General features: G+C 38.8%; 4 protein-coding genes across 4 annotated transcripts; 1 reads left to right on the top strand and 3 right to left on the bottom strand.

Moving 5' to 3' along the window:
- Positions 1-37,056: 37,056 nt before the first annotated feature.
- On the top strand, positions 37,057-53,663 carry LOC127643587 (alpha-1A adrenergic receptor-like). The gene is made up of 2 exons (XM_052126373.1): positions 37,057-38,321; positions 50,955-53,663. The coding sequence occupies exons 1-2, from the start codon at positions 37,364-37,366 to the stop codon at positions 51,509-51,511; spliced, it is 1,515 nt and encodes a 504-aa protein (XP_051982333.1). The 5' UTR covers positions 37,057-37,363; the 3' UTR covers positions 51,512-53,663.
- Positions 53,664-57,297: 3,634 nt separating this feature from the next.
- Positions 57,298-58,371, bottom strand: LOC127644114 (5-hydroxytryptamine receptor 4-like). Its single transcript, XM_052127136.1, has one exon. The coding sequence runs from the start codon at positions 58,369-58,371 to the stop codon at positions 57,298-57,300; it is 1,074 nt and encodes a 357-aa protein (XP_051983096.1).
- Positions 58,372-70,857: 12,486 nt separating this feature from the next.
- LOC127643589 (atrial natriuretic peptide receptor 1-like) lies at positions 70,858-105,521 on the bottom strand. The gene is made up of 27 exons (XM_052126376.1): positions 105,391-105,521; positions 104,632-104,820; positions 104,003-104,124; positions 103,616-103,705; positions 103,376-103,521; positions 101,579-101,703; positions 101,294-101,440; positions 101,022-101,176; positions 94,168-94,303; positions 93,938-94,029; positions 93,680-93,818; positions 92,747-92,825; positions 91,425-91,524; positions 89,280-89,372; positions 89,021-89,098; positions 88,347-88,451; positions 87,987-88,058; positions 87,700-87,862; positions 87,261-87,413; positions 86,905-87,079; positions 77,896-78,039; positions 76,673-76,796; positions 75,704-75,772; positions 75,410-75,584; positions 73,512-73,610; positions 73,227-73,318; positions 70,858-72,851 (listed from the first exon to the last, which is right to left on the bottom strand). The coding sequence occupies exons 1-27, from the start codon at positions 105,395-105,397 to the stop codon at positions 72,804-72,806; spliced, it is 3,117 nt and encodes a 1,038-aa protein (XP_051982336.1). The 5' UTR covers positions 105,398-105,521; the 3' UTR covers positions 70,858-72,803.
- Positions 105,522-109,966: 4,445 nt separating this feature from the next.
- LOC127643586 (spermine oxidase-like) lies at positions 109,967-143,297 on the bottom strand. Its single transcript, XM_052126372.1, has 7 exons — positions 143,149-143,297; positions 134,508-134,742; positions 132,926-133,152; positions 128,495-128,668; positions 114,927-115,626; positions 112,677-112,837; positions 109,967-111,235 (listed from the first exon to the last, which is right to left on the bottom strand). Exons 2-7 carry the CDS (start codon positions 134,713-134,715, stop codon positions 111,083-111,085), a joined length of 1,623 nt encoding a protein of 540 aa, XP_051982332.1. The 5' UTR covers positions 134,716-134,742; positions 143,149-143,297; the 3' UTR covers positions 109,967-111,082.
- Positions 143,298-144,179: the final 882 nt, after the last annotated feature.

The following is a 144,179-nucleotide window of genomic DNA, read 5'->3' as shown; positions in this document are numbered from 1 at the left end:
TGTATTTTGTTGATTCATGTTTTTCATTTCTTTTATTTTGAAAAGTTTAGTTGCTGTTTCATGTCATGTGTTCCTGGTCATGTGATGTACTGTTTTCCCTCCATGTTCATGTGTCTTGTCTTCATTGGTTCATTGTTTGATTATCTTGTTTAGAGTTCTGTTTGTTCATTGGTTTATGTTCTCCCATGTCTAGTATTTAAGCCCTCATGTTTTCCATTGTCCCTGGTCAGGTATTGTGTGTTTGGTAATGTGCACAAGTCAAGTCTTAAGTCAAGTCTTAAGTCAAGTCTTAAGTCAAGTCTTAAGTCAAGTCTTAAGTCAAGTCTTAAGTCAAGTCTTAAGTCAAGTCTTAAGTCAAGTCTTAAGTCAAGTCTTAAGTCAAGTCTTAAGTCAAGTCTTAAGTCAAGTCTTAAGTCAAGTCTTAAGTCAAGTTCATGTTTATGTTTCTCGTTAGGTTTTTTTTTTATGGACTTGGGTTCTTCATTCTTCAGTCTTTGGAAGCTGCCAGCAGCAGTATTTTGAACCAATTGAAGTTTATTTATTGAACTTGCTGGATATCCTCCCAGTCCTGCATTACAATAATCTAGTATTGAGGTCATTAAGGAGTATTTTGACATCGGCAACAGAGAGCATGTAAGTTAGCAATTTTCTCAGGTGGAAGAATGCTATTCTATAAACATTGGAAATTAGATTTTCAAAGAACAGATTGGTATCTAATATAACACCTAAGTTATTTTTTAGTAGAAGACAGCATAGCAATACATCCATCGAGAGTCAAATTATGTTTTAGCTGCTTATTTTTAGAGGTTTTTGGTCCAATCATTAGTACCTCTTTATTGTTGGAATTGAATGGAAGGAAATGTTACTTTTGTTTCATTTGAAAATTCCTCGTTTACACATACAAAGTTGTAGTGGTCTGATAAATAGGACATAAGCCATGCTTATCCAAGTCCACTAATGCCAGCCTAATTCTCCAGCCTATTCAAGTGAATGTCGTGATCTACTGTGTCAAAGGCAGAACTAAGATCTAAAAGCACTAGAAGAGAAATGCAGCTGCTATTAGATGACAAGAGCAAGTCATTTGTAACTCTGATAAAAGCAGTCTTTGTCCTGTTATGGGGCCTACATCCTGACTAATTTCTCTGTAGAAATGAACATAGTTGGGAGGACACTAACTTTTCTAGTATTTTTTATATAAATGGTTGATTTGAAATCAGTCTGTAATTAGCCATTTATCTTGGATCAAGATGTTGCTTCATAAAAAGTGATTTGATAACAGCCATTTTAAAGTTTCTTGGGACATGTCCTAAGGATAGCAAGAAGTTAATAATGTTAAGAAGAGGTTCTGAGATTACTGGGAATACCTCTTTTAAGAGCTTAGCTGGTATTGGATATAACATACATACTGATTGGGGAGAATGGATTGGAAACCCTAACTGGAATGGGAGAGTGGTGTCGCTTTGCTGAGCAAGTATGCCTCCGAGACGTCACCCAAATGCCCTGCTGCGGGGCTCTTCGGCTGGAACCAAAGTCTGTGTGCTGCTCGCTTTACTACCAGCATCCGAAACAGTATCTACCGGATTCTCTTACTCACTGACCTACACTAGCATATAGATGTGTGTCTATAACTCATTAATCTTCTCTGTCAGCTTGACTAATTCCTTACATTTATCACATGTAAATCCCTCGCTGCTGACAAAAGAAGCTATAGTAAACATGAGGGAAAGATGGCGCCATTGTGTGTGGCTTGCCGTCTGTCACTGTCATTGCTGTGTGTGTTTTTGCTGTTTGTCTTGCTTTTTGCTCGGGATGTCGATTCCCTGCTGGTGTTTGATCGCCAAATACTACTGGATTTGCGATTTTCTGCTGAATATGTAGTAAAATTGGATGATGGTGGACGTGAAACCTTGCCCCCGCTCCTGGCGAGGCTTTGGCACGCCCCGGCTCCACCTTCTCGGCGTGAGCGCCGAAGAAAGCGCACCCGCCGCCGGGGAAATCGTAGTGGCCGGCTGGTGAGGTTGAAGGCCCGTCTTGCATGGTGTTCTAGGCCTTTTTGGACTGAGTTTGGAGTCGTGACTAGCCTCGTTATTCCTCGACGCTCACTGGACCCTGTTGGTGCCTGGCTGATACCTGTTGTCGGCCCGGAAGAGGTGTTCCAGCCCCGCGGCCCCTGCTCTCCTCGTCCCCGCTGGCGCGGAGTCAATCACAGCAACTTGCGGTCTCTCTGTCGGGTTTCACGAACATCCAGCGCCGCGGATCCGCCGGTTCCTGCTAGGTTTGGGCTGGTAAATGCTAGATCTCTAGCAAATAAGACTTTTGTCTTAAAGGATTTTTTCACGTCCCGAGGACTGGATTTCCTCTGTGTAACTGAGAAATGGCTGAGTGATGGTGAGTCCAGCGCTTTCACAGAATTTTTACACCATGATTGCTGCTACCTTAACTCCCCGCGAAAATCTGGCCGAGGAGGAGGAATAGCGACTGTATATAAGAGTCATTATAAATGTAAGCAGATATTGCTGTCATCTGCTTTCAGCAGCTTTGAGCTGAGTTTATTTGAGATTGGTCGCTCTCACACAGTGTTGTGTGTTGTGGTCTGTCGGCCCCCCAAGTACAATAAGGACTTTTTAAATGATTTTTCTGATTTTCTGGCTGAAATCATGCCTAAATATGATCGTGTTCTTATTGTTGGGGATTTTAATGTTCATGTGTGTTGTCCTGATAAGCCAATGACAAAGGGTTTTCTAAACCTCATTGATTCTTTTAATCTTGTGCAATCTGTGTCTGGACCCACACAAGAACATGGACACACATTTGATCTTGTTTTATCATATGGTATGCCTGTTCTTAATCTAGAGATATGTGACGCAGTGTTTTCTGACCATATGCCGGTATTATTTGAGACTGCTCTTGCCTGTCATACATTTAAACCTCGCGCTGCTGCAAGGCGCTGTCGCATGATTAACCCTTCCACTGCTGCTCAGTTCTCGGCTGCTTTCAGTCAGAACACCATCACCCCTGAGTCTGTATTGCACACAGAAGAGCTTAGCTCATGGTTTCACTCCACCTGCCAAACTGTTTTAGACACTGTGGCTCCATTAAAATCCAGGCAGCCTAAAACTAAATCTGAGCCCTGGTTAAATGACATGACTCATGCTGCCAGACGTGAGTGCCGTAGAGCTGAGCGCAAGTGGAAGAAGGACAAACTGCAGGTGTCTCTTCAAATGTTAAGGGATTGCTGGCGTCATTTCCAGGAAACTGTGAAAGATGCCAAAAGAAAACATTTCACAGATATTATTCTGGCAAATAGTCGCAAGCCTCGTGTTTTGTTTAACACCACTGACTCACTTTTAAATGCACCACAGAATGCTTGTATGGAGGCATCCCCTGCTATGTGTGAAAATTTCCTTTGCTTTTTTATTGATAAGGTCACTTCTATTAGGTCTCAAATTGCGCCTTCAGCTTCAGACCCTTCAATCTCTGTCCCTTGCGCGGTTGTTTTTGATCATTTTGAGCCATTGACCTTTTCTTTTTTAGAGGAGGTAGTTGGTCACTTGAAGCCCTCGGGTTCTCCAAATGATGCTGTTCCCACTCGACTATTTAAGGAGGTTTTCCCCACTGTAGGACCATCTGTTGTTGCAGTTATAAACAGTAGTCTGACCTCGGGTGTGGTCCCTCAAATTTTGAAACATGCAGTGGTTCAACCTCTGATTAAAAAACCTGCTCAGGATCCGTCAGTTCTTGCTAATTTCAGGCCTATTTCCAAATTGCCCTTCCTTTCAAAAATCCTGGAGAAGATTGTGCACAGTCAATTATTGGTCTTTTTGGAAGAACATAATATACTAGAGGTTTTCCAGTCCGGCTTTAAAACCTTGCACAGCACCGAAACCGCTCTTTTAAGAGTTTTTAATGATATCTTTTTAGCGACTGACTCTGGCGACTGTGTTATCCTTGTGCTTTTGGATCTAACTGCTGCATTTGACACAGTGGATCGTGAGATATTGATTTCACGTTTAAGGCAGTGGGTGGGCATCAGTGGCATGGCACTGGAGTGGTTTAGGTCATATTTAGGTCCTCTCTTGTGTGGGGTCCCACAGGGCTCAGTCCTCAGCCCTCTACTTTTCTCTTTGTATTTGCTTCCACTTGGTTCCATACTTAGAAAGTACGGCATTTCATTCCACTGTTATGCAGATGACAGTCAGATTTATGTACCTCTTAAAAAGAAAAATGATAACTCTGTTGGACAACTACTCAATTGTCTCAACGACATAAAGGCCTGGATGGCTCTGAACTTTTTAAATTTTAATGATAAAAAAACAGAAGTGATGGTTTTTGGAGGCACCACTGGGACCCCGCCTGTAGATCTGGGCTCCTTGGCACCCTATATTAAATCTAACATTACAAATCTAGGAGTTAAAGTGGACCCTGAGCTTAAATTTGACAGTCACATCAAAGCTGTTGTCAAATGAAGCTTCTTTCATTTGAGGCATCTGGCCAAAATAAAGCCAATTCTGTCAAGACAACATTTTGAAACTGCAATCCACGCCTTTGTAACTACACGGCTGGACTATTGTAATTCCCTATATGTGGGGGTTAGTGGGTCCTCCATCACCCGTCTCAAGATGGTACAAAATGCAGCAGCACGTCTTTTAACAGGCACATGTAAACATGAGCACATTTCCCCCATTTTAGCTTCATTACATTGGCTGCCTATTTAATTTAGGATCCATTTTAAAATTCTGTTATTTGCTTTTAAATCTTTAAATGGTCTTGCCCCGCCATACCTCTCTGAGCTTCTACACTCTTATAAATCCGTCCGCGCTCTCAGGTCAGATGATCAGCTGCTCCTGACTGTGCCTAAAACTAAGCGTAAGCTCAGAGGGGACCGTGCCTTTGCTGTGTCTGCCCCTAGACTATGGAATGATCTGCCTTTGCATGTTAAGCAGGCCTCTTCTTTATCTGTTTTTAAAACCCTTCTTAAAACCCATCTTTTCTCTGTGGCTTTTGACACCTAGTAAGAGGTCGATTTTATTTACTTGATTGTATTTGTTACTTTGTTTTTATTGTATGGTTATTAATTGTACATATGTTTATGTATATTTTTTCTGTACAGCACTTTGGTCAACTTTGGTTGTTGTAAAGTGCTTAACAAATAAAGTTGGTATGGTATGGTAACATGTGGCATGTAATGCAGGAAGCAATAACATGAGTGGATGCCATGACTTACCGCAATTGTTTGCTGTTGTTGTGGTTGTTCTTGAGCGGGGAGGGTTTGAGATCGATTTGGTTCCTAATCAGCAGATGTTTGAGATTGATGCAATAATCTGCGTAAAACACAGTGGAGAAAACAAAGGCACGCAGTCGAAATGCAAGATGTTGACAAGCAAAAAAGAAAAAAGAGAGAAAAGAGTTGGCCCTGTAAAATACACACAGATGAAACAGTAGAAAATTGGAAAAACTTGAAGTACACTGTAAAATGTTAAAGGATAAAACGATGAACATATAAGAATAAGCAATGCTTATTCTTTTCAGAGGAAGGAAAGACTAAGAACATTTAATTTAGGCTACCAATTTTAAAAACTATTCTTTCTTTCAACACATTATCGTATGAGCAAAATCCAATATTGATCAACCTCTAATTTATATTAATTTATATAATGGTATATAAACCAATTTTAATGTGATATATATGTGGAAAGTACGTCTTGAGTATTTAAAACATGCATATCCTTCCCTGTTTTACTGATAAAAAAGGTTAAGGCCATGTTGAATGTGTGCTCCTGCCTATTTAAGTAAGAGTCTGTTTTACATTATTTATTTTGAGATTGTTTGGGTTTGTTTTTGGTATAGGGATAAGGTTTTAATTTTATTTGTTCAGGTTTTGGAATAGGTCTTAAAAAGTCTAACATTTGATTTTAAAAGCTCTGCAGCAACTGTAATGCCACAGCCCTCTCCCAAACTGCAAAAGTGTGGACAAATACATCAATTGAATTTGTGGAAAAACTTACATTGAAACCACAGAAAAAGTAGTGTGTGGTGTGTGTAAATAATACACTGTCTTTACATAAAAATATATAGTCACAATGGTTTCATAAATTATATTATGTATTGTAAATAACAACATCAAAGTAAATTTGTCTTAATTTAAAGTTGAAACATATTGTTGCAATAACGTCATACATGCCCATATGTAATGGAAAATAAGACAACACCCAGCTAAAAGTGTTTTCCGAAATAGAGTATTGTTTTCATTGTAAAGTAAATCAATCTTGTGCTAATTTAGTTTCCTTAATAGAGTAGCATATTTCATATGAACACTTGAAGTATATATACTGAGCTAAAATTAGGTTAGAAGAATTGACGATCTGAAGCAGACAGCAGTCAGTTGGAAGAAGTGATTGACAGCTGGAATTTTCCACTTTGAGTGGTGTAGAAATGGATTGGGGCTGTGACAAAGATACTGGGGATAGGAAACAGTGTCAGGGGAAAAACACTAATATAAGTGTGTGTGTGCGTCGTGTGTGTGTGTGTGTGTGTGTGTGTATGTGGGCAGGTTTGGTGGTTATGAGGACTTTTTCGGTTACAAACTTGTAATTACAAGGGAATAAATGCTATAAATGTGGTTTATGAGGACATTTCTAGTGTCAAATTGCTTAAAAAACATACTAAACAATGTTTTTTGAAAATGTAAATATGCAGAAAGTTTTTGTTAGATTTAGGGTTAGTAGATAGAATCTATGGTTTGTACAGTATACAAATCATTACGTCTATGAAGATTCATCATAAGGATAGCCACACCAACAAACACTGTCTGCTGTGAACTTTAATGACTCTTCATTCCAAATAAAGTAGAAAAACAATATCCATAAACAGCAGATATGGTACAACAGGGATAAAGGCACCTCTTAAAACATCTTATATGTGGTATAGATTGAAAGCTTAGAATCTGAAATGTTTATAGATCACAACACTTTTGCATTTGTTACATAAAATAACAAAACAAGGCCTGACAACATTTGCATCACAAATCAGTGCCATCTTGAGGTCATGTGGTAGAAAAGTGGTTCTGAAAAATTTGGTTCTTTTTCTTTTGCCAAGAATTCAATTCTTGGTAATTAGTCCACAGTATATGTAAATGGTGAGCTTTTAAATTTCAGTTTTAAAAAAATTATGGAAAACAGGTAAAGGAAAGGTTAAAGTGTGATTTTGTGTGTGTATCAGGAATGAAAAAATACAAGTATTTGTATTTAATATTTATGGTGCAACATAATTTGTGTGAAAATAAATAATAAAGGAAGGTTGTTTTGATTTATTCTATTTAATTTTATTTTGGTGGAAAGGGGACCTTTTAACCCATGCTTGGGGTTAAAGGCCTACGCATTTGGGTAAAGGCCCCCGGGAGGTTAATGTCACAGTGTGTCTCCCTCATGTTTCTTAGGACTCTTATTTTGAAGTGTTTCTCCCGGACTGCATTTCCCATCATGCACTGCCCTCATCACTGCCATCTGTTCTTGATTGTTCTCACCTGTTTTCCTTTCACTCATTAGCTCTTGTTTCTATATATATATATATATACACACACTATAATTTTTGCATTTCCTTGTCAGTCCTTGTTTGTTGTTGTGTTGAGTTCCTGTTTGTTGTTTTGACTGTCATCATTTTTATTAAACCCTGCAATTAGATCCTACATCTCCTGTCTCCTCTCAGCAACCTTTCATGACAGAAGAATTGGCCATATAAGATGGATCTATGGATTTATCCATTTGAGCCAGGCGGATTTACACATAAAGTAGTACTCCGTTCGTTTTAGCACCATTGCCAGCATCAAGTCAATTTACCGGATTGGATTAACAGCTCACTGGTGGAGGGAATTGCCGGAGATGGGAGACTACACGTGGGAGGAATATATGAGGTTAACATTATAAGCTCTAGCTTCAGAGGATCCTCCTCTCCCTACCCTGATCCTGGCTTCCAAGCCTTCCATGCCTGAGTCTGCTCTGCGTCATGTCACAGCCATGCCTGAGTCTGCTCCGCACCTTGTCACAGCAAAGCCTGAGTCTGCTCCGCTCCTTGTCACAGCAAAGCCTGCATCTGCTCCATACCATGTCCCAGCCAAGCCTGAGTCTGCTTCATGCCATGTCATGGCCAAGCCTTCCGTTGCACCTTGCTCCAAGCCTCCCATGGCCAACAAGCCCACGCCTGCCACGGCCAACGTGCTTGAAGGCTCGTCTGTCCCAGAGCCAGCCTTGCCAGCCTTGTCCGTCCCTGAGTCACTGCCTGCCACATTTAATGAGCCTGCGCCTATGCCAGCAACGGTTAAAGAGCCAGTGCCCACGCCTGCCACGGTTAACGAGCCAACACCCACACCTGTCTGTCCCAGAGCCAGTGTTGCCAGCCTTATCCATCCCAGAACCAATGCCTGCCACATTTAATGAGCCTACGCCTATGCCAGCAACGGTTAAAGAGCCAGTGCCCACGCCTGCCACAGCCAACGAGCTTGAAGCCTCGGCCGTCCCAGAGCCGGCATTGCCAGCCTCGTCCATCCCAGAGCCACTGCCTGCCACGGTTAACAAGCCAACGGCCACGTCTGTCAGTCCCAGAGCCAGCATTGCCAGCCTCGTCTGTCCAAGAGCCAATGCCTGCCACGGTTAATGAGTCTGCACCCATGCCGGCCACGGTTAAAGAGCCAGTGCCCACACCTGCCACGGCCAACGAGCTTGAAGCCTCGTCCGTCCCAGAGCCAGCGTTGCCAGCCTCGTCCGTCCCAGAGCCACTGCCTGCCACGGTTAACAAGCCAACGGCCACGCCTGTCTGTCCCAGAGCCAGCATTGCCAGCCTCGTCTGTCCCAGAACCAATGCCTGCCATTGTAAAAGAGCCAGCGCCCATGCTTGCCATGATTAACGAGCCAGCGCCCATACCTGCAACAGCCAACGAGCCAATGACCATGCCTGTCACGGTCAATGAGCTTGAAGTAATGCAGCTATTGGGACAATCGTTATAAGGCTAAATTTGTCTACTTATGCAAATACTTATGAGAAAGTAAGATGCCTTTTTAGGTGTCAAATTAAGATGATTCTTATTCAAAATAACCCCTACAGAAAAGGGTGTGCCATGTCCTGTTAATTTCAGTGACAATTGGCATTAAATAATATGTTGATTTGTTGACAAATGAATGTCTATTAAGATTGGATCATTGGATGTGATCCCACATTGAACACTTCATAGCATTTCTACCTCCCCCATTTAAGAAAAACAATGCCTTTTATAGAGAGGCTTTTTACCCAAAATACTATCCTTTCACTCTTTGAACCATTATTGAAAAGCCATTATTTGGCATTATTTTATCACCTGAAAAAGAATAATAAGTATTTTGTCTCAAAATAAATTACACAATTTCAGGGATTCTCATTAGCTACCTACCTTTTTAACATTTAAAAATGTCAAATTTTAGATCAAATGACCTTAAAATCAACCTTTCGACATTGCACGTGATGACCTCATAATTCAGGAAAAGTTTTCACAGAATACTTACAAACAAGAATTTAGGAATGTGCTGTGGTCATTTTTGTTGCTAGTTTAAAAGTGCCTTTTACAATGAGGGCCATTAGCCCTCTTGTACCCTACACTTATAGTAAATGTTGTTTTTATGTAGCACCATGGTCCTGGAGGAACGTTGTCTCGTTTTGCTGTGTACTGTATTAACTGTATATGGTTGAAACGACAATAAAAACCACTTGACTTGACTCATTTACTCACCCTCATGCCATCCTGGATGTGTATGGCTTTCCTTCTTCAGCAGAACACAAATTAAGATTTTTAGAAGAATATCTCAGTTATTTTGGTCCATACAATGAAAGTGAATCAGTGCTAAAATATTGAAGCTCCACAAATCACATAAATCACCATAAAAGCAGTCTAATCCATGTGCCTCCAGTGGTTTAATCTATGTCTTCAGGAGCCATATGATAGATGTGGTGAGAAACAGATAAATATTTAATTCCATTTTTATTAATTCTCCACCCTGCTCAGTCAATCTCCAATTTAACTTTCACTTTCTCCTTGTGTTATTGGTGATTCACATTATTCATGCATATAGCCGACTACTAGGCAGAGAGAAGAATTTCTAGCAAAAATTTACTTAAATATTGATCTTGATAAATTCTGAAGTCATGGATTAATCTCTCTTTTCCGATAAACATCTAGATCATTTTATTGCCCAGCCTTATTTTAACATTGCATTAATCTGTCACAGCAGTCCAGTAATCTCGGTTAAATTACAGGCTACATTATAGACACACAGAATCTAGTAAGCAGAATTATGAAATTTAACTCTATATGTTTTTCTCAAATTAGAGGCAGGATTAATGCTGATATCTGGCTTGAGCAAGTTAAACTCGCATGACACGATCATGCAATTGGCCATTTTCACTGTGAAAAACCCTTCCAGGTGTGGCCGTGATATTCAGCTGTAAACTATGCTTGAGGCATTCTCCACATCCATAACAGATGGCGCCAGATCTACAGCTGTCGTTCAAGTTTTTAACGTGTGATTTGATTTGATGGGAGTCACGAGACTCTTCCCTAGCCAATCATGTTGATAGATCAAAATAAAATCAGGACAGAGAAGTAGTGAAAACAGACAGTGGGAAAATAGCACTGTAAAAGTACAGTTACAGCACTTAAAATATACTCAAGTAAAAGTAAATATATCAAATTATTAAACTACATAAAAAAGTAAAATTCTTGGGAAAAAGTAGTTAATTACAGTAAGGTGAGTATTTGTAATTTGTTACTTTACACCCCTGTGTATAGACCTTCATTTCAAATCGGTCAACGCTAAATACAGGTGTAAACATGCTCTAAAACATCTGGAGATTCAGCCATATCAACCACATTTTGGGGAGCCTGAAAATGTATATGAACTTGAATTGCATTTGCAGTGTAAACACATCCCGGACAACAGTGAAATAATGCCTGCTCACCTGTCAGTCATCCACTGAAAAAAAAAAAATTGCTACTTGTAGCTTTGAAAGAAAATAATCATTCTATCAAATTTGGAAAGGGCTTATGCACAAAAACTTTGTAGAACTCCTTGAGAATGCCTGATGTCCACATGCACTGAGCGAGTGATGTACTGTATGTACTGTAGTAACAAAATCAGAGCGACCCTTTTTTGAACGAAAGTGTTCAAAAATCAGCATAACAAAGCGCCGTCACATCCCTCGGTTGACTTCAACAGATAGCAGTGAGTAACCAGCATCATGTGTGATCTGCGAGATGATGGACACTCTTATCGGTGAGGTAAAAGCGTCTGATGTTCATTTATGGTGTGACTCACAGGCAACTTCTGTTAGTAACAAACCCAAAGGACGTCACTGTGTTCTAAAGCAGACAGCACATGAAAAGTGTCTGTTCAATTAGAGCATAGCAATGATTCCCGGCATGGTGTTACATTCACTTTAGCCTCCACGGAGACTGTTGAAAACTGACTGTTATATAAATGGAACACGCTTAAATTCCCCAACACAGATTGTCACCCCATGGCAAATCAAAATGTTCTACTCCATTAGGAAAAAATAAACAAACCATTCATCAATGTTATTAAGAGTTTTCCTAAATATAACCTTTAACCCAAACCGAAACCTAACCATAAAGTCTAAGCCCAAACTAAACATAACCTGAATTAAATATGAACAATATTTTTTGTGTACAACAAAAGAAAACATTTGGAACGAGACGAGGGATGAGAATTGCAGGTTATTGACATACAGTAAGTTAGTTGTGTTGCATAAAGAAATATGGAATGAGTACCCAAATCTGTTTACTGATGTTTCCTTTCTTTAATTGATCGCTGGAAATGAGGCTAGCTCAAATTTGATGCCTGTATTCTATCAAATTTTAATTATTTGATTGGTTGGTCTCTATGGGAATATGTCAATTTTCCTACTATTGTTGTACAGTATCTTTCGAATTTGCCATCTTGTATGAATTATTTACCAGTTGTCTTGAGACTATGTTGTTGTTGTATGTGGTGAGTGCTTTATTAGATACTTTTTAGGGCCACTGTTTTAATGTGTTAATTTAGTGTGATAAATTGTTTGACAAATAACATGTAGAAACATTTTTTTATTTATTTTATGCAAATAATCATTCCCTTGACCAGTATGTAAATTCTGTAATCCAGGGATCTCAAGACACGTTTTTCAAAGTTTGAAACTACGTTTAACTTGAATTATGCATGAGTACATGGACCAACAATTTAAGATGCACTCTGTAATTTTTTATGCATGTCATTTTGGACTTAAACTGACACCTGGGGCATGGATGCAGTTACAGATGCCATTGTAGAAATGTACTACTCATAGTCAGCCATGATTAATCTATGAGTGAACATGTCTAATAACAGGGTGGTTACTAAGATTAAGTTAGTAGTATTTGGCTAGTCATGTGATTCTAACATGGCAGCCCCCATGTGCAGACCATATCCATGTGGATTTAAACAGCTTTTATAAGGTTACTGGTATGACTGGAGTCATCATCTAATGCTTCACATGTCTGCTGCCACATTATATCTGAATATATCTAAATAAAATTAAATTGTTATATTCTAAATTATCTTTATATGAGGGTGGCGAGCGAATTGAATTCTGTAGCCTCTTTCTACTGTGTTCAGAACCCACATAGAAATGCCTGGCAGAAGTTTCCAAGCTGTCAGGTTCTCTGAGATGGGTAACAATTTCGAGTGTTCCGCATCCTGGATAAAGGCAGGAAGCAACGGTACACCCAACTCTTTGTTGGAAGCCTCTGTCACCTGAAACACCAAAGGCGGCGGGAGTGAAGAGGTTTCGTGAGGGTATCGGGAGGGCCGAAGTGGATGGTACACGCGCCCCGAGAGGAACCACCCCCACAAGGCTGGGTACAAGACGTCAGGGTTTCTTTCTTTTAGAAATCACGACCCTGACGTCCTGCTTCGGGGGCTGCTGAGGGCAACGAGCCTGTCCCCAGTCTTTACGAGGGGGAGCACGACTTGCCACGCTCTGCCTAGCAGAGTCGGGGCGGGACTGGGTGGCCGACGGCCCCGCCCCCCTGAGTGCGGCGAGGAAAAAAACTGCCCGAAAGCTTCCTCGTGGCTTTTCGCCTCCTGGAATCTGGAGATAACCGTATTCATGGCGTCTCCGAAGAGACCGGAAAGCAAAACCGGGGGAATCGAGTGGGAAAACGCTGTCCTTATCCTTGATGCCCAAAAGGTTAAGCCATAAATGCCTCACCGTGCTGACTAAAGCGGACATAGACTGACCAATGGCACGGGCTGTCTGCTTGGTCGCACGGAGAGATAAATCTGTGGCCCGACGAAGTTCAGAAAAGGCTTCTTCGTTGAGCGTTGCACCCACACTCAGGTCTTTCAGTAGGTCAGACTGGTACGAATGTAACACGGCCATGGTGTGCAGCGCAGTACCAGCCTGACCTGCCGCTTGATAAGCCCTCCCCACTAGCATGGAGGTAGTCCTGCATGGCTTAGTGGGGAGAGCGGGTTTCTTGAGTGACGATACCGAACCCGGTGAGAGATAGCCCGCAAGCATCTCTTTGACCGGCGGCATCATTGAATATCCCCGTGTCTCAGCAACCACGATAGTCGAGTATAAAGACGTCGAGGGTACGTGAACACGGGAAGTATATGGGTTCCTCCATGAGTGAGAAAGCTCTTCGTGGAGGTCATCAAAGAAAGGAAGGGACTAATATAGCGTTCCCTTTTTCTTTTTTTTTATTATTATATTATTTTATTTATTCATTTATTTTTTGGCCACCAGACAGAAATCTGTCTTATAGTTTGGAGCGTTTGTGGGGTGGTCTCTTGTACGAGAAGGATCAGCTGGATCTGGGGAGAGAGCCAGCGATAGGGACGGACCCGTCTCTCGCTCCTCAGCCAAATATATGCGAGAGCCCCACAATGAAAGAGTGGGCGCTGACTCCCGGAAGTAAGCGAGGTGAGTGCGAAGCATTTCGCCCTAAAGTAGGTCGCAATGCGCGCACTTGCCCTGCCCCAACGCAAGAGCAGCATGCTCTTCCCCCAAACAAACAAAACAAAATTGATGGGTGTCCCTGACAGTCATAGAACGTTGACAGGGAAACACGCATCGTTTGCTTTGCTTCTCTGACATTTTTCCACCTTTTTTCTTTTCTATTTTATATATATATATATATATATATATATATATATATATATATATATATATATATAAAGAGGGAAAGGAGAAAAGGTTCACTGTGCACTGTCTAACAAATTCTAAATCCTAGCAGAGGAAAGAAAGTTTCTGACAGGCTTGTGAGAAACACAAAACAGTTTGCTCTGAAGAAAACAGATCTGACGACACGCTGGTGACGCGTCTATTTATAGCCTGGCCACAGGTGCATCTAATGATCTCACCAGCCGAGGCTATAAATTCTGGTCAATATTCATTGACATTTTACACACATATTCACAGCTGGTCACAATGCAGGATTGTTCCCAAAAGCGCTTAGCAAAGCGCAGCATCATAGTGAAGATTTTTGTAAAGGGAACATTAACTTGAACATGAGCATGGAGCAGAACATGTACATAAACTAAAATATCCCTTGACTTCATTTGGCTTCGCTTGTCTTGACTATCTGGCAAACAATAGCATGATGTTACACCTACAATACTCCACAAAGGACTAGAGAATAAGAGGGTTATAAAAAGCTACGGGAAACACATGACAAAGACAACATGACAAAGGAAACAAATGACAAGTCTTAACTAATAAGATAACAAGATTATTAAAACATGAACCAATGAAAAGAAAACCAATGAGAACAAGACACATGAACATGAGGGAAACAGGATATCACATGACTAGACAAAGAAGAACTAATTTCACAATAAAAGACCTGAAAACATGAATCTAAACATGAAAGAAGAACACACAAATATGTTACATATCCCACCCCCCTTTATGAGGGACTCCCGATGCCCAACAATGAACAAAAAACAAAAGTTCATGATGGAGCTAAGTATGGGTGGATCTAGGTGGCTGGCAGCGACTCGGGAACGGCCTTTGTGAGTGCAGACAGTGACTGGAGGGCAAGGGCTCTTCTCCTTGTCCTCTTCTGGATGGCCAGAAGCACCGCTGTGGGAACGGCCTCCGTGACTTATGACACTTGCTCTGGGACGGACAAGGCTTCAGGCACTGACTCTGGGTCCAAGGCAGGCATGGGCTCTGGCTTGTGGTCCATGGCAGGTGTGAGCACTGGCTCATGATCTGTGGCAGGCTTGGACACTGGCTCATAGTCCGTGGCAGGTGTTGGCACTGGCTCATAGTCCGTGGCAGGTGTGGGCACTGGCTTGGAGATCATGGCCACTGTAGAAGTGTTGATTTTCTCATCAGCCACTTCCACAGTAAACAGCGAACCACTGAGGTACAGAGCATAGTCAATGTATTGTTCTAGAGTCCAAGCAATTTTACCCCCGGTCATCAGGGAAAACAAAAACTAATTTAAACCACAACGAAAGAAGTCTTTGAGGGCAACATCATTAAAATTCACATGGAAAATCAGAAACATAATCCTCAAGGGGACGATTGCCCTGACTTAGGTGCAAGAGTTTGACTGCTGGGTTCATAACTGTGGTCAAGTATTCTGTAGCATTCGGGCAGGCAGGCAGGAGCAGGAACAAGAGATAGACTGAAGACAATGACGAAACGGTGATGTGCAGAACACAAACTTTTTTTTTTACAAAGTGGCATCAAACGTGAAATTCCTCCAAGAACTTGAACATGAGCATAGACTATGGCTTGGCTTGGCTTGGTGGCAAACAACAGCATGATATTACACCTACAATATATATATATATATATATATATATATATATATATATATATATATATATATGTTCCAGATTGCAAGAACCCCTCAGTGCATCCAGGAGATCAGCATTCCTCAGCTCCTTCATGTCCAAGACTGTTGAAATGTAATCCAGCTACTTTTCCGCTGTAGCATGGCCCTGAGCCCCAGTGCAAGATGTCGCTATCGCCGAACTCATCAATCGATCAAGGAGAATGTAAATATCACTACTACACCTATTTCCAGAGACCTTGGCACTAGTGTAAACTATCAGTTTATTATTTTTTTATGTTCTTTGAATTACATAACCTGTGTATCAAATATCTTGCAAATAATCTTTGAGTTATTTGTTTAAAAATATATTTTCACCTTATTAATTAACAGAGAAACAGCAACTTATCTTCCATAAGTTCATAATCATACTTCTCCATTGCTACATCCAATTCAACCATTTGACACTTTGGCTCGAAGGCCTCTCCAGGTCTCCGTCTAACCATTAGACCAGGCTGGAATCGGGCAGATTCGTCTTTGTGAATGATGCATGACTCAAGTCACATACAAGGTTAGCCTGGAAGAAACCTTGTCACTGCTCTGACAATGTTCCCCAACTCTGAGGATTGTTTTTTTCAGCAGGACAATGCTCCATGTCACACAACCAGGTCAATCAAGGTGTGGATGGGGGACCATGGATCCAGACCCTGTCGTGGCCAGCCCAATATACAGACCAGAACTCCATTGAAAACCTCTGGAATGTGATCAAAAGGAAGATGGATGGACACAAGCATCAAACAAAGCCGAGCTGATTTAATTTTTGCACCAAGAGTGGCATAAAGTTACCCAACAGCAATGTGAAAGATTGGTAGAGAGCATGCCAAGACGCATGAAAGCTGTGATTGGAAATCAGGGTTATTCCACCAAATATTGATTTCTGAACTCTTCCTAAGTTAAAACATTAGTATTGAGTTGTTTAAAAATGATCTGGTTTTCTTTGCATTATTCAAGGTCTGAAAACACTACATTATTTTTTTATTTTGACCAGTTGTCATTTTCAGCAAATAAATGGTCTTAATTACAATATTTTTATTTCGAATTTGGGAGAAATGTTGTCAGTACTTTATAGAATAAAACAAAAAAATTCATTTTACTCAAACACACACCTTTAAATGGTAAATCTAGAGAAACTGATAATTTTGCACAGCTGTATATATAATATATATATACAGTATGTGTGTGTGTTTACTGTATATACTGCACATATATAACAGTGTGTTCATGTGTGTGTAGAATGTGTTGAAGCTGGGAAGCATTTTGAAGTTTGTTTGGGAAATAAAAACACACATTGAATTGTTACCCATCTCCCATTTCCTCGAGAGAATTGAAAGAACCTTGTCACAGTGTTGATGAAATCCGTGAAGGAGGAATGATACGCTGCCATTACGTCCTCACTGCTGGAAGAAGTCTTCAAGTCCCCCGCCAGCATCCAACAAGCACAACACCAGGCCCTCATGGAGCTGTGAATGGAGCAGAAGCATTTCGAGGTGCTCCTCCAGGCTCAAAAGGAGAACTGCTGGGTGTTGCTGGCTGAGGAGGAGGATGACGCCAATGATGTCATCAATATCGTGGTGCTGGAGAAATGTCCCATCAGCCAGAGGGGACAGTGGAGTGGGTCCAGTGCCACCATCCAACATTGCTGGAGGAGGCAATCCAGTTGGCTGAGGACCATATATTGTCCGGGGGACAGCGAGTCCTTTTTCTCTCTCTCTCGCTCTCTCTCCCTCTTTCTCCCTTTCCTCCCCCTCACCTTTCCCTTCCCAAAAACAGGTTCCCCAGTCCTGTGGGCTGTTCATCCCGCTGGCATTCCCTAAACCTCTTGGCTCTTACCTACAGGCTGGTGAATCCGATGCCATGAGTATGGGTGTGAAGTCTGGGCCAGTCTGCTGAAGCTGCAGGGGTCCAGGGCATTTCAAGGGCTGATGCCCCATGATGAAGTTAAAGAGATTGGTCCGGGTCCCCGACGTGCCACAGGCCACCCCCCATCGAGCAAGAGTGGACCAGATACCGGTGAGTATAAAAGGGGGTACGTACCAAGCCTTAGTGTATTCAGGTTGTAATCAAACCTCCATTCTCCAAAGATTTATTCAATCCATGGCTTTGGATACAATCCGGCAGGTAAAAGTAAGGTGTGCATGAGGATGTTCAGGATTACCCGTTAGTGATGGTCATCATAAAGTTTTGGGGACAAAAGCATAGTGTAAAGGCTGTGATTAGTCCCAGCCTCACCCATCCACTAATCTTGGGTACAAATTGGCTGGCATTTACTGCTTTATTGAGGGAAATTTGTGTAGTAGGTCCTGTAACAAAGTGTCTTGGTGTGTGGTTTGCGACTCACTGGCTGGGGAGGTGGAGTCAGGGCCATCTATGTCGGCTCTGTGTCATAATGACGTAAGGGAGGGGAAAGTTCTGGCTTCCCCATCCCTTAGAGGATTCCCTGCAAGGGATTTCACTCTGGAGCAGATGTGAGACAAGACCCATAGGCATGCCTTTCATCAAGTGAATGTCATTGATGGTCAACGTCTCTGGCCAGACATTACGCTCACAAATCCATATTTTTCAATGATCAAGGATCAGTTGTATTGAGTGACACAAGACGCTCAGACAAAGGAGGATACAACCCAGTTGTTATTACCGAAGAGCCCTTGGGAAATGTTATTCCAGATGGCTCATTATAGTCATGGCTTAGGGCTTGAGAAAACACTGAACCATCTAATGGCCTGTTTCTATCGGCCAAGCATTCACGGGATGTTCACAGATAGTGTGTGACATGCTGTGAATGTCAGCTGGTGAATCTGCCAGCCACCCCAAGTACGCTATTGCGTCCCTTTCCATTGATCAAGGTCCCCTTCAAACAAATTGGTATGGACCTCGTTGGGCCATTAGAGCGGACGGCATGCGGGCATCACTTTGTGTTGGTTCTGGTGGACTATTCAACGCGATACACTAGCAAGAGTGCAAAATGGCCCTACACCAACAGTGCTGATGTAGAGCCATATAGCACGATTGCAAGTGTGATATTATATATATAATTAATAAAATTTATAATGTAGAGATTGCTTATATACAACAGTTCAATGAACAATACATTTTAAAAAATTAGGAAAAACTGAGTATGGTCATAAAAATGCATTTATGCATGAAACTACTTCCTTACGCATTGGATCAGAATTTCTGTTGCTGGTTCAAACCAAAAGATGCGTCCAAGATGAGTCCAAGTAATTCAGAAATGTCACTTCAGAAATAGTATCACGGCTTGTGCTGTTTCTACCAAGTTATTGGTTAAACAAGGATGGATGTGAGTTTGTGTGTGTGTGAGAGAGAATGAATGTGAGAGAGAGAGAGAGAGAGAGAGAGAGAGAGAGAGAGATGGAGCATGTTTGATCACCTGTTGCCACCCCTAATGGCTCCTACACACGACACGACTTTCAAAGACGTCGGATCGTGATACCATTCATATTACACAACTGTTTGTCTTGTCACTTGAGTCGTAGCGTTTTAAAATTACACGACGAATCCGCGACAGGACACATCACAAGACATTTCACTATTGACGAAACCCAGACGACTCTGCCTGGACTCCAAATTACATTTCACAACAGAGTACAGGCGAGAAGTGATAAGAGATACGTAAACAAATGCATGATCATATGTAATGCATTTCAGAATTTGATGTGTATGTTTTTAATCGCCTCAAGGCATCATATATTTTATTTGGTTACAATGTATACAATATGAAAAAATAGCGCCTACTGAAAAATCTACCTATTTGCTTACCTGACTGTCCAATAATTTGGACAAAAACTGTCCCAAAGAATTGGCAAATTCTCTCCAACAATTCTCTTTCTCCACCTGGTTGTGGTACAGTTCAGAGGAAACATCAAACAGGCACTGGTGCTCCTGCCAATGTTCCACAAATTTTTCTTCCATTTCTTCGGTCCAATTAGAGTTTCTTGATACCGCAGCCATGCTAGTTGATGTTCTGTTGCAGGTACATCAGGACTCCTCCCACTGAAACTTCCCGTGCCTTGTTTCTTGTCTCTCTCATTGGCTGTAGGTCAATGCTGCTGTTGTATTCAGTCAAAACATATTTCACATTGCTTGATTTGGAGTCGCAGACAGGTCCAGATATTTAACATTCTAGATATCTCGCTGACATCGACGACACGTCTCAAATGGCGTCATTGATAGTTCATACATTGCGATCATTGCTCACGGGAGCGAGCTCCGATTTGCCCATGATTTCAGGCTTTAGTCAGTGATTTTTTTCTAGTCCTGTATTCCAAGGTGGGGCAGCAGTGGATCAGACTTGTTGGTCCAGCACATCCCACAGATGCTCAATTGGATTGTGATCTGGAGAATTTGGAAGCCAGGGCAACTCTTTGAACACTTCATCATGTTCCTCAAACCATTACAAACAATGTATGCAGTGTGAATGGGCATATTATCCTGCTGAAAGAGGCCACTGCCATCAGGAAACAACATTTACATGAAGGTGTGTACCATGTTAATGTAGGTGGCATGCATCAAATTGACATCAACACGAATGTCCGGACACAAAGTTTCCCAGCAGAACATTGCCCAGAGCATCACACTCCCTCCACCGGCTTGTCGTCTTCCCACAGTGCAATCTGGTGCCATCACTTCCCCAGGTAAACGGCACACACGTACACAGCCATCCACGTGATGGAAAACAAAACAGGATTCATTAGACCAAGCGACCTCCTTCCATTGCTCCAAGGTCCAGTTCTGATGCTCGCATACCCTTTGTAGGCGTTTTCGACGGTGGACAGGAGTCATCCCTCGTCTGTGGCTCCGCAGCCCCATATGCAGCAGGGTGCAATGCGATGTGTTGTGACACATTCCTCCCGTAACAATTAGTATTATTTTCTGTGACTCAGTTAACCTTCTGTCAGTTCAGACTAGATGGGATAACCTTCGTTGCCCTTGCGCATCGATGAGCCTTGGGCGCCCAACACCCTGTCACCGGTATGTGGTTTGTCCTAGGTACTCACTGCTGTTGACGGGGAGCACCCCACAAGCCTTGCCATTTCAGAGATGCTCTGACCCAGTCGCCTGGCCATAACAATTTGGCCCTTGTAAAATCTCTCAGGTCTTCTGCCCATTTCTCCTGCATTCAACATGTTGACTACAATAACTGATTGTTCACTTACTATCTAGTCTAACATAATATTGAGAGAAGCCTAAAAGCGTTGTGGTCTTATCACTCATAATTTAGTAATGCAGAAGATTTCTCAAATGAAAATGACTAAATAAAGATGCAGAATTAGTAATTAAGCTGCTAGTATCTAATTGTTGTTTTGATTTCTTATATACTTAATTGCAGCCTGCAGACTTTAAAGCAGCCACATAGAGACAGAAAGTGTTCCAGAGCTGATTTTGGAAGGCAGCTGACAGTGTTCAGGTGGAGAATTTTTTGCAGGGAAAGCTCAATCATTCATGAAGGGACCGAGCAGGCTTGGACCTGGAGAGTGTGACAGCACAACCACTGTTCATAAACATATCAGATAGGGAAGAGTAATGACATTCTGGATCGTTTCGTTAGAGCTATAGCAAGAGCACCACTGCTGCGGTTGTCATCTCACATTTAGACAATTTTATACCAAGACATGGACTCTTTTCCAAAAGGCATTACAGCAGTTTGGTTTTTGAAGGAAAAATGTTGTGATCATCTGTTTTTGTTCTATTTTGATGCCTTGATGAATGAAAACCATGAACCAAGAAATTGCACAATTAAAATAAATGGGGCCTCTATGCCTAAAACAGCAAATAAAGATGAAATGTGACCACCGAGCTTAAATTCTGAAAGGAATTTAAAGTATGCTATCTGAAACAACATTTGTATTCACTAATGCAAAACTATGATGTCTGCATTAAACATGCAGTTTAGAAATGCAGTTTATGACATCATTAATCTATAATGAGAATCAGTAGATTAGACCTATAATCCATGTATCTTCCAATCTTCCTGGCTTCATTAATAGTTAATGGCCACTTTATTAGATACAACTATTTAGTGTCAGATAATGCTCAATTTTGCAATCACAACGGGCAGAATTCTTTGCTAAATGAGCTGGAAAAATTCCTTAGGGATTTTGGGATCATGCAGTTTCTGCAGATTTTCGGCTGCACTTCCACACTTCAAACCTTCCATTTGGCTTCAATAGATCTGAGGACGTTTCACAGTCATGTCTACTCTATGTAACAGGAGTCAAATTTGAAAATTGGTAGTTTGTAGCTATATGGGTATACTCATTATCAAAGCAATGCTTTAACAAACTGCTTCGACTTATTTGGATGATGGCCAGCTGCTATTAAAGGGGTCATGACATACTCTTTTTTTTCTAATTTTATTATCTTCCCTGAGGTCAACTTATAATGTTAGTAAATCATTTTTTTGCACCAGTCATAATTTACTCATATATAATAATTTTCTGTCTCTGGCCCGCTATCTGAACGCTCGGCCTGGACCTTTAAGACTTCAATATAAATGTAAACGTAATATAAACGTAAACATAAATGTTGTGTTTGGCTAACATTGTGCAGACCTTCCAATACAGATATTTTTTAAATGCAATCCAAAGAAAATTTAAAAACTCCACAAAAATTAAGTACATTTCAAGGTTAACAAATAACATACACCCAACACATTTCATCAGAATGTATCAAAGTGTTCAATCAAGCAGCTCCTCAAACGATCAAAAAGTCATGACATATGAAATATTCATGAATTAAATTGGTTACTTAATGTTTCATCCATCAGTCCAATTTTATCTGCCCCATTTTTAAATAACAGTTCCTTTGCCAAGCTTGAATCATTTTCTGACTGTTTCACAAGCAATCTATGCCAAAATGTTCTGAATACACAAACATAATACAATACAAGGTGATGTTGGGTGCTTCAACCGGCTTCAACAGGCCAAAGCAGAGATGCTGGTCTTCTCATCTCACATCTTCTGTGTTTGTTTATGTGTTTCTCCCAGTCAGTGGCAGCAGCAGAATGAGATGCATTTTTAAAAGTTGGGCTTGTACTGCTCTTAAAAAAAAACGACATCACCGGAAACACATCAAAACATCCATGCATTCCATGATTACAAAAGGTCAACATTTAAAAATAGCACAGATGGTTGCAAAAATGGTCTAGGATGCCTTCAACACAGCACAACAGCAAGACCGTAGCTAAATGAATCACAAAGGAGCTTTTTAAAGTTATAACTTGACATTGCATCTATTAAAAGCGGCATGAGATATATGATAATGGTCAAAGCCGTTCGTCTAGTGCACTTTTATGTAGAAAAACATTTAAATCCAGACAGGCATATGAAGGTGACCTGTGTAAGTCAACCTTGGATGAATCTCCCATGATAGGCCCATCTCTCTCCTCTTCACCTGGGTTATTGACTGAGCACCAGTGGGCGGGGCAAAGGGTACATTGACGAAAAATAGGTGTGGATGTATTGCTGAAGAGGCAATCACATACAGATGTATTTGAAGTTCAACAAATTACAAACAAGCCATTTTTTGCAGCTTGGTTTAAATAAATGCTCTTTTTCTATTAAGGAGGAAGTTTTCAGTTCTGAAACTTACAGTATGTACAGTGACCTTTTACATGTCAAAAGATCAAGGGAAATTTGATTCTTCATGTCATGACACCTTTAAGGGGCCTAATGTATTTCCAAGAGAGTAACACAAGCATTACAATCATGAACTGTTGATACAAGGCAGGAAGGATGTGTCGACTTCTTACCATACATTTGCCCTTTGCCAGAAGAAAAAACGGGATTAGCAGACGAGGCCATGTCTATCCAGTTTCAGTTATTTCAATTTGGTGATCATGTGCAAACTGTAGCCTTTTTTCCTCATCTCAGCTGAAACTAAGCTCCTTTAGATTAGAAGAGGAACTTGGAAGAGCTACACACTAGACTACAGAGTTCTCCTCAAAAGAGCATGTTTCTGGATGCTGCACATATTCAGTTAAGCTGCAAATGTGTTTGACTTGAGATGACAATAAATGGACTGTGCAGCATTTAAAGTAACATCTTCATATGATATGATGATATGAATAATCCCAAGATAGCTATGAAAGTTAAATTTGAAATTCTGATTTTGAAATAATTGTCTGCAACATTTTTCCCCCACAAATCAAATCTCTGAAGCCTGATGACTGACTTCCCACCTGGAAACTAACATTAAAAATTTAAATACTCAAATACTTACTGTTGCTGGTTTTCCATCCAAAATGTTTAGCATTTTTTAAGTGCATTTCTAAAAATTAGACTTAAGAAAATATGAATTTTTGCACGTTTCCATCCATTATGTAATGCAAATTATCAAGAAGGAGCCGTTTTGACATGATGAAGCAGCTGAATGACCTTTCAATGCTTTGGGGACAGTTTTATTTGCAAGATTGGAGCAAGTATCTCATTTTATTAAATGCATTCACGAGACACTGCAGAATAAGTGTAATATCTGATATAATATGGGCTAAAGTAGCTGCAATGCCCACACACTGCCAGTGTCTGCATACCTGGGAGCGCCCGCTCTCAAAACTGTTCTGGTGGATTGTGAGGACCCACTTCATCGACCAGCTGTGGGTTAAACACTTCTGAATGACAAGCGCTATGCTCAAAGAATTGTGTGCCAAGGTCGGAGCTTTCGGTGGGCTACTCACATTAAGCTATCACACACTCATAACACATGCACGAATGGTCAAAACACGTCATCGTTTTGCGAATAAACGTTTCCATCACCTTAATGTGCATTTTATCTAATGCTAAACTCTAGAACGTCCACCTCCTCCTAGCGCATACAATTTTAAGCGAATGTAGAAAGTTTATTCACATATCAAGCATTTCATTCACTATTTCTTATGCACAATTTCAAAATGTGCATAAAATAGTTCGATGGAAACCCACCTAGTGATTGTAACTAAGATGTGACATGTGAAAGGTCTAGCATGTCCTTAAAAGTGCTGTAAGCTAATTGTTGTTTAGCTGTAAGCTAAAAATGTTTCTACTCCTTCAAAGATATTAATGAAACAAAAATGTGCCCGTGGACCACAGACAATGACGCTTTCTGCCTGTCAATCATTTTGCGTGTTCTCATAGTATTGCATAGTGTGTGTGTGTGTGTGTGTGTGTGTGTGTGTGAGCGTGTATTTATCACTTTGTGGGGACCAAATGTCCCCATAAGGATAGTAAAACCCGAAATTTTTGACCATGTGGGGACATTTTGTCGGTCCCCATGAGGAAAACAGCTTATAAATCATACTAAATGATGTTTTTTGAAAATGTAAAAATGCAGAAAGTTTTCTGTGAGGGTTAGGTTTAGGGGTAGGGTTAGGTTTAGGGGATAGAATATAAAGTTTGTACAGTATAAAAACCATTATGTCTATGGAAAGTCCCCATAAAACATGGAAACACTACGTGTGTGTGTGTGTGTGTGTGTGTGTGTGTGTGTGTGTGTGTGTGTGTGTGTGTGTGTGTGTGTGTGTGTGTGAGCGTGTATTTATCACTTTGTGGGGACCAAATGTCCCCATAAGGATAGTAAAACCCGAACTTTTTGACCTTGTGGGGACATTTTGTCGGTCCCCATGAGGAAAACAGCTTATAAATCATACTAAATTATGTTTTTGAAAATGTAAAAATGCAGAAAGTTTTCTGTGAGGGTTAGGTTTAGGGGTAGGGTTAGGTTTAGGGGATAGAATATAAAGTTTGTACAGTATAAAAACCATTATGTCTATGGAAAGTCCCCATAAAACATGGAAACACAACATGTGTGTGTGTGTGTGTGTGTGTGTGTGTGTGTGTGTGTGTGTGTGTGTGTGTGTGTGTGTGTGTGTGTGTTTTAACTAGCAATACTGTCTCTGCAGGAAAAAACAAGTTATTTGCCAAAAACTTGGCAAAAGTGTTTTTAAATAAAACTAATTAAAAAAGGATTTACAATTTTTCAAGACTGACCCATGATCAACATTCTTCAGAAATTCAAACTGAATATGTGACATACTGTATATAGAACTGTCCAAAACTAGTTGCTTAAAGCTGCACTATGCAAGATGTTTTTGTTCAAAAATTCCTTCATTGATTGAGTACATAATCTATGGAGCTAAATTCATGACTAAAGTCTTTGAAGCATAAAAGCATATTGAATTGCTCTAATGGAAGAAAAATAAATGCATTGTATTATCAGTGCTTGCATTTAAATGCGTTGAATTTACAGTGCTTGCATTTAAATGTATTGCATTTACAGTGCTCGCATTTGGGAGGCTGAAATTTGACATCTGTATTTTTAGCATTAAACAGTTCATGAAGCATTTCAAAACTAATTTCATTATTAAAAATTAAACAATATATATTCACCTTCCAAAGTTTATTTCCTAAATATTCAGTTCATTTGAAAATACCATATAGATTTGTCGAGAGGTAAAATTCTGCTTCGTTTGGAAATTCAACCTTCCACATCCGGGTTTCTTTCTTGCCTATACAATTTTTCCTGATTCATCTGGGCAGGCTCCGATCCCTCTGACGGACGTTACAAAGTGCATTGCGCGTTCGTGTTAAGTGCAGGTTTGGAAAACTCACGAGAAAAAGGAAAGGACATACACAACTTTGCATGAAGAGAACGCTCTTAAGAGCTAATACCCACAGTTATCGGAAAAGCACTCTCTGACAATTTGACCACAGTCAGTTCAATAATAGAAGTCAGTTGAATCATAATCGGTCTTTACATGAGATCAACAAATGATAAAATAAAAACGGCACTTGTGATTTGCCTATGAGAAAATCTGATGCAAAATTAGTGCAGAATTTATTTGTATTTGTTGTTTATAACTTCATTAGAATTAATTGAGATCTTTTTGGGTATGGTTTATGATTTGCATTGACAACATGTCACCCATTGAAAATAGTTCATTTTAAAATTAGGGTTTGCAGTATATTTTAACCTGGCAATTCTAATTGTGCACTCATATGCTCCCGATCCCTGCTTTCAAACAATATTTCTTTATGAGATTTTTGAAGGATCATATAGGCTCAGATAAAGATCAAATATTTGTACCTGTTGCGGTGCCTGTTACGAAGAGCCGTGCACGTGAAAGCGGCAGGATATTGGGTGCACAGGCTTCCATGCTGCTAGCAAAAATTACTGTGATTTGACATTTTCCGAGTGCCTCTAATTGAAAGTGAACAATTGACCAGAAGTCCGAAAAAAAGAACAGGCTCGGGTAAAAGAGGATACGGTCAGCCTATTACTGCTCAAATGTGGGTTTTGTTTGTGTGTTGGATGTTAAGGAGTCTACTTCGATAGAGACAAAACGTTTTCAATTAGCTGCTGAGTGGAACAATTCGGCGAGAAGTGTAACACGACCCATTTAAATTCAATTCAAAAATTTAATAAATGTGCCTTAATAAATAATTAAATATGGTTAACAGAGGAGATTAGAGCGAGAGTGTGCAATGAGAGATTCCCTCTCTTCATCCTCCTCTTCGTCCTTCCTCCAATGGCTGGTTCAGATCTCTTTACAAGGCAGTAACAAATTGCATGATGCATAATGATGCCTAATTTCTTTAATTAAATTCTGCAAAAGTTAGGTAATGCATTTTGGCACCTCAACAAGGTTACAAACAACTGCATGTTTGTCAGTATTTCCACCTTATTTTCATTTTGAGAAATCAAACACCTGGATATACTGGCCAAAGTGATCAGCACTTTTGGGCTGGACAGCTCCCATAACGAAGCACTTAAGTTCAACTTTATAACCAGCGATCTACATGCTGGTTTGGGAAACTCTATCGTAAAATAATGAGCAAAATCAGTTAAGATGATTGTTAAAACTGAAGTTGCAACGTTATCGGGAAGCCCAGCCCTTGCCTATAAAGATGTTCTTTGCTCTGTAGGATTACTCCAGAACACTGCTAAATCTATAAGCATTTTCAAGAACTGCTTAAGTAATGAGGCAAAACTAAGATGAATCGTAATGTATTCTACCATCTAGGCTTAAAATGCTTTTGTGGTCCATTCTACATAAAGCGGCGGCTCATTTTAGCGTATCGCGGCCCATTCGGCACGTTTCTCGACCGACCCACCGGCCCGCTCGGTTCTCCCGATGGCCAATCCGCTCCTGATCGACCCCAAAGTGCGCCGGCCCACCGCGAAAATGCCCGGTATGCCAGATTACCAGTCCAGCCCTGTTCTGCACTGTATCACATAGCTGCGCTCAAGAGACGTAATCCATAATTTAGTGAACTGTACGCAAAAACAAGAGCTCTAACTCTGTACCGTTTCTTCATTGGTTACTTCCTGTTTGAACTATATAAATACCATGCTGTTTCCACAGTCACGTTGCAAAATATTGCCAGTTTACCCTGCCTTACCAAGTGTTATTCCTTTGCTATTGCTTATTGTTTGTATATAAATAAACTTCCAGCACATGGATCCACCATGACAAGTTAAGTACAGAATACTTCGCCTAACACAGAAGTTTCACAGCTCCAGGCTGCATTTGCTCCAGTGGTAAATGGTCTGCATTATATAGCACCTTTTTAACCTTAGCGATATTCAAAGCACTTTACACTCTGTCTCATTTACCACCAATGATGGCAGAGCTGCCGTGCAAGGCACTAGCCTGCCATTGGGAGCAACTTGGGGTTCAGTGTCTTGCAGTTCATGTGGGCCAGGAAACGAACCACCAACCCTGCAATTAGTGGACAACTCGCTCTACCACCTGAGCCACAGCCACCCTGAAGATATTAAGGTGTTGCCAAGACCAGCTGAACAACCTATGAGCTGCCAACGAAAGTTTGACACAATGCATTCACTCACTGTTTGATGGTTCTGCTGAGAAATTCTGTTTTTGTTTTTATAACAATGCAAGGTAATATTTCAAAATCAGCCTGAATCTTTTGATCAAGATGACAGGACATGTTCTTTTTTTGATGTCCCTGCTTACCAGCAAGGCCCTCGATTGGTCTGCTGCTGTTTGGGATAAAGATACTCAAATGCAGGTTTCATTTGATTACTTCAACAAATCCACTAATTCTTTGAGTATCCAGCGGGCAATAAAGATATCTCTGTTCAGCTACTTAATCTAAGCCAGGGTCATCGATCAGCAGCAGATTATGCAGTTCTATTCAGGACACTAGCGGCTCAGAGTGGGTGGAATGATGTTGCTCTGTTTTCCACAAGGGGCTTAACCTGAAACTCAGGTTGGAACTAACCTGCAAGGGTGAAGGTATGAATCTTTCTGAATATCACTATGGCCATCAAGATTGATAACCTGTTTCAGAATGCTTCACGGCCTCAGTTACATTCACCCTGGATTCTACAGTCTTAGTACAGGCCCAGGCATCCACTGTATCACCCAAACCCATGCATGTTGCTCACACTTGTGTTTCCATGGGGGAATGCCGACAATGACACAAAAACCTTTGCTTTACAGTGGTTCACCAAGTCGTCTCAATGCTTTATGCCAACACAAGACATCAAGGTTCCCTGAGTCAAGGCAGCATGTGAGTACTTTGAACATTATATCACCCACCTCACATTATTTTCTCTTGCCTATAGAAATCCCCATTGGTGATCATGTAAGATGTGTTACAGCATTAGTGGATTCTGGGGCTGCTGTTAATCTCATTAATCAAGGGATTGTACAAGAACTCAACATACCCACCATTGAATGCTTTCCTAAGCTTAACATCACCACTGTGGACAATGCACCCATTGGTACTGGCATAACCCAACAGACAGTTCTGATAACCATCAAGATTGGACTTTCATGTTGAAAATATATCACTATATGAAATTAACTCACCCAATCACGCTCTTATCCTGGTTCATCCCTGGCTGGCTGTCCAGGACCCATTGATATCCTGGAACCAAGTTGAGCTCACACTTTGGTCAAGTTTCTGTCATGAACATTGTCTACTGTTTCCAGGACTTGCTTTATCACCAAGATAGTCAAGTCAGGTCAAGTCAAGTGGTTTTTATTGTCGTTTCAACCATATACAGTTAGTACAGTACACAGCAAAACGAGACAACGTTCCTCCAAGACCATGGTGCTACATAAAAACAACAAAGGACCAACACAGGACCACATGAGACAACACAACGAAATAAAATACCTATATAAAATACCTATATATACCTATATAAAGTGCACGTGCAAACAAGTGCAAAGTACGGGACAGTACAACAAATTACTGACAATGAACAGGACAATAGACACAGTGCAGTGCCGACCAGTACTCAGTAGTGCAAAAAGATGACAGTTTCTAAAAATGTAAACATAACATACTATGAGATAGTGTTCTATGCACATAGCAGTTATTGAGGTAGCAGACAGTTATAAAGTGACAGTAATTAAAGTGCAACTCAGGACCCGTGTGTGTGTGTCAAACCAGTCTCTGAGTATTGAGGAGTCTGATGGCTTGGGGGAAGAAGCTGTTACACAATCTGGCCGTGAGGGCCCGAATTCTTCGGTACCTCTTGCCAGACGGCAGGAGGGTAAAGAGTTTGTGTGAGGGGTGTGTGGGGTCGTCCACAATGCTGGTTGCTTTGCGGATGCAGTGTTTTTTGTAAATGTCTTTGATGGAGGGAAGAGAGACCCCTATGATCTTCTCAGCTGTCCTCACTATCCTCTGCAGGGCTTTGCGGTCCGAAACGGTGCAAGTGCCAAACCAGGCAGTGATGCAGCTGCTCAGGATGCTCTCAATAGTCCCTCTATAGAATGTAGTGAGGATGGGGGGTGGGAGATGTGCTTTCCTCAGCCTTCGAAGAAAGTAGAGACGCTGCTGGGCTTTCTTGGTGATAGAGCTGGTGTTGAGGGACCAGGTGAGGTTCTCCGCCAGGTGAACACCAAGGAATTTGGTGCTCTTGACGATCTCCACAGAGGAGCCATCAATGTTCAGCGGAGTGTGTTCACCTTGTGCTCTCCTAAAGTCAACAACCATCTCTTTTGTTTTGTCGACATTCAGGGACAGGTTGTTGGCTCTACACCAATTCGTCAGCCGCTGCACCTCCTCTCTGTATGCTGACTCGTCGTTCTTGCTGATGAGACCCACCACGGTCGTGTCATCGGCGAAATTGACGGTGTGGTTCGAGCTGTGCATTGCTGCACAGTCGTGAGTCAGCAGAGTGAACAGCAGTGGACTGAGCACACAGCCCTGGGGGGCCCCAGTGCTCAGTGTGGTGGTGGTGGAGATGCTGTTCCCGATCCAGACTGACTGTGGTCTCCCAGTCAGGAAGTCCAGGATCCAGTTGCAGAGGGAGGTGTCCAGGCCCAGCAGGTTCAGCTTTCCAATCAGGTGCTGGGGAATGATTGTGTTGAATGCTGAGCTGAAATCTATGAACAGCATTCGAACGTATGAGTCCTTATTGTCTAGGTGGATGAGGGCCAGATGGAGGGTTGTGGCGATGGCATCGTCCGTTGAACGGTTTGGACGATACGCAAACTGTAGTGGGTCTAGTGAGGGGGGCAGCTGGGTCTTAATGTGCCTCATGATGAGCCTCTCGAAGCACTTCATGATGATGGGTGTAAGTGCGACGGGACGGTAGTCGTTGAGGCAGGACACTGAAGACTTCTTTGGCATGGGGATGATGGTGGTGGCCTTGAAGCACGTTGGAACGATGGCGCTGCTCAGAGAGATGTTGAAGATGTCGGTAAGAACATCTGCTAGCTGGTCTGCACATCCTCTGAGCACTCTGCCAGGAATGTTGTCTGGTCCAGTATAGAGAGCCCTAAATCACAGAAGGAGACCACGATTCCCAAGAAGTATGCAGAGTTCAGTGAAGTGTTTAGCAAGATTAAAGATACACAACTTCCTCTTCATCGTCCATGGGACTGTGCCATTGAACTTCCATCCAACACAACTCCACCAAGAAGCAAGGCCTATGCATTGTCATGCCCCGAGACCCTCACCATGGAGAATTACATTGAGGAAGTCCTTGCTTCAGGTTACATCAGTCCCTCCACCTCCCCAGCTGCTGCAGGATTCTTTCTTTCAAGAAAGAAAGATTCACTAAAATATATTCAGTAAAATATCGTTAACCATTGCCACTTATCCCCTCACCCCTTGAACAACTCTTTGAAGCCAAGATCTATACCAAATAAAATCTTAGGAGTACTTATAACCTTATAATAATAATATGCAGTTGCATTAAATGTTGAGCAGCAGTAGATAATTATTCTGTTGCACGGCATTGAGGAACTGATGATACTCTGCTGCTTTTCCTGCAGTTCCTGGATGTGGGAGGTTGAATTTCAAACCACATTTGAACCACTGGATTTGAGAAAGTAAAAAAAATGTTTTAAGCGAAAGGGCTGAATTTGACCTTTTGAAAAATCTAGATGGTATTTTCAGATGAACTGAATATTTGTGAAACGAACTTTGGAAGTTGAATATTTAATTTTTAATAAGTTATTTGTGAAATGTTTCCAAATGAAATATTCAATGCTTAAAAATACAACAATGTTACATTTCAGCCTCCCAAAATGCAAGCACTGTAAATTCAACACATTTAAATGCAAGCACTGACAATACAATGCATTTATTTTGATTATAGCAATAATGCTTTAATGCTTCAAAGACTTTAGTCATGAATTTAGCTCCATAATAATCAGTGTTCAAAATAATATCCTTACCATACCAGTTCACTAAGGTAAGCCTATAAAAAATATATGTATTTTGAGCTGTCAGGTTGGATTTGCCATGAAATAACTGGCTTATGACATTCATCCATGCATCATTACATCATGTCAGTAAACAGAGGAAAGAAGACCCGGCTGACTCATGTTCTGGCTGGAGAAACTACGTTTAGTTCAGTCGGTCATACTCACACAGTTCAGGACAGCATTACTGCAGTCTGGATGGATGTATATCTGTTATCCTCTTGGCGAGGTTGTTTACCTGCTATAATGCTTGGATATGTTTTCTGGTAGGGTTGTTGAAGCTAATATTGCTTGTCATGCTTGCATGAATCGAACATTACTCTTGTATTAACCAATCACAATGTATCTTTGTCAGGGGAAGTTTCTGTGACATGTTAATAATATTTATGACTTCTGAAATGTACTTCTAGTAACTGTGATATTACATCTTTAAGCAGATTATTTTCATGTTTAATTAAGTATATTTTATCCCCATAATAATTGAATCCTCGTTTTATGTTTTTAGTTTATGGTGTTTGTATGCATTGCATAAACATACTATTGTAGTATTTCGGTTCACTTGGATTAGCAACTGAGGCTATAATATAAAAATAATAAAGTCATTGACCTCGTAACAGCCATATTACCAGTTTCACCTTTTAAATTGGTAAGTGCAGTACAATACAAAGAGTAATAGTAGATAAAACACTTGGAAAATCATATTAAAATATACTGTTCCCTTGTTTTCTATATAAAAGCGCATTGAGTGTAGTGTCATAAAACCGCTATAAGTGTAAATGTAAAATATGTAAATAGTTTTTTTTTTTTTTTATCTTTACCAAAGTAATATGTCAGTTTTAAATCGTATAACATAATATCAACCTGAAACTAGCACATTATGACTCTGGCTCTGAATATCTCACAGTCATTATCACACACAGGTGATGTTCAGGAAAGCTCTAATCAGGAGATCCATCTGCAAGAAGAGCAGTGCCGAAACACGATTGACGTAAAGTGTTCTTCCACAAATTGCTTGCTATTTTACATTTCAACCACTGATGTCACCAGAGAGCACAAAGTAACATAGTGTAGCTTGAATTTTTTTTTTGGTTTTTTTTTGTCTCTATGTAATTGTTTACACCTTAACTGTTGAACTGTAAACCCTAATGCTTATAATAATTGCTTTTAGTAGAGAAAATTAAATCATACAAATTAGTTAAAATAAATTAACCTTGATGAGTATTTAGAACTTTCTCTTTCTTTTGAGTTCATGGAACAGATATTTCTATCAGGAAGACTCGAAGACTGAGTGAAATTTAAGATGACATTTATTTAATGAATATAAAACAGAAATATAATGTCTCTCTTTGGCGTAAGCCCCGTCTGGCGGTCCGAGGATGTTGTACTCTGAACCGTCATACCCTGTCAGTGATAGGAGGCAGGGGCGAGGAGCTTACCCCCGTGCCTGACAGGACTCAACTGGTATTGGTGGAGGTTGCCGTGTTAGCACACTGAAACAGCAATGTGATTGTGAGCAGACTTAAAAAGTATTTGCTTACATGTGATTGGCTAGGAGTTGCCTAGCTAATGGTGCGATGATATACAGCTGCTAGTCTTCCCTCTAGAACTACGCTGCGCTTCCTTTTTTAAGTAACCTGAATTGTTTTGTTTTGAGTTTAATTAACATGTTTCTTTAAATTTACAAGAACTTAAATTGAACTGAAACTGGGCAGGGAATTTATATTTCCCAGCATGATTTGCATAGTACTCGACAGTGTTAAAATCAAGAGTTATATAATGTGTCTTCATGCAAGATGAATGTAAAGACTTGTTGTTGATTAATGCTTTATTGTGTTATTTAGAACAGTATCTGTTATGTTGGAGTTTGTGGCGTTACCATTATGGTTACTAGTGGAGCTTGAGATTAGGTTGAGGAAAGGTGCATGATAAAAATATGTTTTGCATTGCTTTACTCATTGAGTGATTGCTATGCTAATTTAAGCTTCCAATCATCATGCAATTAACATGATTTTATTCACTGTATTAGTTTATTCTTACTTGTACAAGTTAGGGTACTAGCTAAGTACTACTTCATGTATTTAAATTAAGATTACTTGTTAATTCCAATTTCAGCCAATGAGATAAATTTAAAGTGCCATCAGAATATGTGAGTTAGCTTAATCAGTATTTCAAGTTAAGAGCAATTAGCATATATGTGTAGTAAAAATTAAAGTCTGAAAATTCTTAAAACTTAAAATTGAGAGTTTATTAACTTAAATTAATGGAACTGATGGCAAACTTATTAGGGTTTATATTGTGCTAAATTATATGCCACTGTGTCACAGTCCTGTCACTCTGTCAGTCTGGGATTTTGTCTGACAGGAACGTGGCATTATCATCCCATGTCTGTCTTGTGTTTCATTGTCTGTCTTTGCGTGAGCATGCAGTTTCGGTTGTATTCCCTACCGTTCACTCTGCGGTCCATTTTTTTTTCATGTCGGGAGAACGGTGTCTGGGTCCTGACTGTCTGGTTCAGTTTTGGTCTGTGTCAGGATCCGGACATTCGTGCTCCATGTCTGTCTGTTATTGACATGGGTGCATTGCACTTATGTCATCTTGACAGTCTGCACTCATGTCAATAATTTGTCACACTCGCACTGCGTTGCGCACCTTCGTGTTATACTGAGGTTCGGTCACTTCGGTCTAAGGTGTCGTCTGTGTGTGTCTGAACTCACGTGCAGGTGACCTGTCTTGTTGTTGTCACCTGTTGTGTGCATCGTGTTGCGTTTGTCTCGCAATGTATGCTCAGGTTTTTTTTAATGTTAGAATGTGTGGCATCGCTTTGTTTGCCTTTGCTACGCATTCTCTTGTCTTGTTTGACGGTTGGCATGGGCATATATTGCCTTATTGTCTTGCCGATCTTCGCTCATGCTTTTCGGGTGTTTTGTTGTCTTGTGAGATCACATGGATTTGTTTTGTTTCTGTATCGCCGCATGTCTCTCTGTTTTACGTCATACCCCGCAACCTTGTTTGCTTATTATTAGTTTATTAGTCACACCTGCCCTGTCTTGTTAACCTCTTGATTTCTCTCCCTATTTTAGTCTCCTTGTGTGTGCTGTCCAGTGCCAGTTCATCTTGTGTATTCGGTCGGTCCTGTGTTATCCAGTTGTCTTGTCTGTTGGTCGGTCCATGTTGGTAGTTTCGTGTTAATGTTTATTCCCTGTCCTTACCCGGTCCGGTCGGTCCTGCAACCAGTTTCCCCTGCCCAAGCCTGGATTGCCTTTTCCCCCCTCGGGGTTGTTTGTGTTTTCCCCCTCGTGGGAGTTTGTTTATTTTTGCCTTTTTATTTTCTGTATAAATAAATTCCTGTTTTTAGTGAACTCTGCACTTGGGTCCTAAGCCTCACTCATTCCCTCTGATCCTGACACACTGACCCAAATTATTATATTGGGGAACTGGGGCTAGCTGTCACACGAAGAAGTTGTCACAAGGGCTATGCATCAGTAACGCTAAGGTTATGTCAAAAGTTTGCACAAATGCTTGTTTACTCCAGCAATGGTTTTGCATGTTGGTTTCAAAAAGCTTCAGAAGTGTTGAAGTAAGTTGATCATATCTCCAAACTAAAATTCCAATATTATCATGTTTGTGTTGTAGCTATTTAAATTTCAGCTACAGTATATAATAAAGGTAGATTTTGACTGTCTGGATGAGGTTGTCACATGTTTTAAAATTTGCAATTTTTGTCTTACATTTTTGTCTTACATATATCTAAGATAAATGTACTTGAGGTGTAAAATTAAATGTTGTCTTGTTTTCAGACAAATCTTACACAATTAGTAATGTTTGCACTTCTATATCAAGACAGAAAAACTATTAACTAAGACAAAGGAGAAAATAAAAAGTTTTTGCAAATAGATTTGTTTGTTTGTTCTAACCATAAACCCACATACATTTTAAAAATGTAATTTTGTCATTCTGATTCTCAAGTAATTTTATGTGTTTTAAGGATGTAAGTATATTTTTCTTCATGAAAATAAGACAAAACATTATTTGCAGTGCAAATTTGCAAAATGTGATGTTTTTTTTATTTTTATTTATCTTTTTAAATTTTTTGCTGTTTCTTTTCTATTAATTTTTGCATGAAATGTTGTGCTTTGTAATTGTTTTAGTGAAAAGCCATTAAAAAGCCTATAAAAGGTACCGGAACAGAACGTATATTATGTAGGCTACCTATGCAGGAGTTGACTTCAAAAACACACCTTCCCTGAGAAATATTCATTTAAGTTCAAAGCAAATGAGTCATCTTGTGCTTCACAAATTTACAGAACCATCTTGTGGTCAAATGAAATCTTTGAGCGAGTGCGTCGCGTCACCAAGTTTTCAGTGCGGGAGGAGGAGGAAACCTGGAGCACCGGAGTCCACACTGAGCTTCTCATATCTAGTTTGAAGTGGTCGCTCAGGATGCAATCAGTAACCGCTTGTACATAAGACCTGCAGTGCATCGGCACTATGGTTTTATAACTAATGCGCAGCGTTGCTTATTACTTTATTCTACCTCAAAATTACCCTAAAACTAAATGCATAGTCTGTAGCTATGAGTACTATGTGGCTACATCGATCTTGAAGGTTATGCCAGCACACTAAGGCAGATTATTGCGCTTCAGTAATACACGCATTTCTTCACAACTTGGGATAAAGTGACGATGATGACAACAATGATGAAGCTCACCATGACTCCTTCAACCAACGCCATCGGACCAAACCAGTAAACGTTATCTTTATGGAGTTTCAAAATGACATTTTCTAAACTGCTGAACGAGAGCAATGATGAATTCTCCACAGACGAGTTGCTTAACGTATCTTTGCCGCAGCACATTCTCTCAAACATCAGCAACACCACCACCTGTGTGGGCATCACCATCGACTCTCAAGTCATCGGTGTGGGAATCTTTCTGGCCGTTTTCATATTAGCGGCTATCATTGGGAACATTTTGGTTATCCTTTCGGTACTGTGCAACAGACATTTGCAGACGGTCACGAACTTCTTCATCGTGAACCTGGCCATAGCGGACCTTCTGCTGAGTATCATCGTCTTACCGTTCTCCGCGTCTTTGGAGGTGCTGGGATGCTGGGTGTTCGGCCGGGTCTTCTGCAACATCTGGGCAGCGGTGGATGTCCTCTGTTGCACGGCGTCTATCTTAAGTTTGTGCATTATATCCATAGACAGGTACATAGGGGTGAAATACTGCCTGAAATACCCAACCATCATGACTGAACGGAAAGCAGGTGTCATACTTGTGGTGGTCTGGGTGTCTTCGATGGTTATTTCAATCGGGCCCCTACTGGGATGGAAAGAGCCTCCACCATTAGATGAGAGCATCTGCAGAATCACTGAGGAACCGGGCTACGCGCTTTTCTCGTCTTTATTCTCCTTCTACCTCCCGCTCATGGTGATTTTAGTCATGTACTTTAGAGTATACATAGTCGCTCGCAGGACTACAAAAAGTTTAGAAGCGGGAGTGAAACTGGAGAGAGATAAATCAATGGAAGTGGTGCTGCGGATACACTGCAGGAGCATACTGGAGGATACGAGCATCAGCAGCTCCAAAACTAAAACGCACCCGTTCAGAAGTTCACTGTCCGTGAGGCTCATGAAGTTCTCCAGGGAAAAGAAAGCTGCTAAAACCCTCGCCATCGTCGTTGGAATGTTTATTCTCTGTTGGCTACCGTTTTTCTTCGTTTTGCCTTTGGGTATGTATACGAGTTAGTTTCATTTGTATTATTTTATTAATACTTTGCGCGCGCGCGTGTGAGTGTGTGTGTGTGTGTGTGTGTGTGTGTATATACGACCACTGTATTTCTTAAACGTTAAAATGTCAATGTCATTATGCAAACACTTTTTCACAGTAGACAAATTAAATAAACTAGTGAGAGTGTGACAATTATTCCAGACTTTATTTGAGAAGTCTACAGTGCTAAAGTGCCCTATATGTGAAGAAAAAAACATACTTTGTGGTTATTTTACAAGAAGAGATGATAGCCTAATGTTGAAGTAGGATTTGTTATGTGCTCTTAAATGCCTTAAAATTCATGGTACAAATTGATCTTTTTAGAACCTTTAATTGAAAGGTTCTTTGAGGAACCAAAAATGGCATCGCTGTGAAACACTCGTTTTGGAACCTTTATTTTTAAGATTGATGGAGAAAAGAAGAAATGCGTAATATAAGCTAAATAAGTTACCTGAAATTCATTGTGACTAACACTATGTCACTTTTGCTTGCGTGGGTTTCTCATGGAATGCAACAGCTCCAGACAATCTATTACATTCACAGTTAATACTATTCAATTAGTCAGTAAATGCTTTCATTTCTCACCTCCCGCACAGGTGAAGGGGGTAAAGATTTACCAACATTCATCCTTAACTCATTTATATTTTTGAGGGGAGATTAGACATGCATGTAAATTTGTGTTCAGATATGCATTACATAAAATCTAAATCTACATCTTTTGATTTTACCAGATTTCATACAATTAAGGTAGCCTATTTGGCGAACAGGCTACTCCAAAATGTTTCATATATGCTCAATAAATAAATATGAACATAACCCCAGTAAGCCATTCTGAAATAACAAGCTTTGTAACCCTAAAGTTTTAAGAAAGTGGGATGAAATATATCATTTGTACTGTAAACAAGAAGCTAGAAAAGGAAAAAAGGAGCTATTGTATCTTTAATCATAACATTGTGTGATGAAGGTAGAAGTGAATAGCAGAGGTATTGAGAGTGATGCATACAGTACTACACATAATTTTCCTGTTTTTACAAAGGCCATGTGCTGAAGAGTTTATGAGAGTGTGCTTTGTATACTTTTAAATCATGCATTCAATCAGATCTCTTTGCATGTTGCAGTCAATTAGTGTATAATGGTAAACCTATCGTATACATCTTATAATACAATCCCCCATCCATCCATCGAAATGGTCCCCTCACCAAAACCAAAACATGTGTTGGCCCACACTTCAATTATTAAACCTGTATTCCAGGTTTTATAATTGTAACTGATTCCTATTTTCAAACAGTGTGAGGTAGGGATATTCACAGTGCATGAGAATTCATTGACATACATTCAGAGGCTTAATTCTGTATATGAGTATACTATAGTATAGTAGGTAAAGAATATGAGGGTCAAAAACCACCCTTGGGAAACTGCAGCAAAATCATTATACTGAGTGTTTCAGTCATGTAGCTATTAGCCAAGATTTAGTCACAGAGGCCATAAAGAGTACTAAAAAAGGGGGAAAAAACAGTCTCCTATTACATTTAATGGATTTTGGTGTAGTTGACATCATTGTCTGGGTGCATGAAATGGCTACATCTTAAGTATCTTAAAAATCAAAAAATTATTATAATGATGACGATTATGGTTATGGTGGTTTTATTATTAGTCAATAACATATATATCTTAATATGCAGCTACTATTGCTTAAGTCTGGAGTTTAAAATATGTTTGGCTCTGTATATTCCCCACAATGTGTTGGTTTTCCCTCTTGTCTTCCCCCAAACCCGCCATCCCATCTTTCTCCAGAGCGTCCCAAAAGTGCAGTTACCACAAGTTGCCTGTCCCTCCTGCTATTCCACTCACAGTCACTATGGGGGGAATAAATTGGGCAGCAGGGGCCGATACCATCTTCTGGCGAGACTTGCATGTGGTGCTGGTGAAATTCTGGGATCTACTTCTCCGCTTCTTTCCCAATGGTTAAAGACTCAAGGGTTTAGGAAGGGGAGGCAAAACGAGGGTCCCTGACCTCCTTCTGCCTAACGCTCCACTGCCTTAATCACAGCTATTAAGGAGCAAAGTTAAAGTGGGTGCTTTTCTTTTCCAAAGCCGCAGCAACATGCAGCCAGCCACCAGGATAGAGCAGGGATATGAGATGGCCCAGATCCACACGTACCACATTGCAGAAGCACAAACTGTGAACGTTTGGTTAATTTTTATGTATAAATGAAGGATTGGGAGAAATTTAAGCTTGCTTCAATGAGAAGGCACTGGGAAATTTGGAGAAATATCCTTAGTTATATTCTCTCTGGATGAACATGAAAAGATGGACGTTGGAGTCTTTTTGGGAATATAATTATTTTTCATTATTATTCTTCGAAGAGTTTTTTGAGATAACTGTAGGATATTCCTTTCGAAAACAACTGATATGTCCACGATGCTTTAACAATGCTCATGTTTTTGGCAGCTAAACAACTTGTATCAAAGGAATGTTTTCCTTACACCATATATTTGTGCTAGACTTTGTATAGGTCTTATTTCTGGTGATACAAGCAGAACCAGATGTTTCTACCCTCATAAAGAAAAATATGAAGTACTTCGATGACATTGCATAGATACGTTTTCCCTGAGGGCATGATCAGGTTTATTGATTAATGCTTTTATGTAGCATGTTTTACATGTAAACCTTTTGTCATTATTTTGGCATGTTGATTTGATTCACTAACCCTCCAAATTGCTAAGTCATCCAAAATTAAGAATATCAGGTTATTAAAGGGCTTCTCTCAACATGAGGTTACTTAAATTAAGTAGATTAAACAGATTTTAAAGATAGATAAGATTACTTTTCAACTTGTGTTTATTTGTTTTTCATTATTTTTTAGAAATTATTTTTGTTCTTTATTAAAGCTTATTAACAACGTTTTGTTTTTTCTTCTGAAAGCCTGCAGTAATATTTTCATTATTTACAATGGCCATATGCTACTATTGCTTATAAGGACATTCTAGTACACGTTTGTAATGAGTGTTTTTTGGCCCAGAGACTTGGTTATAAAATCCTTATCAAGGTCTTTATCAAGGTTAAATGTGTTATTTTTGTAGTGCAGAACTTCCGCTCTGATGATTGCATTTAGCACATGGCTCCTTGAGGCAAATACTATCAGACCATACAGGTGTTGTAATGACTACAAAGCATTTGTAATTAAATAAAATTAGATGTGACATGCCATGCCTGGCAAATGTTTGTCTGTAGGCTCAGACATTTTGAAACGGTTCACCGTGACTTATGTGCTTAATACAGCGACTGCCACTGAGAAAGTAATACCTCTCCATGGCAGGAATGAAAAAAACTTGCCAATGAAAACAATCGAATCCAAAAAAGAGAAAGCACTATATTTATTTATTTATTATTTGTCTTATTATTATTATTATAATAACTTTTTCTGTATTATGAATAATACACAAAAGGTATATGGGCAATAGAATAGAAATGGCCCATTTTATTTAATAGGGAAACACAGAACCAATAACTTTGTTACATTATAATTGGTATTACTTTCAACTGGATTACTTAACTTTGGAAAGCTCAAGGGACACAAACAATAATCCCTTTAGCCCCATGGGCTTGGCAACATTAATGAGTTGAGGTGAACAGTGTGTGGTATGTGGTTATTGAATATTTACGCACACAGAAAAAAATAAGTAGTTCCACACCTTAGAAAAAAGTTTTCTTAACTTAAAGTTACTATGTAATTTCAACACAAACAATTTGTGTAGAAAGAACATAGTTGAATTGAGTAAGCCCAACAAAAATTTGTCAATGTAACTCAATCTCGATAAATCTCTTTTATTTCATTATGTACTAACTAGTGAAAGTGAATATTGGCACGATACATATATGCGTTTTGTAAGCACAACAGCGTGTAGTGTAGTAACTTTGCAATGGTTAGCACTGCAATTGCTCAATGATGATTCAATGATTGCTCAAACATTTCACCATAATGTTGAAAATCCCCCAAAATCCAAAATAAAATATTATAAAAATATTAGACAAATATATTTATTTTCATCTTCCACAAAAACACATAATACAGTATAACACTTAATTTACTCTTCCTATTGAGTCCCATATATTAAATAATTACTGTATTTAAAATATAGAAAGCCTGGTACAACTGTTACCACATACAAAATTATTAGGGGCACAAATGTTTATTTTTTTATTTTGTTTAAGTAAAATAATTATATGCCATCCTTCCGTTAGAAGATATAAGGCAAATTCCAATTGAAAGTGATCATCCCCATGCCCTACTCAATCCGAAGGACAGCGCTCTTAATGTTGCACTCTGTATGTACCATGGCATTACTGCATGAATATACCCTTCGCTAGCAGTCTTGTGAATGTGTTCTTCCTGAAAAAAAAATATATATATCCACTGAAATGTCCAGTTTTTTAATGCTTTAAAAATAACCAAATAAGGTTTGTTTTCTTTTTCATATTTTAGCATTCTATTGTGACTCACCAAAAAAGTAATTTTGAATGCACAAATTATGAGCTTGAGAGTCAATTATTGAGTATCCAATTGCTTAAAATGGATACAATTATTATTACTTCTTGTCATTTTTGCCATTTGAGTCACTACCTCAGTGCTAAAAATTCCTCAGCGGCTTTCTGGCCTGTCAAGATTATCTGTCACCTCCCTGACAAAAGCTGCGATGCGAGCCTCTAATATATTTCACATCAAATTGACACAGAATGTACATCGACAGGAAGCTATACATGTAGCCAATAGCTGTAGACTATGTGAAAATAGGTCTTAAGTGACAAGTATGAGATGAGACAGCTTCAACATGTGGCTGATTGCCAAACAGTCTGACAGGATCTTATAGCTCGAGTGTCTCGTGCCAGGCATTGCTAGAAAGTGAAGACTGCCAGCACACATGCGAAACACTCAGTTTAAATCTGCTAACGCAAGGCCTCTTGTGATGGAGAAATCAGTGAACTTTGTAGCCACCAAGCATGTTAGTCTTAAGCCACATTGGTTACTTGCTTTAAAAAACGTATAACCACAAACATGTGTATGAATTCTGAACAGATATTTTTTTTTTCCATATTTGGTCTCAAAAAAAGAGACATTTGTGGATTTTGCTGTAACAATCCCTTTAAGGCAGGTGCCATGTGGTCACCTCTGCTGTCTCACTGCCGTTATAGGCAGGTTGGACAGAATTAGACAGCATACTGAGATATTTCTTGTGAAGATTGCAACTGTGGTTTGCACTGCTAAAACAAACGCCTCATGTACCTCGAAGACAAGGGACCACTAGTAACCCGCCGGTGGTGACATTGTGCACGACACTCTGGCTAAAAAGTACGCTTTCTCTCACTCGCTATCAAACATCCTGCCTGGTGTCAGGATATTTGCTTATCGAGCAAACAGGTCTGTGGATAATGCAGTCAGCATGAGATTGCATCATATCCTGCAACATCTGGACAGACTAGGGACATATACAAGGATATTTTGTGGACTTCAGTTCGACTTTCAACACCATTATCCCAGCCGGACTAAACAGCTGGTGATCTGTCAGTGGATCACTAGCTTTCTGAAGGACAGGCAGCAGCTAGTAAGACAGGGGAAATTCACTTCCAGCACCTGTACAATCATCGCTGGCGCTCCCCATGGATGTGTGCTCTCCCTACTACTCTTCTCCCTGTACACCAATGACTGCATCATCAAGGACCCCTCTCTCAAGTCATCGGCCTCATCCAAAATGCAGATGAGTCTGCATACCGAAGGGAGGTTGAAGAGCTAGTTGTTTGGTGCAACCAACACAACCTGGAGCTAAACACACTCAAAACCGCAGAGATGATTGTGGACCTCAGGAGAAACACCCCAGCATTCTAATGATTTTTTTCTGAAATGTAACACCAATTTAAAACCCCTAAACCAAACCTAACCATTTCTGTTCGAAACCAGCCGAAGGAAGTTTATTAACTGTTATTGACATACATCAGTCATCAGTGTTTTATAAATGAATATGGATTATGGAATTTGTTCACAGACGTTTCATTGTATTTGATGCCTGTATATTGATTTTAAATTCTCTATGGGAATAAAAGTCATACCATTTCGTATCAGCCAGATGTCAATCTGCACAGGATTGGGAAGGTTACTTTCTAAAATATATTCCAGAACAGATAACAGGGCACATGCTGTAATATGTAATTTGTGAATTTTTACTTATTTAGTTACATTACTCAAGGTCAGTAACGTCATCTAAATACTAGCACTGTCAATCGGATAACATTTTTAATTTACATAAATATTTGCTAAGAAAGCCCCTCAAATAATAATAATTCAATACATAATGATTAAATGATTATAAATAGTTATATTTCAATAATTATAAATAAAATAGATTAGCTTTAAAAATAATACAGAAAATTAAAATGCATTACATTTTTTAGGCACACAAGTTAAGCATTAAAAAGGCAATACAAAAAGTTGCTATAGAATGCAATATATGGTTTATTTCCATATTATTGAACATAAGCCTATTATTGGCTTACAGTTCACAGCAATCCATTTTCAAAATTAACATGTTATTCAGTCCAAGATCTGCATCAGACGAATGCTTTTGGAGCATCTCGGTTGCATTGCGTCATAATCATGCCGTTTCTAGGTCGCCGTGTAAAGTTAAACAACATTTGAAAATTAGAAAAATATGTCTTGAGATCCCTACCTTCGGATTTGCACTCCATCAAGCTGTATTTGTATTTAAGAACGCGTTTTCATCGGCTGTGTCTCGTTTGGAAGGCTGCGTCCTCCGGATGTCGCATTTGTCGGCCACATACGTGTGTCATTGACACATACGTTGTCAATGCCTTTTGTGTATATGCACTTACATTTATACAATCGTTAACCTTGTTAGCATTCCCGATAAAAAAATACAATAAAAATGTGTGTTTTTGGTCTCGGTAAGTGTGGTTGGTCTGCTTGAGCTGCACATTGCCTATACAACGAGTTTCGCTTACTGCCCCTGAAGAAAACAGGTGATAATCCATGGTTAAATTACTTATATGGAAAGATTATTCCTTTTTATGGTCCGGGGACATGAGTAATTGTATATCTTTTTTTTAAATGCTTTACTATTAATCGCACTGAATTAACAAGACTGATAATCTGGCATAGCGGGCATTTTCCCAGTGGGCCGACGCATTTTGGGGCCAATCAGGGGCGGACTGGCCATCAGGAGAACTGAGTGGGCTGGTGTATCGGCTGTGCCGAAAGGGCCGCGATGAGCAAAAATGAGCCACGCGTTGTGCAGAGCAGACCACAAAACAGACAGACAGACAGACATAAATTATATATATCTAATTTAGATATATTCATAATTTAATAATAATAATGAAATGCATAAAATAGATGGATGAATAGATTAATTAGTAAACAAATAAAGTAACAACAAAGTGGTGGCATGATTGATGCAGATAACTGTATAAATTAAAATTACTTATTGCCATGCATGAAAATTATCCGTGTATATTGGGTCATTATCCTGCACTTACATTTATTCATTTGGCAGACACTTTTGTCCTTGTCTCTTCTTCCTCTCTGTAACCCAAATGTTCTCTCGCTAGCACTACAAGTTGAGTAGCAACGCAAATGCTGCATTGCTTTCACCATTATCACTTTTGGGAGTAAAGAGCAGATCTCCACTTTATGGAGAATATCTCTAAATCGCAGATTGCACGCGTCTAGTTATTATGCGCCGTGTGATAACATGTTATATGAATGCTTGTCATTATCAGGATCATACACAGGGATTCCGCTGTCTTCACTATTCCTGGAAGCTTTTATGTCTAGAGGAATTTGTGAAAAAAAAAATATTATAAATGCACATCTGATTATGGAAGCAGATTGTGTAAAAGAAAAAGATTGTTCTGCACAAAACTATTTTAAAAACAAATATGTACAGTAAATATGCAGTTAATTAGGTTGGATATTTCGGAACACATTTTAAAACTCATTTTAACAAGGTAAAGTACAAATGATTGTAACGCACAAGTATAAAAAGCTACAATGACGAACAGCACTATACGGTCACATTTCTGCACTGTCACTCGGACAGCGGCTGTCTTAAAGCGTATCCTCGCATATTCATGTTAAGTGCAGTTTTGGGAAACGCACGTAAAAAAATTACGATAATTAAAATAATGTTTACAGGCAGACAATAGATAAATTCTTATTAAGAATAAGCCTTAATATCAAAGGTCTTACTAGAGAGAAAAAAAATTATGCTGTAACACAAATTTTCTTTATATAATTATTATAAAATGTAATCAGGCCTGGTAATAGGCACACGTAGGCTAGAAATAGCATTTTAGCTTAGCATAAAGCTAAATTTTTTTATGATTGTGAGGAATGTAGGAGAAGGCAGACAGGAGGTTTGGATCTAAATGCGGTTTTATTTGAAACAATAACTAAACAAACACAGGAACAAATGAAAAGTCCACGAGGGGAAAATCAAACTAAACACAAAATAACATCCAGGAGCACACAGGTTGAGAAAACATCTGCGAAGGGCTAGGTAACCTCGAACAAACATGAATAAACATCAAGGGTAGGGTTGGGCGATGTCCCCTAAATTGGCAGTTGACGATGTTGACAGTAAAACATCGCGATGGACGATGATATCGTCGGGGGGGTATATAATTTCATATAATTTTCAAAAATTATATGAAAAATTATAATTTTGTTATTTTACCAACCCAACTAATGACTCGTCGGCGCTTTATCAGTAGGTTGCACGACACGTGAAGCATTTTTTCTTTTTAGCTTTCACTTAAGAAGAGTTGTGCACTATTTATTTTAATATATCTCTTTACATAAATACTATTTTCCACTTAAAAACTATAATTTCGTTATTTTAACTCACTGATGAGCAAAAGGTCGAGGCAGAAATGACCATGTACCTGCAGGAAATGGCCATTGATGGGGAAGAGGACCTGCTGACTTGGTGGAAAACGAATGACAAAAGGTTTCCGTTCATGGCAAGATTAGCACGGAAATATGCATATGTGCTACCAGTACTCCATCAGAGCGGGTCTTCAGCACAGCGGGTAGTGTAGTTACTCCAATCCGCAGCTTATTAAAACCAGATAAAGTGAATATGTTGGTATTTCTGGCCAGAAACATCGAAATTTAAACATGGTCTATGGTGAAAGATATTAGACTTCTTTACGCATTTTTCGCCATCCGTTGCTGAGCTATTCGATTTTGCATAGGCTATTATTTTTTAAACGTTCATATGTGTAGTTCATTTGACCACTTTACAATATTTCAATAACATAATTTATTTTGTAGCCTGTGCTGAAGTTAATTGTGCTGCTAATTATAAGTGAAATGTTAATGCCGAGTTTCGGTCTGAGTGTTGTTCCGTTTTCTTGTTCTTTATTTGTTGTTCTTCTATGTTTTAATAAATGTGTGTTATTCATATTCACCTTGTTTCTTTCATTTGATTTGACATTATGGATTTATGGCCAAGGAAATTTTTCTTTAAAAGTATTAACCAGACAAAAGTTATTTGACGTTCAGCTGGTCTGGGTTTATCTTAAACTGCCGCTTCAGTGTATACAAGAGCTATGTGACAATGAGCAAGATTTTCTGAGACACTACAACTACTAATAATTAATTAATAAAGGCTATTTTCTTGTAGCCTACAACATAAAATATTTTAATCTAAATGTACAGTGTAAGACATGTAAAAAAAGACAAGAAGCTAACAATGTCAAGATCAATATTTGTGTAGCCTGCCTGACACGGTATTTTCACAGACTAACACGTCACGTCTCTGGCATATACTACAGTATTTAAAATAGCATATATGCATTAGTTATATTCTCAATTTAATTTACAGAGCAATCCCTGCAAAGTTTTTAGGTTAACTATAGAAGAGACTAGGATTAGTGAGTCACACTAGCAAGACTCGCAAAAGGGGGCGTGGCATCACGATGGTGGCTCTACATCGTGATGTTGGTCAGCCATCACGATGGACGATGATATCGTCCATCGGCACAACCCTAATCAAGGGCAAACATCGGAAAACTCGAAGGAACATCAAGGAACATACATCAAGAGACATCAGGAAAAGTTAACGATCGACAGGGAAAAGGGAAAACAGCGGGGTTTAAATAGACAGACACGGTAATAACAAAATAACGAACAGGTGTGGACAATAACACTGTGACAGCGGTGAAGGCCGGGAAACATGGGAAGTGTAGTTTCTTTGACAAGGACTAGTAAAAAACACGGAGCAGACAACAAGGGATCGTGACAAATGTGCACATATACACTATTGCTGCAGCTTCAAACATACTTTAAGACCCCACAGAATGTAAACAAAGACATTTTTTTCTGATCATATGTGGATTCTGTTCATTGAATGAGGCAGAAAATTATTTGTTGCTTTTTCTACAATGCTAAAGGCTATATTGGTTAGCATTTCTCATATAAACATCCTTAATTCTTGTAAAAATACCCAAATGTAACTGCATAAAAAAACATTGACAATGCATACTTACTATAATTGTGTATTTATTGGATTTATATTTCATCTCACAAAGCGTTTCTAACTGTTTTCTGTTAAGCTGTAGAAACATGCTATAGCTCCTTTATTACACGCCCAAGTTTCTTAATGACATTGTATCCACATTTTCACTATTAACCTTGTGAAAGCAGCCTATGTCTGCTACTATGAATGTAGTATCATAATCATACATCATAAGAAAGTGTTTCAACGCTGTTCAAATCCTCCTCAGATTGCATCATAAATGTTTTCAAACTGAATAGACTCAATGTTAATAAAACAAATGAAAATAAAATGCAAAAAAATAAATAAATGCAAAGTACTCTCTTTAATAATAAACAACTTTTTGAATGTAACTGTACATTGTAAAAAAAATTATGTGACTTTACAGTAAATTCCTGACTACTAGTTGCACAACTTTCAAATTATATTTTAGAGCAGTATTTCTACAATTGTAAACTTTGACCAATAAATTACTGTTTTATTTAACTGCCTGATTGACAACTCGTGATAAAAAGTTAAAGAGCAATAAAACCAACCATATTATAGCCTAGTTTTGCAAACATCCCTTCCTTATTGTTAATTCAAACTGATACTATTTCTTTACTTTACAATGCATCACATGTTGTAGTTTATACTTCATGGGTCTACATAGAGTCAACCACTAAACTGACTATTTTCTCCATACTAGTACAATAAATTGTATGCTTAAACTCAATTGCACTAACTGGGAGCAATTAAATTAGAATTAAGATAAGGTCCCATCCAAAGGAAACACTAAACACCATAATGGTGACTTCAAACGAAACACCATTTTCCCATAATGCACTTGAAGATATTCAAATGTATTTTGTACAGTAATTTGTTGTGTTGTAATGACAAAGCCTGAATTTACTTTACAGTAAACTATTTAAAACAGTATTTTATTGTAAGAAATTACTGTTAAATCTTGTACAATCATGGCAATGTTTCACTGTGCATTCTGATTACCTACAATTTAAATGTACATTTACATTTATGCATTTGGCAGACGCTTTTATCCAAAGCGCCTTACAGTGCACATATTACAGGGACAAACCCCCGGAGCAACCTGGAGTTAAGTGCCTTGCTCAAGAGCACAATGGTGGTGGCTGTGGGGATCAAACCAGCGACCTTCTGATTAACAGTTATGTGCTTTAGACCACTGCGCTAACTGTATAACTGTAATTATATAACCCTGTTAGACTTACATGTATTCTGTTAACCCCCAACACTGTTGATGCATAACACGTCTATGGACTTTTCTTTATCAACATTTATTTGATGTTTTACACCATGTTTAATGACATTTTGGCCTTCACAGTTATACAAGAATGAGGAAATATATGCAGTCTAGCATGTAACACCATATGTCAAATACCTGTGTACAGAATGTGTGGGAAGACAGGAAGCAAAAACTGAGATTCATTCCACTGAAACAAACATTCCTATCCTCCTGGAGTACATTCCTAACTTTCATGCTCATTCTCTCCTCTATATCTCTAATTTGCTCAGGTCTATTGCAGCTTAAGGAATGATCTGACATTTAATGACTAATGGGTTTGTGTGGCCAGTCTGTCAAAAGCAATAGTTCTTTGTTTGGTTTGGCGGAGAGCAGGGGAACGGCATATTGGCGTCCTTCCTATTTTGCATCTCCTGCAGGCAGAAAAAATGGAGCTCACAGAGAAACTGTTTCAAAAAGATGGTGAGATGACCACATACTGTTTTAAAAATGCATTAGACACCTCCAGTGGGTTAAATGGAAAACAATGTGTGAAGTACAGTATTTAATCTGTCTATTGGGTATAATTAGGCACACATGGTTTGAATACGTGTGCCTGTGAACTTTATCTTTTCAGAGAACAATGAAGGAAGGCGAATTGTAACTTGATGCTTAATTTACTTTGTTTCCCATGTAAATCTCACTGGAGCTGACATCTAAATGTTTCTCCACCTCTCTCTCTCACTCTCTCTCTCTCTCTCTTTCTCTCTGTCTTCACCTCCTCAGGGTCTTTCTTCCCAGAGCTGAAGCCCTCTGAGATGGTGTTTAAAGTAATCTTCTGGCTGGGCTACTTCAACAGCTGCATTAACCCTGTAATCTATCCATGCTCCAGCAAGGAATTCCAGCGCGCCTTTACTCGTCTTCTGCGCTGCCAGTGTCAGCGTCGCCGTCGCATACTGCGCCGGTTCTATGACCAACGGTGGAGAACAGCCATGAAGGGAGCCAGGAGGGAGCAGCACCATGACTACTGCTCTGGATTTCCCTTCCACGAGCAATGCGGTAACTCAATCTACACCTGCCAGAGCAAAAGACAGCCTCTGAAGGGCCTGAAGGGCTGGAGCTTCTTCCCCCCCTTACAAAAGTCCTCTTTCCAGCTGAAGGAGAAAATGAACAACCTTTCCAATAAGATCAAGAATGGGACAGGGAAGAGCAGCACGTGTGCTCTGGGCCGGACAGAGATTGACACAGTCTCCATGGGAATCTATGATAATTGCAGCGATCAGAGTACTTACCAGATCTATGACCTCACAGAGCGCTATGGCCTGAAGGAAACAGACATCTAAACAAATATATAGATTAATGTCTACGTTCTCTCACAGCTCTGACTTCTGACATGCAGCCAGACAAATATTTGGCTCTTAGGGATTGTTTGATAATTTTTTTTTAATGACTTTTGATTAAAGACTTGTACTCTAGTTATGTCTTAAAAGTTTGACTTCAATTTACAAGTAAAATGTGAGTTAAAGGGATATTTAACATGAAAATGAAAACTGTGTCATCATTTACTCACCTGCATGTTGTTCCAGTTGACCCATAATGTTGTTCCAGTCACCGTTCACTTTCATTGTATCGAAGAGGAAAGAAAGTGGTTTTGATCAACATGAGAGGGAGTAAATGATGACTGAATTATAATTAGTTTGGGTGAATTATCCCTATAAAGGAGAAAAAATATATATTTTATGGTTCAGTTTACTTCTAAAGTGGAAAAAGTACACTGAATGCACGAATAAGGAATACAAAACCTTTAGTGCACTGGACTAGATGTGCTACCCCATGGCAAACAATTAGACTCATAGCTGCTGGGTATCTGTATACTGTTTTGTCCATGTGGCCATTGAGAAGTATTCTGTCAAATGTTCAAACTCCCTGATAACGGGCAAGGCAACATTAAAGAGTATGTCTTTACTGTACTTATAAAGAGAGATTTTTGCAATTACCTTGACCTGTTGTCCACTGAGTGTGAATGGAAATCATATTTATCTGTGATGTATCCTAGAGACTGTTGAATCCATGACACTGATTTTTATTGACACAACTATTCACTGTGATTCACAAAATGATTCACAGTTTACTGCAGATTCAAATGATTCAAAGTAATGTGGAGGTACATAATTGTAAAGGTGAGGCACAATTTGTAATTAAAGACATTTTGTGCAGATGTTTTCAGAATTTCAGAGGGTTTACTATGTGCTATTCATGCATCTCAGTTGAACCCAGATAAAGTGACATTAAAGTAATCTCCAACAGCACCAACAGTAAAAATCATAGTATATGGACTTCAACTCAGTTGTGTGTGTGTGCGCGTGCGTGCGTGCGTGTGCGTGTGTGTGTGTGTGTGTGTTTCTAAGCAAAATGTTTCTTTGTAATGCTGATGTGAGATGTGACAATGTCTTTTGGTGTCAACTATTAAGCAGAATAAATCTGAAAAAGAGCATGTAGTATGTTGATCTCATAAGTGTATATACATAGATAGATAGATAGATAGATAGATAGATAGATAGATAGATAGATAGATAGATAGATAGATAGATAGATAGATAGATAGATAGATAAAAAAGACCATAATACTCTCACACATGTCTCTTCTAGAGTTTCAAAATAGATTTTAAAATTGTAAACAAAATTATTCCTAGATCAAAAAATCTGAAGGATGTTATCCACATTAATTAATAGCTCTAATAATTACTCATACTGTACGTCAACACTTGTCTCATCTGTCTTTTTTTATTTCTCCCAAGGCCTTTTAGTAGGAGCAAATAAAATATAGTTGATACTTAAATGGAAATGAGAACTCCATTACTTCTGGGCCATTAAAAGAGACATTTCTGAGCAATACATTTTTCCCGGATCCAGGGTGACCAAACAATCTGATGCTCCATAAACTGACCCATTAATAATGAAAACACTAAGATGGCCAGTAGAGGTCCCTGTTAATGAAAATGAATTTCAAATTCCTACACTTCTCTAAGTGAAATGGAAAGATGATAGAAGTCACTTCGAGGAAAGCTGGCTCAAAAATATTTGCTGGAAAAGAGGTCTGAATCATTTCACATTATGTTGAATTACAAACGTTACAAGAGTGTGAGTGCAATAATGACTTGTTTAAGTTGTGAGGATAAATTATGTGCAAATGTACTCTTCCTGAAAAGTTCTGCATGGATCAAAAAAATGAACAAGTGGTTTCCTTCTCCACTTTAGAGTTCTGAGAACTCAATGAAGAGCAAATCATTTTGAGCCCCTGTCATCTGTTTCCTTTGGATTACTGAGGACTACGATCAGCATGCATAACTGTTCTTAATGGCTTCCTTAGGCCAAAAGCTTGTATGTTTTGACTTGTAACAAAAATGTCCAATAATAACTGTTCTGCAGTGTATTACTGGGAAAAGGGCTAACAGAGAATGATACTGTATGTTTTGAAGAGTAAATAAAAAAAATTGTCCCACTTTATATTAGTTTCATTAACTAATATGTACTTAAGCATTTGATACAATGTACTTATTATGAACATTCATATTGTTGCATTGTACTTATGTTTAAAATACCTACATTTAATTACATCTGTAGTTACACTGTTAACCTACCCCTAATCCTTAACCTAACCTAACCCTACCCTAATCCTAATCCTTATCCTTAACCATAACCCTAACCCTACTCCTAACCTAACCATAGCTCAACCTCAGTAGCAGCAAACGTTAATCTTTTGAGAACGTTGGTTACAAAACAAATACATCGTATTGTATTTATTTTAATGTTAGTACATAGTAGTTAAAGGGTAACTAAACACCTGCTCAGAGTCTGACTCCACCCACTAGAAATATTTGAAAATGCTGGAAAAGTGGGCAGACCCCGGCGGGGATAGAGGGAACGAACCGAGTGCGGGGCTGAGCGGGGGGGCACCTGAGACTCGTAGTGACGGATTAAAAGACAGCTGCTGTCAGACTCTATGTTATTATTATTCCTCACACGGTCGCAAGACGACATGTACATGAATCTGGCGTGGTGAGCTGGAACCTGCTTACGTCAGCTGTCACCGCTTACGTCACGAAGAACCGCTACTGCAAATAGGAAAATTCAACTGCAGTAGCCACCGTTCAACCTGAAGAGGGCAGCACTCAGACGTTTTTACACCATATATTGTAGAATTAAAACACTTTATACACAAATGTCAAAAAAATTACTTGAATCAATGACCAGTACTAATAAAGCCCCATGCTTACAGATCATTAACTAAAAAAAGTTGGTTTAGGGTTTAGTTACCCTTTAAAGACACCAAATATAAAGTGGAACCAAAACAAATTAAGAGGTGACTGGGCTAGTTGTCACATGGGAAAGTTGTCACAGGGGCTATAACTATAAGGTTTACGAGTCACAATTCCAATTACACAAATGTGTCATCTCTCTAGCAGTTGATTTGTGTGTTGGTTTCAAAAACCTACTCCAAAACTTTCTTAATCATTTTTTTATTGAGTTCTATTATTAATTATAATTCTTGAATTCTATTTTTCAGTCTAAAAATTAAAAACCGTAATGTATTTGTGTTATATAAATTGTGTAAACAAGTGAACACAGAGAACAACACTGGAATACATTCAGGCAAGGGTGAACTACTATTGGGGCTTGTTGTCACAGAAGGTCAACATGTGTTCAATTAATATCTTTTTCCTGGGGTAAATATTTGCGGTGAAAAGTGAAAATTTTCAATAGCATGTTTTGTAGCTAAGATTTTAAGGTATGTAGCTATACAGAAGTCCACTTTAAAAAAATAAACCTAACCTGAAAAATATTCACTGGAGTAAAAATGATGACAACTAGCCCAGGTCTCCCCTACAGTATATACATGTATGATCATAAAGAACTGCCATCCCCCACCACGTTTATCTTTGCTTTCCTCATTGATGAAGTATAGGCAGACCAGCTGGGGCCAATTCTATGTCCAAAATGTTCAGTCACTACATTTTCTTGATACATTATATCAAGAAAAAATTACCATGATTTAATTTCCATCATTATATCATTATTTGTTCTTATACATATTTAGCTCTGACTCTGATATTTAGCAGGGCTTCTATGGTCTGTGATGGGGGAGGATGTGTCACATACTTTTAGAGCATTTCTGCTGAAAGGCACTGTATGTCCTGTACATGGCAGGCTAAGAAGAGGCTAAGTACCCTGAAATAACAAAGCCTTCTGCTCCTCGGTTGTTCCCCGTTGTTTATCACATGCTGCCATATTTTGCTAAACATACCAGAACTATTTCTGAAAATAATAAAAAATGGGTTCCCACAACCATTTTAAAATGTAACTGTAAAAGCTTGCCTTGTACCACTATCTACAGAATGCACAGAATTCTGCTAATATACATAAGATAAAGTTTAGCTTCAATACATCTTGCATTTGTGTCAACAATACACTGAACAATAGAATGAAGGATTATTTGCTCCAGAGCATCAAATGTGAGAAAAAAAAGGTAAATACAGGCCAGGTAACTAATTTATTCAGAGTTAACACTAATATTTGGAATAAAACATTCATATTTCTACAGGAAGTTCAACACCAAAGCACAATGTTTTCATGCAGTTTATCTCTTGCTGTGTTTTTAGTGCAAACTACTAAATTGAGGTTTGTGTTTTATAATTGTGTTGTATTGTTTGGAATCCAAAATGGGGCACACAGGAGATATCTATTATCCCTTTAAGTAAAAAGTATTATGCTTCTCTTCTGCCTTGCAAAATCAAAATGCAGTAACTAAACATTTTGTCAAAATGTTGTTACAGTAAAACCAAAATCAGGTCTCTCAGTGTATGATCTGACCATACCCAGATTCAGAGAAACAGGGGTAAGACTGCTTTGTAATAGAGAAGCAGTCTTATCAGGTTCTGGAAGTAAAAATCCCATTCATTTTTGACTGTGACAAATCAATTATTAAAGATAACATAGACATAAAGACAGACCTACTGTAAGCTCAGATGTTGTTTATCAAAGGTGTGTGCTTCTGTTGAAGCCACCTTAAGTCTGTGTTATTTAAACTGTGTTTAATAGCATAATTCCAGGTAAAGAACTACACTGCTCACTACTTCACCAATAAGAGAATTGTGGCTGACAAAGCACACCAAACAAGCACTGTAGCGAACGCCCATTCGCATGACATGCTGTGAATGACGCAACCAAGTTGGTCTTCCTACATTCAGAAACTACTTATGTATTTTCAATTATCTGAATATTTTGCAATATGGTAAATGGTCTGCACTTATATAGCACCTTTTTAACCTTATCAGTATTCAAAGCACTTTACACTGAGACTCATTCACCCATTCACACACACACATTCATACACCAATGGTGGCAGAGCTGCCATGCAAGGTGCTAGCCTGCCATTGTGAGCAACTTGGGGTTCAGTGACTTGCCCAAGGACACTTCGGCATGTGGAGTCATGTGGGCCAGGATTCGAACCACCAACCCTGCGATTAGTGGCCAACCCACTCTACCAACTGAGCCACAGCCGCCCACAATACAATTACAATATATTGTTTATATACTTATAACCAACAATTTTAAATCAAAAGTTTTTAAAGCCATCGTTTTTAATTTGATTATGTAATTCACAATACTTAATGGGATTGCAGTTCATGCAGTTCATTAAGTACAAAGTCTTGTAGCTTTGTTTTGTCCAATTTTCAAATGCTTTTTGCTTCAAATCAAAGCTGGTAAAGTTGTGATTTACTTCAGAGCTAGTTAGTTTGGTTCATAGCTTAGGACTTTTTGTTTGTTTGTTTTTGAGTAAGGATTTCATGAAACCCCTGTGGAAGAAATGAGTGGGGAAAATACTTCCAGAACCAAGACTGCTGAAAAACATTTGCAGGCAGTGTTGTGCTCCATACACATTTGCTGGACAATCAAAAAACTTTGAAGCCATTTTTCTCTTTTTTAGTGTTGGTGTAGTTACTCCATTTGTAGGTCAGTCTTGTTGCCACCTCATTCTTGTTCAACAAACAACATTGGATAAGCACAGAAACAAGCCTGGGATTTTTGTCAGCACATTTTACTAATACAAACAAACTGCTGCTACGATCTACTGATTCTCGGTGCGCTCATTGGCATCTTTTTTCGAGTGAGAGAGGTCTGTTCCTTGTATTGAGCCATGAAGGCAAATTCTGAAGCCCATGATCATGAGGAAAGCCCTACGGAAAGAGCGGTTGAAGAAACCGTAGAGAAAAGGGTTTAGGGAGGAATTGATGTACCCCAACCACAGGAACACGTCCCATATTACACCAGCAGTCCCATACTCAATGAAAGGGTCAACGATATTGACAGTAAAGAAGGGGAGCCAGAAGAGAAGGAAAACTCCCATGATGATGCCCAGAGTTTTGGCAGCTTTTCTTTCCCTCCTTATTGAGTTGCGGTGTTTTTGCTTCTTACTTGAGTCCTTGCCCACACCTGCGGCCATCTGTGCCTCCATGGCACTTATCTGCATAGCCTGCCGCTTGGCTGCTTTAAATATTTTCCAGTATGCCACCAACATGGTCACCATCGGCAGGTAGAACGCAACAAGGGAGGCCATGACAGCATAAACGCGGTTCACAAAAAAAACGCACATGTTTTCAGGCAAAGGAACGTTCACGCCAAGCTTGTGCAACCCAAGGAGGATAGGGCCAAAGGAGATCAGTAAAGGCACGGCCCAGCAAACCACAATAAGTAGAGCCACACGCTTAAGGGACATCTTAAACGAATATACAAGGGGGTTGCAGACAGCGTAGTAGCGGTCAAAGGCGATGCAGCTCAGATGGAAGATAGATGCCGTGCAGAGCATCACATCCAAGCTGGAGTGTAGGTGGCAAAAGGTGGGGCCAAAATACCAGCATCCTTCCACTGTTCTAACCATACTGTACGGCATGACCACCAACCCCACCAGGAAGTCAGCGACAGCCAGAGACATTACAAAATAGTTAGTGGTAGACTGCAACTGTTTGAAGTAAGCAATGGCAAGCACCACCAGGAAGTTGCCAACAACGGTGCAGATGATCCCAGCGATGATGAAGACATAGAGTGTGACCCGGGAACCAGAACTTCTCAACGTGGCACAGAGCTCAAAATCAGACTCGAGTGAAATGTTAGTCCCTTTCGTCCATTCCGAGGAGTTTGCCATGCTTTTCAACCTGGTGATAAATGAGACACATGCATTCAAGATTTATCTCATGACCATTGATAAAGGTTTTGTTTGCTATCACATCATTCTGTTTTTACAAGAAACTTATCAGATGACTATATTAACAAATATGGTTGTGCGATCATTTTTTAGATATTTTCCAGTGGTGCCAATAAATTGGTATACTAATAAACAAGACCAAAAAATGTCTGTGTCATTTCACTACACAATAATAATCAGTCTATTTTACTATTAATCATGAGTTGGAACTCTTGTAAGGCTGGGAAAACTTTACGGACTGGGAAACCCAAGCCAAATCTTCCATAATATTTTGGATCCTCTCAATCAGTCTATCTGCCAAGAATAATAAAGAACCTATCAACTTGGGACATGCTGCAGGGATACCATTCCTGACACAAGGTCATCATACCTAATGTGTATACCTAAGATGTCATCAGCATTGTTAGAGTTTAGCTTAGTCCCTACTGGCATGCGAGCAAAAAAAAAAAATAGGGTTTGAATGCATTGAATATTCCAGGTTCAATACATGTTAAGATCAATCAACAGCATTCGTGGCATAATGATGATTATGATTAAAAAATTATTTAGACTCACCCCTCTTTTCTTTAAAAATAGCAAAAATCAAAGTTACATTGAGGCACTTACAATGGAAGTGAATGGGGCCAGTTTTTGGAGGGTTTAAATGTGAAGCTTATAATTTTATAAAAGCACTTAATGTACATTAATTCTTCAGTTAAATCTCATGTATTATTTGAGCTGTAAAGGTGTTTAAATTTTCATTTTTACAAAATTAGCTACAACTTTACACAGAAACAGTTAGTAAGCAATTTTATCACACTAAAATCATGTTAACACATTTTGTTTATGTCTTGTGGCTATACTTTGGTAATAATGAGTGTTTTAATGCTTACTTATTGGGCCCATACTCTTCCATTGTAAGTGCCTCACTGGAAACCAGATTTTAGATTTTTGGCAACAAAAAAAAAAAGAGGGACAATTCAAAATAAAATGTTGTGGTAATCAATATTATAGGCCTACCATAAATGCCATTGATTGAGCTTAACTTGAATTTAACCCGGAATATTCCTTTAATATTTACCCCCTGGACTTGATTTTCAAGGGCTTTTTTTTTTAATCTAACCATTTAAAACATAAATTGTGTCTCATCCATATGTAAAATATGTCAAATTAATCAATCCATTAATACAAATACTCAAGATTGAAAATATATAACCTCTTACCCTAAGAATTAAATCCACATAAATACATATATACAGTATGGCATAATATGTATAATTAGCACAAGAATTGAACATAAAAAAAGACATATTTATTACATTTTGAATTTCAGGTAAATTTTTGTAATTTTTTGTGGCATTTTTGCCCAGAGCCCCCTTAGATCTGACCCTGGTCTAATATTAGTTACATCATTAATTAAACACAAGTTTAAATGTTAGGAAGAAATCTTTCAGTGTACTTTATTCACGTAAAATGTGTCATCTTAAAAAAATACACCAATGAATTCTCTCAGATCCAGTCAAGCAGAAGGGAGTCAGTTCCAAGCAAATGACAGTCAAGTTCCTCAGCCCGTGACAGAACCTGAAAACAACATCTGGGGATGTGTGGCAGTGAGAAAAAGGGAATGAAAGTGCAAAAGAATGGTTTTAGTTCAGTAACAATGAAAATTTTAATTAGCACCAATGGGACCACATGACAGCAAAGACAGCGCTTGGTATCTTTCTTTTCTCTGGCACTATAAAAAAAAAAAAAAAAAAAGAGAGAAAATCTTTTAGATTTTAGTTTTCTCTACTATTTCTTAAGCCATGTCCAAACCGCCACGTTTTTGTCAGAAAACAGATTGATTTTGCTATGTTTATGCGTCTCATCAACATTGGAAAGGCATTCTCTTCCGCCAATAATGGAGACTTTGAAAATGCTCTCCAAAATCACATACTTTTAAAAATGATAACATTAGGAAACTGAAAAAAAGAGTTTTCAAATGAAGTGTGGGTGTGGCCCAATATATTTTCATTTGAAAACACATTGATTTTGCTAGGTTTACACCTCTTGTCCAAACTATAACAGAGGCCACATCCACAATACAATAAAAAAAATACTTTAAATTTACAAGAATTATGCATCTCATCCACACTAAAATGGTTTTCAAAAATTGGATTTCATCAAAAATGGAGTCATTTGAAAAACACTCTCCATAGCTGCATACTTTGGTAAAAATGATGTTAAGCTTGTACAACCCTGCATCCACATGCATGGACTGGCATAATTTAAATGAATAAAAAATGACTGAATACTCTTCACAAGACTCTGTACTATCAAGTGTTAACTTCTGCCACACCGAATCACATGACACAAAAGCATGCCGTCAATTTCCTAGAAGTGCTCCTATGGACGCCGCACCAACAAAAGTGCCTCTGGTAAGAAATCTCTAGTTTTGGTTGTAAAAAGGAGAGTCTCTAGTTTCGTTTGATATGCCTCATAAAAAATATGTTCATTTTTCGCGCGTCAGTGCCTTGATAAACCTGATGTCCACATATGTGGAAACTCATTCTGCATTTCCTCAAAAAGTTGAAAAAACATGGTAGTTATTTTGAATAACTTTCAACTCTTACGCATCTGTGGGTCATTTCGCTTCGTTTTAATTTACATTTTGTTATATTTTATTTTGTTATCACTGTACAATACAATTTTATTTACTAACATTAGTTGATGCATTCCTACTGTATATATTTACTATGCATTTTCACATTGAGAATAAATGGGTTAATCCAAAAGCTGAAAATTGTTGCTTCAGAGGCTTTATATGGAGTTAGGATGAAAATAAGGTGCATTTCAAACTGTTCTGAGACCAGTGAAGACAAGACAGCACACTTCCACTAAACAGGGAGCAAGGGAGCATCCTATAGCTTTCTATGCAGTTAAGTGCATTCACTCCTAAAATCCTAAAAGGGAAACGGAAAATACACACAGCTGTCACACGTAATCTCAGGAGTTTAAGAAAGCTTTTTAAATGACAACGGACTACTGATGATGTTTATCTGATTATGGATTCAGATTATGGCATTAAAGAATGTTATTATTTTAAAGTGACCACTGTTAGCATTATCATAAATATTCATGAATATTAAAATACAGAACTACATAATGAGTCTACATAATGATGTTTCCCTATAACAAATATTAGATTGAGACTGATTGGTTCTGAATAATGGCACTAAAAATATAGGAACATCAAATGGCTGAAGTGAGTTTTATAATGCACATTTTCATCTTGCAATTCACAAGCAAATTGACATGGAACCAGCAGGAATTCTGCCTGCTAAATTATAGTGATATAATTCAGTGTGTTCCTCTTTCCAGTTTTGTGATTTGCAATGATGGATGCAAGAGGTTTGGAGTGCAGACATTGTTTGCTTAGACAAAAAAATAGCCAGACATGCACAGAAAGAAACACACACATACGCATGCATGCATTCATGCAAATATACATAAACAAAACACACTCTATACCTTAGACCAATCAACTGGTGATATTTAAGAACATCCTGTGCAGACACACTTTGCGGTACGTGCCTGTAAGCATCAACACATCATTCTGAGAAAATTGGTTAAAGACAGTTGGAAAGGAACATTAAGTAAGCTAGATGTGCATACGTGTGTGTGTGTGGGGGGATATGTTTCTGTGTGTGCGTAGGCATGTATATGTGGTTTACGAGGACAATTATTTAGGTAACAAACTGGTAATTACAAGGGTATTATGCATAAATGTAGTTTATGAGGACATTTCTAGTGTCCCCATAATTGAAATAGCTTACAAAACATATTAAACGATGTTTTATTGAAAATGTATAAATGCAGATAGTTTTTCTGATGGTTAGGTTTAGGGGTTGTGTTAGGTTAAGGGGATAGACTCTATAGTTTTTACAGTATAAAAATCATTATGTCTATGGAAAGTCCTCATAATGATAGGTAGACCAACATGAGTGTGTGTGTGTGTGTGTGTGTGTGTGTGTGTGTGTGTGTGTGTGTGTGTGTGTGTGTGTGTGTGTGTACATGTTTATACTACACTGTAGGGACCAAATGACCCCACAATGATAGTCAAATCTGAGATCACCCACCTTGTGGGGCCCAGCCAGTGGTCCCCACGAGGGAAATGGCTTATTATAAAAATGCAAAAAGGTTACTGAGAGGGTTAATTTAGGGGTAGGGTTAGGGGATAAAAATTATCGTTAGATCTGTATAAATCCATAAAAATACATGGATGTCTATGGAGAGTCCCCACAATGAAAGTTTGTGTGCGTGTGGTCCTTTCTTATCTCAAACAAGACCAATTAAACTCTACCCGAAAAGATGTAAACACTGCCTAATACTAAGTGTATAACAAAGCCTAGTGTCCATTTTTGAGCAAGTTCATTAAGACCTGCAGACCATAACAGAACGCTTATCTGTTCCCCAACAAAAGCTCTCCCCTGCTTAAACTGAGGGAAAATACCTAAACAGTTTTTATTTGTTTATATTCTCAAGCATACCTAACCACTGCTGGAGGCGATGAATAGAGTTTGCCACTCATCCATTTAATTTTCACATTTAAACCAAAGCCACTGGAAATCCGACATGATTGTGCTATCATTTGCTTTGTTTGTTATTCTTGAACAAAACCCATCTCTGGCATGTTCCAAGCAAAACAATTTACCCAAAAATCAAATTGCTGCATTCTGCCAACTCACTTAAGTATGTTTGTACATTCAAGGAATTTGAGGTTAGAGAATGAGCTGGGCAGGAATGTCCATTTCAATCAGACATGTTTACAGTATTATCTACCAATAGAAGGCTGCCTACAACTCACCTTCCCACACTACCGAGGAGACTAACAGACCTGTCACTCATAAATGGGATCACCAAAAGGACATACTGGGCTCATGGTAACGTAATCTAAAAAAATTAAAAAGAACAATTCTGGAGTTGATCTAGACATACCAGAAATTTAAAAGCAAACACTGTGCTTGTAAAAAAATACTTAAAAAATGTATAATAATAATAATAATAGTTATTATTATTATAAAGTGCATTTTAAAACAGTTATTGAAACAATACTCTTGAAAAAGTAAATTAAAGATTAAATACAAAATAATTCATTTTAAAATTAGTATAATAATAATAAATAATTATTATTATTATTGTTATACAGTCAATTTTAAAATCAATTATGGAGAGCATTTACTCTTAAAAATGTAAATTAAAAATAAGCATTACAATAAAACAACAACAAAAATAATAAAACCCAACTCACTCATCACTACAGTTTTTTATGAAGCATCTAAGTATGTTAGATTCACAATCTAACTCTACAACTTCAAAATCAAATCAGATATACTCACCTTCAGTTTTTTTCTGTCATCACATGTTTAACTGACTCTGCTTGTTTGCTCCATTTCAACTGGATGAATGGAGCAGTAGCAGCTCCGCTAGTGAAGTGAGGATGTGTTTGTTCATTTACATATGCTACATAATAACCACTAAACTGGTCCTTTTGATCAGAATGTAGGCGGGGCGTGTGTGTGGGTGCCTGTGCATTGGGTATTAAGAGATGGGTATTGTTATGCAAATCAACCTCACATCCAACATATTTCCTAAACCATTAGCTTTTTCTTTGTGTGGCGAATTATATGGACATCAAAGTCACCCAGAATGGATAACTATAAAAGAGAGGTCACATGCTGTAATGTTTTCTAAATTATGCTTGATGTTTGCAACAGATAAAATAATTATTGTACCTCCGTGGACAATAGGAAACAGTGATTTCATACTACTCTTGCTAAATTGTGAAGTTAGCTGTACTGTGCTATGCATGTATCAGTGTATTGCAACATCTGGCACTCTCTGGACAACTAATACTTTAACAATATTGTGCAGTGCCCTCATCAGCATACCTAAACTGGTGCATATAATTAGCAATGCCTAAAACGGGTAATTAGGGAAAAAAGTTATTGTGGAACCATTTCGAACATCTGCTAATGGCAGCTCTACTGCTGCTCTGTACAACAGGACACTCCAGGGCATTTCAGAATCTGTGCAGCTAGACTGGAACATGTGGTTCTGTGTGGTTCCTCTCAACTCCTAAACTCCACTCGTTCAGCCTTTTCCCTCTACTTTGCTGAATGAGGTAGGTGAAGCTGCGCTACATACCTGGAACGTCTGTGCTCAAGCCCCTCAAGTGTGTAGGATGAGCTTTAATTAAACATGTGGGGGTTTCAATTGGTGCCAGATAAAAGGGACACTCGTTCTTTGGCCAGCGGTGTCTCCAGTCCAGTCATTCATATGTAATGTGAGTGTTCGTCAGGAGAGGCACAGAGCATCTGCGCTATTGAAAGAGCAGATTGTGACCAACAGGCAGGGATGTGTCGCATTGAGCCCTGCATAATGAGAGTTTTGTTAATTATGAATATGATCAAGGATACTGTATGACTATAAAGCGACAAAATCTATTGGAGGTAATCACAGACTACATTACATTGTTGCTATGCCAGGGCTACTTTAGGATTTATCAATATAGTAACACTATCTGTGAAGCCCTATATAATTTTGTAAAGATATATTAAGGCAGAGGCTATTTGCACTAAATCATCTTCTTTGCACAAGTGCAAAGTGGTAGATGCTATTTCCACTGTGGCCCAAATAGTGGCAGATACTATTTGCACTCCTACTGAAATACTAAAGTACAGTATCACTACAGTGTGTTTATTGTGTTTATTTGGAGTCCCACATATCCCCTACACCAATCTCTACCCCTAAACCTAAACTTACCTTATAAAAATGTACCATAGTTTTACTACAGTAACCATAATATTTACAGTAACCATTGTATATTGCAATAAAATCATAGTATCTGCAAAATTAAACATGGTTTGTATATTAACACCATATTACTGTAGTAACAACAAGATCAATTTACTATGGCTTCTGCCAAAAAAACATGGGTACTACAATATTACTATAATTAAACCAGGGTTAATTTTACCCATACTAAACCTTTCTCTCAACTCTCCGACCATCACCATGACCAAACCACTGCAAGGCAATCAAACTTTATATAGATTTTTATTTATTATTATAAGTAGTATTAAAGGAAATATTATGATTGGAAACAGGAAATAGAATGGGAAAAAATGGGACAAAAGGTGGAATCGAACCCAGGTCATCTGCATGAAAAAAAGCCTTTACACACATTGCCATCAGCGGGAAGGGGTAGGGGGGTGCAGTTTGTCTTTTATTTGTGTGTTTCCACAACACTATTTTAGTGCATATAGTGGCACTGTGTGGCAGATGCTATTTACACCTAGTACTGTTGTTTTAATGTGTTGTAAATGTATACATACAGTATTAATGCCTTATATTGTTGTCCATTAAACCTTTAAGCTGTGAGGAACATTTTCTGTTTCAGTGGTATACCCAAAATTTAAGGCTTATACAACTATTTAAGACTATACAACAAAAACAAAAAGGGTCGAGTCTTCATCATTTAAAAAGGAATTATTTAAATGATATAGATTATGATAAATTCTGATATTCTCTCCCTAAGAGATGGATGAGCCATAAATTACCCTTTTTCTTAATTTTCTTATTTGACATTATGTTTCAAAGGGTGTAAATAAGGTAGCTCTGAAAAATTGCTTTTGTTTTGTTTTGATACAACATTACAAAAATAATATATCCTAGTGTTCAAAAACGTCTCTAAACAAACATAATACATCTATGCAAATACAGTACAACAAAGACAAAATGTATGCTGTCTATGTAATGAGTAACAAGATCCCATTCAGTTCCATTCTGTGTCATTTGAGCCATCATTGAATCTGTGCCATGTACTTGGCACCATCTCCTGGTGGTCATATGTAATTATAGTGAACAATCCTCTCTGTCCAAATTTGGATGATGTCCACCTCTGTTTGCAGCGATCTGAATCTTAAAATGATGTGTTTATTGTTCCATGGTGCTGGACAATATTCTATTTCCGATGATGTCATCTGATCCAGGAAAGCTTACTTGTTTTTAGCCAGATAGCACATTATGTGCTGTGTGCACACTGTGCTTTGTGTGGATTATCTAATAATCTATGCACCCAATTATGTTGTGTGTGGGCTCATTTTAAAAATAACCACCTCCTCTAAGTAATGTTATGTATATTTTATGTTTAATTTTAAGTGAAAACCCAGCAAAATATTGCACATAAGCAACACAGTTTACATGTAACGTGTGTCAAAGACATACTATAGCTCGCTATTTATTTTTGCTTATTTTTGAGTAAAACAAAAAGGCTCGTTATATTCTTCTCTTTGAGAGCTTTCCAACGACATATAACACATGGCTATTTGATCAGTTTGATGTTTTAACCGATTATAACAATATGTGCAGTGAAATTTATTGTCTGCAAATTTCACAGCTTCTAAGCTTTAAAATGATACAATTTTGTGTTTATCAAGACTGTAGTTATTAATATTTTGATAATTATTATGTTCTCGGCGGACCAACTTGAAACTTTAATTATTACACAGTGAATTTGGCAACGGTAAGTCGAAAGTTTGGCTGCTGAAATTGGTTCGTGCTTACCGGAATTTGAATCACAGAAATTTGAAGGCATTATTCCTCAAAATTAGTCATATTATTATTGTTGCAAAACTTGTGTAGAACTGATGAAGTTGTGTGACTGTGTTGTTTATAATGCATTATACATGCTTCATATTTTGCATAAAACACATACAGTATGTGCATTTGTTTGAGTATGCAATAACAGTCTTTGCCTTTTACTGTCTAAAGAAAGCAGGATTTCCTTCAATCTGATCCAGGATGTTTGAGTTAAAACTCTCCTGTTCAGTTGCATCCATGTAACAAGAACAATGCTCTGCTCAAGTATTTGAGCCTGGCCATGGCAATGTCTTATCGGGTCATCACATAAAGAAAACAAGCTTATATAATTGTGGTCAATTGTGGTCAGCAGCCCTGTCATGTGGGGGGGAAGGGGGGGCACTGACAGCCTCTGGAGATTGATGGGACTCCAATGGGAGTCAGAGAGAGAAGCACAGATCCGTTTAGACACATCTCCTATAGACCCTTCTCAACCAACACCGCCCAGATCATATGCACTTGACCCGCTCATGATTTCTTATCCAGCCAATGACTGTCCAAAGTGAGCCAGAGCCTTCCTGCCAAACGGCCAAAGCAAACATACTGCACAAACCATATCTACTGTAAACATGACCTGAATGTAGCTTACAACATCACTGACTACTACTGACACAACAATGCGATCATTAAAGAAGCCACCCCATCAGCACTTTCTGTGCCAAAGACAAATCAGCCATCAGGGGTCTTGGCTCATTATAAGAAAGCACCTCTCAGAGGACGCTGTCTTTTCGGACTGATCTGGCTTCCGTGACAAGAATCTTAACCGGAGGGAAATTGCTAAAGTGGCCTTGGATGAGTGCCGTTCCCACTTCAGGAATACATTATATCCTATATTGCAGGAAGCAGGCAACAACAAGAGGAAGAAATTAATTTAGGACAAACATGTTTATCATCAGTTTCAGCACAGGACCTTAAATTACACCTTTAGTGATCTGAATTAATTTTACATGAGCGATTCAAATCGAAATTTAGAATAAAAAATTTTATTGTTCTTTTCTGAAATGAATGTGTTCATATTAAGAATTTCCCATTATTTAATACAAAGTGGGACCGTTACACCATTTAAAAAAAAAAAAATACTTAATTCAGTTTGATGAAAATGTGTCATACAATTAAAATGATTAAATCTTAAGAATAGACTGAAATATTTTTTGGTGCATTCTATCCTTAACACAGTTATTTAAACTTTATGTTCTGTTTGGGGTCTATGTGACCCCAGACCCTCTTCAAATAGCAAAAAAAAAAAAAAAAAAAAACATATGCATTGTTATCTTTTTATCCTGATATTTACTTAATGATAATGTGTCTGATGACCTCTATGACATGACTACACACATGTGATGTTTGGAGTCATATTGACCCCAGTAATAAATGTTACTGAGGGCAAAGAATTTTCACATGCTTTGAATCTGTTTGGTACCTAAGGTGCAATTTCTCAGTACTCTAACTCTCTCTCTCTCTCTCTCTCTCTCTCACACACACACACACACACACACACACACACACACGTTGGTGCTGTTATCATTAAGAGGACTCTCCATAGACATAATTATTTTTATACTGTACAAACTATAGATTACCCTAACACAACCCCTATACCTAACCCTCACAAAAAACATTCTGCATTTTCAATAAAACATTGTTTAGTATGATTTTTTTTAAGTGAATTGAATTATGGGGACATGAGAACTGTCCTCATAAACCACATTTATAGCATAATACCCTTGTAATTACCAGTTTGTAACCTAAAAAAAGCTCCTTGTAAACCACTTAAACCTGCCCACACACACATACACTCTCTCTCTATCTCTCTCTCTCACACACACACACACTCTCTCTCTGATGAGCACATTGCACAGAGATACACCTTTCAGCTCCAGAGATGACAAAAAAACAGACATGGGATTAGATTACAATAACACAAAAGGAGAGGTAAACAACATGGACAAATTGGTTGCCACATACAGCTGTCAACGAAAGACCGTTCATTGGCCCTAGGTAATATTCTTCAACATCCTAGATATCAGTGCATACAATACGTTTGTGATATGGTGTGCCATCAACAATGAGTGGTGTGGTGGCAAAATGAACTGGAGGAGAATGTTCTTGGAGCAGATGGGATATGCCTTGGTGAGGCCTCACATTGACAGGAGAGATCGCCTTCCTAGGTCACATTTTGCTGCATCCACTGTGAGGGAGATTCAAAGTCAGCCTGAAGCAATCACTTAACTAGCAGCTGCTGGATACTGTGGACGATGCCAGGTCTGCTCCAGAAAAAACTATTCAAAAACGAACAAAAGATGTCTGAAATGTCACAAGTATTTGTGTACAGCACACGCACACATTATCTGTTCCTCTTGCATATGAAGATCGTCTTTTATGGTTTTCACCATTAGCATAATACAGTATCAGGAATTTTGAGGTGTGACAGGGTTTTAGGAGAAAAGTGTTTGGCCATCCTTTTTGTGTGTTATATGTTCTATATGTATATACAGGGAATAAAAGAAAAACTCTTTGAATATCAGCAGTTCAAGACATATTGGTATTGGCAAAATCTGTTCCAGAGAGCACATCAGTTATCTAGCTTTGGAAATGTTCTGTTTGAAAACAGTTCTGTGTTTGTCTTAGGTAACAGTAATATGTGCCTGTTATTTCTTCACTAGCACTAGGGAACAGAGGCTGCGTCTGGCTGCTCTGTTGCCTGGAGGATACTGTAAATTTGCACATTACTGTTTAGTGAGTGTGTAGTAAAAAAAAAGCACTTTTGCGTTTACTTAATTTTTCTTTTTAAAAACAATTATATCTGACCCCAAACATAAGTAATGTTACTATTTTGGAAAACAATATTTTCCTGAGATTTTTAATTTTCAAACAAAAGGGATATTTATATTTGTTCAATAACATATATAGAACATAAAAAGCTATATATATTTTTTTTCATTATTTTGTGTAAATTAAGAAATGATATGGTTATTTCTGTATTTAGTTGGTTTTCTGAAATGCACATTCCTCTTTCAGTAAATGTAAGACTTAATGATACACTTATTTCTATACTTTATCAGTTCAATAAGCTCAGGATAAATGGAAATGAACATTTAAGCAGGAAAAAAAGGAACAGAAGGAATTCACACTTTAATCATTGGGGTAACAGTAACCCCAAACAACAAGGAATGAAGCAAATCTCAACAGAACATAAGGGTTAAGCTTCTTAAAAAAAATGCAGAGTAAAAAGTGTATTGATTTCAATCCATCTCGAAAAGTAGACAAATGTAAGAAAAGAGTTATGCCAATGTGGAAAGTCCTTTTCAACTATGACCATTAAGATTGAATCTGGAGTTTTAGAGGTTTGCTGTCAACACTGTATGAGAGTTAAAGGCTTTTAGTGAAAGCTGTGTTGACTGTTCAGCACGGAGATGGTTGGATAAAAGCCGGAAGGGGGCATGACTCACCGAGGGTCAAACGTGGAATTGGAGCGCTATTAAAGTAATGAACTGCTCTCTCAGCAGAGCAGAATCCATATAGGTAACCAATTATAGTATATAGTCCAACATGTCCAAAATGTACAGCACTGTGAATATTAGAGATGGGATTACTTTATTTGTATTGTACAATATACACTGGAAAAAGTATAAAGTTAAATTGCTGCCTTAAATTGTTATGTAAAATCAAAGCAAAAGCTGCAGTACAACCTGCATTGGTAAGTTCATTACATTGAATGTAATTAGCAATGAATAAAATTAAACAAATAAAGAAAATATTGTAGAAATGACAGAATTTATTGTGACATGTTGATATGGATGGAATCAATATTGTTATAATGTGCAAAAATACATACAATGCACAATCACATTTACAATGTTATAAACAAAACACAATTGAATAATTAAATAAATGAAAAATAACAAATCAGATATTTTTGATACTATCTTTCCGTTCCAGCCCAATCATTGTTGTGGATAATATAAGTATTATACAATAACTGCAATTCAGAGATGAGCTAATAATAATAACAATAATAATAATAATTTGAAGAGAAATGTCATTTGGACAGAATTTTGTAATAGAGAAAACACTTCTTTGCTACTTATAAATAATCTGTGAACTATAACACAGCAAACTGTACATTTCACAAGAGCAAGAGTGTTGATATTTAGTGCGACAGCATGATTGTGAGTGTGATTTTGCTTTTATACAACAATTCAACGAACAAGCAATAAATAACAAAGGCTTCGTCTACATTAACCCGGATACATTTGAAAGCGGCGTTTTCGTTTCAAAAGTTCCACTCAAAAGGTTCCACACTAACATTTTGAAGCGTTTTCCAAAAGTTGCTCGTCCACACTGAAACGTATGAAAATGCTTAAATCGTGTCACTGCGCATGGGGAAAATCCCCGCTGCATGTGCGGTCTGAAACGCAATTGTCCTCGTGTTCCATCGGTGGACACCAATTCCGAGTAAACTTCCCTTCGAATTTGAAGGAATGCAATGTGAAAGTTGTACAACGTGACATTTATTTTTTAACAACGCTATCAAAGTGAGTATCAGGCACAACAGCGCCGCTATAACACAGGCCATCTTGATTGTTTTGGTTGGATAGATCACATGACTAAAAATGCATCGTCATTTTCCAAAGCATCCGTTTTCACAATTCACACTACAACACGAAAACTGCGTTTTCATATGTATCCACTTTGGAGTACGTGTTCAAAAAGCTCAGTTTTCGCCGACAAAAGCGCCATCTCAGTGTGGACGGAAGGCCAAAACGGAGAGAAAAAGATGCGTTTTCAAACAAAAAAATATCAGTGTGGACTAGGCCTAAGAAACACTAAGGAATGTCCCAAAAAACTGAATTGTGCATGGAACTACTTTCTTCCATCATGCATGAGAATCTGCATTGTTAGTTCAAAAGATGTGCCCACGCTTTCAAAAGTGTCACAAGATCAAAGGACGTGTGCGTTTGTGTGAATAACAGAGAGAGAGAGAGAGAGAGAGAGCGACTGAACATGTGATTACCTGCGTCTGTTGCAACACCCAAGCAGTGATGAACAGTAATGCTGAAGCTGTTAGTTTATCTAGATTTTTCAGCGGTAATCCAGTAGTAATCCGCTCCGAGCGATCGTTCAGTGATGCTTGCTATCGGACTTGCTATGGGAAATATCCTACTGTATTTCACTCATGTTCAAGTGTTTTGTTGTCAGAGAGAAAACATGAGGGATGCCAGTTTCATTCTTGTATATTTCTTGGGGGAACTAATTTTGACACTGACACAGAAACCAGACTCTTCTGCTCTTAGACTGTAGTTGGAATGCCACGAACATAAGCGGACAAGTACAAACAGTGAAGGGTACCAGAGCTGATATGACTACTATATCAACACTCTTGCAATGCCTCTAGTACAATCAGATTCGAGGACAGGAACTAACTGTTGTATATAAGTGTATTAGACACAATATGGACAGTTATTTTTTTTCTATTATTCCTCTGCTGAACAACACATTTTTCAAAACGAAGCCAAACCAGGATCAACCATTGTGTGTGTAAATGCATTGACTGACAGCCTGTCTGGAATGCCGCAAACACAGACAAGCATACGGATACAAACAGTCAATCATTCCAGTGCTGTTATACTCTAGTAAATATTAGCACTCTTGGAATGAGTCTTGTCCAATGTAAAAAAGGGGAGGAAATACTATTTAGAAGAACATTTATATCACTGGTCCTCTCCCAAAAGCCAGAACGTTCTCACCCAGCCCTTTCCCTGAAATGGAAGAGAACAGAGAGGTGAACGCAGATGAGAAGCTTTGAAACTGTTGTTAGTGAGAGGCTATTGAGAGCTATTTATAGGTCCTTACCAGCTGTGTCTCATTAACAATAAATATTTCCACTCTTGAAATGTTGTTGCTATGTAACTTTGCGATTATAAATGTTTACAGCTTTGATTGCAATTATGATGTCATTTTATTAATGGGTTCCACTTTGGTTTTGTAACACAATGGATTTGCCACTGTTAGCACAAGTAATCCGAAGGCACCAATCCTAAAATTCATATCAAGAGTGACAAGAATCAGCTGAAATAAGGAGATTTGTTGAGACAAGATGGTGTTTCCCAAGGTGCATGTCAGAAACTCTGTACCTTTATTTGGATGTCACCTCTCAGTTCACAATGAAAAGTCTTGAAAGTGTCAAGGAGAGACTTGGTGGAACTGCTCACATGGATTCTCAGTGCTGTAGAAGGACAAGGGAAAAATCATGATGCCCATAAAATTGTATTTGTCTCCTCTTTCATACCAACAGAGTGCTTAAGTCAAGTGCACAGTGACAAGATCATGCAACATACTTCACATAAGATTCATTTAAAATGCTTTGCTGACATATGTTACTAATCTCCTGTCAGCACGTCCTTCATGAGAAATCTTACGTAATCCATATGTCTCCATTCTGGAGGCAGTGTTCACGGTGTCTCCAAATAAACAGTAGCGTGGCATTTTCAGACCCACAACCCCTGTAACACAGGACCCTATAACATACATGTCAAGGATGTTTCAAAAATTGATGCTTGATATTTTGTATTGAATTGGTCTACATCCTCTGTAGTAGATCTAAACAATATAGCTCAAATAAAGTTTCTTATATGCCTCTATTGAAGCAGGACTCGATGAAAAGCCTCATGTGGCTCTTTTAAAGTTGTGAACATCCAGGTAATTGGAAATATAATTATGCATTGTTAATTATTAAGGCTATGGAATAGAAAAACAATGGAATAGTTCACCCAAAAATGAAAATTCTACCACAAGTTACTCACTTTAATGTCATTCAAAACCAGTATGAATTTCTTTTCATGCAGAACAGTTTTATTTTCACATGTGTATGCAAGACCTTCTTTTGTTTTTAGTGCTAAACAAAGCAAGTTCTTGATTGAACATGCAAACCACTGTGAACAAGCATTTCTTATAGCAGTCATGAACAAACATCAAGATTTTCACTGTAAAAATGACATACATTTCTGGTTGTTTCTTACTAAACCCTATTACATGCATTCAGAGGACTTGGAATATGACATATGAGTCGAATGGACTACTTATATGATCCTTTTGGGACTATTTTTAAGGTTTAAAGTGAGTCACTATCAACTGCTGTTGTACTGAAAAGAGTATTCCAGGTTCAGTACAAGTTAAGCTCAATAGACAGCATTTGCGGCATAATGTTGATTACCACAAATATAAATGATTCGCCCTCCTTTTCTTTAAAAATGCAAAAATCAAGACTACAGTGATGAACTTACAACGGAAGTGAATGGGGCCAACTTTTGAAGGGTTTATAGAAAGAAATGTGAAGCTTATAATTTTATACAAGCAATTACATGAATACTTCTGTTAAAACACATGTATTATTTGAGTGTAACACTGTTAAGGATGGGCAAGGAGGAGGCGAGAACCGGCTTGTCAACATAAATCATAATTTAATGCAAACTTAAACCAAAAGCACAAACATAAACAAACACACACACGACGGACATGCCCGTAATTCTCTCTCTCTCGAACCATCGTCACCGGCCACCTTTATCGCCTCATCAGGCCGATTGGGGACCGGGCGCGCAATATTCCGACCCGGCCCCGCCCCCCTCCACTCCACATTGAGCTGTAAAGTTGTTTAAAGTGTTTACATTTTCAAGGTCGTTTTAGGGTTTGCGGCATTATGTAGTCTGGTTATGGAGTTGTAAAACTGGATATAACTTTGTTCAAAAAAGATTAGCAAGCGATTTTATCAAACTTAAATAATTTTAACATGCATTGTTTACGTCTTGTGGCTATTCTTTTGAAACAGAGAGTATTTTATTGTTTAAGGATTGGCCCAGTTCACATCCATTTTAAGTGCCTCACTGCAACCCATATTTTATTTTTAAGGATTTTTTTTTTCTGTGGTAATCAATATTATGCCACAAATGCTGACGATTGAGCTCAACTTGTATGGAAACTGGAAATTCTTTAAAAATATCTACTTTTGTGTTCTGCATAAGAAAGAAAGTCATAAGGGTTGGAGAGACATTATGACAGAATTTTCATTTTTGGGTGAACTATTCCTTTAAAGTTGCATATTACAGATATATTGAGTGGTTGCGCATTTTTGTATTAAAAGAGTACAAATGCTTTTCTAGCATGAATATGAAGGGCTGCAGTTCCAAATAACAACATACATTAGAATCCACAAATACACTCAAATCATGAGTTTAAATCTATTTGATTGATCAGGGGTTATGCAGGCAAGAGTATATAAATTAATAGCACATCCAAAACTCTGTCACCATCCGGATATTACCTGAATGGACTCCAATGCGGACTCTCAACTGCTGTTGAGATACGTGTGGACTGTGGAAGCTCCTCATGCCCTGCACTATAGCTAAAGACATTCTAGCTATTTCTTTTGCATGGTCGTCTCCATTTCTTATAGGCAAGCCTGACACTACCATATAGGCATCACCAATGGTTTCAACCTGGATACAGCAAAGGAGACATAATGTAACCTATATTCTACATTTAACATGGATTGGAAAAATGTTTGCATGATGGTGTGCCTCCTGGCTTGGTCAAAGTGTGCATTCGAAATATGTACCTTATAAACATTGTGGTTGTCAATGATATTGTCGAAGTATGTGTACAAGTCATTCAGCACGTTCACAACCTACAAGAAAGGAAACAAGTGGGGTCAGGTTTTAGCTGTCAGCTTATGGGTAAAGCTTAAAAATATAAACACACACTCACAGACATCAAAGTTTCCAAGAGGTGACAATGGTTATCCATTGGGGCTCAACTGCAGGCACCAGTAAGGTCCCAGAATAAACTCATGTGAATGTATTTTTTCCACTTCAAGAGACAGACAAGGTAGTGGGCCAATAGCTAAACTAACAGTAGCCCAGTATTCGTGACAGAACACAGTTTACAGCACATCTGCCATGTCACCAAGCAATGTCAGAAGCACTCTTAGGACATGTGAGACCCATTCAATAGCATACTATGTGGGCATTTGAGCTTACAACACACCGCTACACACACACACACACACACACACACACACACACACACAGTTTCATTAGAGTTTACAATGGCAATAGCAATCTATAAGATTTACAGCAGATTGACTTTAATGGACTGTACGTTATTCTCTATGGCCCTCCTTTAAATTACAACAAAACAAACAAAAGCAACATTTTGAACAATCATGGCCCCTTTTGAAATGTGAATGGAATATGTACAAATAATCCCACAGCTGCTGTATGTGGCTCATATAATTTAAGGGCCTGTAGGTAGGCCTAATTCTTGATGATCCTCCATTAGATCTTAACAAAAGGAACCAGAAAAACATTTTGAACAATCATGGATCTGGACATGATTCAAAACATGTACAAATAATCCATCAGCTGTTGCATGGGGCTTAAAATAACCCTTTGAGGTAAGGTTGATTTACATGTTTAAAAAAAACCTTTCAAAATGCCTGTCAGTCTTGCTCAGTTGTTAGCAGGTAAACATTGTCTGAGCATCTCAGAGAATGTATGAGTCTCTCACTCTCCACGTCTTTCATCACCTGCATTGGTGTGAGGGAAGCTGACATGGCAGTGAAGCCTTCAATGTCACTGAAATAGATGGTGACGCAGTCGTACGTCTCAGCTCTCACTGTCTTTCCCGCTATGAGCTGCGCAGCTACAGATCTAAAAATATGAGAGAAAAGACTGGCACTTGTTCATCACAGTTCTTGTCACGTACTGTAGGCTGATCGTTAGTAAATATTTAATAAATAAGGAGTGAGTGTCTTTAATAGGGATGTCCAAATGAAAAAAAATTGAGGCTAAGTACAAGATACTTTAGTACTCGCAGATACCAAGTCCATTATCTGTTTTATTTTATAAATTTATTTTTGTATGCATTTTTCTGAACAGTATATCAACAGTTTATTTCAATTTTATCATCAAAATTGTGTTTAAATAAAGGAATTCGTTAAACTTTTAATCAAATGAAAGTATTACAATTATTTTTCAACATGATTTTGTATTAATTTTATCAAATAAAGTGCTGCACTACAGAGCATCACAAATGTAAGGTATTGCTTAAACATAATAAATGTACTATTGATTTATTTTCATTATTATTATTTGTAGTAGTAGTAGTAGTATAAGAGTGAATATTACTGTACATTTCTGTCATACTTTTTTAATTTAAACTGAGCTTTTATTTTGGCGGAGCTTTTATTTTGAAGTGTTATGACCAAGCAGTGACCACATGACAAGCTTCCCACTCAGGAAAAGCTGGGCGTTACATGACTCAAAGTGATTATTAAACAGCAAGAGCTGTTATTTAAGTAAATAAATATGTAGTCTGTTTGTGCCTCATGCTACAAAGTGAATTCCCACTCTGTTCACAAACAGATGCACGTGACTGTGTTCCCTGTATGAGCCAAGGAGGATTGAAGGGTGTGTGCGAAGCATTTTAACGAGTACCAGTACATGAGCGCGGTATCAGAACACATTCCGTTACCAGTATGTGTATCGGGACATCCCTAGTTATTATAAGTCAGGAATAAGAAAGAAAGAAAGAAAGACAAGATCAGAAACAAAGAGAAAAAGGAAAGATGATGGAAAGAAGAAGAGAAGAGGGGTAAAAATTAGACTATAGCAAGTTGCAAGACAACTTTTCCTTTTAGTTAAGAAAGCACTTATAGTGAGCCTAACAAATATAATCCAGGGTTTTCTTAACTCAAGGATTTTCTTGCAATTGGGCCCAGTATTTTATGTATATAATTTGGAGTGTTACCTTGGCAACATCTGCGTGAGAAGTCCCTCTGCTCTCTTCTTCTCTTCCTGGAGTTGAGCGGTTCGCTCACTGACTATCTCTTCAAGATTACACGCATACTGTTCCATACGGGACAGAAGGTTATCTAGAATGTTTTCAGACCCTCTAATACACAGGTACACACATGCACACACACACGCACACACACACACACACACACACACACACACACACACACACACACACACACACACACACACACACAAACAATAGATTAAAAACAAAACATTATCCAGACATACTGTACATACAGTAAGACATCAAATATAATGCACACGATGTTGACATAATTATGTTTAATTTTCAATTTAACTTAAAAGCAGTTATTTACACCACATAAAAAGTTACAAAGCACATGCGTTGCAATAGGCTATCAAAATGCATTAAGCCTTTTTTTCTAGATTAACAGATATTGTATGTGTTGCAGATGATGTAATATAATAATAGCAAGCATTACTCTTTATTTCAAGGGGAAAGTGGTTAAATGTGATGTAAGCGAATTATGTAATGTAATGCAAAAAATGTTCCTTCTCCCTGAAAGATATTAATGAAATAAGTGTCCTGAGATATCTCACCATTCTCTGTGACAAATCTAGACTCTATAAACAGCAAACAAAAATGTATTCGTTGTCCGTGGTCAATGATGCTTTCTGTCTGTCAATCATTTAGCACGTTTTCAAAGTATTGGAGTTGCAGTGAATTATTGAGGCATAATGCATTATTCTGCCATCTTGTTCATGACAGTCCTCAGTTGAGGAAGCTATTTTGTTGCAGTTGTTTTTGACAACCGTCTCTGTTCTCAATAAAGCTCATTTTGGTATCTTTGGAGTTCAGGGTTTTGGAAAGGAGGGCGTGGCCATTCCATATTATTCAATATGCTTAAAAAAGAAAGATTTTTAAGTAGCCATAATTTTATCTGAAATATCCTCATATCAAATCTACAATAAGAAACATTGGTTGTCAATCAAGGATCAACAGATTCCAAGTAACTAGATTTTTACATTTTCTGAAGAAAATGTGAGTGGTGCTAGCCCATACGAAGGTTTTCTATACAATTCTAGGGCGTTTTTTATGGTTGTTAGTGTGTTCTCTTATTGATCCAAATGATAAGTCTATATTATATTCTGGTCCCTGGATATGACGCAGTTACCTCCTTGTAAGTCAATTGTTTTTTTCAACCATTTTATTGTCCACCAGGTGGAAATAATAGTTCCAGATGCTTAGAAATACTACACGTACCTTCAACACACTGCTTGATTTGATGTTATTATGTAATGTGGTGAGGATTTGTTCAACTCCCTAAAATAAGTAAAAGCAATACTGTAGTAATAGTGATGCGATGGAATTTGTTTATGTTAAATTTGCACTCTCTTCTTATTGTTCTTGTCAGTCTCTCCTTTTCTGCTCTCTCTCTCTCTCCCTTCCTCCCTCTCGCTCTCTCTCTCTCCCTCCCTCTCTTTCTCTCCTCTAAAAACACAATAAATGTTCAGAGAGAGCCGCAGTGACAGTGTCGTTCACACGGGACCCCGTTCTTGCTGGGTTGTTTGTCATTGGTCCCCAGTGTGCTCATATCTTGTTTGTTTGTATACCTGATTAAGCACTGTCATTTGTAAGTGTAATTAATGATCCTTGGGATTTCTGCGCTGTTCTTCTTTATTACATCAAAAGTGCTCAGTAGTCACAACTACCTTCGTTCAGAGCTGAAACAAGCACAAAAAAGGTAAAATGTGCCCTGTGCCACTGTTCCGGTATCAAGAGAGCATTTAACAGAGCAAGAAAGAGAAAACGGATAGTCTACACTACTGATGTCTCAGCACTGCTTGTTTAAAGTGCCTTTAATCAGACTTATCTCAATGTTAACACTGACTTCACTTGGGAGTCTTTGAGAAAGGTTATATCAACAGAAACTCTAATAAAACAGAACATTCAGCAGAGAAGACCATAAAAGACATTTCTTTCTCTGTTATTTTTGGTCAGCTGGTATGCACGGACCTATCGTCAGTTGCCAGTCAAGCATGCAATAATTTAAAAGTGTATGTTTTAGATATAAAAAAGCAGATAATGATTTTAATGTTTAATCCCATATATATATATATAAAGATAAATAATAATATAGCCATAGAAGAATAGACATTTACATAAATATGTCCAATTCGTAATTCATTCATTTGAACTAGCTATTTTTTATGATTTATTTAAACCAGTTTACATTTGTTAATCATTTGACTGAAGGTGAAAAGAATAAAAACTACTCCACTATATGTGCTACACTACAGAATGAATAAATAAATAAGCAAACATAAAATACTGTTTATAAACAATGAGTCATTTCTTTCAAGCAGTTCACTGAAACAAACTGTTAGAATGAACAAATTCAATAAAATGTATACTTCCCAAATACTAAAAAAGGTATATATTATTCCATATTATCACAATATAGAATAGATTATCTATACATATTATTTATCATTACATATTGTAAAAAAATGGATTTAAATTGATATTAAAATAAACCATTCACTGTAACATATTGTCAGTTGCCGATCAAACATGCAAATATTTTATAGTGTATGACTTGATTAAAAATAGATAAAATTCATAATATATGCTAATACAGCCATTGGCCAAGTATTATTTACAGACAGAATAATGTCCAATTCTTGAATCAATATTGTGAACCGATTCCTTTTCATATTTGTTCGCAATAATTTTAATTTGTGAATCACTTGACTGTAGGGAAAGCAATAAAACAAATTACTCTAAATATGCATTACACTACAAAAACAACCAAATAAATTACTGCATGCGTACATCTGGGAACAACTTTTAGTCTGACTCAAATAAAACTATTTATTTTGAACAGTTAATTCAAACAAACTGTCTGAAGTAATTCATTAAAATGAATCTGACTTCCTAATAAATAAAACAGATATAGTATTCTATATTATCATTACGTATTTATCATAACATATTTTACAATTAATTATTTATTTTAGCCAGTTTTTTAAATGTTCACATGCGTGAACTTTGTATTTTGGCTTTGCTATACACAATGCATAATTTAAATTAACTTTAAATGAACCGAATTCTGTTCGCAAGACTCCAGACTGTCATTCAGTACGTGACACAACAGCATGACGTTGATTTCTGTGAAGCACTTCTACGGTCGCAGAGCCAAGAAAAGTGCTTCTGGTAAGAAATCTCCAAGTTTTTTATTTTTTAAACCTATTTGGGACTAAAGAGTAGTGTCTCTACTTTTGTTTGACATGTCTCTTTAAAAATTCACACATGTTTTGCGTGTCAGCGCGCTGATAAATATGATGTCCACATACGTGGATTTTTGGACATTATTCCCTCAATAGTTGAAAAAACATGTTAGTTATTTTGAATAACTTTCAACATTAACACATCTGTGTAGTTTTTTCCCTTAACATTACTAGAGGCATTGTATGAAAATACGGTGTATTTCGAACTGTTCTGCACTGAGACCAGTGCAGACAGACAGCACACTAGAGGTTAAGTAATTTACTAAATAGGGAGCAAGGGAGCAACCAATAGCTCTCTATGCAGCCAAGTGCATTCAATCTAAACTTTCGATCTAAAGTTCATTTTCAGGCTGCAGATGATGTTTAGACCACTCAAAATGTTTGCCAGTGTTTGTGAAGATGTGGTGCTGTTAAAGGTTAAACAGTTACAGATATTATTAGTGGCACTGCGACCAACATCAGTCTGATTTAAATCGGGATCATCGATTAAATTTGGAATAGAGCTGAAATAGCGCTGAGATGAGTGACTGATTAGATATTGAGAGTACCTGGAGAGCGTGCTTGTTTGATTGCCACCGAGAGCGCTCACGTTGAAGGGGAGAAGCTAATAGCGCTCATGATCACTTAAATAGTCTCTATTGCTCCACACCAGAGCATACGCAGCTCAATAACCCACACCATGCGTGTGCGTTCCACTTAACAGTTCATGGCTCAAGTACCGTTCACACTCACAGAATATGTTCGCTCATATCCCGCTCATACATTAAATGTCTCTGTAGTATACTTGGTTCCAAGCACATTCACAGAGGGTAGCTACAGTGGCCCTTTTTCAGTGTTGTTGCTTTATTAATATTCCCAACAATGTTATATGTACGAATCATATGCAATCTAAAGGACTGTGGTTATTTATATAATAATAATTATATTAGTAGATACCATGTGCACTTTTGTTTTTCCTTGATATTTTTAAAGCATTATAAAGTGAATCTGCACATTATATGAAACGATCGTGTGCTTTATATGTACAGCAGGGTTTAACCATGGATTTAACAAATAAAAAATATTTGCCCTTCATAAAGTGAGATTTTGTCCCAATATACAGTATATATATACACTCACCTAAAGGATTATTAGGAACACCATACTAATACTGTGTTTGACCCCCTTTCACCTTCAGAACTGCCTTAATTCTACGTGGCATTGATTCAACAAGGTGCTGAAAGCATTCTTTAGAAATGTTGGCCCATATTGATAGGATAGCATCTTGCAGTTAATGGAGATTTGTGGGATGCACATCCAGGGCACGAAGCTCCCATTCCACCACATCCCAAAGATGCTCTATTGGGTTGGGATCTGGTGACTGTGGGGGCTATTTTAGTACAGTGAACTCATTGTCATGTTCAAGAAACCAATTTGAAATGATTCAAGCTTTGTGACATGGTGCATTATCCTGCTGGAAGTAGCCATCAGAGGATGGGTACATGGTGGCCATAAAGGGATGGACATGGTCAGAAACAATGCTCAGGTAGGCCGTGGCATTTAAACGATGCCCAATTGGCACTAAGGGGCCTAAAGTGTGCCAAGAAAACATCCCCCACACCATTACACCACCACCACCAGCCTGCACAGTGGTAACAAGGCATGATGGATCCATGTTCTCATTCTGTTTACGCCAAATTCTGACTCTACCATCTGAATGTCTCGACAGAAATCGAGACTCATCAGACCAGGCAACATTTTTCCAGTCTTCAACTGTCCAATTTTGGTGAGCTCTTGCCAATTGTAGCCTCTTTTTCCTATTTGTGGTGGAGATGAGTGGTAACCGGTGGGGTCTTCTGCTGTTGTAGCCCATCCGCCTCAAGGTTGTGCGTGTTGTGGCTTCACAAATGCTTTGCTGCATACCTCGGTTGTAACGAGTGGTTATTTCAGGCAAAGTTGCTCTTCTATCAGCTTGAATCAGTCGGCCCATTCTCCTCTGACCTCTAGAATCAACAAGGCATTTTCGCCCACAGGACTGCCGCATATTGGATGTTTTTCCCTTTTCACACCATTCTTTGTAAACCCTAAAAATGGTTGTGTGTGAAAATCCCAGTAACTGAGCAGATTGTGAAATACTCAGACCGGCCCGTCTGGCACCAACAACCATGCCACGCTCAAAATTGCTTAAATCACCTTTCTTTCCCATTCTGACATTCAGTTTGGAGTTCAGGAGATTGTCTTGACCAGGACCACACCCCTAAATGCATTGAAGCAACTGCCATGTGATTGGTTGATTAGATAATTGCATTAATGAGAAATTGAACAGGTGTTCCTAATAATCCTTTAGGTGAGTGTATATATATATATATATATATATATATATATATATATATATATATATATATATATATACAGTGAGGAAAATAAGTATTTGAACACCCTGCTATTTTGCAAGTTCTCCCACTTGGAAATCATGGAGGGGTCTGAAATTGTCATCGTAGGTGCATGTCCACTGTGAGAGACATAATCTAAAAAAAATCCAAAAATCACAATGTATGATTTTTAACTATTTATTTGTATGATACAGCTGCAAATAAGTATTTGAACACCTGTCTATCAGCTAGAATTCTGACCCTCAAAGACCTGTTAGTCTGCCTTTAAAATGTCCACCTCCACTCCATTTATTATCCTAAATTAGATGCACCTGTTTGAGGTCGTTAGCTGCATAAAGACACCTGTCCACCCCATACAATCAGTAAGAATCCAACTACTAACATGGCCAAGACCAAAGAGCTGTCCAAAGACACTAGAGACAAAATTGTACACCTCCACAAGGCTGGAAAGGGCTACGGGGAAATTGCCAAGCAGCTTGGTGAAAAAAGGTCCACTGTTGGAGCAATCATTAGAAAATGGAAGAAGCTAAACATGACTGTCAATCTCCCTCGGACTGGGGCTCCATGCAAGATCTCACCTCGTGGGGTCTCAATGATCCTAAGAAAGGTGAGAAATCAGCCCAGAACTACACGGGAGGAGCTGGTCAATGACCTGAAAAGAGCTGGGACCACCGTTTCCAAGGTTACTGTTGGTAATACACTAAGACGTCATGGTTTGAAATCATGCATGGCACGGAAGGTTCCCCTGCTTAAACCAGCACATGTCAAGGCCCGTCTTAAGTTTGCCAATGACCATTTGAATGATCCAGAGGAGTCATGGTCGAAAGTCATGTGGTCAGATGAGACCAAAATAGAACTTTTTGGTCATAATTCCACTAACCGTGTTTGGAGGAAGAAGAATGATGAGTACCATCCCAAGAACACCATCCCTACTGTGAAGCATGGGGGTGGTAGCATCATGCTTTAGGGGTGTTTTTCTGCACATGGGACAGGGCGACTGCACTGTATTAAGGAGAGGATGACCGGGGCCATGTATTGCGAGATTTTGGGGAACAACCTCCTTCCCTCAGTTAGAGCATTGAAGATGGGTCGAGGCTGGGTCTTCCAACATGACAATGACCCGAAGCACACAGCCAGGATAACCAAGGAGTGGCTCTGTAAGAAGCATATCAAGGTTCTGGCGTGGCCTAGCCAGTCTCCAGACCTAAACCCAATAGAGAATCTTTGGAGGGAGCTCAAACTCCGTGTTTCTCAGCGACAGCCCAGAAACCTGACTGATCTAGAGAAGATCTGTGTGGAGGAGTGGGCCAAAATCCCTCCTGCAGTGTGTGCAAACCTGGTGAAAAACTACAGGAAACGTTTGACCTCTGTAATTGCAAACAAAGGCTACTGTACCAAATATTAACATTGATTTTCTCAGGTGTTCAAATACTTATTTGCAGCTGTATCATACAAATAAATAGTTAAAAAATCATACATTGTGATTTCTGGATTTTTTTTTTAGATTATGTCTCTCACAGTGGACATGCACCTACGATGACAATTTCAGACCCCTCCATGATTTCTAAGTGGGAGAACTTGCAAAATAGCAGGGTGTTCAAATACTTATTTTCCTCACTGTATATATATATATATATATATATATATATATATATATATATATATATATATATTAGATTAAATCATTTCTAATGATCCCAAAACAAATAAAAATTATTTAATTCACAAATTACACTGCCTTCATTTATAGCTTTTTCTCTGTGTATGAATGCAGCAAGCGGTGTCGAAGACGTTATCTGCAACCACTAAACTAGAGTAATTTTTTTACGTTTCTATTATTGTTAAGGTGTGGATTTGGCTTTGAGAAACTGACAAGCATTTATGTGCCACTTTATCCCAAAGCACAAATCAAAAACAACAGGCAGTCGAGTAAGTGAGATAATTCCGCTATGAAATTCTCTATGCGATTGCTGAAATCATTACTAATCAAATGCTCAATTGTACAATGGATGCATGAAAGCAGAATGTCCCACCTGCAAATTAGGACACACTGATCTGCAAGATCGTACATGCTTATTGGTTTTTATGCAGGGATTTTTTTCGTGTGTGTGTGTTCACCAGGATTCAAGGAAAAATGCTTTACCAATATACAGTACTATTAAGCTTACATATTCAATTGTTAGCAACCCTGCAGAACCGCGTCTGCATCTAACTGGTAGCTGCACTGACATGATGGCAAAACAGCAAGATACCATACCTATCTTTTAATTTATTACCGAATAGTAGTGTTGCCTACTAGCTCACCTTTTGCTGCACTACCATGTTCGCGTAGCACATCCTCGTGCTCTATGGCAACGTGACGCGTACGCTTCTAAAAGGAATATTTTCTAATTTTCACAGTCTCTCCACACTCCTTACGATTTTCCCGTTCTTAACTTTGATTTATACTTTGCATTTATTTTAGCTATAAGTTTGCAACTTCAATAAAAAAAAAATTGAGCTCCATAACCTCAGGCCTATTGCTTGTTTTGCAGATTCCAAAACCAGCATCTCACGAAGTGCAATCTGGGTTGAGCGAGCAGCACTAAGAGGCCTGAGAGAGCGGAGTAGAGCTCAGGTGGAATTATCACCGTTCCTCTCAACGCTCCTCTCACATGCTCTGGTCCATACACCGTCTGATATATCTAACTCACGTTGCATCACGTATACTCAGATTTGTATTTGCCTGTTTATTTGTTGTTTAATTTGTTTTATGCCCTTTTGCCGTCTCTTTCGGCCCTGAATCTAGGCATGATCGGCTGATTGCCGATCATGGATTTAAGGCGAAAAGCGGCCGATTTAGATCAGTGCCTGATCGATCGGCGCACACTAGTTACAAATCAAAAGGGGAATGGAAAATGCACACAGCAGCGATGCTCAGGTCTCAGTAGGTTAAACTGTCCAAATTAACTAATTCACTCAAATTACCAAAACTAAACATCTGTTTTAATTTTGGGAATTCCAATTCATTTACATGAATTATTCAGATAGTTACATTTCCATATATTACAATAAATCATTTCTTTTAACCAGTTCTTTGAAACAAACTGTCCAAATTAAGAAATTCACCAAAATTATTTTGACTTCCCAAAACGAATAATCAATATCTATTTTAGTTTAAGGAAGTCTGATTAAGTCACAGTATGTTAATTGATTCATTTGGACAGTTCAAAGAATGGGTTAAAAGAAACACTTAATTGTAAAATGTGTAATGGTAATATAACTATATAATGATGATATAGAATAATAGGCTACAACCATGTCATTGATCGATGCTATTCTGCACTACTGACCCATTAGGGCAGAGTTTCTTGATGGCAGTCCTAAGAGAAAAGAAGTCCGGTCTCTCTGCAGGTTTCTCTCTCCAGCAGCTGGCCAGAAGTCCCTCCAGCTCCTCTTCACACTCTGCTCTGTCTGTGTGCGGCCTCAGTGGGTTACAGCCGCCCGCCCTTACCCTCTCCACGATCTCTGAAAAATAGACAAGGAGAGAAAGATCAAAATCTCTCCAATCCTGGATTTCATTGTCCATCTGAAGTCATTTACTTTGTTTTCAAGAGTGGAAATACACTCTTCAAAGAAAAAGTCTTCTGAGCATTCTTTGAGGGTCTTAGAGGGTTAGGAAGAGAGCGAGTGGAGTGTGTTTTTCTACCTTTGGCAGTGAAGGGGCTGTTAGGAATGTAAAAAGGCCCTCTGCGATATACCACATCTTGAGCAATGATGGCAAAACTGTAAATGTCCCCTTTTTGAGTACCTTTAGCAGGCATGGAGTGCCTCAGCAACTCAGGTGCCCTCCACAGCAGAGCTTAAAAATCAAACATAAATATTAACACACACATTTTCAGAAACACACAGAACTAATGTTTATATACCACAAGAAGGGTATATCTATCTATCTATCTATCTCTCTATCTCTATCTATCTGTCTGTCAAGTACTAGAAATACTGCAAAAATATCCAGACATCACGTTAAAAGAGTAGAAACCCTGAACAATGTTTTGACATCTCAATTATTTTCTAAGAAATCTCTCCTTAACCTTAACAAAATGTGATGGAAATGCAATTCTCAGAGTTCCTATTTTACATCTTACCAATCCAGGGGTCAGAATCGGGGCTTTGCTCCCTGTCTGAAAGCCTGAGATCACTGAATCCAAAATCAGTGACCTTCAACACAAAGCGACTGTCTACCACACAGCTTGATGAGGAGAGATGACCGTGAGAGTGCAGGGGACTATGATGCAAATAGTCCATGCCCTACACAAGAGTCAACATCTATCCATCAACGGTTTATACACTGCTGTCCGCAAAATCAATTTGGATGGCGATATTACACACACACACACACACACACACACACACACACACACACACAAATGACCTTTACAATGTCCAGCATGAGGGAACACTTAAAACTCCAGTCCAGCTTAATAGACTCATTCTTCAAAATGTCCTGTAAATTTTAAGGACAAAAATGATTTCAATGACAGTTACATTTTGGCAATGACATTTTCAATTACATAGCATTATAATAAAACTAGTGCTAGTTTTAACTTATTTCGCAAATATATATTCCAATTTGGCATAGTAAAAAAGTAAATCACATGAGTGTAAATGTGTCCTCATTAGTGTGTTTACCCTAAGACTAATATTTACTAAAGAGAACCCTAATGATTAGTAGATTTTCTATCAATAATTCATAGAAAAGTATAGAACCGTTATCTTGGTGTTGTGGTAGCACCTGCAGGCTTCCTTTAGGGCAGTACTCTGTGAGAATGAAAGGTTGAGGGGTCTCCAGGCAGGCTCCAATAAATTTACAAATGTTATAGTGGGTCAGATCTCTGCACTGAAATACGCAACCACACACACAACAACACAATTATGCACAAGTGTCGTGTTGTGGTGCCATAATACTGTTACTGAGTCACTTAACAAATAAGTGGTATATATTAAATCACATCATATTATATACAGTGTGGTGCAAAAGTCTGAGACCACTTCTGAAAATGTTATCAGCATAATTAGAGATGAAAGATATTTTGACATTTATATAATTTTTAGTATTTCATATTTTGATTTAATAATGCTTTAAAGTATGCACTCAAGCTGGCATGAACATAAAAAAAGGTTTGCACAAAACCTGATGATGTTATCAAGCATGATTTGAGAATGTTCCAAATAGCATCTTTTGTGCTTCAATGGAAGCAAGGAAATCTGACCTTGATAATGTGGTCAATATTACATATGTAATAATAAATATTTATTTACATTTTATATCATAACTTTTCTTTGTTTTATATGTTTATTTCAAGGTTTAAAAAAAATTAAAAATAGGCATATTCAATGTGGTCTCCGATTTTTGGACATATTTTGGCAGTGAATGCATGCTGTATAATTTGTGTCAACCGATTTCACCTGTTTGAGCTCATCCATTAGCTCGCTGCTCAGATGAGCACTCCGTGTGTTCAGAAAGCAAACAGAACAGACTGTCCCCTTGAGCAAGAAGGAGAGAGAAACTGCATTACATTTATAGAACTATGCATTTTGTATTGGACGGCTGAGCACGCTCACTCTTTTGTAGCATGCATTGTCACAGTGCATTTAATATATACATTGTTTTATGTTTTAATAAGTATGCTAAGCATGCATATGCTCTGAGCCTAAAAGACTTCACTTTGTAGACTGCAGTTCTGTGTGCTGATGGCTTGTCTTGCATGCTGCAAATTATTGACTCCAAAGAAGCCTGAATAGATTTTGATCTGTGGGTCTGAACCAACAAACAGACAAGGAGGGGGACGGGTTAGGTTATATTCGTGTAATAGATTCATTCACAGTGCTAGTGTATTAGTGAACCATTTATTTGATTAAAACAAGACTAATTTAAAACACAAACAACAGCATTTGCAACCAGGCTGGATTAGTGTTAAGTGATGATTACATCAATGTTGAGAGATGATTAGAACATAATCTACAACTGATTTCAGATTAGTGTGAAAGGGGTAATACTTTACATTACAGTGTAAGTGTTGCACATTAACATATGTGGTAGGTCTCTACATTAGGGGTAGGTGGATCTGCACCCCACTAGATGTGGTGCTGTTGTGCAATATGCATGGAATAATCATACATGTATTTTAAGAAATACAATTTTTTCCACATCTTAAACTTGCTTTATGTCCATTATATAAGACTTGGAGATCCGTTTGAGAAATTCTATAATTATTTATGTAAGTTGCGTCAAAACCGTTTAATCGTTCTCAAATGAGAATGCGTGGGGCTCGACCATCATCCTCTGTGTTAATCAAGGAAGATCTGGAGAACATCATGCACATGTACATCAAGCATTCAATGAAAGCCTGAGGGGAACGTTTGCCTTTGACCCTTAGCCAATCAAAAGCTTTGATCATTCAGTATGTACCTGTATGTCAATCTGACATAGTCCCCAGAAGTTACCGCTCTTGAGTGCAGACTTGCTTAGTGAACTTAATTGGTCAATTTTAACAGCTACTTTTATTCTATTGTGTTGCTGGTTGGATTAGTTAATTCATTTTATGCCATTGCTTTAAGGTGTAATTAAAGGGTAACTAAACACCTGCTCAGAGTCTGACTCCACCCACTAGAAATATTTGAAAATGCTGGAAAAGTGGGCAGACCCCGGCGGGGATAGAGGGAACGAACCGAGTGCGGGGCTGAGCGGGGGGGTGGCACCTGAGACTCGCAGTGACGGATTAATTGACAGCTGCTGTCAGACTCTATGTTATTATTATTCCTCACACGGTCGCAAGACGACATGTACATGAATCTGGCGTGGTGAGCTGAACCTGCTGGAAGTACCGCAACAGCCAATAGGAAAATTCAACTGCAGTAGCCACCGTTCAACCTGAAGAGGGCAGCACTCAGACGTTTTTACACCATATATTGTAGAATTAAAACACTTTATACACAAATGTCAAAAAAATTACTTGAATCAATGACCAGTACTAATAAAGCCCCATGCTTACAGGTCATTAACTAAAAAAAGTTGGTTTAGGGTTTAGTTACCCTTTAATGCATTGGTTTGTAAAAAAGTTGCAAAATATTGAGAGTCGTTAGTTTTTATTAATTTTGTTATGCTGTTCATGCGAGTTATATAAATAATATGCACAGCCTTTGGCAATTTTCCTATATCTGGTTCGCTTTCACGGACACTTGAGCTTTTTGACATGGATGTGCACACGCTGACGCACAGAATTGTAAAATTATAAAAAAATATTTTTTTGTGCCGTACTTGTACTGCGGCTACATTTAGGGACGTAGCATGCATTATAATGGCATATACATTGTATAGGACTATATTATATATTTTTGGGTTCCTCATGCTTGACCCTGGTGAAACCAATGCATTTTAGGATGAAAGTTCTACCTGTCATTCCACCGCTGCGCTAAAAAAATATTTTTCAAATTGGTTAAAATGTTCACTGAACTTTTTATGTGTGCCTGATATCAACATAAAGTGACATAGATGAGAAGCACACACATCTCTGAAGCTCATTTAATACATTTAACTGATACAGTTAATATACAGACAGCATTTGGAATTGTCTGTCTAAGTTTCCAAAATCTGCAAATTACATGACAGAGAATTTTTGGTAAACACAACCCCTGACATGTTGGGTTAAGTGATTGTTTTTCCCCACCAGAAAAAATGAGCCTTAGAGCTCTGCTGTACAGATCATCAATAACACAACTACATAGTTGCTTTGTGTACTAGTTACTACAACTAAATTGTGAACAAAAAGGCTGTTTTATCAATACGTGATACACAAAATCCTCCCCAGACCTTTGTTGGCCAGGTTGAGAAGTGATGCTCCATCATTATGACATCATCAGCACTGACTGTCCACAGCATCTTGGATGCTTCTTCCTGGAGTTTGTACTTTCTGGTGATAGAAACACACTTAAGAACAAACTACAGCCCAAAGAAAGTTTAGGGATAGCTGGGAAAAGAACTACAGTGAGGTTAACTAAGCTGTATTTTTTGCTCCTCAGCTTTAGCAGTTTGGCTCAATTAAGTTTAAGAACATAAATAAAACAAATATAAAGTTTATGACTGGCATTTTTTCATTACAAATGTTTTTGGAAAAAGTGACACTTTTATTAAGTACCTGGTTGCATCTCTTGGAAGGAAAAGATCATACGTACCATCAATGCTATTAAATTCCATATACTTGTTGATCAAGGTCATTCAGCATTATCATGATATCATTATATATAATTAGAATTCTAATCTTTATTAGCAATGCTAAAGGGGCAACATAAATGACTAGGAGCAGTCATAAACAGGGGTGCCTGCAGCTGTGCGTACCATGAGCGCTCCGACTGCCCTGAGAAATATTTATTCTCAGAATTTTTCACCAGTCATGAAACGTGTCTCGTATTTCTGTTGGCTGTTTAAAAGAATGCCCAATTTGCTAATGTACAATTCTTTTGAGTCGGTTCTTTTCAGTGAATTGGCCAAAGGCTTGCAAAACTATTTGAATCGATTCGTGATTCAGTACAATACGTTCGGTCCGCTCTCTCACTGGATCATTTGGAGCTGGTTCTCATGCTGTATAAACAGTTTCTGGATACTTACGAACAGAGAACAAACAGCGCTGGATACACTGGAAATGTACCAACAATCAACTGAAACAAAAATCTGTTTTTTTGAGAGGTACATTTGAGAAACTTGAGCTAGTGCTGTGTCATCTGAACAAGGGGCGTCCGCTCGTGCTGTTTTTCAACGGTTTTCCACGTACACATTCGCTAGATGTACAATCGCGTCACGTTTCACTGTGTTTTTAGCATCTCTCAAGGGAGCGCTGCATTTGTAGACACGTCTGTCTGAATGGTTACTGGAAGAAATGCTTTGCCAGTAGTTACATTAATGCTACACTTCCTCAAGAAAATAAAACATATGCTTATCTCAAAGTCACCAGAATTGAATGCTTTGGTGTTGTTTTTGCACACAAAAAAAAAACTAATTGAGTAGCATGCCCCCTGACCCCCTAGATAGCCTATAAGCTCAATTAAGCAGATTTCTGTGCGTACCCGCAAATTAAATCCTGCAGGCGCCCCTGGTCAAAAAAAATCGTCAGAAAACACACACACTTTGAATATTACCTGTATAAAACACAGATTGCAAGAGTACCCGTGGCCACCAAGCCAGCAATAATCCCCACAGCAATGGAGATCTTTCTCTCTGAAAAACACATACATTCCTTATCTGCTGGTTTGTGGGATGATTAGCATTCACTTAGTGTCAATATCCAACTACGTCCATTTTTAGAAGTATGATAAAGCAATAGAAGACACCAGGAGTAATTTTGGAGGAATGCAATATGAAACATCCAGTCAGTCGCCCGTTCAGCATTCTGATAAAAGGGACCTGGTTGCATAACTCTGTCCTGACTTTATTACTTCTATCTGTTGGCTTGGGGGAGATTCAGTAGGTGAAATGCAGAGAAATCTATATTTTTTTTTTAGTTAAAAATTCAGGACTTGCAGACTTCGGTACATTATTCACGAATTTATTTTCTTTCTCCCCTTTTTTAATCAAAGTTAGGGTATGGGGCAATGCCAAAAGATGAAATTCGCACAAATACATATATGAATGAATGAATGGATGAATGAATGGATGAATGAATGGATGAATGAACGTTACATTTATATAGCACTTTTTCTGACACTACACTCAAAGCGCTTCACACAGTGAACAGGGGACTATCCTCAACAGTATAGCAATATGCAACAAACATAACAGCGACACACACACACACACACACACACACACACACACACACACACAAACACAGGAAATATAGAAGGGGGGAAATAGGGGGAGAGAAATGAAGTGTTGGTTGGAAGATGTAAAAGCAACAATGATGTAAGGACCAAAGATGAGCTTTTAGTGCCCCCTGCTGGAAACAAAGTAATTGAACTATGGCCTTTGACTGACCATAGAGAGTTGAGTTGCTGAGTTAAACTGCATAAACAAAGTAACAAGCAGTGGTATGACCAAAACATATCATTTTGTGGTCATGAAAGCTGCAATACCCAGATTAATGCAGAGTTCTCCCCTAAAGCCACAATCTGGAGAGTCTTTTGGAGGAGTTGTCCGACCTCCTGGCCAGGTGACTTGAACCCCTTTTACTGGCTCATAGACCTTATCAGTCCCAAAGTAGTTTGCAATGACCTGTGTGGAGAACCCATGGCTCAACTGACACATCTAATTTAGAACAGAGCAGTATACAGATGCATTGGTTGCGCTTTCAATGTTTGCAGCTAGTGCTAGTGAGTATGTTAGCATCACACCTGAAATTGGTTATCACTACCCTGAATGTGTTTCATCATATATCCTGATTCACAATCTCCACTTGCATCCATAGTTACGTCTCCTTGGATACCTGTGTAACAATAGTCAAAACAAAGTATGTACCGTAATTAATTTCTGTCAGTTTTATTTACAATGGACAATGCTCGAAATTGCATAGAAGATCAAACCACAAAGCACAGAGAAAGATATCAGCTCAAGCTCTGTCTACCTGTAATGGTCCTGTTCCACATTCGTCTGCTGATAGCAAAGCCATCATATGGGTTTCCATTTTCTGCCAAGGTTTCGTTTAATGCCAGGGCGTAGAGCCAGACACTGTCATGGGCTATGGCCACAAGCACTGACACCTGGTGAAGCGAAGCAAAGCAATCTCATAAACTCATAATGAAAGAAAGGATGCATCTGACTTGTACAGTTCTATTGAAAAACAGAATGTCTAATTTCATCATCTGATTTTCAGTAAATTTAACTTTCAAAATACAGTCTGAACAAGGGTTCCCTCATTGTATGAGCATAATATATTCCAGAAAGTTTATTATTAAAGGTGCATTCGGTAATTTTTTGAAGTATGTCGAAGTATGGCTTACACTGACATCTAGTGGCCTGGATGCTACATCATTCAAACAGTAGTTTTCAGTTACCAATGTCTTTGTAACAATCTAATATGCACAGTAAACCAGGATTAATTTAATTAATGAGTCAAAGAGTCCAATTACAGGGCAGTAACTAAGATTAACAGAGCAGTATTCAGATGGACATGTGATTCTAACATCACTGCCCCCATAATGTGGCCCTGCCCCCCTGCAGAATTAAAAGAGCTTTTATAAGGTTATTGATATGACTGAACTCTTCATCTCACATGAGTGGACATGATTTTATAAATATGTATTCAAATTGCTATTAATTTCTTTAGAAGTAAAAATTTTTATATGAGGAAATAAAATAATGAGTGCACCTTTAAGTAAACTATTGAAAATATGTTATTATCTACTATTAACCTAAATTCTCTTGGTTAACAAGAAGTTTGCCTTTTATGCCTCCAGACATTTGAGCACATTATCTCTAAAGGTGCAACATGTTAAAATTTTCATGTAATTTTCACCCTTTTTTTGTCAATGTGTGAACGGCTTGTAACACAACTTAAAAAAAATGAGCCCATCCCGGACTTCATAGGTTGCCTATTAAAGCCTGTAGACTGATTTTCATGCGAAGAGAGCGGGTCGTTTTTCCATAGGATGTGACGTTTATGCGTGCTCCCGAGAGACTTGACTCAGTGCTTCTCTTCCACTATTCAACAGCGACAACAAACTACAACACTAACGTTATCTTAGAGATGGAATCCAGCAAACATCACAACACCGACTCCTACACAAAATCAGAGTGAGCCAAAAAATAAAATAATAATATATTTACTGATTCCTGTCTGGCAAAGAAGGAACGTGATCGTGGTCGAGCTATAACTAGAGTGAACATCTGCAGGGCATTTGATTCATGGAGGGACATTTGTTCGGTTTTGGGGATCAAAACTGACCCTGAATTGGCGTTCATCTTATTGGACAGGTAAGCTTATATAACTACAAAGTATGTGATATATAGCACCATAAGGACTGATCTGTGTAATTTTAGCTAAACTACAATAACACATGAGATGAATGCTAGACAATGTTCAAGATAGTGCAAAAAGACCCATTCATTATTGTAACGTAACTTGGTTATAAAGAAAATATATACATTATATTATTATAAAACAATAGTGCATTGATGTATCAAAATGACAGTTGTGATGAAATCACATGAATACTGAATTGTGTCAACATATTTATAATGTACAGTCTATTTTATAAACAGCTACAGTAATCATCCACCAAATTTAGCTAACAGCTATTGAGCTGGCTAACTATCTAATGGCGACATAGGCTATCGTATAAATGCAGTCAATGGCTGTGTCTCGTTTGGAAACTGTGTCCTCCTGAGGTCGTATTTGTCGGCCACATACGTCATCAAGGCTGTCTCGTTTCAGAAAAGCGAGTAGGACATTTCGAATGCGACCTTCTTTCACTGGAATTGGGAGGATGCCTGAGGTGTATCCTTCGTGGGCACTCACAACCCACAATTCTTTGCTTCAAAGGAAATGTCTAAAAAATATAATGCCAATTTGCCGTAACTATGATGTTCAAATGCAAGGGATGTTAATTTCCAAGTTGAAGTACCTCAGTAGATGGGTGTAGAGTATATAATATGTATAATTATATTAATATTTAATTAAAATAAAGTATTAGACTAAAAGTACACCTGTAAAATCTATTTTCTTTTCTCTTTATATCATTATAACTCTCCTAAATTTGACCTCATACATTCCCTTCTAAAGGGACATTGTTCCCATCTCAATCAAAGCGCTCACGCTTGTTAAAGAGTGGCATGATGTCATAGCAAACATGTTACATTCAGTTTCCGTTCGTCCTACGAAGGCCGTCTTGTTTAAACGAGACTTATTTAAAGGAGGACACTCGGTATACTACAGCCTTCAAAGGACGCGACCTCCGGAGGACGCATCCTTCCAAATGAGACACAGTCAATCTATCATGCAAAGAAACGTGATTACTTCAAACTACTGTCTCGCATTGTTAGACCTATATCCTGTTCCAGCACTGGAGAGTCAAATATAATATATAGTCTCAAAGTTTGTAGTAAAACAATCATAACTCTGTAATTTTAATTATGCTACCTCATCTGTTAGCATGATGCCGGTCAATCACATTCAGTCTCTGTACGTTATGTCATTGTTTTGGTCGATGCTTGCTCGCATCCCTATGAGTGTGTGCACGAGCAACAGTTAGCTGGCTGCAGTTCACTTAACGGCCACAGGTGTCATTAAAAACAAGGGTTTCTGAATCTTACATACTGCTCCTTTAAACAGAGAAAATAATATGGATAATATCTGTCAGGTGCGACAAGGACTCAAATTCAAAGATCAACAAAATGCATAAAGGTGGGTGGAGAACTGACAGGCTGCAGACATAGGAAGTGTAAAGGTTGGCTATGGTGGACGGCTGAACCAGTGAACACTTATGATGAGGCAGGTGGGCAGGCCAATGAACGGAGGTGGACAAGCAGGCAAATATGATTCCAATAGCAGCGGTGCAGCCAAGAACCAACAGAGAAAGTTGGGAAGGGAAGACAGGAAACAAATCTATCCAGGCTGGCTGGACCAGGAACCTCACAGAAAAAAATGTGATCTAATCCGATGAGGCCTAGACATTTAGGGACAGGACAAGACTGACAGGAACGTGACAAAAAAAACTCAACAAGTGCACAAAGCGAGCACAATCCCACATCTAGACAGGGTGAGAACCGCAACAAACTGGTACGAGACAAGCACACAGGGAGATTATTGCTGCCTTTATGTGCTATAAGAATTATCCAGAATTACTTCCCACTTCTGAAGTGGTAATTACGTCGTGTTAAAGTGCTTTGTTGTCGGAAAGAAGAGGAAAAATGGACAACGCCAGGTTCATTCATACATATTTTTTGAGGAACTTTTATTTTGACACCATAATACATATTATACAGTAAGCTTGTATGACGATAATGGAATTTTGGTGAAATTCAAGCAATTTATTCTGTGTAAAAATTTTCAACATGCATCAAATGGTTGCTGATATGCATAAATGAACTTGACTGAAATGGTAAGCACTAACAATTAGCTGTATTTAGAAAAATTAATAAACCTGTCATTCACAACAGAAACCATACTGTACTCTCCTCCACCATGGTGAAAGTTTATGACTCAATCCCATCTCTGACTCTTGGGTTTAAAAATTATCCCAGAGTTTCCTAGTCATAATGACTTGAGGCGTTGTTCATGTGCAACTTGCTATTGGAAAACTCATATTTACAATAATTCTGATAGCACTTGAAGGCAGTATAAATAGAGAGGAGGGTAATGAGGTGGTAATACTGTACTAATAGTAATTCAAACAAGGTGGCGGGGCTTATTGCTTTTATAAAATTATTACTCCATAAAACTATAATTTTTATATTTATTTATTAATAAAATAAACACCAGCAACATAAAATATAATGATATAACACATGTATTCCTCCGCCAAGCAATGTAGTTATAAAAGAGGTTGCCAAGCAACACACACAGTAACAAAGAGAGTGAAGAACGGGCTCAACCAATCAGAATCAAGGACCGGAACTATCCGTTTTAGAATTAACATTTATCTGGATATCACCATTAAATGTGAAATTGCTGAAGCATTGATCAAAAAAGTTAACACTCCTCTTTGCTGGATGAGGAGGAGTTTTTAATGCTGTACATGTGCACTTTAATTGTGCAGTGCCAGAAGCAAGGATATCGCTCCAACATCGTCTCTCCTCTTAGTTTGGGTGCCAGTAAGATTGCAAGTCAAGTCAAGTCAAGTCAAGTGGTTTTTATTGTCGTTTCAACCATATACAGTTAGTACAGTACACAGCAAAACGAGACAACGTTCCTCCAGGACCATGGTGCTACATAAAAACAACAAAGGACCAACACAGGACCACATGAGACAACACAACGAAATAAAATACCTATATATACCTATATAAAGTGCACGTGCAAACATGTGCAAAAAGTACAGGACAATACAACAAATTTCTGACAATGAACAGGACAATAGACAGTGCAGCACCGACCAGTACTCAGTAGTGCAAAAAGATGACAGTTTCTAAAAATGTAAACATAACATACTATGAGATAATGTTCTATGCACATAGCAGTTATTGAGGTAGCAGACAGTTATAAAGTGACAGTAATTAAAGTGCAACTCAGGACACGTGTGTGTCAAACCAGTCTCTGAGTATTGAGGAGTCTGATGGCTTGGGGAAGAAGCTGTTACACAGTCTGGCCGTGAGGGCCCGAATGCTTCGGTACCTCTTGCGAGACGGGAGGAGGGTAAAGAGTTTGTGTGAGGGGTGTGTGGGGTCGTCCACAATGCTGGTTGCTTTACGGATACAGTTTTTTTTGTAAATGTCTTTGATGGAGGGAAGAGAGACCCCAATGATCTTCTCAGCTGTCCTCACTATCCTCTGCAGGGCTTTGCGGTCCAAAACGGTGCAAGTCCCAAACTAGGCAGTGATGCAGCTGCTCAGGATGCTCTCAATAGTCCCTCTATAGAATGTAGTGAGGATGGGGGTTGGGAGATGTGCTTTCCTCAGCCTTCGAATAAAGTAGAGATGCTGCTGGGCTTTCTTGGTGATAGAGCTGGTGTTGAGGGACCAGGTGTGGTTCTCCGCCAAGTGAACACCAAGGAATTTGGTGCTTTTGACGATCTCCACAGAGGAGCCGTCGATGTTCAGCGGAGTGTGAACGAGTCACATGCAGGGACGAGTCACATGTATGCCCCTGTCACAGACATGATTTCTCTCGACTCTAGCCCAGCATCAGAAAGTCGTGCTTCGCAAACAGTGGTTGGTGTAGATTGTCTCAGTGCCAGCTGCTTTACAAATCTGACGGCAACATAGAACCAAGGAAGTTCACCCCCATAGGCTTTCCAGTGTACCTAACATTAGGAGAAAGAAAACATTTTGCCTTGTAAACTGTTGCATTGTAGCTGTTGTCATTTGCCAGCAATGTCTTTTTTTTCTTGTTACAGTGTAGAATAACCAAGCTACACTGTAACAAAAATATATTGCTGACAAATGACAGCATGACTACAGAAAAGTGTGCACAATATTCTACAAATAAAAAGCAAACTAAAGTTTAACTTACCATACATCTTTGGTGTATTTTGTCCACTTTGGATGGAGATAAAAAGCTGGTGGATTGGCCGGCAGCAACGAGAGGTATTTCTCCAATGAGGCGACAGGACACAGAGGATTCCCTGACTGCTCGAACAGCATCTTTGTGTTTTTTTGTACATTCGTTGAATGACAGTATTACATACTTCTGAGTGTTCTTGTCCTGGCAGATGATAAATGATTCAGGCTTCAGTTGGCAGTTGCCTCTTTAGCTCTGTGTCCCATATGCAGCTGTACTTCAAACGAGACTGTGTTGACAAGACCCTCAGGAGTATTTGGATTCAGTGCTGCAGACTGCTTGATTTTCTGAAAGTCTGCCTCCGTTAACGCAGGATGGTGGGATGTTTCGTCACATCCATCTCAGCGAAGATTTTTCACTACTCCAACGAAAACGTTGTTGCTAGTGATAATCTCGAATCTTTCAACAGACACCAGAATCGGTTGATCGGTGAATCATTTATGTACCAACGCCCTGCACGAAGGCCGACATAACTGCTGAAACCGTAGAGTTCAACTTTCCCGTTTATCAGGTTTAGGTCAATTTTGGTTATTGTTTTAAAATTAATAGCCAGATCTTTCTCGGCATGCCTATTCTGAAAACAGGGAACAGACCACATAGTCTGTTTAATGGTCCCAACTTAATTTCTTTTCCAGCTCTTCAATTTCTCTCTCATTAATTTCAGAGTGTCTGCTTTGTTTTTTTATCTTCTTTCTCTGTCCTGTTCATCTCTTTCCACCACTCATCCATGCTTTGACCACCCATTAAGTCAAAATTGACAACAACATCTGTCATTTTGAAACTATTTCTTTGGCGCAGTAATACTGAATTGTTTTACAGAATCAAAAAGACGACAGTTGCGTAGTAATACTGATGTAATGCGGTCACAGGTGTATTTTTGTTGAGTAATTTACAACGGCTTCGAACGTGGCTTAACCAATCAGAATCAAGGAACTATCCGTTTTATAAGTAAACATTTAACTGTATGATAAAATGTATTTCTTAGTGCACATGACAACAATGGACTAAAAACCAGTAAAGCCACACAACACTATAGTATTCCCTGAGATGCAAAAGCATTTAGGTGAAAGTCATAATTGTAATCTAAAGTAATTTACAATGTGATTTGTTACACTAATTTTAATAAACAAAAATCCATTACTTCAACTAATTACTTTTGTTTTTAGTTACACTGTTTTTTTTTTTTTTTTACACTCTGGTGGACTTTAGTGTCCATGACAATGCATCATTCCTTTGCAGATGTCTATAAAGTCAAAGCCAACCTTTTCATCAGCAGCATACGTATATCCAAAATCTTTTTTGGATCTTCTGATGACACTCTTGGAGAATGCCCGGTACCGTTCATCACTAGGTTTATACAGAGACAGGAAAAACAAGGCCTGGTAGGCTTGCCTTGCCACTGAGTCAAAATCATCACCTGAAAATGAAAAAAATAAAAATTAATGCATAATAAATGCAAAAAGTACTTCGAGATTCTGTCATATCTTATTTATTGAGGTTAGCAAAGACATCGTAACAACGTTACGTAACAAGCCTTGTTTCCAGTCAAAATTGCCAAACAACTCTTTTAGACTGTACGGCTCAAAACAGAAGAAAACAAAATCTCCATTGGTCAGGCCTTTCTTGTGAGCTTCAATTAGCAAGCTGCGGACCACCTCGCCGCGTGCTGATATCACAATTACTGTACAGGGAAAAGCACAGAGAAATGCTTAAGTGTTTCATTGTTTACTTCCATGAATGTACCACAAAAACGCACTTTTCAAAACCCCTTTGGGAACAACCTAATAAGGCAACACAGTGCCAGAAGAGTTGTTTTTACCATGGGAAACTTGAGCTATCTCTGTTAGAACCCAGGACCAGGTTGTCGGCAAAGACCCTTGGGAGAGCGAACTATGGATCTCTATATATTTGGCCACTGTGATGTTATTGTGCTCTGCTTTGTACCTTGGGAGAAAAGGTGGTTTGATTATTTATATTTGACAGCAGTACCATCTATATATTGCAGAAATAGTAAGAATAGTGTGGTAGTATGCCATTCCGAAATCAACCAGGGGTTTTCAAGCTTTTAGGACATGCACCCCCCATCCTCCATTTGTCTAATATGAGCTTGTGTTGCCAAAAAATCAGATGAGAAAGAAATGCATTCTAACTCCCTTGAAAAAACATTTCAAAATATAGTATGGAAAACATGGCTTTGTACTGTAGTTTGACCTTGTCATCGTTTGTTAGTTTTGACTATTTACAATGGAAGTCAGCTGATTTATTTTTGAACATGTGTTTGGTTTGTCTTATTAGTTTTACAGATTTTAAACTAATTTGCAAACACCTCAGAATACACTCTGAGGATGTGATTCATTACTTAAAGCTGAAGTGTGTAACTTTCTCTGTGTTAAATACTTTCTCCTATCCAAGCTTAATATGCAGAGACAACTATAAGTAAGCCATTCATAGTCCAATTTATTTAAAAAATGTAAACACTGTGCAACTGTGGCACTATAAAAAATCCTCTGTTTGTTTGAGCGACCTGTCCGACCCAATATTTCATCATTGACTCAATAAGTGGTGTGAGTTGGGGGCAGGGCTATCTGTTTGATCAACAGTAGAAACAGTATCCTAAACGCTGTTTAAAAACAATGTTTAGTTTTGGAATTCTGTTCTGCAGCACTAGTGGCACAGAAAGTACACATTTCTGTTTTAATATGATGCACATGAATCAATATTTTATGTACTGTTCGTCGTACGTCAAATTCACCTCACATGAGTGTATAAATGCCAAAAACTGCGGTAATGTTTCTTTCATGGACAAATTGGTGTTTTTGAATTAAACATTTACAGTAAGTGAAAAAAATCTTTCTTGTTGACTTCCATTGTTTCAATCGTGAATAATGTGTGTTTTCTTTACGAATCCATAGAATCCGTTTCATTAGAATACCTGTAAGGTGCTGTAAGAGTTTTAAACTGATCTGAAAACTGTTGAATTGGCCACGCCCCCTCTTTCCAAAACCCCAGACTCCAAAGACAGAAACACACTTAGAAACCATTGTATTGCAGCAGAAGTAGGGGGAGTATCCCCCTGAGCAGTTCGCTCTCTGAACGTTAACGGCAGCAGGCTACTGTACCGGCACCTATACGAGCATATATGGGCTGGCCTGTGAACGTGCACAAAGATTGACAGGCAGAAACAAAGTCTCTGACGGAGACCCACAGACATTTTCCCCTCTGCCAGGTATCTGATCAGGTAAATTCTGCATGTCGTTTACTAAAAAATTATTTACAACACACAACGCTCATTCGTCGCCACATCTGGTGTAAATGGTAACTGAACAAATCTTTTGGTGAACAGAATCAAAAAACTAGACTCACTTTGATGAATTAAAATAACCACCACTATAAAATATCACCCCACAGGTTGAAAACCCCTGCTCTTAAATGATATTACTAGTGGGTGAATTTACACATTCATAATATAGTATATAATAAAGTTATTCAATGTACATCATATCAAACTTTAAGAGGATTCCATAAAGAGCATAGCTCCAGTCCAAATATTTGGAGAAGACATATTTGCTTGTAAAGTCGCATTGCTTTCTACAGCTTTGAGTTTCATGGTACACACCTGATCCCCTCAGCTGGAATATTCCAGGCTGGTTTGCTGTCATGGATAATGCCGATGCGCTGCCAGCCAAACTGTTTACAGATCTCCACAAAAAAAGCTCCTAGTTTAGTAAAAGGTCCAAACACTCTTGTTAGTGTTGGGTAGACCTGAAACAAAGGGTCAAAGAGAGAGAGATTTTGCCACAAAATAAAAATGATAAGCACTTCAGATGCACATTAATGCTTACATATTGCAACTGACCGTCTTATCTGTAAACTGTTGTTCTGCACATATGGGGCTGATGACAGCGATGTTCCAATAAGCTGCTAGTTTAGCAGTCACAGCACAAACCTTAAATAATAATTTGCAAGAGATGAAATGCTTTATATTACTCCATTTCCTACTATATTCACATTTGACTGTTCTGTGTTATGTGATAATGATATCTTGTGACAAATGAGATTATAATTACTTTTGTAATAACCTTTTGAAAGCCCTTCAAGTCAATTTTAAGCTATAATTGAAACCGTGCTCATGTAGAGGACAGATACCTATATTTGACAGTCCATTGCCTGAATAATTATTTCTATTTCTGACACGTTCTGTTTCAGCTAGCTAGATTTATTCATTTTAAATGAATGCACATACATTTGAGCAAGACGGGCCGATGAAAGCACTGTATTTGTGTCTGTGGTAAAGGTCTACAATTTTCCCTGGGCCACGCAAATCATTGCATTCATCATCCACATAATGGTAGTCCAGTTGATGACCTGACACAACAGATTCAATCAACAACAGATTCACTTATGCTTTGTTCATATTAAATGTACAGCGCTTTATGCAGTGGCCCCAAAAAGTGTTAAGTATTAATTTAATTGCATTACAATCAAAAAATCAAATCGAATCTGCAAACAATTGATGCTAGAGCTTTTCTCAGAACTAACATTACTTTTTGCAATGACTAAAGTAATTAGTCTCAAGGTGACTTTTAGTAGAAGTTTAACCAAAGCTTAAATGTGTACGTTTAACTAACGTTTAATACAAATACTTCCAAAGACTTGAGCTATATATCTCATTTCAATCCTAACAAGCTTCTTTTGTGACATCTTGTACTTGAAAAGTGTGTTTGTGCTATCTTTAAAAGAAATGACACTTGCATTGATATTTTGTTATGCTATAGCCTACAGTACAACATCTATACATTTTTTAGGCTGACTTAAGTATCTACTGTAAAAATGATTCATGATTATCATCATCATTGTCTACTTGGTACAAACCTGGCAGAAGGTCTGGGCTGCTGTTTACGGCACTGATGGCGATGAGAGCTCCAGCCCCAATCCGGCCAACACTGAAAGGAGTGGAGGTGTTGGGCAAGGAGATCAGTAGGGTGAACTTTGTGCCCAGACTGAGAGACACCATTGCCAGCAACAAGAGTACTGGGGCTCTCCAGAGGTGCTCTGTTAACTCTACATCACATATTAGTAATATTAAAAATGTTGAAGTGTACAAACATAATGTATATCATACAATATAATTTTTTTTTTTCAGAATGGACCTAAAATATGTGAGATGTTTGTCAATACCAATGATAAATAATACCAATGAATAATAATAAAAAATAATAATACTAATAAAATAATAATTAAAACATACTTGTTGTGTTATGAGGTTTAAAATCTTTAGATTTTCAAGCTGTCTTTACAAATACACACATTTTCACAAACATTGGATCTTCAAATTCTGGTTCTTCGATCTCAACAAATCATTTGTTTTATGTCTGCTTTTAAAGCCCAATAAACACGGATATATATATATATATATATATATATATATATATATATATATATAGCCACAACATAAATATATGCCAAAGTAACTGAAAGAAAGCAAAATCTGTAGACCCAGTATATGTATGTGTTTGCATAGTGTATTGTAACTGCAGCAACAAGACTTGTAATATATATTTTCTTTTAAATCCCACGTACGTACTATGAACACTAAATGAGCTTAAAATGAAATACACTGAAATTACTTACCACTCATTTCAAAAGAGTGAATCTAGCTTCAATTCAGAGACAATTAAAATGAGTCAAACAAATCAAGAATCAAACTTTGCATCAGAAACAACCTGTATCCATGGTGGGGAAAACTATCCAGTGACAAACTGTGACCATATGGTTTTGCTCTGAAACCAGCCATCCACAACAGTGATCTCCCCAGAGTGACTGCAAATCAAGGGTCTCACATTAATATTGCTCTGTATCTCAAGCTCTGGTGCTCCTCTGACGTTTGTTTATCTAGACAAGCGTATAAGTAAACACTGATCTGCAGATGTCTATGGGAATTCTCATGTCCACGAGGTCTGGAAAACTATGATACAAGTTTCTCTGTTACTGATAACATATTTTTCTGTTTACGTGCATTAAGGCCCTGTTCGTTAGTGCTTGAAAATATTAATGTGGCTCCAATATTTATCCTCGTTGAACATGGCTTGTGCAGAGTGGCCATTTTAAGGCTTAAAACCTATTGTATTACATGTTAGTATATTCTATGAATGTCAACACCCTATCTGTATGTTACATAGCCTGTACAAACAGAATCTCAAAAATAAGTCATTGTCTCATTTATTTGGGATAGTAGATACTAATAGCGATATTTACTTTCCACATCTCCACAAAGATTCTCCTATTTAAGTTGTGGTGGCCACTCTAGATTCAGGTTAAGTACAATTTTACACAGTAAAAGTTAAAAGAAGAATAGAAATGTGGGAATGCCCTCTGGTGTTTCTGTAAATTCCACAAGCCTGCAAACATATTAAAACTGTCTCAGCAAAAAAACAAAAAACATGACAAACACAATGACAAAGTGAGACAAATGTTGAGGACCAAAGGTTTAAAAAAATAAAAAGTTTATGACTGCCTAAATACACAAGGGCAATTAACTATCAAAAAGAAAATCAATGTATTTTCAATTGACACAATATGTCATACAATTACTAGGGATGTGCCCGAAGCCGAATACCTTAAGGGATGGTCACATGGGTTTTGAGCACACCATTTATTTTCGGACAACACATCGAACTGGGATATGATGTCACACGTGAGCTTAAAGGTGCACCCAGTAATTCTAATCCAATACATTTTTGGTCAAATTCTGCAAATATCTCCTCACAGTCTGCTAGCTATCCGTTCTGTGGGTGGGCTGAAAATCTAGTATTTGTACACAGCCCTGGCTCTGTAAATGGGATAAAAACAAAGTGGAACATACCGATCCACACAACACTACTCCAGCCAATCAGCAACAGGGTGTGTTCTTGCACGTGCACAGGATGGGGAGTGGGGGCAGAGCGAGAGGGGAATTTATTAGAAGAGTGACGGCAGACCTGGCTGATGCAAACTTTCTAATCTCCAAGGAGGACAAATGGCTGAGAAACAGACCAAGATAAGGTCAGATGAATATAAACAAAAAAATAATGATTATGATAAGTCAAGGACGGAGCTTCCAAAGACGCACTGAAGGGAGGGGTGGGTTTGTGTTGGCAGTTGAGTTCAAATATCAGCAGTGTTTCTCAGGAATCGCTGAGTGCACCTTTAAGAGAGTCATGAGGAATAAAAAGTTGCAAGATTCCTTTTTCCATCAATAAAAATCTGCCTAGCCTCCACCCATGTTAGCAACCCCCCTCCCCAACCCAAACGAAAGTGGTTGGTCCTCAAGTTCAACCAGTGCGGGGTCCAAATTGAGAACACGTCATGTACATTACTACTAAAATAACTAAAAAAATTAAGCCGGAATCGTAAATAAAATGGAAATGTTCCCATTGTGAAATGTGTGTTAGTGTGTTTTTACAAACAAAAAAAATTATAAAATTAATAATAATTCCCAAGTGAACTCTTGACTCTCTGCAGCAAATATTTGAATCTCTGATACTTCTGACATTTATTGATTTTAATATTTGCTAAATTACTTGAAATTACTGTTGTTAATTTGTTTTGTTTTGGTTAGTTGTTTAGGTCTGAAGCTATTGAGATTGACCCGACAATAAACTTTAAAAAAGAAAGTATAATTTTTTTAAACATGATTTTGTAAAGCCTCTACATCATTAACATGACAAATACTTGGCTAAGAAAGCTGTTGAAAGTGAAAGTTTGGTGAAAGTTTCTGTGCTTTTCTGTAAGTAGAAGACCTTGCAATATCATTATCAACTGCCTTTGTACAGCAATGCACATTTCTTATTGCTGTGAAATCTTTGCTGATTTTGATTAAGAACCGATACCGTTTATATCATATTTAATTTGCTGTGCTCAATTGTAATGTCATACATATCTATAGACCAAGGAGAGAAAGTTGTCATGGCCAAACTCCCAAACATTTGGTATCTCTGAAAAGCCCAGGTGTACTCTCAAGAAACCAAGAATGAATAATGTGGCATGAATTGGCTAAGAGAAAGTTAAATAACAAAAGTCCTATACAAAAATGAATTGCTAGGTCTGGGGAGGATAGTGACCTATTCAAACATGATGTAGATACATTTTTATGATTTTTTTTATTTTATTTTTAGATTTTGTTTATAGATTCAAAAATCTACAGAAGTCCTGAACCGCTAGGTGATTTTTTTTTTTTACTAGTCATGTTCATGCCTTCCTGAGGTTATGTCCTTCACCCATAATCTTATATGACTGTTTTCAGTGTATTTTGTTTTTATTTAGAATAACATTCGAAATGGGAAACAAAAGTGGCAATGCACCAAGTACCTCACACATTTTTACTTTTATGTTATTGTAGTGGGCAGATGTGCACACACTTTCTAATAGATCATTTTGAAAAGAAAACATACTTGGAATATTGTTGTTTGAAGTAAAATGATATATTATGAGTTTTTACTTTTTTTTATCAAAAATTATAACGATCCTCCATTACTCTCTATTTTGAAGAACTGCAAATCCATCTCACTAAGAGGAAGTAAGCAGCACTTATCATTCTTATTCATTATTTAAACATCTACATTGCTGCACAAATTGAACTTGGTTCAGTTGATCTCAACCTAGTTTAAAAATGTGATGTTGTAAAGTAGGGTGATGGAGAGACTGTCAAATATAGGAGGCCAAAAGATGATTCAGGAAACCACTGCTAAATCCAGCAAATAATACAACTACATAAATCACTGCTGGAATGTCTTCCAACCACAAGATGGCAGTCTTCACATAAAGCTCTGAGTCACTTGGAGAGAGTAAATAACGTAATATTAAACTCAAAAAACAAGCGAAGCTGAATAAAAATGCAATAACTGATCTTGTAAACGCATCCCAGCACTTTTAAAAACGCTATTTCTACAAAGCAATACTTGAACTGCCATGATTTTTTTTGTTGTTTTGGTGGTTTTGGTTTGGTACTGAAGCAAAAAATAATAAATGGCGCCATTTCACTAAATCCAGAATTTTCACTAACAAACTTTGACACATGTCATGGCTACAGCTTATTTATACATAATTTAATATTCTATGGGTCAAGAGTAGGTTAATTGGACTCATGAATAGCGTTATTAAAGTGATCAACAGTATTTCAAAACCATGGTATTTTCATTTCTTGCTTTAGTTTGTAAATGAGAGTCATAGTCAGATTTTGGGTGTCTTTCAATGTGATGCTTTGTCATTTGCTGTTGCTGAGCTCCCCTGTGCATTCTTGACAGTGTGCGTTTGTGGCACTGAAAGTTCTACATTGAAAGATAACCGACCGTGCATGCATTAGAGTGTGTGCTTTAAAGAGATCTGTGGTTCATAGTTAGATGGATGTACATATCTTTACATTTATTGACTCTATGAAGTAAACATTGTTAGTGTGGCTTTAAGTCCATGTCTCTTAGCTGTGAAACCATATCCTTGTGCGACCCTGAGTACACATGTGTGGACGTTGTATTTTGGCTTCGCTATATGCAACGCATAATACAAATTCATTTAAACTGACTGATCTCAGTTCAGAAGATTCTGGGCTGTCAGTAAAGAGTTAAACTTCTGACGGACGGGATCATGTGACAAAACAACATTGCGCTGATCACAGCAGAGTTTGTCTTTGTGAGAAATGCTGACAAAACTACATCTGGTAAGAAACCTAATTACTTTTTTACATTAAAACCTGTTTGACTCAAAAGATTAGAGTCTCTAGTTTCATCTGATATGTCATTTTTTATACGTGGGCTATTTATCGCGAAATGCCATGTCAGTAAACACAATGTACACTAATGTGAACTTGAGCGCATTTTTTCTTAGAAATCCTATATTTACTGTGTATTATCACATTGAGAATCAATGGGTTCTTCTAAAAGCTAAAAAATGTTGCTCTCTATACAGTATGGCTTCATATGGAGTTAGGATGAAAATAAGGTGCACTTCGAACTGTTCTGAGACCAGCGCAGACAAACAGCACACTAGAGGTAAAGCCATTCACTAAATAAGGAGCAAGGGAGCATCCTTTAGCTTTCCTATGCAGCTAAGTTCATTCACTCCTAAAATCCAACCAAAAGTTCAGTTTCAGGCAGCAGATGATGTTTGGACTACAAAATATTTGGAAGACATGAGGCAATAGTAATCAATGCATAAATTCAGACTTTATAATGTATAATTTTATTATAACATGGTGGGCTGTGATTGGATGCAGCTGGCCATTACTTAGAATCAGAATTAATTATGCTAATGTCTGAAACATCTCAAAATATGAATAATTAACACTATACCAATAGCAAGTCTCAAATCATCGTTCATGACTGTTTCACAAGTTTGCCAGTTCATATAATCTTGAGGTAATGGTAAATGATAAAACCGGTTTGGGTTCCCCCTGTGCTACAGTACATGAAGAGAGATAATACATGTTAATAGATTAATGGAAGGGTAAAGAAAGTGAATGTATATTAAGAAAATGTCAAATAAATGTGTAGATGTGGTAGAGGAAGGGTGCCGGAAGAATTGTCACTGGAGAGATACAATCCTTTCTATACTTATTTACATACATTTACAAGTCATTTAGCAGATACTTTTACATAACAAGCAATTTGTATACTCTTGTGGTGATTACGGGATTAGATGACTGTGCTCTTCCTGAACTTTCCTTTAGAACTCCATAAATTAACATAAATTAAAGCATATTGGCTATTTAAAAAAAAAAAAAAAAAGGCTTTTTGTTGTTACTGGCCCCAGCTTTCTGTTTTAATAGGAAATACGTCAACACAGGAAAGAAAACTGGTCCAAGAGTCTATGCTCCATAGTTACACCTGAGTCAGCGTTTGACTTCATATATGCTTGGATTTCAAAAAGCAGCTGGAGAACAAATACAGACATCACATAACATGGGAAACGAACTCATCCTTCTATTTACAATAAGATACACTTTATTCATAAATACTTTTTTGTTTAATTTGTAAAGACATAACACTAAATACAGAAGGCACTTACAAAAAAATTTAAATTAAAGAAACATATTAAACATGGATTTAAAATAATCAGAAAAAAATGATAAGGACCAGAGATGGCAACACATTGGCATCCTTGTACAGTACATGTCAAATAAAATCTACAGAACACTAATCTAAGTACAGTATAAAGAGGATTTATTGTTATTAGTTTAATGCCCCTTATAGGATTTCATACATAATTTAATAATTTAAAGTACAGAGAACACAAAACACAAATGCATTTGTCACTAGTAAGTGGTTCTTGTTTTTGTTGCAATTTGTTTCATTTAAATGTTAGGCTTTGTGGTTTCCGCACCAAAGGAGTACTGGTACAGCTTGATCAGGCAGTTGGCCTCCCTCTGTCCTGACAACAAAGCACCATGGGTAGTGGAATAGTATTTTCTGTGGGTGGCCTCCCCAGCAAACAACACTTGTAGAGGCTTTTGGGGGAGAGAAAAGAAAAAGGAGACAGAGAACAAACAACAAAAAATTAGGTTGACCAAACAACAATAATGCCCGGTAAGCTATTTCAGCATAAATCTCTATTTTTCCACCAAATTAAAGTGGTTTCACAGTCTCCAGTCTCTTGTTCTTTTTGTGTAGTTCGCTCTGTGGAGTCAGAGAGTTCCTTTCTGCACCCCGGCCAGAGCGTTTTTACAGAGTGTGTTTACGTGTGTGTGTTTATTTGGCCCCTGTACAGAGCAACCCAACTTTCTCATCTGACTCAAATTTCAGACTCAGTGCTGGACAGCTCAACATGACATTTACAAAATCACCAAAAGGTCTCTGTCAACAGCACTATGCGCAAGCCACTCTGGGTCACCCTGACTTTAGAGAAGTTGTGACACATTTGAACAACTTGAATGAGAAGAGGTGAAAAGGGCACTAAAGTGGTTTTAAACAGGATGTCTCCTATTAAAATAAAAGGAAACAGGTCTAATGCCTTGGAAGGCCACCAGCTACCTTTGGTTTTATTGGCAGGTAAGTCAGACTACAAATTTAATTCATACATTCAACACATATGGTGAACTAATAGAGATCAAAGATACTATGCTTTTTTGGATTACTCGTCTCACTCAAGCACAGTGGTTCTCAAACTGTTTTTACTTCAAGACCTCCCATTGCCCCAAAAAATATTTAAAGGCACCACCAAGCAGCAAACCTCTTGTTCTCAAACATAATTAACAGAAACTACAGTAGGAATGGCAATAGATTTAAATAATTAACCACAATTCATTTTGTGATTCCAGAGGTGTAAGGAACTCTATGTTCTTCAATAAAAAGTTGTTGAATTAAAATAAGAAATATGATGTCCATTTACATGTTGTACATCTTCATTTATAGCATTTTATTTTAGAATTACAGCAAGTTTGATTATTATACGTTAATAACGTATTTACAATAATATGAGGTCATCTTGAGGCCCTCTTTGAAGTTTGCTGAGACCCCAAGATGGGCCCCAGCACCCTGGTTGAGAACCACTGGTCTAACGCACTTGCAGATAATTGAACATACTGTAAAAAAAAGTATTTATTTACATTATTCCCTACTGAAAAGTCCATCTTAGATCAGTACAATGGTCCAAGATGGCTTATGCTGGTTAGTTCTGGTCTAGCTGGTGGACCAGTAGGTATATTGTTCACCTGATAAAATGATGGTCAACCAGTATGTTATTTTATCTGATTAAGCTAGATATGAAGCCTGGTATGGAATTATCCAGCATCCAAAACACAACATGGTGACCAGCAATGCTGGTCTTTCAATAGGGTTGTTATAATTCTAATTCTATACTATGATATTTTAAGCACTTATATTGCAGATATGCGGAATCATTAGATTTGTATTAATAGTGTTCACAGCTCAACGGAAAGGTCCACTCACCGGAGCCTTGGTGTTCTTGGTATAAGGCAGGGGCTCAGCTAACTTCTCCACATCTCTGCCGCTAGAGCCCACTCGAGTGAAAGAGTAAGAACCCCGTATGTAGGGATTACTGCCCCATGAGGAGCGCAGGATCCGCCTTGGCTTCGGAATATTCTGGTTCCCTGTTAGACACACATATATATTATTTGACTGTTATTTCCCAAAAGCCTTAACGGGCAATATTGGATTCTATAGCACATTGCTAATTACGCTAATTGATGCCACTTAAATGTTACACACAGAAGATGTATTTCTTTCTTTCTTCCTTACTTTTTTCAATTTGGTTTTGCAAGAGTGGGTTGTAGGGACAAGTGTTAATGTAAAATGATAAAGGGAAGCTGGTCTTAGATCTACTGTCATATAATCACAGAAATTAGGGGACCTTTCAGTTATCAATTACTAAGGTGTGACCAAATCCAATTTTAGCCCAGTAATTATATGTGATTAAGGCAGATGGGATGGGAAACCTAGAGTGGTTCAGGATTAAAACAGAACTGACCTAGTTAAAGGGTGTGACAGCCTGGTGATGTCATCTACAGAGAACGTGTGTGTTGACCCTGAGCTCTGACTATGTGTTCTGTCACTTACAATGCAGAGAATTGTTTACAGTATAATCGTTGAGACTACCCAAAAAAACAACTCAGAGTCCTTGTCTATCACATTACCCTTAAGTCCTGATCTTGTCAGAGGCCCATTCTTCTGTTTACCTTCAGAAGGTACATTCCTCCCAATTTAAAGGGAGGATTCACTCAAAAATGAATGTAGTCATTTAATTACCCTCCTTGTTCCAAGCCCATTTGACTTTTTTCTTACATGGAACACAAAAGGAGAAGTTAGGTTGAATGTAAGGAACTCACAGCCTCAGTCAATAATCACTTTCATTTAATGAAAAAAAAAAAAAAGAAGTTTCAACATTAATCAAAATTCCTTCTCTTGTGTTCCACAGAACAAAGATAGTCATACAGGGGTGCATGTCACTTACAAAACACTGCTTAACTACCATTGTATGATGCATCACTGGAGAAAATAACTAGCTTGTCGTGGCTGTTTCTGTAGATTCACACATACGTCTTTCAAACCACGTTGTTTCAACAATATAGTGCTTTAGTCAATTGAGTTTTACAGGGGATAGAGTAATCATTTCAGCAGAGATTGAATGAATGTCAAATTATAGCATGTTAACATGGACACCAGAAAGCTGTTTATTGTGAGAAAGCTGTTTAAGACACAAAAGGGGCATCCACATTTCTATGTACTACGTAATAATTGTCTTTATACATATACATATGTCTCGGTAAGTTTCCCCACTAAAGTCAAACTCTGGGGTTCCCCCGGTGCATTTGAGCACTTACAAACATGCGCAATCTTCAAAAACCTAAAAGATCACCACCTACTGTATATGTTGGCCACATAAGCCACATTTTCTGACAGAAACCTAGATGTGTTAAATGGCTTTCTCTTATTTCCTTTATTTGCATACTGAAACCGGCTGCAATTGCATGATGTTTCAGAATGCCAAAAAACCAGAATAAGCAGTTTTCTTAAGTGCATTTAGTCTTAAGTCTTATAGAATGAAAGATCTTTTCAGGAAACCAAATTGTGGAACTAATTGGCTAACGATGCTTTTGAGAAATTCACCCCAGGTTATGTATGACGTGAAGTTGTGTAAATGATGACAACTTAATGAGTCACACTGTTCTTGCTGTTCTAGTACACACTACTGAGAATTAGAAGGAAGTCATTTTCTTGGTTTGTCACACCCAGATTGGAGATTTCATTGGTGAGATGTTGAACCATCTCCACACCCAAATGTCTTTTTGTCTAAATATCTTCATGATATTTATATTTTTGAGAACTTTTGAGAAGTGTGCCATGTGTTATGTTTGTGCAATTTGTATGCATGTAAAATTTTACTGTAAAAGGGGGCAATTTATATAGGGTACATTCTTGTGTTGAATCTGCACTGTTGTTAATTGTTTGTCTATGTAAATATGCGTTAGACAGACATCTTTGCGTGTTTTGAGGTGTGTCGCTGTTTTAATGTGCCTCATGCCATGAGCGTCACATTTCAAAATGTTGTGTCGAAGTTAAAAGAAAAGTTTAAAGAAGTTGAACTTTTAAAAACCATTCCATTCTGCTGCATCTAGCTGTTTTTTGATTGAAAGAACATGTCATGTGTGAACAACCCCTTACACACTCATACTCACTAACCAGTGAATTGGCGCAGTAGTTCAGTGCAAATCTCCGCCACAGTCTCATCATCACATCTCTCCATGTACAGGGCCTCCTCTCCACATATCCAGCCGCTCAGCATGTGGCCATAGCGCTCGGGCGGATACAGCACATCAAAGCTGCAGATCTTTCGGTACCATAGCTCTTCTGGGTAAGCCAGGCTCTCCAATTGTGCCTCGTCCTCCCACACAAACTGGATGCTATTGCACTCAGGGCTCCAGAAGGGCTCCTCAAACTCCAGAAAGATCTTATCAGTGGTACTAATCCCCAGTTTCTGGATGGCCTGCTCCTTGTCTGGAGGCAAGCCCGGGGAGAAGAGTGTCTCGTGAGCCTTCTTCAGGACCCCAAGAGAAGCCGTTATGATCACGTGGTCAACTGGCAGACACTCACCATCTTCGCACTCCACACAGACCGGGGCAGCGCTGGGCCGCTGGTCCTGGTTATGATCAGCCTGGTCTGTGATTTCCTCAGCATCATGGGAGCTGCAGTTCCAATGGATGCGGCGGACCGGCTTGCTGAGGCGGAGGACTCGGCTTGGGATGTCCTGAGCCAGGATATCAACGACTTTAATGAAACCAGTGGGAATGACGTGGTGAGCGCCTGGAATCTCAGTCCATTCACCAAACTCGCTTAGAGACACTTCATCCATGCTGGGGGAACTGCTTTCACAACTCTCCACCTAAAACACACAAAGATAATAAGATTATGCTCAAAACAAAATTTACATCACTGCATAATCTTGAACACATACACCAACAAAACTAACTTTAAGTAGCTCAAATAGCTCCTTAAGGAAACGATTGCAGGTTACCAATTTTTACAGTGCAGTTTCTTTAAGTTATAAGTTACTTCTCTGCACCAAAACTTAAGTCTGTTCCAAGTCACTTTAAGTGTTATTTTACATTTATTTTTACGTAAAGCACTGCATAAGGGTGGGTGGTTTGACCAAAATATAATGAAAACTTATATCACAGGAGGAGTAGTTCTATTTAATGGTTATGTGTATATCGCAAATCAATATACCGGCATTTATTTTTACGGGAATTTCAACTGGAAAATGTTTTAGTCCTATCTAAAATAATCATGCAGTGATGCAATTTTTGCATAATCCAGTTAAATACATTTTACAAATGAGAGGTATCTCGTTGGATTATTTTCTCTTTTTAGTTGAAACATAATGAAAACAATCCAAAAGACTATTCATTACAGATGAGTGATAACTCTCACATTATAAAACACTTGAATCAAAAAAAAGCAAAAGACTCAAAACAGTTAAAAGTAATTTTATAAAAATGATAATTCTGACATACATATTTGATTGGATGAGTCACGTTTGAAGTCTTTGTAAAATAGCAGATAAAACACAAATGTAAACACAAAACTGAATTCTATATAAATGTGGCAACTTTGCCATACTGCTTAGAAAACATAAACAATGTAAACTCTGCTTTGCATTGTGCCTAACAAACACCCAGTGTTCATTTTTACAGATATTTTTTGTTTTAGTCATAGTTTTAGTCAAATGATGAAAATGTCCTTTAATTGTATTAAAAAATGTTCATGTCATATTCATTCATTTTAGTTTTACTCTGACTAAAATGGCATATAAATTTAGTCAACGGAAATAACATATCTGAGTTGATGATAATGTGCAACCCATATAGCAAACAAGCATTGAAACAATGTTAAGTCAATGTTGATGAATCAACATTAATGGCATTGAATTGATGTTACAATCTGACATAAGCGCCGGAACAGATTTTTGGCAAAGGGTGCTGCAGTTTAGGCAGACGATAAAAATATAATGCACGTGCGGCGAGGGCATCAGAGAACCACGTGTTTCTCTGGGGATCACATCTATCACCATACACAAATAAAAGGAATAAAGGGAGAATAAAAAGTTCACTTGTGTCCATCACAAGGGCTCTCTTCAGTTTGGCAGAGTCTCTCTGAAATGGGACGCGATTTTTATTAACATAAATGACAGAGATACTAAAAGCGTAATATTTATTATATATACTACATAAATACAGTTTAATATAGGAAATCTTGTTTTTGATACTGTTTTCCAGTTTTGCCCACTATTGGGTGCTTCAGCAACGCCCTTGCAATCTGACGTTGATTCTACATCACTTTTGTTGAAAAACACGCTGGTGAAAAACGATTATATAAATAAAAACAACTTCCACATCATTTCTAGAGTTTATTTATCTTCATCAAAAAAGTGATAACAGTAAAATTCACAGTAAAGAAAAGTTGTAGCTGGAGGCTCCAGAGGAACTTCTTCCACGCTCATTAGCATCTAAAACAGAACAGATCAAAAACAGTAGGATAAAAACCAGCAGTAACAAATCGATTATGTACTGTAGGCTAGTCCAGTCCTGCACATTGTGGAGGACTCCCTTATTGAACACACCTGATTTAACTTATCTGAGTAAAGCTGCATGGCATAAATTGAGTGTGTCCGATAAGAAAATACATCCATAATGCGCAGTCTGTGGGAACAGCAATTACGCCAACATATGGTTTGTCTAGATTCTTTAATGGTATTTTTAACAAGAATATTGTTAGAAAATGCCATGGGTACTATGCAATATAAATGCTACACCTGCTATCAATAATATATTTTTTGTTTCATTCTATTAAAATATTATATTTCACCCAAAAATGAACATTCTCTCATCATTTACTCATGCTATCAAAGATGTTTATGACTTTCTTTCTTCTGTAGAACACAAACAAAGATTTTTAGAAGAATATTTCAGCTCTGTAGGTGCATACAATGCAAGTGAATGGATAGCCAGAGCTTTGAAGCTCAAAAAAGAATATAAAGGCAGCATACAAGTAATCCATATGACTCCAGTAGTAAAATGTATGTCTTCAGTAGCAATATAATATGTGTGGAAGAGAAACAGATGTTTTTAAGACCTTTTATTACTACAAATCTCCAACTTTACTTTCAGTTTCACATTCTGAAAGTGAAAGTGGAGATTTATAGTAAAAAATTATTAAAATATTGATCTGTTTCTCACCCAAAGGGATTGCATCGCTTCAGAAAACATATAATAAACTACTGGAGTCATATGGATTACTTTTATGATGCATTTATGTGATTTTTGTAGATTCAAAGGTCTGGTCACCATTCACTTGCATTGTATGGGCCTACTGAGCTGAAATATTCTTCTAACTATCTTTGTTTGTGTTCTGCAGAAGAAAGAAAGACATACACATCTGGAATGGCATGAAAGTGAATAAATGATGAGAGAATTTTCTATCCTAAGAAAATCCACATAAGATCAATAAAATTTGTTTCATACACCAGGGATGATGTTACACGCAGTACAGATTGTGTAGCTTGACATTTAAGAGAATCCACATAAGATCGCATATGTTTTTTTGTAAGAGCTCTTGACTAAATGTTTAATTAATCGCTCAATAGTAGATATTTCATTCTAATAACTGCTAGATTAGTCATTTATGAAAATAATTGTAAGTTGCAGCACTACATGAATGTCTGGTTGTTGAAAAGTATGGAGATAAAAATAACGAGGAACACTGCAATTCACTAAAAGTTGGCTAGCTCACCTAGCAACACCTAGTCACCACATTGTTCTGGAATTAAACGTTAATTCACACAGTGCATAAACAAACTTTTATAAAGCTATTCATGAATAATCCGTTTTCAACAATCCATCACTGAAACACTGCATTTTGCGAAATTATAATACAAATTCAATCCTTTCCTTACCTGATATAACTGCAAGGATGTGAGGCGCAGATTGGTCCTTTCCAGATCCAAGGAGATCACATGGTCGAAACAGTCAATGTTTATCAATGTCACTCCATCATGGGGTGCTTCTCATTTCTTTAATTGTGCATCCTTTATTTTTCTTTGTATTTTTCGTTCTTTTTCTTAACTCCTCCCTCATAAGACACGAGGAAAGGATGCTATATGCAAGTGCAGAATCAAAGAATGAAATCAAAGCAGTACATGTGTTTAATGGCATATCCTTGCTCACTTAAGTGTTACTTAAAGTAACATCAATCAATGATAATTTGGTAAAGAATGTTTTACTACTGCGGATTGTAAGGGATATGCCGTAATGCTGTTTGAACTTTGTTTATGAAGACATTACTATTACATTTTTATAAAACAAAATGCAGTTTTGAAGTATGTGGAAATGTTTCTTAAAGACTTTAAAACAAATGTATTAATTACTGTCCTAAACCTAAATCCTACACAATACACAAAAAACAAGCCAGTAAATCAAAGGGGCAAAGAAATAATAAAGTACATGAACATTATATGATTGCGTTAGGAGTTTGAACAAACCTGATTTCTGTATAGGATGCACCTATGTTTCCTCACTAACAAGGAAGCATCAATTAGAGTATTGAGAAGCATACATGATCTTGTGGTATTCAATTACATATCAATGTTATGTCACTGTCAGCACCTATACTGTATATGCTGTTGGCTTTTATCAAAATTTCTAAATTGTTTCAACATACTTTTAACATTGAAATTTCGATCTCAATCAAAATGATGATTTGGAGAAAAAACAAAAAACAATGTATCAACATCACCTTGCAATGTGGGAAGAATGTGTGCCAAACTGTATCAATAAAACATACAAAAAATGCATACAAAATATCTACAACTGTCCTTGTTGTGAAAACATCAGCCCCTGAAAAAAATTTAAATAATGAATATGCTGGAGTATTAGCTGTTCCCCTTCTGTCGCTCTCTCCACGTTGTGTCGGAGAAGCTACACTAGGGGTCTCTCTTGAGCGCCGATATTCACCTCTGATCTATGAAAAAAGGCCAATGAGAGTTGGCAGCCAGTATTTGCATGTCCCACCCCCGGACATACGGGTATTTAAGCGGCGCAAATACGGGAGTTCATTCAGAAAATTTCTTCGGAGCCGATGGTCTGTCTGCAGTTTGCTGCGAGTTACACACCACATTAAAACGTTCCTGTTTCCTCTGACGATCTGCATGCTGTTGGATCTTGACGGCGACAACAGCTGCTTTCTCCTTTACATTGCACGGCGTGCATTGTTGCCCCTGAGCGCTTCGACAGCGCAGACACACACACACACTGTGTATTAAAAGAGTAAATTCCTATTAAAAGAGTAATTTCTCTAAAAGAGCAAAACACAGCGGCGTTGAACGTTCTTTTCAGAAAGCGTCTTTTTCAAGATGCCCTTCCACCCCTGTGTTGTTCCTGGATGCGGTAGAGTGCTCTCCGCTTCAGACGGCCACAGGCGCTGTCTCGTGTGTTTGGGCCGCGATCACACCGAGACGGCGTTTAGGATGGTTCATGTTCTCACTGCGAGAACATGACCATGACCACGTTAGTGGTCGCGGCTTGCTTTCAACAGAAAGCAAGCCACCCCAGCTGCACCCCGCATTGCTCCTCCTTCCCACGGGATTGAGGACGATGCGGTTGGCGCTGGGGGCGCATTTGGGGCGGCAGCGGTGCGGTTTCGCCGGTAGCCCCTGCGAACCTCCCGTTCCCGACACGCTCGCTGGTCCCCGCCCACGCCAGGGCGATAGCGGCTCGCCTCACGGCCTGGCTGTCTATCCTCCCGAGCCCGAAGCAGATGAGCTCGCCGCTGCATCGGAGAGTGTGATGTCTGATGCCGAGGACTCCCTGGACTGCCGCTTCGGGCCAGCAGGCCCAGGCGGAGGCCGACGCTCAAACGCCTGACATGCTTTCCGGGTGATTGGTTCCTGGGGCGGCGCCGTTCGCGGCCTCGCGATCCCCTGGTTCCTTTCTTCCCGGAGGTGCATGATGAGCTGACGCTCTACGTGGAGAGCCCCGCTCTCCCTCGTCTAGGTGCCACCCGCTCCACTCTCACCACCCTTGACGGCGGAGAGCGCCACGGATACGAGACGATTCCCCAGGTCGATAGGGCAGTTGCGTACCATCTATAGGCCGGTAGGCCCTACCGCCTGGCGGGCCGCCCGTACTCCCATCTAAGCCCTGTAGGACAACATCCTCGCTCAACGCGAAGGCCTACAGTGCGGCTGGACGCGCTGCCTCCGCCCTGCATGCGATGGCCCTCCTGCAAGTCCACCAGGCCAAAGCACTCAACATGCACGGGGTGGACCTGATCCTGATGTGCTGCAGGATCTGCGCTCAGCGACCGACCTCGCCCTGAGAGCTGACGAAGGCCACAGCGCAGGCACTCGGACAGGCGATGGCCACCCTAGTGGTCCAGGAATGCCATCTTTGGCTCAATCTGGTCGAGATGCGTGAGGCCGGTAAGAACCGCTTCCTGGACGCACCTGCCTCCCAGATTGGCCTTTTCGGCGACACCGTCGAGGACTTCGCCCAACAGTTCTCCGCGGTGGAGAAGCAGACGGAGGCCATCTCTCACATGATGCCCCGCCGCAGACCTGCCGCCACGGGCCCTGCCCGTCTGCCCGCCGAGGGCGTCCCCCTGCGAAGAAACCAGCTCCTGCTCCGCCTCAACCCGGGCCCAGCTCTCAGCCCCAGCGTCGAGCACCCGCGAGGCGGCGCACGCCCCTGTCTCACGAACCCCTCCAGGACCCGGAAGGCTCCCAAGCCGCTCCTGAGACAGCCGACCCAGAGCCGAAGATGTTAGCTCCGGAAGTGGTAAGACCGCTCCGTCCCCCGGTGGAGGGCCGGGAAGAGAATCCTTTGTTTTTTCATGTTTCCACACCCCCTGACGGGGGCTGTGATGCCCACATTCTCATTAACAGTGCTATTTCCTTTGCCTCTGGGCCGTTGGAAAGGGGCCCCGCTGCGTTGGCACATCAATTGCCTGGAGTTGCTGACCGTCCTTCTTGCTCCCAGGAAGTTCCTCCCGTTAGTTCGGGACAAACATGTCCTCGTGAGATCGGACAGCACCACGGTGGTGGCGTACATAATTCGCCAAGGCGGCGACGCTCCGCCACATGTCACAACTTCGCCGCCGTCTCCTCCTATGGAGCCAGCAGCGACTCAAGTCGCTGCGTGCCACTCACATCCCCGGCAAGCTCAACGTCGTAGCGGACGCGCTATCACGACAACGCCTGCCCGGCGGCGAGTGGAGGCTTCACCCCAGTCGGTCCAGCTGATCTGGGAACGGTTTGGCAAGGCCCAGGTAGACCTGTTCGCCGCCCAGGAAACCTCCCACTGCCCGCTCTGGTACGCCCTAACAGAGGCTCCCCTCGGGACAGACGCGCTGGCACACAGCTGGCCCCCGGGGCTGCGCAAGTACGCATTTCCCCCAGTGAGCCTTCTTGCACCGGTGCTGTGCAAGGTCAGGGAGGACGAGGAGCAAGTCACGTCAGTGGCCCCCTACTGGCCCACTCGAACTTGGTTCTCGGAACTCAGGCTCCTCGCGACAGCTCCTCCCTGGCGAATTCCCCTGAGAAAGGACCTCCAGGACCCAGAAGGCTCCCAAGCGTTCCTGAGACAGCCGACCCAGAGCCGAAGATGTTAGCTCCGGAAGTGGTAAGACCGCTCCGTCCCCCGGTGGAGGGCCGGGAAGAGAATCCTTTGTTTTTTCATGTTTCCACACCCCCTGACGGGGGCTGTGATGCCCACATTCTCATTAACAGTGCTATTTCCTTTGCCTCTGGGTCACCTGGCTCGCAAATGCCGTTCTCACGGCAATCTGCTTTCAGATCACAACAGTCCCGGTACACCGGACGCGGCGATCCCGCCTTCCGCCTGCCCACGACTGTTCGCAGATTGGTGTTCTTCCCGAACGGAAGACCCGCAGAGGTGCGCTATCAAGTCTGTGCTCCTATTCCTACAGGAGAGGCTGGACAGGAGGCTGTCCCCGTCCACCCTCAAGGTGTATGTTGCCACCATTGCCGCCCACCACGATCCTGTAGACGGCAAGTCTTTGGGCAAGCACGACCTGATCCTCAGGTTCCTGAAAGGTTAAATCCCTCCCGGCCAGGCCTAGTTCCCTCCTGGGATCTCTTGGTAGTCTTGGCAGGACTCCAGAGACCCCCCTTCGAGCCGCTTGAATCAATTGGACTCAGGGCCCTCTCTCTTAAGACGGCCCTGCTGATCGCGTTCGCCTCTATCAAGAGGGTCGGGGACCTGCAAGCGTCCTCTGTCAGCGACACTTGCCTGGAGTTCGGTCCGGCAGATACGCCTGTGATCCTAAGACCGCGACCAGGCTATGTGCCCAAGGTTCCTACCACACCATTCCGAGATCAGGTAGTGAACCTGCAAGCGCTGCCCCGGGAGGAGGCAGACACAGCCCTTTCGTTGCTGTGTCCAGTGCGCGCCCTGCGCATTTATCTGGACCGCACACAGAGCACCAGACGCTCTGAGCAGCTCTTTGTCTGCTTTGGGGGACGGCAGAAAGGGAATGCCGTCTCCAAGCAGAGGCTCGCCCACTGGGTTGTCGATGCCATCACACTGGCTTATCACACCCAGGCCGTGCCCCTACCCTTACGGGTCCGAGCTCACTCAACAAGGGGTGTTGCATCCTCGTGGGCACTGGCCAAGGGCACCTCACTAGCAGACATCTGTAGAGCCGCGGGTTGGGCAACACCCAACACCTTCGTGAGGTTTTACAACCTCCGCGTTGAGTCGGTTAGCGTCTCGTGTTTTCCCAGGTCCGAGCCCGTAGAACTTCGGTAACACGTGAGACCGACCGGCCGGGTGGATCGCTTGCGCCCAGCGCCCTTTCCTGACGTCAAGGTTAAGTAGTGCGCCTTTTTCCCAGGGCGCCCCACTCCGAGTCGGGACCCTGGTCGATTCCTCCCCAGCCCTCCGGGTCCGCGGTTCAGCGGAGGAACTCGCCGACCCAAGCCACTGCGGGTACCCTGATGGCTACCCTGTACTGGTACAGGTGCTCCACAGGTAAAATAGAAGGCCTCCTGCCGGACGCCCCTGTGTGTATTTCCACGGTTCTGTCCCCTTACGAGCGGACCCCGTGTCTCCCTTAGGCAGTTACAGCTGCCCGGTCGCCGTGCTGTAGCAACTCCCCCTTCGAGGCTGGGATCTACCACGCGACCTTACTTTCCACACGAGCCCTAAGGCGGCCGTGTGACGTGTCTACCACTTTTCCTCCCCAAGAAAAAGGGCAGGTGTGGTCTCCGCGAGGGTCTGGGTAAGACCCCCTTCCCTATATGCATGTAAGGGCCCCGGCCGTGATTGCTCTATGCGAGAAACATAGAGAGAAAAGAGGCCCAGCCAGGCTGGCCCGTTCCCATGTTGGCAAACATCGCCTTGTTCCCCTCCCAGGGTAACTAGAAGGATCCCGATGTTCAGTATGGGGCATTGGGGAAGAGTACGTGCAGCCGGGTACAGGCGATGCGTGGCACTGGATGAATCCCTGCCCGCCTCTGTATCGGCAGTTCACGCATACGGTTCAGCACATGGCAAGATTGGAATGGGTCCCCTAGTGTCGCTTCTCCGACACAACGTGGAGAGAGCGACAGAAGAGAACGTTTGGTTACGTATGTAACCTCCGTTCCCGAGGGAGGAACGACACGTTGTGTCTTTCCTCCGCCATGTCACTGAACCGAGCCACTGTTGTGGCCGGACCATTTCGGCTCCTCAGAAAAATCCTGAATGAACTCCCATATTTGCGCCGCTTAAATACCCGTATGTCCGGGGGCGGGACATGCAAATACTGGCTGCCAACTCTCATTGGCCTTTTTTCATAGATCAGAGGTGAATATCGGCGCTCAAGAGAGACCCCTAGTGTCGCTTCTCCGACACAACGTGTCGTTCCCTCCCTCGGGGAACGGAGGTTACATACGTAACCAAACGTTTTTTAGAAGTTACTATTTTCTGAATTCTTCATGGTTCCTAGAATATAGTTCCTAGAATATCAAAATCCACAAAAGGAGGTAAATCCTTCTCATATTTGGCTCCTAAACTACGGAATAGTCTCCCTAACACTGTTCAGATGCAGACACACTCCCTCAGTTTAAGTTTAGACTAAAGACTCATCTATTTAACCAGGCATACACACCTAATTTATCCTTCAACTCACAATTAGGCTGCTTTAGTTTAGTCTGCCGGAACCAGAAACATCCATCATGATCTATAACTCTGCAATAAATTGAATGGCATTTATGCTAATATTATTGTATTATTTTCCCTGTCTCAACCTTGGGACTCATATCCTGAGGTCACCAGAACCACCTGGATCCAGCACCATTCCTGCTTCATTCATGTTGCTCTGTGATGATGACTAATAGCAGCCGGTGCTAGCCAAACATCACTTCAGTCTATTACGATGGACTTCAGAGGATGAACTGATGCCAACTCCAACAACCATAGGACATGGAATACTTCATATGCCATTGTCTGAACCTTGGACTTAGGATAGACCTCACCGAAATTTCTGGCCAGGTTGAACTGACTGACTGATCTCTGCCTGCATCACCTCGGTCTAATGATGGACTACACTCTTGAAATGGAATACGTAAACTATAAATTAATTTCCAACAAAACCCTTCATCAGCCAACTAACAAGGATAAATTGCAGGATTAATCCAGGATGAACTTCAAAGACATTAGTCATTTATTTTACAGTCGACACAAAATCTTTGTTTAAACATTGACCCTTAACACTTACTTAGTTTAATCATTTTAAACCATGACTTGCATTATACATAAGTAATATTGGCATTGTGTTCATGATGTTAGCCTGAGGGGAACTGGCCCTCACAGGGAGTCTGGTTTCTCCCAAGGTTATTTTTCTCCATTAACCAAAATCTTCTGGAGTTTTGTGCTCCTTGCCACAGTCACCTTTGGCTTGCTCACTGGGGTTATAAATACAATTATTATTTAATTACTTATTTTTAAACACAATTCACAGTCAAATTTGATCAAACTACACAATGATGGCTCATTATAGATATTACGGTTTTATCTTCTGTAAAGCTGCTTTGAAATGATGTGTGTTGTGAAAGGCGCTATACAAATAAAAATGACGACATTTTTTTTATTTTACGCGTTTCGCCAGTTGACGGTATTGCTTTTTTTTTTTTTTTTTTACAGCATTTTCACAAAACAAGTTATGCATTATGACTGAGGGCCCTATTTTATGAGTGCTAGTGCTAAGTTCAGCACTATAACATAAGTCAATGGGCATGGCCAGGAAGTTTTGGACAAAACAATCTATAAAAATTGACAACAGTGATCATCTTGAACATAATTTAATGTTTTACTACATTGTTTGAGATTGGACATGGACTTTATTATAATCTCCAAACTGCAAATGTAGGAACTGAATTTTGACTTTGCACTGCAAACTGACCTGCTTCTCAAATGTATTAGCACAATGACATATCTCTCAGGAAAATAGCAAATTGAGCTTTGTGGCACTTAATTGACTTACAATACTCCCCAAGTTTGCGTGCATACACCCACAGATAGTGCAAACACTCCCACCCACGCCCAGGGTCCGAAATTTACTTTTTAGTCCACCAGCCAAGGTGGCTGGTAGATGAACAAAATTACCAGCCAGTCAGATTTCTTATTGGCCAATTGTTTTTTTTTTATTGCATTTTACAATTGGATATTATAGACATGAAAGACAAATAATCAATACTGTAAGCATGTTTAAAATTGTTATTTATAATAAATTTATTATTTATGAACTATTTAATTGCCAGATAGTCTATTTAGAATTCTTTCTATAAAACTAAATTTGTATTACTACATAGTGTCATATGAACAACCAGTAAGTAACTCATGAGTCTTCTGAGCCTGTACAAATAACACAGTAGCAGTTCTTGATTTATTTGGAGTGAGTTAATTCAGTCAACTCCAACTGATTCTTTGTTTCACTAAAAAGAGTCAGCTCATAGAGTCGTTCATTTGGGACAACACTGGTATTGCTGTAGTTTTTGATTCACTAAAAAGAATCGGCTCAAAAGAATACTTTTTTTTGGGAATCAGACAATACTGTCGCATGTTATGTCTCGTGCTGTAGATTTAAAAGAACCATCTCAAAAGAGTGATTTAATTGGGAATCGGTCAACTCTGGTAGAGCTTTATGTCTCATGCTTTAGATACATAAGTATTGAGGGTTTCTGCTGTGCTTAATGGTAGTATAGGATACACTGAGTATTTTATTCCGGTTTTCTGTTCAAATCGCCAGAAGAATGCACGTTTAAGAACTATTAACGAAAATTTGGTTGCTGTATTATAATGCAATCATTACCAGAGAATTTGTATGTGTAGTGGTGGGCTATTATTAAAACTTACTTGCATATCCACTGGAAATACAAGAGTGGTCTTGCCTTCACCCCAATGGTATGAATGCTCCTCAAAATTGCCATTATCTTGTTTCTAGATTTACAGCTAACGGAGACTATCTATGATACGGCCATCTTACTGGCCGTAAGCCTTCATAGCCCCCTTGAGGACAAAACTGGGATGTTATGTTATTTTACAAGCTGACACAAACCGATGGCATGTGACACTGCGAATTTCACTAGTCAAATAGAAAATGTACCCGCATTTGGTGCTTGGCGGGTGATAATTCCTGACCCTGCCCAAGCCCACTTGTGCTGGCATGGAGTTTGCGCTTGGAATTAGCGCTCACGAAAATTGGATAAAACGTTGCGCATGGTCTTAGCACTGCACTTTGCGCAATCACGAAAATAGAGCCCTCAGACTGACTAGCATGTAACTTTGTTTAAGTTTGCTTCATTGTCTGTGCTGATGTAAGTTGTAATATTACATACAGTATATGTTGTGGATATAGTGATTAATCTCAAGTATAAATAGGACGTGTTGTGTAATTAACCCATTTGTAAAATGGTTAATTTTGCAGGTGTTCAGCTCTTTCTGTTCACACAGCTCAAGTGGGGATATACACAACACTCTGGATTATTGGATTATATTAATAAATAATTTTAGATATTTCTTCTTCTAAATACAAATGTTTCTTCTTTCTGTTTGTGCACTGTTAATATCTTGCAGTATTATTTAATTATCTTCACATTTTCATCAAAACTACGTTTGAATTAAAATCATTTCATTATCATCGTGATTTCCTTTGACAACTAACATTTTTGGCAATTAACATAGCCAGCGGTGTGCTTGTTCTGGTTCTGTCCCTTCCTCCAATAACCCTTTGCATTACAGGACACCACTCAATGTCTGCCCTACTTTTACCTCCATAATCCAGCTTTCAATACTATTAGACTTAAAGTGACTAGTCTGACATAACAGAGGACAAACAGTACAGAGAGGTTGAATTAATACATGGATTGTGAATACTAGGCCTAGTCATAATAAGAAGCAAGAAAAACAACAGTAGTGATGGACACCTCTCTGGGTGGAGCTCTACAGTTTCGCAATTCAAAAGAAAAAATCACAATTGCAACAGTGTGGAAATGGTGCTTGACAAGAGAACATACGCAATGAGTTTGATCAAAACTGATTGCGTGTTCTCGTGAGCCAACAGAGATTTTTTTTATCTTTTGAAATGCGAAACTGTAGAACTCCACCTAAAGAGGTGTCAAACCCTTCTGTTGTTTTTCTCACTTCTTATTCTGAGTAAGCTATGCCCTTAGACATAGACATTAGAGCTTTGCCTACCTTGAGGTACTGTTGTAGCATAGATAACTTGAGTTTCTTGGTGCTCTCTGAGTCATAAGGGTCGAACATGATCTTCTTACGCACCACATCTCGTGTGAAGATCCCCACACTGTTTTGACTCTCGGCACCCACAGGCTTCCCATTCTGGAAGAACTCCTGAGTCAGCTCGTACACCTGCACAGAGGAGGTTGCGAAAGACAGAGAAAACAAGATTAAGAGAGAGAGAGAGATTTCCTCGAGTCATCAGATCATGGAGCAATCCTTACCACAAACAAGGCCTTAATTGCATTAGTTACTGTGGTTAGAACATGTTATGGCAACAATACTGCATTACTTTAAGTGGTAGTCTCTTGCATTGCCCAAATAATCAATGTATGCAAAAGGCAGTCTGTAACATCAGTGTTATTATCATTAATGAAAACAAAAACTAAATGAAGACATTTTTGCTTAATGAAATAAATCTAAAACTAACATGATTGCAATAACTAAAACTAAACTTAAATATATTTTATGACACCTAAAAATGACCACAAATAATTCTTTATAGATTTTGATACACAGTACAGTATATTATCAAACTTGAAACCTATACAGCTCGTCTTTATTAAACAAGAAAATGCTTCTAGATAATGATAAAACTAGACAGCCCTGAGTAATGGTGTTAAAGGAGACCTATTATGCCCTTTTTACAAGAAGTAATAGAAGTCTCATGTGTCCCCAGAATGTGTCTGTAAAGTTTTAGCTCAAAATACCTCACAGATAATTTATTATACCATGTTGTAAATGCCTCTTTTTGGGTGGAATCAAAAACATGCTGTTTTCGTGTGTGTCTCTTTAAATGAAAATGAGCTGCTGCTCCCTGCCCCTTTCAGGAAGAGGGCTGTGTCTTCACAGCTTGTGCTTCAGAACCAATATGACTAACAGCGTAAATACCGGCGATCAGCCATATATGTATGAACCACAGTCGGACACTGATGAAGGAGAGACTCCGGCAGTAGTCACAACTGTGAGAACGAACAAGGATATTTCTGAATGGTTAATTGACACTACACAGCTGTGGTGAGTCAGTCTTGCAACAAACATCCCTCGTGGTACTGATATGTTGTGCAGATGTGCTGGCCTTGCAAGTAAACATTCTACTTTTAGTACAACTCTCTTATGTTCACAGAAAACATACATAGTTCTCAAAAAGACAATGACCTTACTGTATTGTGCATAATAAAGGTGCGGTTATGAATTATACAGACGGTAAGCTAAAAATAACGACAGGTCTCCGTGAATACAATCAGAGATAATGGTAACTTTAGCTGGAACACGAACAGTTGGAACTGATCTATGCTTGAGAATCTCATTTTTGTAAAAATATTGATTTATATTGACACTCATTCACAAAGCACAAAGTCTGGTGTAAAATTATTTGCACAAACATAGTTTTGGGGCACATTTCCTTCAAAGACAAAACTTGTACACTGTGTCTTCAGTGGCTCTGATGCCGGGAGTACACGAAGACTCTTATGTTCACTTTTACAGCCAACAACAGAACACTTATGATGCTTACGAAGCTGAGACATTATTCTTCTCACTGTATCTGCTCAGCGTGGGAAAAAATGGCAGACTGTGTGTAGATCACTCAGCGGATGATCTAAGATAATAGGGTGGAGTCCGTCACCAGTCGTGGGGAGGCCTGCTCTAACGTGATGTCACATTAGAGCAGAAACGAAAACCATTCATTTATAAGAAAGAGGAGTGGGTGGACTTTTAACATTGATTCATAGTGAATTTTGCATAATAGGTCCTCTTTAAACATATATAAATACTATCAGTTAACTTTTTAACTTTTTAAATATATAATATTTTATATATAAAATAAATGTTAAAAGGTGCATTAAGCTACAGTAACACTGAACTTCTCTGGTTGTTTTTAGGTAGAGTGTGCCTATTAATGCCGATCTAGTGACAACAGTGTAAAAAACTGCAGGGTGCCAACAATGATTTAACTTGAATAAAAAAATATATATATGAAAATCATTAAAATTAAAACAAATATAACTTGGATCTTATACAAATTATTAAATTAAGTAAATTAAATTATTAAATGATTTGATAAATTAAATTATTAAAAATATGCAAATGACAACATGATCAAATTCTGATAAATAAGATCAAATATCAATTGTAAAATTCATATTTATTTAAAGGTAAGCATTACTTAGAGGTTTGGCTGTCAAAACAGGTTAGGAAGCCCTGGCTTATACGTACAAAAATAATGGCATGCTACTAAAACTATTTTTAGATAAAGAGAGATTTTTTGTACCTACCGGTACAATCTTCTATCATTTCTTTTGATATTAAAGGAAGTGTATGCACAGCAGCTTCCTGTGTGAATCTTTCATTTATGTAATACCTATTATGAACCTTTCATGTACGTAAAGAAACAAGACACACCTAATGGTAAATGACAGTGGTTTCTTACTGAAAGTGGTTTTGAACAATAAAAAGACATCCTACATATACAACATCTCCCTTATTCTGAGAAAAGGCCACACATGTAGCAAGTGTCTTTAACCCTCTGGGGTCGGCAAACGCGCCGGCGCGTTTTGCTGGATATTTTCGTCATTACAGCAGAAACAACTTAAAATACTCCGTCATTTTTGGGTATACAGATAAGTGTAAGACATCATTAGAGACTATAAAGGGTCTACTTTTATTTGTGTACACTCACAATAACAACAAAATCGTGTGCTTTTGTAAAATAAAGAAAATTAAAAGGTTGAGCTTTCAGCAGTCTCTGTCTCCACGAGCATATTTCAGAAACACGTCACTAAAATTAACTTAAACTCTGCGAATTCTTATCACTCAAATATGAAACATATGTCTAAAGAAAGCTTAAACTGTCTACTTTTAAATAAATCTATTCCAATTTAAAACAAATATTCTCCTGCAATGCAATCTGTTTGAAACAAAGCGATGTACAGTTTTTACCGGTCCATCTCATTATCTGTAATGTGATCACACCCACCAGCAGAGTGCCATTCATACGCTAATGTGCTGAGGCGATCAATGCAAATGTACACGCCCCCTACTCTGAGGTAAACACTTCATTCATTTTTCTGCGCGTTTGCAATGACACGGCAAGAAAGCTCCAGGATATTATGGAAGATTTAACATTTTCCTCCGTAGAAGATCAGGACTCCGATGAACGTTTGTATTTTTAAGACATATTTGATCCAGCTGAGGTTACAATTTCAGACGAGTAAGTCATTTAGTTTTCATTAGTTGACATGCTATATTATATATACATGTAAATTGTATGCTGTATGATATAAATATGATGTGTAATATGATATAAAAATAATATGAATGTTTAGATTTTATTTAATCTAGTGTTTAAAATGCCTCATTATCATCAACAAAGCTGCTTGCAAATATGTGTTCAGGTTAAATTAGTAAAATACACTTTAAATATTCCCATATTAGAAAATCAGAATGATTATAAATCAGCTTTGATCACAAATTGCGTTTTACAATATATTTAAATAGAAAACTGTTCTTTTAAATTATAAAAAGAGTTCAGAATAGCAATATTGTTTCAGTATTTTGGATCAAATAAATGCAGTCTTGGTGAGCAGAAGAGACTTCTTTTAACGGTAGTGTAAGTCTAAAATTAAGTAAAGTCTTTATGTAAAGAAAATATATAGTCAGATTACTTCTTTTAACTTAAAACTTGATTTTGATCATCAAGTCTCCTCACATTCATTCTCTCTCTCTGTCACATTCCTCATTGATGGGCCCAGAGGAGTGGTCTTTGTGTGAATTACATCAATATTCATGATCGTTCACGCCTCCACGCATATTGCCATTCAGCACTAAATTTGTCACACAAAAGTTAAATGACTATATTGTTTTGTATGAATGAGTGATCAGGATGATTTTCACATCATTTTGTAGCAAAAACTCTAGGCTACAAGATCCAGTTCTCAAAAGTCTTGTGGACAAATGTTTAGTATGTGTTATATGACCTTATTTCAGTGACTTAAAATTTTTGTTTTTTCAAAAACCACGCATAAACGTTATTTTCTCAAAAATACAAACATGTACACACATGTTGCTCACATATTATTGTAGCCCAGTTTGTGCTGAATACAGTGTTATCAGACTGGATGGATGGATGGATGGATGGATGGATGGAAAAAGCACAAATGTCAAGGCATGTCAAAACTTCTCCAGGGCCCAAAACACCCTCAGACCCCAGAGGGTTAAGAGCAATCATGAAATGTTGAAACACCTGCTTTGGGCAATGAGATATTAGCAATACAAGAGTCCCTATTCACTGTAAAGCTGCAAAAAAATACCTCATTGATTTATGCAAGCATAATACTGAAATTCATAGACAGTTAAAGTAAGTGAATGCATGCACAGGGGCTCCATCACCTCATTGTACAGGTCACTGAACTCCTCCACCAGATCCTTGGGTATGCGCTTGCCATTATTAGTCTGGTAGTGGGCCACACCGTTCTTGGCATAGAGGCTGATGCGGCCCACACTCCGCTCCTCCTCAGTGGTGTGCACCAGGAGTCCATTGTCCTCAGCCAGGTGGTAGATAGGGTTCCCATTCGCCCCATGGATCCAGGTTGCTCCAAGTTCCAAAGTGGATTTACCTGTGGAGAGAGGCAGATGAAACAGCTTGTTATGGATTTGGCAACAGAAAACTATACACTGTAAAAAAAAATTTTTTTTAAAGTGTAGCTGTTTTTAACATTAAGGAGCTATTTCTACCTGACACTTAAAATGTCTTTCATTGATGTAACCAAATGTAACCAGGTGTTACCAGGTTGATTCAGTCATAGTAAATATTATTAATTGAATAATATTAAACATAACATTAAATACATTGATAAATAATTTAAAATAAAATAATAAAACAAAAACAACACAAAATGTAGGCCTATTTTTAGTCTGAAAAGATTTAAGAGGATTAGTTATATCAAATAAATATTATTCATTTAAAATGTTGTATATTATTTTATTTTAATAAAAAATCATAACGAATATTTAAACATGATTTTAATTATAAGAGGATGTTATTAAACTTTTAAGATAATTAATCACATTAATTAAATAATTTTAAATACAATATTAAATAAATATACTTCATACGTATTTTGTTATATTATTTTATTGAAATAAAATGTAAATGCTAATTTTAATATTGTTTTAAATATAAAAATCTATAAAAATATTTTTAAATAAAAATACAATACAAAATTATAAAATATGTTTTTAATAAGATGAAAAACAGACAATGTACAATAAGTTAATAATATTAAATAAATATTATCAATATTTACATTATATTTTATTTTTATAAAAATATAAATTAATTTTAAATATGGCATTAAATATAAGAGAATGTTATTAAATTAATTATATTAATTAATTCATTTTAAATACAACATTAAATATAATTTTTCTTTTGAAATTAAATAAATAAAATGTAAATAAATATTTAAACATTGTTTTAAATATAAAAATGTTTAAAAAATAAAAATACAATTTAACAATATAAAATTAAATAAATTATATTTTTGAATTGGATGAAATTACAATATTAAATAAATATCATTAATATATTGTTTTTTTATTTTATTCAAATAAAAACGAAAATAAATATTTATATATTGTTTTAAATTAAAAATATGTTAAAATAAAATAATATAAAAAATTATAAAAATAAAATAAATAATATGACTTGACTTTTGGAAAATAAAACACATGAAGTAAATTTTTAGGTTACCAGAATTTTTTTTCTTTTAATTTTTTTATGTGTAGGAGTCAACATTTAGGCATATTTTCATTCTGAGAAGATTTAAGAGGTTGAATTTAGACCAAGAAAGAATAAAAATTTCAGTAAAAAATAGAAAATTAGCATGTTGAGAGTAACCATACATTTTTTCTACATGTTTGTTAATAATTAGTTTTTTATGTGCATTCATGGGAGAAACAGTGGTCTCACCGTGCTGAATGCTTTGCACTCTGCCTCCGATAAGATCCGAAGCTTCTAGTACTGTGACATTGGTGAAGCCGTTCTCCAAGAGGGTTTTGGTGGCGGCAAGGCCGGCCAAGCCCGCACCGATCACTACTATTCGAGGTTGTCGATGTCTGCGTAAACCACTACTAAGAGGATCATCAGTGCTGTCTGAAGATATTTCACAACTTTGCATGCCGTCCAAGCTCTTCTTCTATGAAATCTGAAGAAAAAGGGTGAGATGAGGAGAATCCATTAGAGCGAGCAGCAATGCCTCCAGCAACACAGAGGAAGAGAGAGCATCAAAGAGTCAACCAATTCACATTTTAGACCCTGTGGTACTGACCGCAGCACAGTTCCTTTATTTAAAGCACAGTCTTAAAAGACATCACTCCATTTCCAAAATAATGTGTCTTATCTCCAGCCTCTTGTGTGTGATATGTAGGGCAGTATCATGACCAAAGTGTCACAGTAGTTCTATCAGAAAGACATGCACTGTACACGAAATCGTCATTCATAATTTCATTTAAACAATAATTTTTCACCTCTCGCTTTAAAGATCGCTCAGCAGCCAACCACTCTGCTGCCTTCAGGTGCCGACGTAGCAACACATTCATTCGCAGCACCATGTCTGACAAGAGTATTTCTATTCTGCAGAAGAACATATAGATACCGTAGTTAAAGATGATATTCCAGCTCCTCATTGCAGCTCGCGATTACAACTATGGGCATCTCCATGGGATAGCTGGCCTCTTGCGAAGATCATGGAAATGCTGTCAAGTTGTGAATTTCCAGAAAATCCTAATCTATCCAGGTCTTTCAATCAATTAACTTGCTCAAAACGTATTGGGCTGGACATATCAAAAGCCACCGCTCTCGTTGCAAACTCTACAGGGAGAAACGCACAGTTAAATCACGTTCCCCTATTTCTTCCCAGCCAAAGAAGAAATCAACTCCCCACACAGCCCCTCCTTCAACTTCCTCAGCCAGAGGTCAAGACTACATCCTGGAGGCTGTGCTTTCTCTATCTGATACCGTACAAATCTCGATCTAGATTATAATACCTGGAAATTTCTCAACCTGCTCCACTATCTTCAGCTTCCATTCATCCGAAAATGCCAAATTCAGCCCCATCTTCCGTGCCTTTATTTCCAGCAGTTCCACCATCCAATGATTTTTTCATTCTCTCTAGGAAGTTCTCTCCCCACTTCTCCATTAGGTACGAGTTTCATTCCTCCAGCTGCTGCCTCCGTATCAGCCACCCTGAATTCACCAATCTCCTGAGTGTGATCACGTTTGGTGGATTGTGGAGACATAGCCGTAGATCTCAAGTCGTCTGATCCGAGATTACTCCAAAACCTCTCATTTAGCGAGTTCGTGGTTGCTTTTGGAATTTATAGAGATGTAACTGCAGCGTTTTTCCCAAGAGAGGGGAAGAACTTGACTGCTATTTAGCTATGATAGCAGAATACAACCAGCGGTATGGAGGGACTTTATTTTACTAGACCCACAAATCCTTTTCCGCAAAATCGGCTATGTTCATAATCTAACTCAATTCAACACTGGACTGGTCTGTTACTGACACGGAACTCCTTATAAGGCATTTCCTGGACACTGCGCGCTAACTCTCACAGCCTCTCTTCTGACATGTTCCCAAAGACTGTTTGGGGTGCTTCTGTATACTACGCTTCTCCTAAAGACAATGCAATAAGAAAAGTATGATCAATTGAATATTTTAATGCTAGTCCTATTTGCAATAATTTCAATGAAGCTGTGTGCACCTTTCCTAACTGTTTTTTTCCCCATGTATGTAGTATTTGCAAAGACATCCATCTGAAGTCTGTGTGCCCTTGCCGATTCCGACCTACGCGGAGAAGGGGATTTTCCCCAAAGAAAAACTCTCTACCCCTCTACTCCAGTCTATATCCCTGCTCTCTCTAACTTTCTCTCTTCCCACCCTGACACCACATTCGTAGATTATCTCTTATCTGGCTTATCACAAGGATTTTGGGTCAGAGTTGCAAACAGCTGTAAATTAACCTTCTGTAGTTTCTGACAGGGAAATGAAAGTGCTCTCGACATTTCCGTTTAAGCTTTTCAGGCCAGCTTTCCATATAAACATGACATGTTTATGGGTGACAGCTAAAAGGGTGACAGCTAAAAGGAAAAGATGCACCTGAGGTTAGACAGACCTCATAAGAGAAATGTAAGAAGGACCAGAAAGGGAAAGAGTCTTAATGGAATATTAATATGGATACAGGATGTTATTATGGTAGACAAAACTAACTGAAAGGAAATATTACAGCAAAGTTCAAAGGAGAATGTGCCACTCTAGATCCAGCCATTATATGCAAGCGGACGCACACACACACTATCTGCACACATTATCATTGTACCCAGGAGACAAAGAATTACACATTCCATTAGGAAGAGATGACTGTAAATTAATATGACTTGAATGAATGAGGTTGTGGCTACTATGCTTTGAGCACACATTTCAATTATCTCCTGTCAGATGTTTGTACAGGCCGAGCTCATTATTTGAGCGCATTACCAAGGCTCCTTATGAAGAGAACTGCAAGTGCTGCAGTACAGCTTCTCTGACACACAATGACCATCAGAACACTTATTATTATCACTGAAGGGAGCTAGAATGATTGCTGCATTATGTGGACAATGAATTGTTTTCTTGTTGAGAATGCTCAGCATGTGACTTTAACTGAGTGCAGCGACACGTGTTCTTTGAAATGCTGCAGCCATTTGATTAAACATCAGTGAGCTCTAAATATGAATTAATGAAAAAGATTGACATAAATTATTTACTTTTGTTAAATAAACTGCAGTAACTGCAAACAAAATGGCACACAATTTCAAGATTACAATCGATTCACCAGCAAAAACAACTAACTTTTGGGCAAAATAGCAAAGCATGAAACCTTATACCAGATAAAGTAGTAGTGTGTATGATAAGGATTCTGTTACACACATAACATTTTGTTATTCAGAACTTCAGACATGGACATAAAGTGAAGCAAGCTGGAAAACTTGGTGGAACCTAATGTAACTAGGTGTAACCAGGTAGTAAAATATAATAATAATATTACATTAGATTAGATTTAAAAATAAATTAAAAATTTAAAAATATTCCTTTTGACTTGAAAACATGAAGTACATTTTAGGGTACCTGACAAAATGTGTAGGAGTAAAACATTACTCCAAGCTTGCCTGGAGTTCGGTCCGGCAGATTCTCACGTGATCCTGAGACCCCGACCGGGCTTTGTGCCCAAGGTTCCCACGACCCCCTTCAGGGTTCAGGTGGTGAACCTGCAAGCGCTGCCCCGGGAGGAGGCAGACCCTGTTGTGTCCGGTGCGTACGTTTAGACGCTCTAAGCAGCTCTTTGTCTGCTTTGGTGAACAGCGGAAAGGGAACGCTGTCTCTAAACAGAGGCTTGCCCACTGGATCATGGATGCCATTGCATTGGCCTACCGACCAGGCCGTGCCCGACACCTTGCGGGTCGAGCACACTATACTAGGAGTGTGGCATCCTCGTGGATGCTGGCCAATGGCACCTTTCTAGCAGACATCTGCAGAGCAGCGGGCTGGGCAACACCCAAAACATTCGCAAGATTTTTCTGGGTTGAGCCGGTTTTGTCCCGTGTTCTTTCAGGTACGAACAGGAAGAGTTCAGTTATACAGAACAGATGGCCAGTTGTATCACTTGCGTATAGTGCCTTTCCCCTCCCCTGAGGTGAAAATGTGCGCTTTTACCCCCAGTCAAGTTCACGAAGTCGTTGACCCATGATGTCATTCCTCCTTAGCCCTATGGTTCACGAAAATCACAGGGGTTACTCCGGTAACCCCTGTGATGTATATTCCGTGGTACAGTCTCCCTGTCGGCGGACACGCGTCTTCCTTGGGCAGAGCTCTCTCTGCCCCCGGTCCCTGTTCTTACCCTACCACTCTGAAGAGGAACCATGGTCCTTTCAGTCAACCCAGCGCCGTATGTTTTCTCAGGCACTGGTCTAGGGGAAGGAGAGGGCGGGGAAGCGAGAGTAGGAGAGAGCACGAGAGTGAGGGAGAAAGAGGGAAAGAGTCAGACAACATTCTTCTTCGGCTCGCACAAGCACACCGCCCACCCGGTCCTCAGTTGGTCCTCCGCACCCTGGCAGATGGCGACAGGCTCCTTCTCCCCCTGGCAGAAGGCAACGGCTCGTCCACCCCTGGTGGATGGCAGAGGTTCCTCCACCTCCTGGCGGATGGCAGTGGCTCCTCCGTCCCCTGGCGGGCGACATCAGCTCCTCTGCCCCCCTGGTAGGTAGCAGCAGCTCCTCTGTCTCCTGGCAGTGGCAAGTTCTCCTGGACAGCATGATCTTCGTCCTTTTCCAGGTTTCCACACCAGTGCACATTCAACAAACTTTAACCAGACAACACATTAGTCTGAAAATGTGCAATATAAACACACAAAGCTTCAATGTATCTCTCTCTGCGTCCTTCTCTCGACTGCAGCTCTACTCCTGGCTTTATCCCCTACCTATGCACGCCGTGATCACTAACAGCTGGGCATGATCATTTGGTCAAGGTGCACACCTCGGCCTTGCTTCTCTCCATCCTTGCTCCGCCCCGCCTGGCATGCCACAGTCCTCAAAAACAAAAGTATAATCTGTACACAAACACACAGTGTCACACCATGTTTGTTTATGTTTGCGGTAGTCACGTGAAACTACCAAGTATACAGAATGTCACCATTCGGCTTTAAAGTCAGTGGAAACAACCTGTTTACGATAGGCTCCAGATTGCCCTGGCATTGAACTAGTAAACTTGTGTTTTTCCAAGCCCTGTATCATTTTCTTTCTTCCATGTATCTTGGAGCTTGCCAGCTCCATCTAATTTCTGAGTATAAAAAAGATAAGCCCAGACATTCTGCCTAACATATAATTGTTTCACTAAAGAAAGAAAAAATAGAGTCAGAACAACATGAGAGTAAATGATGTCAACATTTATGTTTTTTGGGGGCAAACTATTCCTTTAAAGTCAGCTTTTTTTCCAGCAATGATAAATGCAGAGGACTGATTCTTGGGTTAGTGTTTGTCTTGTGATTGGTGCCCTTGAGCAAGCATAAAGGTGTGATGTCATCTTTAACATTTGTTGGTCAATGAGACATTTCCTGTTGAACTGAGAGACGCAGTGAAGCGTCCATAAGATGACCCACAACCAGTCACGCCTATAGAACGCGCACTCCATAGTAAGGTCATTTGATGTGATCCTGAATTGGAAAGAGTTGGATAACCTCCATGTGACTGCTGTGCCTAACTTCACCGTTCTAATCCAACATATTGTATGAGGTGAGTGTATATAGGACGTTTAACAGACACACTCTGATAAAACCACTGATTAGTAACAGCTTTTCCAAATAAAACTTAACAACTATACACACAGCCTTTTTATTTTTTCAGAGAAGTGGTCATGGTTGAGAGGGTTTGTATACAAAACGCAGTGCATGAGTAAGTCCTTCCATTGTGTTACATCTTTTTTCAAGGCAGAAGCCCAGAATGTCATCTTGTGAATTCAGGATGAGTGTATAGTGGAAATTGTTTTTTGGCACAGCTCACTGATACTATGCAATCTGACCCATATACAGTACATTGGCTTATACTTAAACTTCCTGCAAACCTTTGGGTACTCAGCTAACCCCAACTGTATGGTGAATCTGACCTTTGTTTCTACGTGCAGCTAGAGAATAAAATGGGTCCACAGACATGGCTTAAAGTATAGTTCACCTAATGAAAAGTCTGTCCTCATTTACTCACCACCATGAGGTTTCAAACCAGTAAGACTTTCTTTTTTCCATGGAACACAAAATAAATGTTAGGCAGTCACCATTTACTTTCATTGAAACATTTTTCCGTACAATAAAAATAACCCTCTGTTTAATGCCTCCTTTTACCACAGAAGAATATGGGTTTGAAACAACATGATGACAGAATTTTCCTTTTTGGAGAAGTACCTTAGATTTTTGAGTAACACCAAAAAGCATTTATTTAAGCAATGTCGCTGTTGTGCATATATTTTTTTTTAAGTGCTTTTTCTTCCACTGAACCAGTGCCTGAGGCAACAGTACTTCTGCTTGTGGGACTTGGTCAATCTTCGGGCACTGTGAACTTTATGAGTGTTATTCCTGGAGCAGTATAAAAAAACATACCACATGTTCTTGCTCCTCACAGATTAAGAGTAGGTTTTGGTGGAAGCACACTTTAAAGGAATATTCCAGGTTTAATACAATTTAAACTCAATAGACAACATTTGTGAAATAATCCCTCCCTTACTTAAAAAAAGCCAAAATCTGGCATACAATGAGGCACTTAAAATGGAAGTGAATGGGCCAGTCCATAAACGTTAAAATATTCCTTGTTTCAAAAGTATAGGCACAATATATAAACAATATGCATTTTAACTTTGTCAACTTCGTTGCAATGAAAACGTAGCACCGTAAACCTAATACGACTGTAAAAACACATATTTAAACAACTTTTCAGCCTAAATAATACACGTTTTAACATTAATTGAAGTGCTTTTAAAAAATTATAAGCTTCACATTTCTGCCTTGAAATCTTTTTTATTTGTTTTCTAAATTCTGTTATATTTTCCCCAAATTTCATGTTTTTCTATTTTATTTTATCTGAATTCCGGGTTTTAAGGTTTCATTAAATTTTATCATAAAAAAAAACTGTCTAATCAAATTAATAAATATAATTTGAATAAAATGAAAACAAACAATTACTTTTTAACATATCATTGCATTATTTTTTAGTAAATGAAGAGGACCTATACTGATCTTTACAGCACAATCAAATATCCAAAATTGGAGTTTATTTATTATTTATTATATGGTCAAACACAGTGCTGCACAGCAGAGCATCACAGTAATAATTTCACACATCTAGTTAAATGTAGCTTTTATTTTGGCATTTTGTTGGAAAACCGAATGTTTTTGACAGCTTCACTTCTCACCTCCGGAAAGCGTAATTTTTTTTCCAAACCCATATTCTGGCAACTCCCGCTATATAATTAGACGTTAAATGACTGGACTAAAGTTGCCTATACATCACCAGCTTGACGATGCCTTCGTATATATATATATACATATACAGGGCTGGAATGGGAAGAGAAATCGGCCCGGGATTTTACATAGCAACTGGCCCAAAAGTTGTTGAGAGGGGCGGGGGTTTGCTGTCCTTTTCTGCATATTGCAGCGCCATTTTGTGGTCCGTTCTGCATAATGCGGCAGCTCATTTTAGCTTATCGCGGCCCATTCGGCCCATTTTGCGGCCGACCCATCAGCCTGCTTGGTTCTCCCAATTGGCAGTCCACCCCTGATCGGCCGCAAAGTACGTCGGCCCACCGGGAAAATGCCCGATATACCAGTTTACCATTCCAGCCCTGTGTATATATATATATAGATATATATATATATATATATATATATATATATATATATATATGTGTGTGTGTGTGTGTGTGTGGCCAGTGGCAGAGCTAGGGTGTGGCCAGGGGTGGCCATGGCTACCATGGTCCGAAGCCTGGACACCCTATTGGCCACCCCACTTGCAATTGCTGTTTTAGTCATACCCCAACAGTCTGACAATATAAAAATGCTGCCTGAATATTTCTGTGCCACCACAGACTGATCGCTTGCCCCTGCCTGGCCACCCCTTTGAAAAACTCCTGGATCCGCCCCTGTATGTGACACACACGCCACAATGGGTGGATCAGCATGTGTCTAACCTGCAGGTAACCCGATGAACCCCACTGGTGATTGGAACTGGGGATTGCAACTATTTTCCATCAACAAGGAATGCCCAGTAAGCAGGGGTCATAAGCTGGTACTGATTAAGTCCCTGCCCTATGTACACACCTCCCGTCACTACTACCGATTGGATGGTTTAGCGAGGTCCTCGGATCGGACCCGCCGGTCTCCTCGCGGGCCTTGGCGGAGCGCCGAGAAGACGAGCAAACTTGACTTGAGAGGAAGTAAAAGTGGTAACAATTATCTGTCAGTTGTCTCTTTATTACTATTATTATGTTAATGGCAATTGGGGAATGTATGCACTCTCTACGTAGAGACTTGCGCCACCGAGTCATTTGAGATGAAATCTGAGAAGTTTTTTACTGTTAGCCTAAAGTACCGGCACAGTGTGCGATCAGAGGAATCAGCGGTAACACGTACCGTCACACCAGCGAGTGGCCTTCACCAATAAAAAAATAAACGTTTCCTTATAAGCATTTACCAATAAGCATTTTTATAAAATCCACCATCGCCTTTAACATTATTTCACTGACCTAGGCATTTTTCTTATGTCAATGTAATAGCGTATTATAAGAAGCGGTTGAATGGAAATATTATCACAGAAAATGCACTGTGTTTTCAGAGAAAATAACGGAGAGAAACACCTTCCGTCTACACACGGAAACCACAAGCAATTAGTCCTGCGAGTCAGTTCTGTTTACAATTTAGTTTTGATTCTCGAAACCCCTTTAAGAAACCATTACAAGGCAACCAAGTCTTGTATAAGGGAAACACACACACACACACATACACACACGCGTCATCTCATTTCATATTGTCTTTACCTGACTTTATCGTCTTCAGCGTAAACTGGAGAGCCGTACGATCCACTGTCCTTTGTGTATTCCCTGTCTCTCGCTTTGTATTTATGTGTCTTGAAACCAGAAGTAGCCAGTTTCTCCGATGCCGCTGCCTCCTTGCTGAATAAATATGAGGGTCCGTGACGTAATCCCGCGCTAATACCCGGCTCTCAAATCGAGACTCACTGTCAGACACGGGGGTGTTTGAACTACACACAAAGCCTACCACTGCTTTAGTAAACGAGAGAGTACAGCTGGTCTTGTTTATACTTGTTACATTACTGCAATAGCTTTATCTTTGTCCTAAATCACTACGCTGTACAAACGCAAAAAGAAACTCAAATGCAAAACTACGGAAGAGGATTAGGGCCAAGCAATAATAATAAAAAAAAAAGCCATCTCGAGATTAAAGTCATTATAATGCGAGATTAAACTCGTTAAATTTCGAGAAAAAAGTCGAAATACAATCTTGAGAATAAACTCATTAAATATCGAGAATAAAGTCATTATAATGCGAGATTAAAGTCGTTAAATTTCGAGAAAATTCGAAATACAATCTTGAGAATAAACTCATTAAATATCGAGAATGAAGTCGTTGTGTTTCGAGAAAAAACTCGTTAAGTTTAATCTCGCATTATAATGACTTTATTCTCGATATTTAATGAGTTTATTCTCAAGATTGTATTTCGACTTTTTTCTCGAAATTTAACGAGTTTAATCTCGCATTATAATGACTTTATTCTCGATATTTAATGAGTTTATTCTCAAGATTGTATTTCGACTTTTTTCTCGAAATTTAACGAGTTTAATCTCGCATTATAATGACTTTAATCTCGAGATGGTTTTATTTTTTTATTATTGCTTGGCCCTAAACCTCTTCCGTACAAAACAGAACAAAAAAAAATCAAATGCATACAAATAATGTTAAGAGTCCCTTTGTTAAGGGTTTACAAAGGGTTTAATTAATGACTAAGTCATTTACAAATACATTGTGTACCCTTTGATATGCAGTTATA

The sequence above is a fragment of the Xyrauchen texanus genome, chromosome 5 (genome assembly GCF_025860055.1).
Source record: "Xyrauchen texanus isolate HMW12.3.18 chromosome 5, RBS_HiC_50CHRs, whole genome shotgun sequence".
In the NCBI taxonomy this organism is placed as follows: Eukaryota; Metazoa; Chordata; class Actinopteri; order Cypriniformes; family Catostomidae; genus Xyrauchen; species Xyrauchen texanus.
Note: the sequence above shows the minus strand (reverse complement) of the source record. Positions and strands in the feature narration are given on the sequence as shown.

What these genes read in the sequence shown, in the direction of transcription:
- LOC127643587 (XM_052126373.1), top strand. Translation starts at nt 37,364, where the DNA reads ATGACATTTTCTAAACTGCTGAACGAGAGCAATGATGAATTCTCCACA. An exon ending in TTTCTTCGTTTTGCCTTTGG is followed by an intron (nt 38,322 to 50,954) that starts GTATGTATACGA and finishes TCACCTCCTCAG; the next exon opens with GGTCTTTCTTCCCAGAGCTG.
- LOC127644114 (XM_052127136.1), bottom strand. Translation starts at nt 58,371, where the DNA reads ATGGCAAACTCCTCGGAATGGACGAAAGGGACTAACATTTCACTCGAG.
- LOC127643589 (XM_052126376.1), bottom strand. An exon ending in AGAACTCTGCATTAATCTGG is followed by an intron (nt 92,826 to 93,679) that starts GTATTGCAGCTT and finishes TGTGTTTTTCAG; the next exon opens with AGAGAAAGATCTCCATTGCT. An exon ending in GAGGTGACATCCAAATAAAG is followed by an intron (nt 72,852 to 73,226) that starts GTACAGAGTTTC and finishes CTTCCATTTCAG; the next exon opens with GGAAAGGGCTGGGTGAGAAC.
- LOC127643586 (XM_052126372.1), bottom strand. Translation starts at nt 134,715, where the DNA reads ATGCAAAGTTGTGAAATATCTTCAGACAGCACTGATGATCCTCTTAGT. An exon ending in TCAGTGACCTGTACAATGAG is followed by an intron (nt 128,669 to 132,925) that starts GTGATGGAGCCC and finishes TCCTCTGTGCAG; the next exon opens with GTGTACGAGCTGACTCAGGA. An exon ending in CCAAGAACACCAAGGCTCCG is followed by an intron (nt 111,236 to 112,676) that starts GTGAGTGGACCT and finishes CTCCCCCAAAAG; the next exon opens with CCTCTACAAGTGTTGTTTGC.